Below are 144,179 nucleotides of genomic sequence, written 5' to 3' on the forward strand. Positions count from 1 at the left end.
ACACTGTTTTTTAAAGGCAGGGGGTGAAGTAAAATATAATGAAGTCTGTACCTGATTTGAAAGTTGATGGCTGACATGATCCACAACCGTTATGGAAACAGAAAGAGGTGCAGGGCTGTTTCTGCAGACTCCTAAGTGGTAAGTGTGCTGTTGCCAATGCATGGGCACCACAGCAGCATCACTACAAGTTTCCCCCAATCGGCAATAGAGACCTGAGTTCAAGTCCCCACTCAGCCATGAAAGTGATTGGGTGACTCTGTGCCAGTCATGCATACCTCAGCCTAACCTACCTCACACGGTTGTTGTGATGATAAACATAACCATCTGGGCTTCTTGGAGGAAGAGCAGGATATATATGTAATAATGAATGAATGAATGAATGTGAATAGGAAAACTGCACTTACGATGCTGCATAGGAGTCCTGGTCGCCAGAAGTTGACATCGACTCGACAGTACACTTTACCTTACCAGATGTTGGCGCCAGCAAATTAAAACAAATTCAAATGCTTCTGCACTCTGTTCAATGGTTCCAAATCTAATTGATTCAAATTCAATTTGAATTCGAATCGATTTGTCTGAATTTCGTGCACATCTCCAGAGCCAGCAGAGGATGGTTATCACCATCATGCCCTCCTTGTGAGTCTAATCTAGAAGGACAATCTGATGGTTCTCATGTTCACTTTCATGCCACAGCTGTTAGTGAGAAGCCAAAATATGAACATCTCTGGATAGCACAAAAGCAATTTTTGTCCATTCCTTCTGTGTTTCCATGTATAGAACTGTTTGCATTTCGAGTCTGCAGCCCCTCACACCAACATGTGACAATATTTTCTGCAGTGCTTTATAATTTGCTGCACTCCCTGCTCTTGCATGGATTTACACACTGTGCCTCCCTGGAAGGTAATCATTTGCAAGAAGTAATATATTTTTCCTTGTGCACATCCAATGTGCTGGAAAAAGTGCCCAAAGGCAAACATTATATGAGAAGACTTGGATAAATGGGATAGCCTTTGTGTGGGGAAGAGTCCTGCAAACATCTGAGTTCATGGGCTCATCAGAAAATTCTGAATGGGATTGAATATGGTCTTCCTTACAGAATGAAATGAGGCGTGCGAGAGGATGGTATCTCTCTGTGGTATGCTGCTGTTATTTATGTGCCTGTGCTTCCCAATAGAGGGCTGAAACCGTTCCTAGGCATCATAAGAGAAACTGCAGCTAAACTGTACACTATTCATCGGGTATCCATTAACTTGATGCGGTTATTCCGAGAGTGAGACCTTTGCGGAACATTAAAAAATAAAGACTGCAAAGCTGAGGTGCTAAAAGCATTCTCTTTAAAATGCTGTAATGGAGCAAACACACTGGCGATTCTCAGAGAAGTTTATTCTGGCCATAAATCTACATACGTGATATGAAAAGGTATTCTTTTGTAACTTTTATTATTTCATGGGCATGAAAAATTTATTTGAACTTCCCTGAAATCACCCATTACATATTTCAGAATAGAGTCACATCAATTCCGCCCTGGCCTTAGATGGGAGACAGAAAACGCAATGAGAAACTGGCCACTTCATAAACTCATAGGAGGCTATTCATTCTGCATGATCTGAGTTCTATTTTGAACCTACTTGTGATTTATGTGTTGTCATTCCTGTTCAGAAGCACAACCACAGGTTTGCTGAGAGGGAAGTAAGATATCAGACAGGCCCAAAACATTTTTGGAATAGCACTAAGGCAACCTTAAGAAACTGTGTCTCCTAATTTTTTTCATGATATATTTATTTACTTATTGAATTTATATATAGCCTAGTATAAAAATCTCTAGGTGATGTACGCAATTAAAACATAAAACATAACACATTTAAAATTCATAAAAAGATAAAATCATAATATATAAAACACATTAACAACACATTAAAATTTTAAAAATTGAGTCTCTGTTGAAGGCCTGGGAGAACAGGTACGTCTTCAGGGTCTTCCTAAAAGCAAATAGAGAAGAAGATGCTCCTAATTCCACAGGGAGTGCGTTCCAAAGCCCTGGGGCAGCCACAGAGAAGGCCTGGTCCCGAGTCGCCACCAAATGAGTTTGCGGCAACTGGATGATCTTAATAGGCCCATGTGGGCATAACAGAAACATGGTGGAACAGTGAGAACCAATTGGACACTGTTATCTCTGGATATAAACTCTATAGAAAGGACAGGGAGGGGCACATTGGATGTGGAGTAGCACTGTATGTTAAAGAAGGGATAGAATCTAACAAGCTAGAAAACCTAGGTGGACTGGAGTCCTCCACAGAAACCCTGTGGGTGACTATACAAGGCCGGAAAGGGAACGTGCTACTGGGGATGTGCTATCGCCCTCCGGGTCATAATGCCAACAGTGACTGGGAGTTGCAGCAGGAAATCAGGGAGGCATCAAGGAGAGGCAGGGCAGTAATAATGGGTGACTTCAATTATCCACACATAGACTGGGTAAATTCACAGTTAGGTAATGACAAAAAGGTCAAATTTCTAGATACCCTGAATGACTGTGCCCTAGAACAGTTGGTCTTGGAACCAACCAGAGAGAAGGCAACCTTGGACTTAATCATGAGTGGCACCCAGGACCTGGTGCATGATGTCAGTGTCATCGACCCTTTAGGGAACAGTGACCATAGTGCTATCAAATTCAGCATTCATGCAGGGAGAGAGTCACCAAGGAAGTCTAACACAGACATTTTTAATATCAGAAGAGGAAAGTTCTCCAAAATGAGGAGTATGGTAAAAAGAAAGCTGAAAGGGAAAATCAGGAGAGTCACTTCGCTCCAGAATGCATGGAGTTTACTCAAGACCACAATACTAGAAGCCCTGTTAGATTGTATACTGAAATAGAGGAAAGGTACCACTAAGTCCAGGAGGATGCCAGCATGGCTCACAGGTACCATCAAGGAAGCCATAAAGGAAGAAGACTTCCTTCCAAAATTGGGAGGCCTGTCCAAATGAAGAGAACAGAAAGGAACACAAACTCTGGAAAAGAAATGCAAGGTGACAATAAAGGAGGTGAAAAGAGAATTTGAGGAACATTTAGCTAAAAGCATCAACGGGGATAACAATAATCTCTTTAAGAAACAGTACTTCCAGTGACTGTTGCTGGTGTCTTTTTAGATTGTGAACCATCTTATTTTTATTTATTATTTCTCTGTGTAAACCGCCCTGAGCCATTTTTGGAAGGGTGGTATAGAAATTGAATTATTATTATTATTATTATTATTATTATTATTATTATTATTATTATTATTATTACCACTGGGATTATTTTGGTCTTCTTCTGCCACAGCCTTTCCATTTCAATTTGTAGATCTTTGTATTTTGTGATTTTTTTCTATTTCTTTTTCTTCTATTCTGCTATCCCCTGGTATTGCTATGTCAATACCAGATATCACTGTAGTCGAGAAGAAAGAAAAACAAGTCAAAATAATCGACATAGCAATACCAGGGGATAGCAGAATAGAAGAAAAAGAAATAGAAAAAATCACCAAATACAAAGATCTACAAATTGAAATTGAAAGGCTATGGCAGAAAAAGACCAAAATAATTCCAGTGGTCATTGCGCCCTGGGTGCAGTTCCAAAAGACCTTGAAGAGCACCTCAACACCATAGGGGCCACAGAAATCACCATCAGCCAATTACAAAAAGCAGCTTTACTGGGAACAGCCTATATTCTGCGACGATATCTATAACAGCAGCAACAACATTGACCATAAAATTCAGCCATCTCAGGTCCTTGGGAAGGACTCGATGTCTGGATAAAACAAACCAGTCACTAACACCTGTCTGACTGTGTAAATAAATAAATAAATAAATAAATAATATGTCTGTTCCTGGCAAATTGTTGGAAAGCATCCTGAAGGATAAAATTGTAAATCACATAGAAGAACAGGCCCTACTGGGAGAGAACCAGGATGGTTTCTGCAAAGGTAAATCTTGCCTCACAAACCTTTTGGAATTCTTTGAGAGTGTAAACAAGTATGTGGATCAAGGTGCTCCAGCTGACATAGTATACCTGGACTTCCAAAAAGCTTTCAACAAAGTTCCTCATTTAATGGTACTAGAGAAAGACATGCTGTTCTGGTAGCTGCAGGTCTTAACACTCACATCAATTTCAGAGGATGAATACAACTGAAGGAAGCCCGGGTGGGTGTGTGGCTGTGGTGAGTCAGTCATATGACTTGCTTCTGGGGGGCCCCCCAAGGCAGTGGGCCCCAGACAAATGTCTCCCCTTGCCCTATTATAGTTACACCCCTGCCTTGATGCCTTTAAGAGAGGTTTGATAATTTCATGGAGGAGAGGTCTATCATCAGCTACTGCTTGGATGGCTATAGGCCACCTCCAGCCTCAAAGGCAGGATGCCTCTGAGTACCAGTTGTGGGGGAGCAACAGCAGAAGAGAGGGCATGCCCTCAACGCCTGCCTGTGGAGGAGGCATCTGGTGGGTCACTGTGTGAAACAGGATGCTGGACTAGATTGGCCTTGCGCCTGATCCAGCAGGGCTGTTCTTATCTTCTTATGTTCTTTAAGTCAGGGAAGCTGAGGAGGATGCTCTGATTGTCTAGGCTATGCAGGGACATTTCTCTCTCTTCCATAAGTATGCTGCAGAGCAACTGGGCAATGCTTTATGTTTCCCCATGCTTTAATGTGAAGTGTACCCGCACAGCAAATGGAAACAGAGAGAGGCACCTTATTGCCTAGGCACCATGGGCATTCTATTCTTCCCCTTTCCCATATTTTAGCAATTACTCCATCATCTTGCTCACTACATGATTCCTAATTGGCTAGGATCATATGGTGAGGGAAAAGACAAAAAGACAAATGGCCATGAATTAAATATATGTTTGAGGGGCATTGGGGGGGGGGCGGGGGGCAATGATTTTTTGTTTTACTATGGGCAATGTTTCCATGCAGTTTCAGCTTCTCTCCCTTTCTCTCTCTCTCTGTCTCCTCAGCTTTCAAGCAGAACACTGGAAATTTTAGTACATAATAATGCCAACCTTTCTGGGTATAAAAGGTTGCCCTCTCTAGAAACAGCTTATATACTCTCTCTCTCTCTCTCTCTCTCTCTCTCTCTCTGCTTATGTTTTCTTTTCACTTCTCTAGTGCCCCCAGAGACAAGCCATCTGGTAATTTTCATTTTTGGTGCACAGATTTCATCAAAGATGTGCTCAATGGGATATATTGTCATCTTGACATACAAACTTTACTGGTGAGAGAGTGTGGCTTATTGCACAGAGAAAGAAGAACATGTACTTTTAAAGCACTACCTGTCAGTCCTCCAGTAACTGAAAAAGCCTGGTTGGAATAAGATTTGGCATCAAAGTGCACCTAAAGTGGCAGTTGATGAGGATTTTGGAGAGTCCAGTTTGAACAAAACACCAGTGGTGGGATTTCACATATCCCTAAAATGCTAAAAAAGAAAAAGAAACCCAAAACTTATATCTATTTCTAAAATAGCTGGAAATGTTATGATCCTTATAGACAGATAACCAAAGCATATGCAGATGAGTGGAAGGTACCAGCTGACTCAGGGTGACTTGTAAATACGTTGTTCCAAAAATCTAAAGTAGAAAAAATGTAGGGTGCCAACCGCCCCCCCCGGCAAAAAAACCCAACAACTGTCCCACATAAGTCAATGGGATGGAATTCTCATCAGCTCAGAGTGTTGTTAACAGACAAAGCGATGGGTGGAGCTAATGACACTCTGTGACGTGGGGGAAGGAGGGCATGGTCAAAAAATTGGGGAAGTTCTCATCTTGAAAATTGCTCCCTCAATACAGTCACAACTCCTTCAGCATGGAAAAGACGCCTAAAACCTTCTGCAAATGCAGGTAGCACAGGCAAACCAGGGAATACTGAAGTATTGTTTTGTGGCTCTGTATGTATTTTACCAAAATCCAAATACTGGAAGTGAATCTGGAGTGTCCCCTCAGGAGAAGTGTGAGGAATTTTGAGGGAAGTCAAAGAGTTTCAAGAAGAATCAAATTAGACACAACATCACAGCCTTTTGTCTTTTTGGTGGGTTGGGGTTTTTTTAGACATTGCATACATAAGTAGCCCAATCTGGATCAAGACCATAGTGCAGGGAAAGGTGGTGTAACCCTTCCCCAGTGTTGATTTCTTGATGGAAATCCCCCCACCAAAGATGCTTTTGGTCGCTTCTATTGACAGCTTGCCTGCCAGGACCAATATCAGCCTTGGGGGCAGGGAAATTTTTTATTAAGACCACAGAACAGGGCGGTGGGAACCCTTCACTCATCCTGCAGCCCTGATCTGGGTTGGACCTCTAGTATGTATAAATGGAAAGATCAGCCGACCTATTTAATGTCACATTTACTATGACCATACAATTGGTGAAATTTCCTGGAAAGGAGGATTGCATATCCCTAAGATAAATTTGGGAGCTCCTTCCTCCAGACCCCAACATCTGGGATTTGGCTCCAAAGGAGCTGATGACTGAGAACATCCCCAAAGTAGCCCAACCTCTTTAGCCTATTTTTGTTGGTAAGAATTTGCAAGGCAGTTCACCTGTGGGAATAACTGCTAGGAAGGCAAAGGAGAGGAGCTCTAATTAACTTGGGTGTGCTGTATGGTTGTCTTCCCACAAGTGAGCTTTGAGGCTTTCCCTGTGCTTGCTGGATGAAGCCATCCTCCAGCTAATGTGATGCAGTGGTGGTGCTTGGATTTTCTAACAGAGAACCTTCTGTTCACCTACAGGCTTTAGTATGGCACAAGAGACAATGCATCCAGATTGCTTGGAGGATGCCAAGTTTTACTGGGCTGGAATGAAATGAAACTGTTGAGTTGTTTAAAATGAAATTAAGCTGTTTTATATGAAAGTCAGCTTCAGGTTGGCATAAGGTAATTGGAGAAAGCACTAGATTCAGGAACAGTGTCGTAAGAACCAGTAGCCAAAGGAGCAAATTGCCTAGAAAACTGTACTGTGCCTGCCCTTGGATAGATGAAGTTAAAAATGAGCCATGTTCTTACTCCTTGACATGGAAACTAACCCACTTTAGGTCTTTTTCCTCCTTTTTTCCTCCTTTTTTTTTTTTTTTTTACTCAGGTGGACTTCAGGGACCAGAAATAGGATCTGAGTGGTATACAGCTATGCCCAGTAACATTTTGCAAAGGATAGCTGATGAATTTTCTACATGAATATATGGACTGCCTTGCTGGATCAGGCCCAAGGCCCATCAAGTCCAGCATCCTGTTTCACACAGTGACCCACCAGATGCCTCTGGGAAGCCCACAGGCAAGAGGGGAGGGCATGCCCTCTCTCCTACTGTTACTCCCCTGCAACTGGTATTGAGAGGTATCTTACCTCTGAGCCTGGAGGTGGCCTATAACCCTTATACTCGTAGCCATAGATAGATCATGAGGCTCTCCACACGAGCAGTGTGGAGAGCCTTACCAGGTTCTGCAGGGAGATTGGGTATAGCCCACTCTCCCCGCAGATGAACAGGGAGCCATCTCTTGGAGTCTGGATTGGCCACCCACATGACTACCGGGGACTTAAGCAGGCTAACTGCCAGGAGCCACATGGCTCCTGGCGGTTCCCACGACCGCAGGAAAGCGGGCCGGGCTCCCTTAGCCCTCTTTCCTGTGGTCGTGAGAATAGCCTCCATGAATTTATCTAAACCCCTCTTAAAGCCAGGCTGTTGGCTGTTACCACATCTTGTGGCAGAGAATTCCATAGGCTTATTATGCATTGGGTGCAAAAGTATCTATCTATCTATCTATCTATCTATCTATCTATCTATCTATCTATCTATCACACTTATATACTGCCCAAACTTTTGTTTCTGGGCAGTTAACATAAAACAATTAAAATACATATAAAAAATTAAAACAATGCAACAATTTAAAATCGATCAAAGAATTAAAACCAACAAATTTTAAAAGGCTGAGAAAGCTTGGTTGAAAAGATGGGTTTTCAATTTTTTTAAAAAATTACCAGAGATGGGGAGGATCGTATCTTAGTAGGGAGCACATTACACAATCTCAGGGCAGCAACTGAGAAGGCCCGTACTTCCATTTGTTGATTCTAAATTTATTTGCAATCAATTTCATGGGATGTCTCTGTATCAACTTTCACCACACCATGCATGATTTTAGACTCTATCATGTCTCCCTGCAGTCGTCTTTTTTCTAAACTAAAAAGCCCCAGGTGTTGTAGCCTTGCCTCATAAGAAAGGTGTCACTGATCATCTTGGTTGCCCTCTTCTGCACCTTTTCAAGTTCTACAATGTCCTTCTTAAGATATGGTGACCAGAATTGTACATCGTACTCCAATTGTGGCTGCACAATAGTTTTGTATTAGGGCAGTATAATATTAGCAGTTTTATTTTCAATCCCCTTCCTAATGATCTCTAGCATGGAACTGGCCTTTTTCACAGCTGCCACACATTGAGTCGACACTTTCAATGAGCTGTCCACCACGAGCCCACAATCCTTCTCCTCTCCAGTTAGACACAACTTCAGTATCTAACTGATCGCCATCTGTACACAGAGAGACATGACTGAGGGCCACCCTTGCTCTAGAAAAAGCCATGAGAGTATTCTCTTTGCTTAGTGGAATAGCATATACTTTGCACACAACAGGTAACATTCAGTTTTTGCATCTCCAGTCAATATTTTATTGTATTTATTTTTTATTTATTTAACTTTTTTTTAAACTGCCCCAAACTCATGTCTCTGGGAGGTTTACAACAAACAAACAAACAAACAAACAGAAAAAGTTAAAACATTAGTTCAAATAAATGAAAACAGAAAACTTAAAAAATTAGTTAAAACAAAATAAATGATAGAGTAAATGTTAAAATGTAACAACTGAAATTTTAAAACATTTTAAAATGATGTTAAAACTGTAAAAACAATATTTAATTAATAATTAAATTAATTAAATTAATATATGAAGCTTGGGAGACTTTCAGCCAGGCCTAGAGATTCCTTCTGAGATCTCAAATATGCACACGAATCTATTCCTCGTGTTCACTTCAAGCTCCATGGAGCAGTGGAGCAATGAATATTACTAATCTGAAGCTGGAGTTAAACACACGAGTACTGCTGAGATTCTTACTCTCAAATATTTGATATTTGCCAACAGTTTTGTATGAATCATTTTACCTTTAAACTTTAATGCTCCAGACGTGTTGGTACCTCTCCATTTTAGCAAGTATCAAAAGTGATAAAATTGAATCTCATAGGTTGTCAAGCAGTAAATACCATTGCATGTCATCTGTCAAATATGGTCAGATATGAAATGCTGTTGCATGTCAGTAATCAAAGGGCATACTTAACTCTACAATTGAAGTAGGACTTAAAACTGCTTAATCTTGGCTGAATTGTGTTCAAAAACTGGTGAAAAAGTCAACATAGTCTAGGAATTAGTGTTGGACTAGAACTAGGGAGTCCCAGATTAAAGGCCACACTCAACCTGGAGGCTTGGTGGATTGGGCCAATTAACTCTCTTTCAGACTAACCTTCCACACAGGGGTGAGCCACGTGAGCAGTGGGCAGGATAAGAAAAATGTAGTAAATAAATAGGTTCCTAATATTGAACCTGAATGGCATAGCATGACAGTTAGAGAAATCCAGTGGCGTACATGTTTCAACACATTTGCACAGTTCTGCACGTGCACTCTTGCACAAGCTCAAAAACTGTGTAAATGGAGTTGTGTGACAATACAGTCCTGGAAAATAATTGCAACTGTGTTTGGGTAAATTTTGCACTTGTGCAACTGAGCAAATGTTAAATTCTAACACACACGTAATATTTTGCATTATGTCAGCAGATGTGCATATTCATGAAACATTTGGCATCAGCATTCATAGAGGGGAATTGCATAGAGTACAGTGCAATGCAATTTAAGGCCAGGATCTTTAGCATCGTCACTGGCTCCCAACCTGAGGTCCACCAGACATTATTTACTCACCATATTTATATAACGTCTGATATGTGTATCTCTAAGCGGTGATTTTCTAGGCGGTGTATACATGTATGTTGCTGAATTACAACTCCCATCATCCTCAGCTACAATTTATTGTGACTTTGGCTGCTGGGAGTTGTAGTTTAGCAACATCAAAATGACCCCAGGTTGGGAACCCCTGCTTTAAAGGATTACTTGCTCCCCACATGAATCTGCCCACTCCATTGAGGTTTTCATGGACCCCAAGGAGGGGGGGGATACACATGAGGGCCTCTCAAAAAATGCTAATAGGGTGGGTGGATTCACAACTTCTGCTCATGAGAAGGCCTTCTCAGTGGTTGCTCCCACACAGTGAAACTCTCCCCCTACCCCCAGGAGATATGGCTGGTTCCATCTTTGCTGATATGATATGAGTCCCAGAGCATTGTGGAAGTGCACATGGTACAGCCACCTTGCTGAAGCTAAGCAGGTCTTGGTGTGGTCAGTGCCTTTGGTGGGAGACTCATGTATGCCACCATTGGGGATTGGGTCACAGCTCAGTGGCAGAGCATTGGCATTCCAAACAGAAGGTCCCAGGGTCAATCCCTGATATCTCCAGGTAGGACTGGGAAAGATTCCTACCTGAAACCTTGGAGAGCCACTGTCAGTTTGTGTAGACCAGGGATTCTCAACCTTGGGTCCCCAGATGTTATTGGACATCAGCTCCCATAATCCCCAGCCTCAATGGCCTTTGGTTGGGAATGATGGGAATTGAAGTCCAACAACATCTGGGGACCCAAGGTTGAGAATCCCTGAAGACAATACTGAACAAGATGGACCAATTTATTGTGTTTACACATTTTGCACTGGTGATGGTTGCTTTTATTTGAGAATGAGGCTGTGCACACAAGTGCAGTGCTGGGATCCCAGGAATCTCTTGGTAGCCTGATCTCTTGGTAGATCTCTTGGTAGCCTGAGTTTTTAACCTGGGATTTTACCTGGGTTGAAGGGCGCTGTGAGCATGCCCTTTATCCCAGGTCCGGGGTCATGTCTATGTTCAGGCTGCATGCATTGGGGGATGCCTGGTCACTGTGCAGTGCATTGTGGGATTCCTGGAGGCTGGAGAAATGAGTCCTGGCCTCCAGAGATCTACTCTGCATGGAGCAGTGCAGATCGTGTCGGTGTGTGCCGACGCCGAAGAGGACCTGACCAATAATCTGGCATGAAGGTAGGTCCACCCCAGCCTTTATATATTATTTATTTATTTATTACATTTCTAGAATGCCCCATCCAACAGCTCTGGGAGATGCCTCCCCCCCCCCACCGCCTGTTCTCCCCACTGCTATTTTGGTCATGTGCGCAATCTCATTGTGCTTTTATTATGTTCTTGTAAGCTACTTATATATTTTAAAGACAAATAAATGCAATGTGTTGTACAAATTTATATTCTGTCTGTTGCATAAAAATTCAAGCTGGTGTATGAGAAAAACTAAATTGTGCAATATCAAATAAAAACACAAATTCATAAAACCACATACTGTACTTGAACAGCAGGATGCAATAAAATAAAATGATGATGATGATGATGATGATGATGATGACGACAATGATGATTGATAATAAGTAAGGGGAGGGGGGAAAGCCAGATGGAACAAAAATGTTTTAAGAAGCTGGAGAAATTTCAGCAAAGATGGAGCCAGCTGGATCTCCTAGGGGACGGAGTACCACCTGGTGTACTGTACGTGTTCATAATATTCTACTGTGCATCTAATCTGCAGGAGCCTTTTGGAGGTCTGATCAGGGGCATAGCCACCACTGTGCGGATGGGTTCAAAGAACCCAGGCTGCCAATGGTGGGGCCGCTGAAGCCCCCAGGGGTGTGTGGCTCGGGTTCTGGAAGAACCCCGAAGAACTCCCCCAGCCTATGTCTGGGCTGCTAAGAGCCCTGAGCCAGCACTTGCCCAGTCTTTTCAGGCAGCATTTGCTGCCTGAAATTTTCTCTTCCTCCAGAGAGGGAGAGAAAGGGAGAATAGATGCTTTCAGGCAGCAAGTGCTGCCTGAAATGACAGGGAAGTGCTCACTCAGGCTCTTTGGAGGGGGCGTGGCCTTGAGCTTTGAAGTGCCTGAGCGAGTGCTTCCCTGTCATTTCAGGAGACATTTCTGGAGGAGAGAAAGGGCAATAGATGCTTTCAGGCAGCAAACACTGTCTGAAGGACAGACAAGCACTCGCTCATGGGCAGGGAGGGGATTTTTCTCGGGGCTCAGGCACGCCCCGTGCATGTGATGTCACACACACAGGACATTGTCAGAAGGGCTGCCAGGTGGGGCCAGACCCAGGAAACCACTCGGCTGGCTCCGCGCCTGGGTCAGCTTGTCCTTGCACCCTCCCTGTGCCCCACTTGCCTCAAAGCAATGTATGGACAGACATTTTTTGCTGACTGTAATTTTGCAACATTGTCCTCAACTCCTGCCTGTAGGCTTCCAGTGACATCTGGTGGGCCGCTGTGTGAAGCAGGATGCTGGACTAGATGGGTCTGGGGCCTGATCCAGCAGGGCTGGTCTTATGTTCTTATGTATAATTGCCAAAATGGGTGTGTGTGCGCATTGCATAGGTGGTTTGTTTCCTTTTTGTAAAATCTATCCTATTTACACCTGTTCAAAAAGGAGAACGATTCTGCCATGTGTATGTACAGGAAAAGGCACTCCATAAGGCCTAATGGGACCCTCCTCCTTCTCATTCTTTCCTTGGGAGATAGGACTGTATCTCAGTTATGGGACATTTTCTTTGCATGCACAAGGTCCCAGGTTCAATCTCTGGTATCTCCAGTTAGGGCTGGGAAAGACTCCTGTCTGAAACTTTGGAGATCCACTGCCAGTCAGTGACAACAGCACTGTGTTAGATAGACTAATGATGTGACTCAGTACAAGGCAGCTTCCTAAGTTTCTAATGTATGTGCACAACTTCCCTAATCCTCTCCCCAAACATACAAATCAATATTGCCCAAACCTAGACTTGCACAGCTTGTGCCTGACCACAACTGAACACAGACTACCAACCATGTACTATGGCCTACCAGAAAACCTTGTTTCAATAGTACCAAGAAGACACTAAAATCAGGAGGTTCGTCCAGTCCCTCAAGCACCACTATACAGAGGTATTGGGGTGCAGTCGTGGCCAAGGAAGAAGTGGAACTCAGGCCTTCTTGGGTAACAGCTCGTACTTTTTGTCAAACACCAGCTCCCAATTGTTCTAGAGACACTTTGGAGGCCACAGTGTTTTCCTCAGCATAAACACTGAGGCAAAGCAGCATAGAAGCTCAGTGAATCAGAGGTGAGGGGAAAAATAGCAGGTGTCAAGTCAGTCGATTCTCCCAAATGGTTTTTAACACATTTTAGCAACAGTGACACCATCGGCAGTGAATGTGGGGAGTTGAGGGCCATTGAACACTTTTAATTTCCCCAATGTATTCTAATTACGGCAGCATCTGTTCTAAATAACTTTCTACATATCATGAATGGAATGTGGGTAATTAGCAGCCCTTGTTCCTTGCCATCCGTGCAGTGGTTCTCATTTTACTCTTTGCTATGGGTGGGCAGTTTGATGCCCATCGCAAAGTCACAAGATTTATAACCCAAACGAAGAGAATGTCCCCCTGAGCAGAAGGGGGGTCATCAGTGGGCTTCACCGCCTCTCACGCTGTCAACTTTCTGCTAGTGTACCAGCAATGATCCACTCTATACTTTATTTTTGGATATGGTGAAACTACCCTGCTGTGATTTTACTCAGAGCTGGATGGACTCCGGGTCTCCACAACCTGGGAGCCACCAAGTTGAACGTTGTCCATCAAATGTGCATGGCATTGTTTTAGGTAGCTGGCACCCTTGTTTTAATAGCCCAGTGAGTTCATGGTACTGTTCCAGAGCATTGGGGGGGGGGGGATGGCTACCACCAAGAGACGTTCTGCTGCTGCAACAAATGGAAAAACAGAAACAAAACTAGAACGAATTAAAAAAACAGATGAAAACGAAAAGATTAAAAATGGCCTGGTTCACACAATCATTTGAATCTAGGTTTAATATGGCTTAACAACATTGTGGTGACTGTATGAACCCATGTCAAAGTGGGAATCTCTGATTCATTTCAGACCATAAACCATCCTGTCATGGGTTCACAATTCTGCTAATATCGATAATTCACATCAAACTTAGATCTGAATAGTTGTGTGAACCATGTCAATGAAAAAGAATAATTAAGAATGAGAACACACACTGAAAACTGCCACGAACACAACCTTTCTTTACTTTGTCATATGTTTACTCAGAAGTAAGTTGCATTCCATTCTGGAAAGTGCAATTCATGTTGCAGCCTTGAATCAGATAAGGTTTTCTCATTTGGTGCAGTTGAAAGTGGCTCCTGCTTTCCATGGCATTATTGAGACATACCTTGTGGTCACATTCAGACATAATGCCAAACCATAGGTAAACGTGCCAGAAGTTTGAGTTTATGGTTGTCCAAACGTGTGAAACCACCATTTCATCACCCTACTGTGGCTCCATTTTCATTTCCAAGCTTGAATTTGAATCTGTGGTTTGTAGTGAGTTTTGCTGCTAAAACCGGAGGTTAGTGGCATTGTGAGATACAAATTTTCCTACTGCTGTAACCTGGGTCCTGTGAGCAAGCTCCTCCCACTACCATTGAGAAGTCGGCTCAGAACAGCCCAGAAATATGTCATTTCCAGGGCGGTCGTGTTTCTTGCTGGCCACCTCTCGGAGCTGATGCCCCACCCTCCACTCTCTCCTTTCTCTTCCTGCTGGTGCTTGGTAACAGGGATGCTGCATCCCTAGAGTTCATTCATTTAAAGGGAAAGAACCACATTGGAGAAAGCCCACTTACACCTGTGTCTTATGTCCCCCCTCTTGTCCATCCACAATAAAAGGATGGGATGGCAAGATGGGGAAAGCAAGATTGGTTTCCAGCAATTCAGGACTGCAGTGATTTGTGCACGAAAACCAAAAGCCCCAATAACATAAGAAATTAAACAACTAGATTGTTTTCCCACAAAGGGCACATATGCTTGGCCATTGGTGGAATGATACCACTGTGCTTATCAGAAATACCTATGTGCCAACCCCATGTACAGCAGGGTTCCCATCAGGAATATACCTGCGGAAACCCCGGCCGTGGCAACCTTTCTACGGTCCAGTAAATTAAAGAGACAACATGTCATCCCACAACTCTGGTGTCTGTCTCTGTCCATTGCACTGACTCATCAACAGTGGGGCTTGTGTGCTGAGAGGTGGTGGGAGGCTAGCAAGTCAGGTTTTCTGTGGCACTTCTCCTGTGCTGAAATTTGAAAGACAAGGGTTCCAAAAGGATTGATGGGCAAGGGGGTGGTGGGTTTCTTGCATGCTTGGCACCAAGAGGGATTGTGGATTGGATTTCGTGAGCAACCTCAAACACTCACTTTAGTGCGCTGCCCAGCATGCAGGAACTTTACTTAGAATTACCTTAGAAAATGTTTTGGCAGCTTCCATCTGGGGAAGGAGAAGAGGCACACGCACAAGGAACCCTTTCATTCACATAACGCCGGTTCTCATGTGGCTACTCAGCAAGGTACCCTTTTAAAGGTGTGCATCTGGTTGGGCATTGGACAAATAGATGCTCATGCCCTTCTCCCAAGGACTGCTCCCTCATGCGAATGCCTGGCCATAGAGACACACATGCAGGCCAGAGAACTGTTGCCACCCAGCCTTCCATACAAGCTCCAGTGAAGGGTCCCTCAGCATCACCTTGCCTGGTCCCAGCGACCACCATGAAGCAAAAGTGTAAGGGCTCCCTCTGGCAATCTGGTCTCCCGTAACACATATCCATGTGGGTGTTTTTGTTTCATTTTTTGCCCCACACAGTCGCCTGGCTAGCTAGAGAGCATTCTAATCCACAGGTGCCCTGCCCCAGGATGCCCCACAATGGGTGATTTACATACACCTTAACGCCGGTTCAAGCCCAGCCTACTTAGCTCTGGGTGTAGGATCCATCCCAAGTCTTTCCTCACGTTGCCCTCCCAAAACTGCTAGGACACATTAAGTAGACCAGACTCCTTGGAAGTCTGGGAGGGTGGAGTGGAGAGGGGAAGGTACAGAGTATGAGTTCTATTAATAACCAGAGATACCAGGAGCCCCATATCAAGGGAAGTCCTACCTCATGAGATTACAGTCCAATGGAGAACAGAAGCACATGGTGCCTCTGTTCTTTTCCGATGAACTGGCCCTCTCATAAGAGGGCTAATCCCCAGCAAGCAAGCCAACATGAGGACAAGTGTGTTGAGGCTTCCTGGACTGCTTGGCCCATGTCAGTGAATCAATAGCATCCTTTGTCACAGTGAACCAAACCACAGGATCCTTTGCCTGCCCTCATATACATGTTCTCGCCTAGGATGTCGGTAAGATCCCTTTCCGGAATAAGAGATAACTAGCCTCGGACCTTCCTCTGGTCTGGCACCTGGGGTTCTCCCCAGGGATTCGTTGCCATTTTCCTAGGTCTGGGTCTCCCACCTCTATGTACATCCACACAGCAGAATCAAAGCTACATCACAATATAAACTCCACTGTGAACAATGCAAACCACCAATCCACCACCCCCTCTTCCCAATTCCTTGGTTTCTGTTGTTGTTCTCTCCCCTGAGACCCCATCACAATCTGCCTCTTGCCACCCCCCAGTATCAATAAATGTGCTTGTGCAAGACTGTATAGCTGCAGTGCTCTTTCAAAGGCAGCAGTGTCAGTGGTGTGAGGAAAGGGTTAACATGTCTTTTCCCTGCCGAGGGCAGGGGTGTGTGTCATTTTTTAAAAGGCAGTGGCACGACGCACTGAGCACACAACCCTCAGAGATCATGGCCAATGGTTGCCACTTGACTGACATTCTGTTGCCTTGCCCACCGTCTGGAGATGCGAGCAGTATGGAGCTTGCTGGGGTGCAGCCGAGGTGGACCAGTTCAGCAACTCCTCTGCCCAGGCTGCTGAACTGTGGTTGAGACTTGATTCTCGGCCATGCAGATTAACCACAGCTTCATCTGTACCAGGCCGCTCAACCTTGGGCCACCCCCCCAGCTGTTTTTGGACAACAACAACAACCATAATCCCCAGCCACAGTGGCCAATTGCCAGGGATTATGGGAACTGTAGGCCAACATCTGCTGGAGGGCCAATGCTGAAGAGCTCAGATGAATCTTTAATTATATTCAGTTTTAATTTTAATTTTAATCTGGTTTAAATGTTATTTGATTTTATTTGTTTTATTATCTCTGTTTGATTTTAATGAAAACCACCCTGAGCCACTTTAGAAAAGGTGTAATATAAATTGAATAAATAAATAAATGCATATGTCCAAATGGGGCCTTAGTTATTTCCTGTTACCTCCCAGACACTTAAGGTCAAGGTAAAGTGTGCCGCCAAGTTGATTTCGACTCCTGGTGACCACCGAGCTCTGTGGTTGTCTTTGGTAGAATACAGGAGGGGTTTACCATTGCCATCTCCCGCGCAGTGTGAGATGGTGCCTTTCAGCATCTTCCTATATCGCTGCTGCCCAATATAGGTGTTTCCCATAGTCTGGGAAACATACCAGCGGGGATTCAAACCAGCAACCTTCTGCTAAAATTGGCTTTTACATTATTCATTTCCTATATCTCCTTGGCAAATCAGCTTTTTAGCTAACCAATTGCTCTGTGCAGCCAGAGTAATCCCACCATTTGCTCATTTTATGAGTCATAGTGCTTTGTGGTTTTTGTTAATTGTTCTTATTCTTTTTGTGTGTGTTTAAATGAAAAATTAATACTACTACTACTACTACTAATAATAATAATAGGAATGCAGAGAAAACAAACATGATTTTTATCTTGCCCACACCTAAATTGTACAGATGAGCTTAAATGTTAACTTTACAAATAAACGGATCAGCTATATATCATAAAAACAATGGTGCAAGCTTCATTGAAGGGAAAGCTGATGATGCCCGTGGGAGCAAAATGTTTTATGGGTCCCAAGTCAATGGCTGTTGGGAGGATTCCTCCAGCTGGCTGTCACTGTGGATTATGATAACAAGCATGAACTCTGTGTGGTTTTGACTTTTCCACCCATAGGTGGTGCTAGAAGGTTCTGCACCACTTGCAGCTCAGCCCACCAGATGTTTATAATGGATGGGATTCTAGGCATTGAGAAAACAGCCCTCACATGTCCATGGGGCACATGGGGGGATTTCTCTATGTCTTCAAGACCACAATGCCCTTTCCTGCTGCTAAAATAAGGCGGCATGTAATTCCTTACTAGTTAACCCAAGAGGCAGTGGCTTAATGTCACTTCAGATCTATCAGAAGCTGATCAGCCACGAATGGATTTTTCTGCTTTGCTCGTGGCACTTTTGCACTCCATACTCAGAATGTGTGTATCACACATAGGTGCACAGAGTAGTAATTGATCTTTCTTCCTTCCTTCCTTCCTTCCTTCCTTCCTTTCTTGAAAAAGGGGTGTGGTTTCTTAATGTTCACAATTTTTGTGGAACAAGTCTCCCCAAGTGATGCGGGCATCACTCAGTGGTTCTGCATCTTCTCTGCTTGCAGAAGGTCTCTGGTTCAATCCCTGGCAGCATCTTCTGCAGGTAGGGCTGGGAGCTGCCCTACCTAATCAATTCAACAGAATCAAGATGAAATGGTCAAAGATTCTCCTGCACTGTCCTGCACCGCTAGAGGGGTACTGTGTGTGTGGCAGGAGACAGAATTGCATGCTTACCCCCACTGAGAAACTCTCTGCAAATAGAAAGCTACCTTGTGAGCAAGTCTTCTATCGGACTTGCTGGGCTGGCATTCAAACTAATGCTGTACTTGCGCAGTCATGTTGCGCTAGCACAAGGATCTTGCACTAGCCAGATACTGCACTAGTTGGATGCACTAAGGATATTGTACTAGCTTGCATTCCTGACTAGTATTATATTACTGCAAACACATAGTGCCGCAAAGTCGTGCACTGCCTGCTGGGAAACCTCTTCCTCCTATATTTTGCATGGAACTTTTGCACAAAAGTGCAGTTTTGAAGATCTCTGTGACTGTGCACAGCTGTGCGTTTTTCTCACACTAGCATAACTTTGTTGCTCAAGCACAGCATTAGTCTGGATGTTGGCTGCTACCTTTCTACGTACAGAGGACATATGACATGCCAATGAAGTGGAATGCACGTATGGTTTTCACCATCATCTTTCCCTCCCACATTGAGTAACATAAGTCAGGATCCCCACATCCAAGGGTAGATCAGCACTACAAACTGCTCTCAGGTTGTATAGTAGTTTCATTGTCAGGGCTTCCCTCCAAAGAATCCTGGGAACTGTGGAGGGTGTTTCCAGGCAGCATTGATCTCAGCAGCTCATTCTGAGGACTGAGCTTCCTTCTGAGAAATGAGAAGCAGGGTTTCATGTTAAGATCCTGATTCCTTTTCGCTTGTGTAACTCCTCGCGGCTCTTCTCACAATCTGTGAGAAGAGCCTCTAGGGGGTTTGCAGGGAGAGCAGGCTTAGCCCGCTCTCCCCACAGACAAGCGGACAGTCTGCTCTGGACAGTCACAACGGCCACCCACATGACTGATGGCTCCGTCACAGACACAGCCAGGGCTGGGGAGTTCAGGGGCTATGCGGCCCCCGGAAGCTCCAGCATGCCCTGAATGAATGCGCAGGGCATGCTGGAGAGACCCCCAAGCTGGGAGGTTGTTTTTGAGCCTCCCGGCCAGGGGTCTACTAATGAGTAGCCTCAGTGTGGAGTCACACCGCAGCAACTCATAATCGGGAAGTCCAGGTTAGCGGAGCGCTCACTCCGTTCACCCGGGCTTAGGGGAGGGCTACATAAGCAGGTGACCCGCTTAAGAACCACCGGGCCCACAGCCGAGCCTGGTGGTTCTCATGACGGTACAAAATTGGGCTAGCCTCTGCTAGCCGATTTTGTCCCATCGTGTGAATAGCTTCCTCTTCTTACTCAAGAAATGGGGTTGGGGTGGATTCAAGTCTCTATATTTTCTGAGACAGGGTATTAGGGGTGTGCAATTCGGGTATTCGGTGATTCGGTTTTGGACCCAAACCGAATCACCCCTGTTCTGTTTTGTGCCCGAATATGGGCCACCCGAATCACCCTTGATTCAGTTCGGATTCAGATTTAATCCGAATCTGAATCTGAATCGATTTGGGGGGGGAAGGGGCCCAGGGGCAAGATTTTGGGGTGGGGTGGTAGTGCCCAATGGGTGGAGTCTACCACCCCAATTTCAGGGGGATTGGGCAGAGGGCTGATTTTGGGGGAATTTTTGAAGTTTTAGTGACTTTGGGGCAGTTCGGGGGCATAGCATGGGATCTGGGCAAAAGGAGTGGGGTGGGGTGGTAGTGCCTAATGGGTGCAGGATACCACCCCAATTTCAGGGGGATTGGGCAAAGGGCTGATTTTTGGGAATCTGCTCCAATCTGCCTCAATCTGCCCCAAAGACATGAAAACTTCAGAAATTTCCCAAAAATCAGCCCTTTGCCCAATCCCCCTGAAATTGGGGTGGTATCCTGCACCCATTAGGCACTACCACCCCACCCCACTCTTTTTGCCCAGATCCCACGCTATGCCTCTGAACTGCCCCAAAGTCACTAAAACTTCAAAAAATCCCCCCAAATCAACCATGAACCGAATCACCCAAATTTTTCAGGCCCAAAATTCGGGTGATTTGGCTCGGGCCTGAAAAATATCGGGGGACATCGGGGGTGATTCGGTTCAGCCCCAAATCACCCAAAATTGCTCGTTTCGGGCACAGATCGTTCTGTGCCCAAAATTTTTTGCACATCCCTACAGGGTATTTCCACCAGTGATTGCAAGAAATAAAAATTATAATTCTGAACACATATAATGATTTATAAGCATTTAAAGTTTCTTTGTACATATGAATCTGTCAAGCGCACATAGAGCTTCTCTCCCACAAAGCAGCATGTGGCTTGATAAAGAAAAACAAACCAAACACAAACTCCCAGTCTCTTTCTTTTTAAGAAAATGGTCCCAATAGCACTTTTGTACAGTTCATACCAATCCTACAAGAGATATTGTAGGAAACAAAGAAAACAGACATGCAACAAGCTGATAGGGCTTTTCCAAGAGTCTCAAACTGGTACACAACTTGACTGAAGAGGAACTGCAATAAAGACACAAGTTCATAAGAAAGAGGGTTTCCAAATCTTTTCTCCCACTCAGTTCAGGAGCTTTCTGCTTCTTCAGGGCTTGAAGCCTCCAGAAGATTCCAAGGACCTGCTGAGCATGCTCCACTACCAACTAAGAAAGGGGAGGGGAGATCACTACACTCTTCAGTTGCCAAATTCAGGGAGCCTCAAGCCTATTGTTAACCCACACCATATAGTAACAATAATACTGGTAATAATGGTGAGGTTTACACTAGCCTGTTCATTCTGATCTTTCTCATCTCTTGTAAGCACACCACCTACAACTTCTGAATTGCCTTCTCATGACAGGCCCTTCTCCTTCACTGGCGTCTGCTATTTGTCTTTTGTCGTCCCCAAGGCTCCGGGCTTTAAGCCTTTGTCTCCGATCCCATCATATATCTTCCCCGGTGGCCACCAAAGTGCAGAGCCTGCATTTTCCAGCAATGATACAAACAATTCATTCTGGCGTCAGCTCTGCAAATCATGCTGACCAACATCTGATTTCTACTCTTTTCAAAATGGATTGCCTGGGAGTATAAATGTAGAAGATGTTCCTAGTAGATGCATCCCTCTGTCCTATACATCTTTATGATCCCTGCTCCCATCTTCTGTCCTGAGAGCTGTGCCAGAAATGATGGTCAGGAAGCAGTGGGCTTGAAAGCCTTGGCAGAATTGGACCAGTGGTCCTGTCTGAAGGCCTAAAATGCAAACAGCCAGAATAAGATAGGCTGCCAAGCTCAGGTCATAGGCATATCTGAAGCCAGAGTCGTAGGGTTTGGTCTCCAGCCCAAGACCCCAGAGATCCATTCTCAGAAAGAACAAGGAACTGGAGGACAGAAGGCCAGGGTCTTGGTATGAAAATTTCCCTTCAGACTTTTCTAGTTATGAGGTGGTCTTGAAATATGTCTGCACCAAATCCCTACTTAGTAGGGATAATGTGGAATTATCTTAACAGTTTCTGAGTATATTGTGGCCCTTTTCATATCTTTGGCAATTTTGTTATGGGGAAATGGGGATCATGTCCACCATCTACACTCCTGACCTCCAAGCGTTGCTCTTAATGTCTGAACAGTAGGGGTGTGCACAGAACTGGCTAGTCCGTTTCGATTTGAGTTTGAAATGGACCTGAACAAGATTGAGCCAGTTCAGTCTGGCACCCCTCAAACCCACCCCCTGGTTTGGTTCGATACCAGGGGGTGAGAATGTTAAAAAAAAATTTTTTAACTTACCCGCTCTGGGGGGCTGGGTTCTCCGAGTCAGCAGGTGTGTGTTTCCGTGGAGGTTCCCCCCCCCAGCCTTCCATCCTTCCAAATACAGCCCTTTAGGCCATTCATTCTTTCCCCCTGGTGCAGCGGCTATTTTGGAAGCCACTGTACCTGCCCAATGGGCTTCTGCCTGGCCTGGCATGACCCAGAGCTATCGAACCTGTTTGCATATCCCTACTGAACAGAGCCTATGAGTGTGTAGCTGTGTGCACATAGGTTCTGTGTGCATGATTGGGAACCCTTTCACTTGCTGGGAGAGCCCAATGCATATCCACATACAATTTGCATGTGTGCAGGCTCTGTTCAGATCTTCAGATGAACACATGGAGGTACCGAATGGAAACATCAAGCATAATCCCAATTCCCCCCACTCAACACATCAGATGTCCACTCAACACATGTCCACTTCACACATCACATGTCTTTGAAAAGAGCTTGTGAGTCCTCTATTTGAGGAAGAAATGTACAAATATTCAGTTTTAAAGACTGCTGTATAGTGCCCTATATAAAATGCAGTCCTTGCATATGAAGTCCACAAGTTTCTTTGACACCGGTCCATTGACCAGAAAATGCTGTAGTGCAGGAGCCTGAGAAGGCAGGGGACCAGTGGAATGGACAAAATATAAAAGACAGGTAGCCTAATATGCGTAAAATTATGTAATTGTATTGCTTTTAGAGCTAAGTCACCATGGCCCCTAATTTCACTGTCTCATTTGCAGATGGTAAAATTGGAGGGATTTTATTGGTTTTTAGACTGGGGATGGCTTGTCTTACCTGAACAGACGGTGACTCTAAATTTAAGATGATGACTTAAAATATAGATGTTAAATGCAGGCTATACTTGTTACCCAAAAGAAAGAAGAATCTGAATTTAAGATGCCACATGCCCCCCCTTACCACATTTAACAGGCATGAACAGGGGGTAAAACTTGTCTTGGATTTGGGTAAATACAGTACCATCAGAGGTTGCAGCAAATGTGCTCCTACTGGTGGTGACAAAACCAAGATAAGCCACGGGGTTGGTTTATCCCACCTCCCAATTGCCCCCAATTTTGAGTTAAAGCTGGCCAACATCCTGACCAATGAAGCACTGGTGCTATGTTGTGGTTGTGCTGCTGAGTTCCAGACTAATGCATTGCCTGTCCTTGTGTAGGTGGGATGAATTTCAATGACCTCCCTGGAAGTCATTCAGGGAAACACTCTGTGCCATCCAAAGATATTCCTAAAGGGCTGGGTGGCCCTCAGGGACATGTTTTCAGGTGGCACAGAGCACTTCTGGAGAAAGGGGAAGTTATCAAATGCATCGCCTCCCCTTGCACGAGTACTGGTGATGCATTCGTGGATCCGTTCAGTGGCATCAGCACTCCTTATGCAACACCAGCACTGTTGATTGTTATCCTTAGAGAATGTTCAGCTCAATATTACTTACTACTTAGTAGTGTGCTTTCCCTTATATCTCCGTAAGTAAAAGCTCCCTGGCAAATAAGAGCATCTCCATCTCAGATTGCTTTTAAAAAGACCCTCAGGACACACCTGTTTTCTCAGGCTTGTAATGGAAATTAATTTTAATCTGTTTAATTGTTTTATTCCATGAAGTTGTTTTAACTTTTTTATTTAGTGAGGTTATTTTAATTGTTTTCACTCTGTTTTATGTTTGTTGTGTTTTGGATTATGTACACTGCCTAGAGATATACATATCAGGCAGTATGTATGTATGTATGTATGTATTTATCAAATTTAGTCTACTTTAGTCTACTTCAAAAGCATTGATGCGAATTTTGGTGCTGGAGAAGACTTTTGAGGAGACCATGGACAGCCAGGAAAACAAACAAATGGATCATAGAACAATTTAATCCAGAATTTTCACTCGAGGCACAAATGACCAGTCTCAAACTATCATACTTCGGACACATTATGCAAAGACCCAGCTCCCTTGAGGAGTCCATAATGCTGGGGAAAGTTGAAGGGAAGAGAAGCAGAGGACGACCAGCAGCAAGGTGGATGGACCCGATTAAGATAATAATGAATGCACCACTGAGAGACCTTAAAGGCCAAGTGGAAGACAGATCATCCTAGAGAGAATCTATCTATGTCGTTGCTAAGAGTCAACAGCGACTTGATGGCACTTAATCAATCAATCAATCAAATTTGTACACTGCCCCAAACTTTCATCTCTGGATGGTTAACAATAACATAAAACAAGTTAAAAACATACACAAAAACTATCTAATAGCTAGCTAGCTAGCTAGCTAGATAGATAGAGATAGATAGACAAAAGGGCAAGTGACAGGGTTTTTATTTTACATGGAAGTCATTGAACAATGACTTAAAAAGGAATTTGACAAATTCATGGAGGAAAAGTCTGCCAATGCCTACTAGTCATGATGGTAATATGTTATCTCCAAGTTCAGAGACATGAATTGATATTGAATGCCAATTTCTAGGATTCAGCTGTGGGAGAGAGCTTTTGCCTCTGTCACGCTTATGTATATCTGATCAGCCACTGTGGAAAAAGAATGCTGGACTAGGTAGGCCTTGGTCTGATTCAGCAGGGACATTCTTAACACTCAGAGAAAGGCAGCCTGCTTGTTCTCAAGGGATCCAATCTCCCACAGCCTCACTGATCTGCTTTGATACCAACATTAGTTAATACACAGAGAAAAGATGCACCAGTGGAGTAAGAAAGGAGACAAACTGAACTTCTCAAATCACTGCACAGATGCTCTAGGAAAGAGGCAACATTTGATACCCTCCCCTTCCCTAAGAAGTTCCTGGGGACATTTTTGGGCGACACTGATTGCTAGAACAAGGGAGGGAGTTAAAAATGTCACTCCCCACTACACCAATGAAGTGAGTTGGGCAATTCTATTAGGCTGGTCTCTTGCTGCACTGGTGCTTCATTGCTCTGTAGGTCAGCCTTTGGCCCAGTTCAGATGTAATGCGGAGCTGCAGGTCCAATGGACCCACAGTTCCACACCCCCGCTCCTGCTCTCCCGTCCTCTTTCAGATCACAGGGAGAGCTGCTCGGGACTGCAGAGAGGTGGGGGAGCTGGCTGTGTGGGCTTCTTGACAGAAGGACAGCCCACACAGCCAATCAAGCTGGAGTGAAGGAGGAGCTTCCTCTTTCAACTCCAGTTCTGTGGGGCCCAAACTGTGGTGACAGTGTTCAGATGTAATTCTGGCACTGCAAAACCAGAGTTGAGGGTGGTGAAACTCCACTCTGATCAAAGGTTCAGAGTGGAGTTTGAAGGAAACTGCAGCTCTCTTTTCGCCCTTAACTCTGGTTTGCTGAATTGAGACATGCGGCTTAGGAGGAGAGCTCATCTTGTGGTAGCAAGCATGACTTGTCCCCTTAGCTAAGCAGGGTGCACCTTGGTTGCAAATGAATGGGAGACTAGATATGTGAACACCGTAAGATATTCCCCTCAGGGGATGGAGCTGCTCTGGGAAGAGCATCTAGGTTCCAATTTCCCTCCCTGGAATCTCCAAGATATGGCTGAGAGAGATTCCTACCTGCGACCCTGGATTCCTGCCAGTCTGTGTAGACAATACTGAGCTAGCTGGACCTATGATCTGACTCAGTATATGGCAGCTTCCTATGTTCCTGTATTAAAACCCGAGGTGAAGGGACCTCTGGTTTCCTATTTCGTCTGAATTCAGCCATTGTCTCTAGGTTTCCTTCACTGGTTTCCTGTCTATAAAAGTCTTTAAGAGGACTAAATTCTCCTACATGGCATCCCCTTGAATGAAGTCAGAGGAAGATGTGCTTCCCTTGTTTATGATGTCAGATATATAAACAAAATATATAAACCAAAACTGATCAACTGTCTCTGGGAGTTATTTCCTGACATTCTTTACAAAATTGTGCATACCTCATACTGTGAAGATCTATGAGAGCTCCCAATGCTTCGATCTCCTGTCCAGGCTTGCAGCATGTTTTTTGCCTTCTGCAGCTAAAAAAAAGTTATGTTGATCAGACCACAAGCAAACAAAAAAGAAGAGAGAGGTTCTCATCTTTTCACCTTGACAGCAAGAATATGAAAAAAATGCATTAGAGCATCAAGATTTTTCCCCTCATGCAACAAACATTCTGCTTTGACCTTTGAGTCTTTTAGAGAGAGAGAGAGAAACAGGCCTGCATTTTCAACTAACAGCAACTTGTGATTGTTTCCCCCTCTCTTGCTGAAATCACAGGAGAAAAAAATCCATAATGCTGGAAGGGATTTCAAAAGAAAACGGCAATGCTTGCAAATTCCCACAGCTACAATTTCTCCTGAAATTGGCCAATAAAGAGAAAATAGAGATATCATACTGAAAGATTAATGTCATCCTCCATTGGTCTACATGGAGACAGAAGAATACATTGCTTAGGCAAATCTCTCTGTTCTAAAAATAAAAATCATTTCTGGAATGTTAAAAGGGCCTGAAGAGCCACTTTATGTGAAGGGCTTATGAAGTTATTGTCTGCGACAAAGGACAGCAAGTACGTAAAGATCCCCATTTCTGGGTACAAATGGAAAAGTTCAGATCGAACTGGTTTGGCCCAGTTTGGTCAGTTCTAGAGCTTGTAAAGGGGAATCCGGTAAGGTGAGCCCTATGGGGTTTTTAAAGGGTGGGTGGAGGGGCGAGTGTGAGGATACCTTACCTGCCACCATGGCAGTCTGGCTCCTCAGGGTGCTGGTGGCTCTTCAGGCCCCAACGGTGCTCCCCCCCATCATCTTGGGCTGGCGGGGGGTCGGATTCCCCTTTACGAGCAAACGAACTAGGGTTGAATCGGTTCAACCCAGTCCAGCCCTGGTTTTTATTTTATTTTTTATTTTTATTTTTACATTTCTATACCGCCTTTCGTTAAAAGAAAACCCCAAGGCGGTTTACAAAAATTAAAACATACAATAAAAGCAGTAAAAACATCAAGCAATAAAAACATCAAGCTAAAAACATATAAACAAGCATAAAAACATGACAACAGATAACAGGTAAAAACAGAGAAGCCACAGTAAACCCAATCACCTGCCAGTTCGGCAGAACCGGTACAAACCCAATCACCTGCCAGTTCGGCAGAACCGGTACACTTTCCTTCTCTTGGAATTTTCTACATTTCTTTTTGCTATCTGTAATGCTGAAGTATTCGTATGAGCTTCATAAGAACATAAGAATAGCCCTGCTGGATTGCGCCCAAGGCCTATCTAGTCCAGCATCCTGTTTCACACGGTGGCCCGTCAGTTGCCTCTGAGAAGGTCATAGGCAAGAGGTTAGGGCATGCCCTCTCTCCTGCTCTTACTCCCCTGCAACTGGTATTTAGAGGCATCCTGCCTCTGAGGCTGGAGTGGCCTATAGACCTCAGACAAGCAGCCATTGGTAGACCTGTCCTCCAGGAATTTATCTAAACCCTTCTTAAAGCCATCCAGGCTGTTGACTGTCACTACATCATGGATCACCAACTGCTACCCATCGATCCTCTCACATATGGGTTTGTGAGGCTCAGCCACCAGTCGAGGTTCATCCAAGGCATATGAAGTTCATTTTCCACATCCCACTAGCAAGGACTCTTCAGAAGCCTGAAGCTCAGTTGTTGCAGCACAATAGCATGGAACCCATACTTCTTCCAGAAATGGGGCACTGACGGTTTCCATAAGCCAGCCAGGAGTAAGGGATGTATTTGGCCCAATGGCATGATTTTATTACAAACTGAATTGCGGGAATTTTATTTTGTTTGGCTACGATGTTTGCAAAGCTAAAACTTCAGTTTTATACAATACTGAGCCAAAATGCTCCCCACAGCTTCACTGCCCCATTCACAGACTTCAGAGAGGTTTTTTTGGGAGGGGTTAATTGGGGGTGGTGGTGGTTTGAACTATGAAATGGGATAAAGTATTCACCCACACTTTAAGCTCCCTGATGCTGCATCTTATACAGACGTGTTTTATACTGAGAAGCAACTTACATATTACTGCAGGGCTGTACAACCTTAGCCTCTCCAGCTGTTGTTGGACTACAACTCTCATCATTCCCGACCATGTGGCCAATAGTTAGGAATGATGGGAGTTGTAGTCCAACATCTGCAGGAGGGCCAAAATTACACAGCCAAGCAGGAACATAAATATATTAAAAGCCTCTTCATTCCCAGTGACCACCATGGCATGCCAGAAAGGGCAGTGATGTCCAGGCTTTTTAGAGACTGGACACTTTACCCATGCTGCACTGCTTTGATGCACTACGAGGCCAATTGTCAGGCTGGGGTGGTTGTAATTTAAGCTGGCCCACACACCGTGTCCTCTTCGGGTTTTGCTTAGCTCCCACCTGCTTCCAATTTTTTTATTGTGGGATTTTACCAGTCATCTTTGGGGTCCATATAGAAATGTTTGTCCCTGCTCTTATCGGCCTTTAGCAGGGAATCTTTTTCCCTGCTCCACACTGACGTCGTCTGCTCCACACTGACGGTTTCTATTTGGCATGATTCCTTAGTTATGGGGGTCTTTAAGTAGTGTAGTCCTCAGTCACACTGGCAGAAAAGTTCCTGTACAGGGAGAAGTTAGCCTGGTGTCACATCACAGCTGCTATCTGAGTGAAAGGGGATTTCTATGGAAGAGCCTCACAGAATTTGGGGGTGTCTGGGAATGGACCCCTTTGAGGAGCTGATTGCCGTAGAGTTCCTGCAACCTGAAATCCTTAAACAAGAGATGCTAAGGATGAATCTGCAAATGGATACACACAAACCATGGTCTCTACCCTACCAAGGTGCAGCCTCTTCCAAGATAGGATAATGTTTTCTTAGAAAGCAGCTTTTCTGCATAGACAATTTAGGCCATTTTGTGTCTAAAATTTATTTGTGTATCCTGTGCACATCCTCTGGGAACAGTGCATTCAACTGCATTATTGCTGTTAATAATGAATGTGCATTGTCCATTTATTTAAAATCCACAGACCTTTTCAAAGATACCTCCCCAAGGCAGTGCTGTTTGCTGCTTAAAGAAGCGAGATTTAACCATTCACCTAAAATGCAATTTTCTCAATAGAATTCCCATACTCCGTCTGGGGTTGTGGGGTTTTTTTTGGTTTTTGGTTTGGTTTTTTATTTGGTAAGGTGAAATCATCCATGGGAGTAACAGATGCAGAGAGAGAAAAGGGGGAAAAACACAAATACAAAGATAAATAAGTTGAGAACATTATGGTACATGTTACTTATTTTGAGAAAAAAACAAAGTAGGTTTGTTATAAGCTATGAATGGTATTCAAACTGGGTACAGTGTGTCCAGGTACAGGGTGAATTGTCTAGCCCACAATGGCTAGCCCAGTGCTATGCTGGCCACCTAGCATTCCAAAATTATTAATCTATTTATTTGTTGTGGTTTTTATACTGCCCTATATAAAAACCCTATATTAAAAAGCCCTATATAAAAAAGGATTGACCATCAACAGTAAAGGATCCAGCAGTCAAGAAATACACCACAGACTAGCACTTGCTAGGGTTGCAATGAAGGCCTTGGAAAGGATATTTAGATGACGCGATGTGTCTACACCTACAAAGATTAGAATTGTTCAGACAATGGTTTTTCCCATGATACTCTATGGTTGCGAAAGCTGGACATTGAAGAAGCAAGATAGAAAAAGCATTGGCACTTTTGAACTTTGGTACTGGAAAAAACTTTTGAGGATACCCTGGACAGCCAGGAAAACAAACCAATGGATCATGAAACAAATCAATAGCAAAGCAATAGCACTTACATTTATATACCGCTCTATAGCTGGAAGCTCTCTAAGCGGTTTACAATGATTTAGCATATTGCCCCCCAACATTCTGGGTACTCATTTTACTGACCTCGGAAGGATGGAAGGCTGAGTCAACCTTGGGCCCTTGGTCAGGATCGAACTTGTAACCTTCTGGTTACAGGGCGGCAGTTTTACCACTGCACCACCAGGGGCTCTTTTCAGAGCCATCCAGAATTTCCACTCAAGGCAGAAATGACCAGACTCAAACTATCATAATTTGGATACATTATGCAAAAACCCAGCTCCCTTGAGAAGTTCATAATGCTGGGAAAAGCTGAAGGAAAGAGAAGAAGAGGACGTCCAGCAGCAAGGTGGATGGACTCGATCATGACAGCAATGAATGCACCACTGAGGGACCTTAAAGGCCAAGTTGAAGACAGATCATCCTGGAGTGAAACATGGTCACAAAGAGTCGACACCGACTTGATGGCATGTAATCAATTAATTAATCAATATAAAAGTGCAGGGCAATTTACAATTTAACTAAACATCTAAAACCTAAAATTCATGTTAAAACACATTAACTTATCCATAAATAAAATGTTAAGACTTTAAAACATCATAAACTAAAAGCCTGATAAAACAGATGTGCTCAACAAAGGGGGCAATTCATGCTTGCTACCACCTGTCCACCAGGGCAGGCCAAGAAGCAGAGACAGGAGGGAGGGCAGGTGAGGACTAGCCGGGCTAAGAGGTGCCCCCACAAGACTATTGGAGGGCACAGAGGAATATAATGCAGCTCAACCAACCTCTCATGAGAAGACAGGGAGCTCTCGTGAGATTGCCAGCACCATGGATAGCGCTTTCAGGCAAAACAGGGAAGCACCAAGGAGAAGGATAGGGTGGGGTCTGCAAGGATAGCTCTTGCTCCCTGGAAGAGTCCAGTTAAGTGAAAGAGACCCAGAGGAAGGTCAAGAGTGATGGTGAAGTGCTTCCCCTCCTTGACTGAGGTGCTGGGGGCAAGGATGGGGCTAAAATCTGTGGCAGTACTTTTGGGGCACAGGAAACGACAAGGATCCTTATTGATTGCAGCAAATGTGTACATTGCAAGCAGAAAACCACAGATTGTTGTGGCATCTGTAGTTACAAGAGGTGTATTTATGAGCACAACGCACCATGAAATGTGTCTGTGTCAGCTCAGTTTAGCTGAATGGGGACTACTCTTAGTTCAGTGGTAGAGCATCTGCTTTGCATGCAGAAGGACCCAGGTTCAATCCCTGGCAGCATCTTCAGGCAGGGCTGGGACAGACCCCTGCCTGAAATCTTGGAGAGCTGCTGCCAGTCAGTCAGTCAGTCAGTGTAGACAATGTTGAGCAAGATGAACCAAATGGTCTGTTCCTGTATAAGGTGGTGCCCTATGTTCCGATCTCCCCTTCCTCTTAATGGATTTGGTCTAGGAGGAATTCGTGTGGATGGCACCCTCAAACCTAGCTCCATAAGGACTTGATCTAGATGATAATCAAAAGAAGGTCCAGAACAGTTTTAATATATACTAGCCGACCCTGCCCAGAGCATCTGTGTGCTCTTTGGGGCCAGCGGTTCCCCACCCACCTCCTGCCCCAGTCTCTCTTGCCCTCTCCCCACCTCCTGCTCCTGTTGCTCCTGCCCTCCTCTCATCTCTGCTGACTCTGCACAGAGCTTCTCATATCACCGGGAGGAGGGCCGCCATTTTGTCAGGTGCTTGTAAGCCGTCGGGTGGCCCAGTGGCTCCCGAAGGTGCCTCACCTCCCTGCTGGTCAACCGTTCACCTCCCTCAGCCATGACCTCCCTCAACCATGACCTCTGTGGAGTCTCGCCAACCACCTCCTGGCACACGCTCCTCCCTCCTGCCCTTGCATGTGTCGCCCCCTCTGGGCCCGCCATTGGTCGCAGCTGCAGCAGGGGCGGAGCTTGCCACATCCCCACGCATCCCCCTGGTCTGTTTACGGGAATTGATTTTTTTTCTTGACTTCTCTTTCCCCTTCCTCTTCCAGCAAAATTCAGGTGTTTTTGAACAAGCACCAGAGAGGTCAGTCCCAGGAAGACGTTCTCTGTTTCTCCTGGAAATTGCAGTAGAATGGGCTGGAGCAGAATGAAGATTTACATAAGGTCCAGGCACTGTGTATCAATAAGAGTATCTCAAGAGGAGGATTGCAGCTGAAATGAATAAGGTGCTTTCAATTTGCAAATCCAATTTGAATATTGGTTTCCATTTAAAAATATTCAAATTGGATCTGCATCCGCTGAGACCTTCACTTCCCATTTGTCACCATTTAATTTGCCTGAATTCAATATACCTCAGCTGAATTTGTTTACCTTGATGAAAGAGAGAGCGATTCAAAGCCATTTAAGGTGAGTAAATCCCAAGATCTTTTAAAAATGTATCACTCACTCTTATGGCATGTGTTATGTGATAACCAAGATGCACAGAGTATGTGTTTAAGAACATAAGAACAGCCCTGCTGGATCAGACCCAAGGTCCATCTAGTCTCTAGTTCAGCAACCTGTTTCCCACAGTGGCCCAAAAAGAAGCCTCAAAGAAGGCCACAGGCAAGAGATGAGGGCATGCCCTCTCTCATGCTATTGCTCCCCTGCAAATGGTATTCAGAGGCATCTTGCTTCTGAGGCTGGAGGTGGCCTATAGCCCTCAGACTAGTAGTCATTGATAGACCTATCCCCCATGAATGTTTGTAAGCCCCTTTTAAAGCCATCCGGTGGCCATCACCACATCATGTGGCAGAGAATTCCATAGCCTAATTATGCACTGTGAAAAAGTGCTGCTTTTTCTTAGTCCAAAACTTCTTGGCAATCAGTATGAATCAATCTCATCTCATCTCATCTCATCTATCTATCCATCCATCCATCTGCTGAACAACCAGGAGTGGCACTTCCATGAGGCAGGATGAGGCGGTCTCCTCAGGTGTAGGTGCAGGGAGAGGTGTACGGAGTGCAAGAGCTAAGCCCGTGACCTTCACTATTTTTCCAGGAGGGTCCACTTTGGCAAAATAAACCTTCAGTGTGAGAGCCATTTCTCACAGTGCCGACCTCTGAGCAGTACTGCTCTTTTCTCAGTGCTGGGAGGACCCTTTGATGGAGCCCTCTATTAAGAGCTCTAGGAGGAAAGCACTGGGAAGGGCTACACTTCCCGGCACCCCGTGCACACTTTTCAAGATGGTGCAGGGGCTCAAATGTATTCTGTTTCCCTTAAAGGAGCACCACCAACGCCAAGCAAAGCAGACATTGAATGGTGGAAATGATCACCTCCACATGCCAGAGGGACTGGGCAGCATATTCCAGGACTAGTAAACAATTCGTTGGAGAGCGGCAATTATGGTTGATGGGAACTGCAACAGACTTGTGAAGCCCTGTGAACCTGGGCACCATTCTGCCATCCACTGCCACTGCCCTTCTTCACCCCACTGAATCATGCTGTTTGTTTTCCTTTCTTCACCCCACTGGGGAGCAGTTGTCTCCCTCCAACTTGAGCTAATAGTGTCTGCCACTTGCTTGGCAGACACTATTAGCTCAATTATTATTATTATATTATATAATTATTATTAGCTCACTATTAGCTTGCTTGGTTTGGTGGCATGGCCCGAGAATGCTGAGTAGAGATGTGCACAAAATGAATTTTTCAATTCATTTCGATTTTGAATCAAATTTGAATCTGGTTCAAAAATGCAAATCGAATTCAAATTGAGTTGACCCTCTTCTGGTGCCCTTTTTCACCAACCAGGGGGCTTGAATGGTGTTTTTTAAAGGTGCCAAAGAGCTCTCGAAGCAAATTCAAATTGAATTTTGAAAGATCGATTCAAATTTGAATCAAATTCCACTTTTAAGGAGTAATTCAATTCGAATATGAATCACTTTAATCACCCAGATCCGAGTCAAATTGATTCAACTTTGAATTGATTTGCACATCCCTAATGCTGAGCACCCAGCTGTAGAGGGGTATGAGTGTTATATTCCCCCTTGCCTCAGGCAGCAAAATTCTTTGGCCTGCTCAGCTCCTTACCCTGATACACTTCAGCCTCACTGACAATGTTGACTATTAGCATTTCCACAGCATGTGAAAGCTGATATTTGATATAGTTGCAGTCCAAACCACTCCCTTATTACTAGATAAAGTGGAAACTATTGCATCGCTCATGCAGAATATGAAAGAATGAATGGAAGGGAAGCCCATCTATGGAAATTAGCCAATGCAGATAACTGGGAACCTGGGATCCTTCAAGGGCAGGATACTTCTGACTATCAGAGGCAGAAGTAGAATTGCCACATTTATTGGAGAGAAGTCCTGGACACAACCATCAAGGGGCTGGGGCAAATTATAAAAACTATTCCAAGACTGAGATTAGAAAGGGGAGATCTGGTCTTGTGGTAGCAAGCATGACTTACCCCCTTTGCTAAGCAGTGTCTGCCCTGGTTTACATTTGAATGCAATACTACATGTGTGCGCACTGTAAGATATTCCCCTGAGAGGATGGGGCTGCTCTGGGAAGGTTCAAAGTTTCCTCCCTGGCAGCATCTCCAAGACAGGGCTGAGAGAGGGCTGATTAGGGAAGAGAGCTGGTCTAGTGGTAGCATGCATGACTTGTTCCCTTAGCTAAGCAGGGTCTGTCCTGGTTGCATATGAAAGGGAGACTAGAAGTGTGAGCACTAAGATATTCCCCTCAGGGGATGGAGCCGCTCTGAGAAGAGCATCTTGGTTCCAAGTTCCTTCACTGGCATCTCCAAGATAGGGCTGAGAGAGATTCCTGCCTGCAATGTTGGAGAAGCTGCTGCCAGTCTCTGTAGACAATACTGAGCGAGATGGACCTATGGTCTTACTCAGTATATGGCAGCTTCCTATGTTCCTATGAGACTCCTGCCTGCAACCCTGGAGAAGCTGCTGCCAGTCTAAGACAATACGGAGCTAAATGGAAAAATGATCTGACTTGGTAGAAGGCCACTTCCTATTCTCTATGCTCAACAGTGGAGCTTGGAACACATTTTCCCCTGTAGCGTTCTTTGTACAGGAGAGGGTTCAAGTGTTTCACCTCAATAAACACAATCAAATATGTGAAATTGAAAAGCCTTTATTAAGTGTTTATTAAATGAAGTGTATTCATTTAATAGTAGCTTCTAAAATGATTGATTGATTGATTGATTGATTGATTGATTAAGTGCCATTAAGTCTGTGTTGACTCTTAGCGACCACATAGATAGATTCTCTCCAGGATGATCTGTCTTCAACTTGGCCTTTAAGATCTCTCAGTGGTGCATTCATTGTTGTTGTAATCAAGTCCATCCACCTTGCTGCTGGTTGTCCTCTTTTTCTCTTTCCTTCAACTTCTCCCAGCATTATGGACTTCTCAAGGGAGCTGTACCTTCGCATAATATGTCCAAAGTATGATAGTTTAAGCCTGTTCATTCGTGCCTCGAGTGAAAATTCTGGATTGATGATCCATTTGTCTGTTTTCCTGGCTTTCCATGGTATCCTCAAAAGTCTTCTCCAGCACCAAAGTTCAAAAGTGTGAATACTTCTTCTATCTTAACTATTGCTTAAATACAGTTGGACTTTGACCATTTAATCCCCTGCCCCCATTCTTGGTATCCCTTATTGTTGTCTTCAGCAGATCTTTTGATCCATGGCCACTTAGAAAGGCAGAACATTCTGAACAGGTTTTGCTCAAGTCCAGCCTCACTCTCTGTCCGCATATTTCGAGAAGACACATGGAGATTCTTGTAGAATTAAATACTGAGTATTTATTGGTGAAGTACACTTTGGATAGGAAAGACCTAACCCTAATATAAAGAACTACATAATGAATAGGTAGGGAGAGAGATGTTTCCATCTGCTCTCTAAGAGGGAAGGAAGGGATTCTGATTCTCACAGGAAATACCTGAAGAGTCATATCAGGGGTCAAAGAGTAGCTAAACCCAGAGGCCCACTACTACTCTTGCTAACTCTAGAGATGATCCATGAAGAATGCAAAAGGGTTTCCTGGGCCATATGGAGAGAGAGCCAACCTCCCCTGAAGATCTTAATAGGAGCCAACCTACCCAGCTGGCAGCACAGCTACCAGAGAAAGAATGAGAAAATGGGGCTTTTCAACCTTGATGCCACATAGCCACAATGCCTGGAGAAGCACCAGAAAAATGGGTAAAATGCATTAAAGCAATCGCCCCTCTCAAATTCCTGGACATTTGCTATTCAGGATGACCAACGGCAGATGACAAACAATAGTAGAACACGCTGACTCCATTCCCTGCTGGCAACATTACCCAGAGGTAGTTGCCTGGACTCTACTCTGATCCAACAAGCAATTCCGATGTACTTCTGAGAAAATCCCTCTATTATAAATGGATGGCCTTATTGACTGGCTAGCTCACATCTTTCCTGGGCCCAGCTTGGGCAGTGGACAGGTCTCTGGAAGAGCAGGGGTGCCTTTCTGTGTCATGTTCAATAGTTCAAATGATTTGAAATTACCAGAATGCCAGAGGGGAATCTCTTCCAAATGCTCAAAGAACTGGAAAGAGCCCTTCAGCACAGAAAGCTTGTTTCACTGCCCATTTTATTAGCAGTCTGTTCACTGCCTGCTCTTTTCCCTTGTATCAGCTCTTTCGTGCTTCCAAATGTTCTTTTTTCCATTTTGAAAGTCATTGCAGCCTCTTAACTTTCGAGCTGCTTGCTAACAGATATTACACTCCTAACATCTAGGGTCAGCCATATGTATTCCATTTACAAGATTATAATACACACTGATGGGCTAGCTGTGCGCCTGCCGGGGACAGAGTGGGAGGAGGAGGGTTCAAAAAGGGTAGGGTGGTTCAGTGGTTTGTTTCCTTGTTTTTAGCTTCTTGCAGGTTGGCAGGAGGGCGGGAAAGTTTCATCTTGTCTTGAGGTACATCTCCTTCTTCAAAAGTTCCAAGCCATCATCTCAGATACAGAGTCAGGTTGCTCAGTGGTGAGAGAAAGCCAGTCTAAGATGCTCAGAAACAAAGCACAAAGGCACTGAACATTCATCCTGATTCCTGGCCAAGAGACAGACATTTTAATCTATTTTTATTTAACATATTTGTATACCACCCACTACCAAAATCTCTAGGCAGTTTAAAACAATAACACAAACTGATAAATTTTAAAACAAAACATATAAAAAGTACAAATTAAATAGCTACCAATATAAACAACTAAAAAGCTAAAAAGCTTGGCTGAAGAGATGTGTCTTCAGCAGTTTCCTTAAGGTCAACAGGGATGGAACAGTTCTAATCTCAGCAGAAGGTGCGTCCCACAGCTTTGGGGCAACTACAGAGAAGACTCGCCTATGAGTCATCACCAGAAGACCCGATGGCACCCTCAGATGAACCTCCCCTGAAGACCTTAATAGGTGAAGGGGTTCATAATAGGCGATGGGGTTCATAACAAAGAAGGAATTCTCTTAAACACCCTGGACCCATTAAGGGCTTTATTTTGTTTTTGTGTTGTTTTTGTTTTAATTTATTATTTATTTTTACATTTATATCCCACTCTTCCTCCAAGGAGCCCAGAGTGGTGTACTACATACTTGAGTTTCTCCTCACAACAACCATGTGAAGTAGGTTAGGCTGAGAGAGAAGTGACTGGCCCAGAGTCACCCAGCAAGTCTCATGGCTGAATGGGGATTCAAACTCAGGTCTCCCCGGTCCTAGTCCAGCACTCTAACCACTACACCACGCTGGCTCCATGTTCTTGTATTATTGAATTATTGAATTATTTGTTTCTTTTATTTTATTTCTATACCGTCATTTCAAAAGTGGCTCCGAGAGGTTTACATTAAGATAAAAACAAATAAAATCAATTAACAGTTAAAATCAGAAACTATAAAAACAGCATAAAACCATTAACAATTAAAGCATTTAAATGTTTGGTTTTTTTAAACCCTGGAAAAACAGGCCACACTTTTAGTTTTAAAATAGTTTTAAAGCCCTGGAAGGCCAGGCAAAACAGATAGGTTTTAAGGGCTCTCCTGATGGTCAATAATGAACTCAGATTCCACAGCCCAGGAGTGGCTAAAGAGAAGGCCCGCCTCCGAGTTGCCACCAGACGTGCTGGTGGTAATTGAATACAGACCTCCTCAGATGACAATGTGCGGTGGGCATCATGCAGAAGAAGGCGCTCTCTAAGATATCTCGGACTTAAGCCGTTCAGGGCTTTAAAGGTAATAACCAGCACTTTCTATTTTGCCCAGAAATGTATCGGAAGCCAGTGTAACTGTTTCAAAACAGGCATAATCTGGTCTCTCTGAGTTGCCCCAGAGACCAATCTGGCTGCTGTATTTTGAACTTCAAAAATCACTTAAAAATCAGCCCTTTGCCCAATTCTTTTCAAATAATTCTGATAGCTTCCTGGGCCCCCTTGGGCACTACCACCCACCACACTCTGCTCTAGGCCACCCCTTTGCCCCCGATGTGAAGGGATTGCATTTGCTGCAATCCTCATTATTCCCTATGAGGAATTCAAAAATACTTTAAAAATTCACCAATAATTGGAGGAGTGTCCGATTGCCTTGGGGTTTTGTGGGTGGTAGGCACCCATGACTGCCTACCAAACACCCCATATTTGTGCCCCTAGATGTTCCACAATATGGGATAATGGGCTGGTTTGTGTCCCATTATACCCTATGAGAAAAATAATTAAAAATATTTCAAATATTCATAAAAAATCATAGGAGTGCCTGATTGCTTTGAGGTTTGGGTGGTTATTGGCACCCATGGGTGCTCCACAATAGGGAATAATGGTCTGGTTCAAGTCCCATTATACCCTATGAGAGAAAAATAAAAATAAATTTCAAAAATTCATAAAAAATCATACAAGTGTCTGATTGCTTTGGGGTTTGGGTGGTAGGTACCCATGAGTGCCAGCTACAACCACAACCACTTTTGGAGGTTCATACCAGTTCTAACTGGTTTGAATCAAAACACACCCAGTTTCGTTCGAATTTGAACCTGCAGCTCGTACCTGATGGCTGGTTTGGTTCGAATTTGAACCTTCAAACCACCCTGGTTCAAATTTGAACCAGTTTGAATTCGAACCAGTTCGCATATCCCTACTGGCCATAGCCTCCACATGAGATACCAGGGTGGGGCCTGGATCCAGGGGTACTCCCAAGCTGTGCACCTGCTCCTTTTGGGGGAGTGTAACCCCATCAAGTGCAGGAAGCTCTAACTCATCCCTCAAATTCTGATCCCCCACAATGAGCACCTCCGTCTTACTTGGATTCAGTTTCAATTTGTTATCCCTCATCCAGCCCATTACTGCATGTAGGCAGGCATTTATGGAATGAATGCCATTCCCTGGTGATGAAGATGAAAAGGAGAAGTAGATTTAGGTGTTGTCAGCATACTGATAACAACCTACACCAAATATCCTGATTACCTCACCCAGCAGTTTCATGTAGATATTAAAAAGCATTGGTGACAGAATGGAGCCCTGAGGGACTCCATATAACAGCTCCTGTTTTGAGAGCAACTGTCACCAAGCACCACCATCTGGAATCTACCTGAGAAATAGGAGTGGAAGTGCTGCAAAGCAGTGCCTCCTATCCCCAACTCCCCAAGGCTATCCAGAAAGATACCATGGTTGATGGTATCGAACACCACTGAGAGATCCAGAAGAACCAGCAGAGTCACACTCCCTCTGTCAATTCCCTGGTAAAAGTCATCCATCAGACTGACCAGTGCTGTCTCAACCCCATAGCCAGCTCTAAAGCCAGTTTGAAATGGGTCTAGATAATCAGTTTCTTCCAAAACCGTATTGTAAGTATTAACCAGCACTTAGTATTTTGCCCAGGAACCTATTGGTAGCCAGTGTAGTTCTTCTAAAACCAGAGTAATATGGTCTCTTCGGGACATCCCAGAAACCAATCTGGCAGCAGCTTTCTGCATCGACTGCAGTTCTGGGACTATGTGCAAGGGCAGCCCCATGTAGGGTGCATTGCAGTAGTCAAGCCTGGACGTTACCAGCATGTGCACCACCATCTTAAGGTCACTCACTTCCAGGAAAGGGCACAGTTGGAGAATCATCTGAAGCTGATAGAAAGCACTCCTGGCCACTGCCTCTACCGGAGGTATCAGAGAGAGGGTTGGGTCCAGAAGTACTTCCAAACTGTTGGCCTGTTCTTTCTGGGGGAGTGTAGCCCTATCCAGAACTGGCAGATCTATCCAAATTCCTGAACTGCAGCTTCCTACAATGAGCACCTCCATCTTGTTTGGATGCAGACTCAATTTGTTATCCCTCATCCATCCCATTACTGCCTCGAGGCAGGCATTTAGGGACGTTATGCCATTGCCTGATGACACTGACATGGAGAAATTGATTTGGGTGTCATCAGCCTACTGATAACACTCTGCAAATCCCTGATGATCTCTCCCAGCGGTTTCATGTAGATGTTAAAAAGCACTGGAGACAAGATGGAGCCCCGGCAGACACCATACAAAAGCTCTCACTTTGAAGAGCCACAGTCTCCAAGTACTACCATCTGAAATCTGCCCAAGAGTTTTGAGTGGATCCACTAGAAAGCAGTGCCCCCCTAAAACCTGCTGTTCAAAGGTAAACTCCAGAAAGATACCATGGTTGTTGTTATTGAAAGCTGCTGAGAGATCCAAAATGACCAACAGATTCATACTGTCTCTGTCAGTTCCCCTTTGGAGATCATCCATCAGGCCAACCAAGGCAGTTTCCATCCCATAACCTGCCTGAAAGCCAGTTTGAAATGGGTCTAGATAATTTGACACTTAAAGAGGTCTAGATAATATGACACTTAAATTCCTCTCCAGCTCAGATTTTACTCCAAACTGGAGATTAACCTTTTGGTTCATAATGCTTGGCTTTATTGCCTTGATTCATAGCCAGAGTTATGCTCAGGAAATGTTCAGATCCATCACTAATGGTTATTTACAATGTATGCCAAACTTCCTGCAAGGAGCTGAGAGTATCATACACTGTGCACTGCATTTTTCATTCCAGCAAGCGCCTGGCATAGGCTTGGCCAAGGTCTCTAATCTCAGGCCACTCACTGACCTCTTTTGGCTGATTTAAACCTTATTCTCTGCAATCTAAATCCAGCTCTCAATCAACTATGCAATTTCTATCCATTTGAAGGCCTATGTATAATGTAGGGATCCTTTCCCCTTTCAGCATTTGCCTGTGCAGTGGACCCTGTGTACGGAGACACATTATATGTGCACACATGCTCATGTGCGCGCGTGCGCGCGCACACACACACACACACACACACACACACACACACACACCTGTGGAGTCTCTTTCTGTAAAGGCTGGGCCAGCTGTGGACTCTTTCCTGTTGATCTCAGCTTGAAAATCAAGCCACGTTTTTCATTATTATGGCCGCATTCTGGTTTTTTTCCTCTTGGTCATTAGAGTGGAATGCCACGCTTGGAACTAGGATTTTTTTTAGCGATATACTGGTTGATCAATTCATTAGAAATGTTCCCCAGAACCAAACCCTGGTCTTCGAAACATGTTGAATCATGGAGAAATCATCTGAGAAAATTATCTGAAATTTCTCCTTCAGTGGAATTCTGAAGTTCAGACCGAATTTCAGTTTCTCCTTGGGATAACCCTAAATACCTTTCAATTTAGAGAGAATCACTAATCTGGAGAAATTTCTTCATATTTAGGCAAGGCAGCTAGGTTGTGTAAGACCTGATTCATCAGCCCTAAACATGATGATTCAGATTTCAATTACAGATAAGCCTTATTCAAAATAAATGCATGTGGTGGGAAGCAGCAGGCTTTCTTCTGTAAGAAGCCCCCATGTCTAAACTTGTATGCATGAGGTTTTGCTAAAGATGTCCTAAATAATGCATGCAGATGGGGGGAACACTTGGCCTGCCTCCATGAGGTCACCTAACCCTTCTTTTATGTATTCATTCTATGCAGCACTCAGGGACGTATTTCTGAAGTCAAAAAGTACTTTTGGAGGGAGGAGAGAGCAGTAAAAATCACTATCCCCTCTGCACATGTTTGTCTGCAAATTCTTCCATTGATGCAGCTTCTGGGTTTTTTATTTATTTACTTCTAACACTGCTTAGAAAGCAAAAGCAAAGGAAGCAGTTTTATCAAAATGCTCCAATGTAGGAGAAAAATCCCGAGGAAACTTGATAAGAACATAAGAACAGCCCTACTGGATCAGGCCCAAGGCCCATCTAGTCTAGCATCCTGTTTTACACAGTGGCCCACCAGATGCTGCTGGAAGCCTACAGAGGATTTGAGGGCATGCCCTCTCTCCTGTTGTTACTCCGCTGCAACTGGTACTCAGAGACATCCTGCCTTTGAGGCTGAAGGTGGCCTATAGCCCTCCGACTAGTAGCCGATGATAGACCTCTCCTCCATGAAGTTATCCAAACCCCTCTTCAAGCCATCCAGGTTTTTGGCTATCACCACATCTTGTGGCAGAGAATGCCACAAGTTGATTATGTGTGGTGTTAAAAAGTACCTTTGTTTGTTGGTCCTAGATTTCCTGGCAATCAATTTTATGGGATGACCCCTGGTTCTAGTGTTATGGGAGAGGGAGAAGAATTTCTCTCTATCCACTTTCTCCACACCATGCATGATTTTATAGACCTCTAACATGTCTCCTCACAGTCGTCTTTTTTCTAAACCAAATAGCCCCAGGTGTTGTAGCCTTGACTCATAAGAAAGGTGCTCCAGGCCCCTGATCATCTTGGTTGCCCTCTTCTGCACCTTTTCCAGTTCTACAATGTCCTTTTTTAGATGTGGTGACCAGAATTGTACACAGTATTTCAGGTGTGGCCGCACCATAGTTTTGTATAAGGGTATTATAATATTAGCTTTTTTATTTTCAATCCCCTTCCTAATGATCCCTAGCATGGAATTGGCCTTTTTTCACAACTGCCGCACATTGAGTGGACACTTTCAACGAGTTATCCACCACGAGCCCAAGATCCCTCTCCTGGTCCGTCACCGACAGCTCAGATCCCATCAGCATATACTTGAAGTTGGGGTTTTTCATCCCAATGTGCATCACTTTACACTTGCCAACATTCAACCACATTTGCCATTTTGTCACCCACTCACCCATTTTGTAGAGAACCTTTTGGAAAGCCTCACAGTCTGAAAGAGTTTGGCCTCATCTGCAAATTTGGCCACCTCACTACTTACCCCAACTTCTAGATTATTTATGAATAAATTAAAAAGCACCAGTCCCAGTGCAGATGCCGGGGGGTCCCCACATTATATGAATATAACTTCATATATTCATGTGAAAGTTGGAAAAAACAACCCTAGTTGTGAATGGTTGAGTATAACCCCTACTAACTTGGCAAAGAGGCACCTTTTAATGTGGTGATTCTCTTTATTTAGCAGGGGGAGAGTACCTGGCCCTATCCACCCCCAGCACAGTACCTCCAGTGACTGTTCCTGGTGTCTATCTTATGTTTCTTTTTAGATTGTCAGCCCTTTGGGGACAGGGAGCCATCTTTATTTATTATTTCTCTGTGTAAACTGCCCTGAGCCATGTTTGGAAGGGCGGTATAGAAATCTATCATTCATATTCATTCATAGATAGATAGATAGATAGATAGATATATGGTGTCACAAAATGTCCAATGGCAGCATTTTATAAAGGGAAGATCTTTAAATGAAATGAGGCTGGGGAAGCAACTTTCAAAATGGATGTATTCCTTTTGGGATAACTTTTTCCTGTCTCCTGCCTCATCTTTCTTTCTGTCTTGTTGATCTTAAATTTAATCTATAGTCCTTTTAAATGGACTGCCATTTGCAGTAATTGTTATTATCTTCTGTGCATTTTCTATTATTATTTTTTCCTGATGTCATCCACGTAACCTTCCATTAGAACATCTCATTTATCATTGTGATTGTGTGAGATGTATGGCTATGTCATTGTCATTAAGTGATACAATTTAATGGTTGTTTCTTCTTATTAAAAGATTACCACTGTATGTATCTTGCTAAGTAATACTGAGCTAGACAGACCAATGGTCTGACTCAGTATCAGGCAACTCCCTATGTTCCCGTGTTCCTATATTTAAGCTTCTTAGTGGAAGAGTAAAATATAGATGCAATAAGTTAATAATAAATAACCCTCAGTTTGCCATTTGAGGCAGCCTCTATTTTCTCTTCCGTGCATATGCCCGGGAGATGGCTTGAATAAAGGGTCACACAGGGTGCATTTCATATGGCTGCAAACAAAGGATCCAGCCTCATTTGCCCTGCCCAGCTTTAAGATAAGCCCCATAAAATGCATCCATTTTGTGCAACTAAAGTTCTAAAACCTTCTAGTCCTTGTGAAGCATGACTTTAATGCTGATGAAGACAAACTGCCAAAGGAAAAAAGAAAAAACCTCTTCCTCAATGTGGTCTGAGGAGGTCTCTTTTTCTCCCTTGAAGGATGTTATCTGCTGATCCTGCTTTTGTTTTAAGAGCTCTCATGAAATGGAAGCCTGAGGTGTCCTTGATGCACTTTCCTTGGTTTTAAATCCTCTGGATTAAAGTCTTTTCAAGAAATAATATGTGGATGCTTCCAGTTTTGCTCGGCAGTAATGAAACAGGAAAAAAACCCAGCACACAGGCAAGAAGTAATGTCTTCATAACTTCCTGAATGCGGAATTAGAAAGTACTAATTATTCTGAAATGTCAGACTCAATGCAAGATGGATATTTAAAATGGCTGGGGGAGGGAACATATGCCACCATGTGGTCTGGATGCAATACTGTCCCTCAGTCTAGCATCCATACTTAATAGAGAGAGGCTCTTCTCACAAGCAGCTATAACCAGGCTAGGGCAGCTAAGCTTGGGTTTTGCTACCTGCGATAACCACCAGGAGCTCTGGGGCTCCGGGTGGCACCTTGGCAGCAAACCTGCCTACAAACCCACCGGTTAGCTGAGGTTCAGGGCATGAGCATGCCTTTAACTCGGACTAACTGCTCATGTGTCAGCACGACTGCCCCCAGTCAGTGCTAAAACAGGAGCAGGAACTCAGCCATCGCCAGGGGGATCCCCAGAAGGCACCATGCACTCGAGTGGTGCATTGTGGGATTTCCAGGCCCCTGCACATCTGTGCTGTCTAGGGCAGCAGTAGCACATCTGGGTGCATCATCCATGTGCTCAGCAACTCTGCTAGATCATCTGTGGCCAAGATAAGCTTCTCTAGCCTTCCCCACCACCCACCCTCAAGACCACTCAGGGGATCATGAAAAGGGGCTCAGATGCTATCAAATCCCAAGCTGGGGGTTGGGGTTGGGTGAAAAGTATTCATTTTAAAGCATGCATATTTTTAAGGGGGGGGGCATAGGAACATAGAAAGCTGCCATATTCTGAGTTAGACCATAGGTCCATCTCGTCCAGTATTGTCTTCACAGACTGGCAGCAGCTTTTCCAAGGTTGCAGGCAGGAATCTCTCTCAGCCCTATCTTGGAGAAACCTGGGAGGGAACTTGAAATCTTCTGCTCTTCCCAGAGTGGCTCTATCCCCTAAGGGGAATATCTTATAGTGCTCACACATCAAGTCTCCCATTCATATGCAACCAAGGTGAACCCTGCTTAGCTAAGGGGACAATTCATGCTTGTTACCGCCAGACCAGTTTTCTGTAACCAAGATTTGAAGTTGGGCAGCAGATGGATACTTCCGGGTTTGGACAATAAGCACTTGCAGCTCACGCCAGAATTGCACAGTCACCGGGAACTGGTGGTTTGTGGGAATCATATGTCCCATGTGAAACTGCCCATTGTATACTTGGGACACGCTTGGGTAACAATAGATTCTGGCACGGTATACTTGGGACACTTATCTGCAATTGCAGATATGGAAGTTCGGGGGCATACTTCCAAATCCTCCCATTTCAAAACTGAAATTTGGAAATCACCAGCTGAGACCTCAGGAGCGCTGAGCACAATCCTTTCTTTATTCAAACAAATGCACAAGAGAAGAAATGGCTGCCTTGTAAATTCTTCACTTGACTTCAGAGGTCCCTAACAGGAAGGTGAGACATTAGCTTCTGATGCTATAATTGAAAACAACTCACCAGACAATCACAGCAATTAAGTTGTCTATTGGGCTGAAAGGCACACAGGTAATTGGATCAATGGAGGAAACGACTTAGTCTCATAGCTGCTGCAGTGCGTCCAAGGTTCACAAGCAAAGTGGGTAGCTGATGTTTATGGCATAGAAGGCCTGCACCCAGCTTGCTTTCTTACCTGAATCCTGCACACTTGTGCTGGGTTTTTTGATTGCCTTCCATGCTGGCACCTATGCTCACACTGGAAGTGAATTTCATATATTATTGCCTTCGGCTAGTGCAACCACTGTTGTTGTTGTTGTCATCATCGTAGTTATAGCATTACCCTAATCTAAATAACACAGTTAATTAATAACACCGGTTTTAAAAGAACTGCACTGGCTGCCAATATGCTTCCGGGTGAATTACAAAGTGTTGGTTCTTACCTATAAAGCCCTTAACGACTTGGGTCCAGGCTATTTGAGAGAGCAACTCCTTTGCCATAATCCCTGCCGCCTGTTACAATCCTCTGGAGAGGTCCGGTTACGGTTGCCACCAGCTCATTTGGTGGCGACCCATGACTGGGCTTTCTCTGTGGCTGCCCTAGGGCTTTGGAATATGCGCCCTACTGAAATAAGAGCATCTCCTTCTCTATTTGTTTTCAGGAAGACCCTCAAGACTCACCTGTTTTCTCAGGCTTTTGATTAGAATTAATTTTAATAATTTTAAAAACTTGTTTTAATCATTATTTCATTTGATTGCTTTTATTGTCATATGTTTTAATCTGTAACAATAAAAACATAAAATATTTAAGATATTTAAACTTTTAAATATTTTAAATGTTGTACACTGCCCAGAGATCTACATATCAGGCAGTATAAAAATATGAGAAATAAATAAATAGACTTCTTTTTGTTGCATATAATGGTGTACATCCTGACAAGCAGAATGGGTGCTTCTAAACATCGGTAGCTGCCACCTACTGTGTCTATTCCTCTATTGTGTACAGGGGTGTAGCAAGAATGGATTGGGCCCTGGGATGAGAACTGAAGATAGGCCCGTGGGCCCCTTGCCTTCTTCTCCTCCCCACCCCTCTGCCTTTGGTGTGGAAGAACTGTAAGGATGTGGTGAAAAACAGAAGTATCTTGGTATGGCCCTTCTCTCACTCTCATGCAAATAATACCACACAGAGGGAGCTCTTCGTTAGGTGTGAATTTGGATGGGAGATTGGGGAAGGGGGGAATTCACATAATTACATGTGAATGTGGCCATTCTCTTGACCAGCTCTAAGAAATACCAGTTCAATAGCTACAGCCTTATTTTTCCACAGCGGTTCTATATGTCTATGTATGAGATGTCATTATCTGATGAAAAAAGAGAAGCTTTCAGAAGACTAACTAGAGAGATGATGTGAAACTGGATGATTAGGGAGCTGGAGGTAAAATCCTTTTAGGAACATTGTATTATAGATTATTTCCTTTGCTAGATTTTTGCACTAGGGAAGCAGAGAGGCCCACTGAGAAATGGCACATTTGTAGAAACTCATTCAGGTCCCCTGAGATGACCATTCAGGTCATCTCAGGTCTTTTTTTTTCTTTGGAGGAACCCTGAAATTTGCTTTGACTTTCACCCCCCCCCCCAAATGGTGCCACTCTACTTTCCATAAGCAGTTGAAGAGCTAAGCAAAAGTAAGCTGGGCTTTAAAAAAAGAAAATTCAAGACAGCACAATGGTACAGGAGTGTAATTTTTAATGTAGTATGCCTGTGCGCACATAATTCGATGCCTAGAGTCACATTACATTAGGGACGTGCAGAGAACCAGATTGCCCAGTTTGGCTCAAATCTGGACCAGATTCAAGTCACCCTGGGCAGCTCGGGCTCAGGTTCAATCGAGCCCGGCTTGGTCCGGTTCCACCATCAAGCCGGCTGTAGGGGTTTATAGGGAGTACCACTAGAGACTGCGGGAAGTGGCTTTGACAGAAGAAAGAGAAATTGGGGTGCTTGATTGGGGGTTGGGGTTCTAGAGGAGCCTGGACCACTCAATTTACTTTTCTCATTGTTATTAGTCAGTTTTTACATTGATAATGTTCACACGAGCAACCCTACCCAAGCTTGGCCAGCCCTACCTCAAGGCAAATCCCAGCGCTACCTCCCCGGCTAGCTTAGGATTTTTACCCGACCTTTAACCTGGTAGCCCCTTTGCCCAGGTATGGGGTGGTGTGAATGTCAAGCTGCACGCAGCCCAAGCAGACACAGAGCTGGGCATCTAGAGCGTCCATCTCATGGCGGTATCCCTCAATGCATTGTGCTCATTGTGCAGTGCACTGTGGGATATCTGGAGGCCAGGATGCATTTTCCTGGCCTCCAGAATGCAGCAAGCCTTGCATGTGGAATCGTCTGGGGGGAAAGGTAGGCGCTCTCTGCCCCCTCCCACCACCCCCAAGTGTTCTCAAAGGTCCTACGAACCTGATGGTCTATCAAAATACAACTTTTGCATGACTTAGTTTGTATGATACAAAGTTTTCTTTTAGAACTTATTGTTTTATTGTACTTGGAACTGCACATTTTTGTGTACGGCAGCACATTAAAAAGAGCCCTGAAAGCAACCAACACCTGCTCTTTCAGAGCAGATCAGTATAAGGTTTCTTCAGAAAGGGAACAAAATAACATCAAGATCATATGATGCAAATTTGTTTTGCTCACAGTAGTTTTATCAGAAACCTTCCAACAAGCTACCTCCTCGCCTGTAGCCTGAACTGGTATAGCCCCAAAAGACTGTACTATCTGTTTTGTTCTGTAACATAAGTGTGACTGAGGCGGGTTATCTGGAAGCCGGTAGGCCCACGGCCTTTGGGCAGGGCCTCAGATTCAGAAGAGGTGGGCTGGTCTTGGAGAGCTGGTCTTGTGGTAGCAAGCATGACTTGTCCCCTTAGCTAAGTAGGGTCTGCCCTGGTTGCATATGGTAAGATATTCCCCTCAGGGGTTGGAGCCGCTCTGGGAAGAGCAGAATTTTTCAAGTCCCCTCCCTGGCAGCATCTCCAAGATAGGGCTGAGAGAGATTCCTGGCTGCAACCTTGGAGAAGCCGCTGCCAATCTGTGAAGAGAATACTGAGCTAGATAGACCAATGGTCTGACTCAGTATGTGGCAGCTTCCTATGTTTGTATGACAGCACCCAATTCCTATACCTATGGTACAGGTCAGTCTCTGTGCTGCCCTCTCACCAGTGGACCACAACACTCTTGACCTCCAACCACCCTCATCATTGGCCTTGCTCTTTTTAAAGGCCCTCTCACATGCCAAGCATCCATGCCCCACCCCTTTCTCCTTTATTAACCCCAGCTGCCCTTCCCATACTCCCTTATTGTCTCTCCCTATGGCCTGTCTGGGCCCTGCTCCATGCAGTCGTGGCCTTCCCAGCTGATCCCACCCCACCCATCTGTTGCCATTGGTGCCCAGACATCATCAGGGTATGCTGACCACATTTCCCCATTTGGGCCTCAGTCCAGTTGCCCAGGCATGCCGCTTTGCTCTCCCAGGTTCGGGAAGCTGTGGCCAGAGTGGCAGCCCCTCCAGGCTTGTGGTGCGGCTCCTCGGCAACCATGAAGTCCTCCAAGGTGGCCCCGGTAAGTGGCGTGGAGTGAGTGGGTGGGCATATATGTTCTTCTTAGTGGCTTGCTTTCTATGCAGCACTCCACAGAAGGTGTGCACTGCATCCATGCAACTCCATAGTCCTTTCACGCTCCTAGCAACAATGGAAAGGCTCCATGGCTCAAGGGATTGCATCATCACTGTAATCATGATTCTCCCATTGGGACTGATGGGTGAATCATAGCTACAGTGATGCCATAGTGCCACAAACCCTCTTCAATGTCGCTAGCAGAATGGTTGGGCTTTGGAATAGTGCAGAACAAACATGCATGTCCTGCCCTTGGATTGAAAGCAGAATGTCAAGCAGCTATTTATTATTTGTTGTTATTGCTATTGTGATTGTTATAGTTAGGGTTAAGAATATTGATAAACCAGTTTTCAGCAAACAACTCCACTCTCAAAGCGGTTTATATAGCAAAAGGAAAACAATAGATCAACCCGTATTCCACACCTAGGAGCCACAAAATTTATTAAGACTTGGGATGAGATGAAATTCCTTATTGCTTTTTGTGAATATTTTCAGCAGCATCAAACAAAACACCCCACCCACCACCCTTTTGCATGATTGCTCAGCATTCTATGCAAATATGTGGCTGTCCCGGGCTTTGGAATATGCTCCCTGTCAAAAAAAAGAGCATCTCCATTTCTGATTGCTTTTAGGAAAACCCTCAAGACACACCTGTTCTCTCAGGCTTTTAACTGAAATCAGTTTTGAACTGTTTAATTGTGGGATTTTTCAAAAATTTGATAAAATTGTTTTAAACCTTTTTATCCTGTGAAATTGTTTTCACTCTGTTTATTATTTTAAATTGTGAACACTGCTAGAGATGCACATATCAGGAGGCATATATCTATGATAGATAGATAGATAGATGTCCATTTATACATCTACATTGACTCAATTGACTTCAGTTGTCCTTAGTGACAGCACTGACTTCAATCAACTTCAATTGACTTCAGGTGAATTTGATTGACTTCATTGACTTCAGTTGTCCTTAGTGACAGCATCACGGAGCCAAATCTGATTAGTTAGTGTGAAATACATATTACCTTCAATCTATTATTAGGAGGCATGCTTAAGAGTGGAGAGGAGAGCTGGTCTTGTGGTAGCAACCATGACTTGTCCCCATAGCTAAGCAGGATCTGCCCTGGTTGCATATGAATGGGAGACTTGATGTGTGCACACTGCAAGATATTCCCCGCAGGGGATGAAGCTGCTCTGGGAAGAGCAGAAGGTTTCAAGTTCCCTCCCTGGCTTCTCCAAGATAGGGCTGAGAGAGATTCCTGCCTGCAACCTTGGAGAAGCCGCTGCCAGTCTGTGAAGACAATACTGAACTAGATAGACCAATGGTCCGACTCGGTATATGGCAGCTTCCTATGTTCCTATGTTCCAGAGGACTTCCTCCACCAGCTCCGGGATCGACTGCTCACCACGGTGTGGCTTGTGTGCCATGCGAGCAGAAGAGCTTTCTAAGAAACTTTGAACTTGTGTGGGAAGGCAGGTAGCAGCCTTGTTCCCCACCAGCCCTCCCCACCCCTGACGTTTTTAGTCACATGAACAATTTCAGAGGCTTTAAAGACTGTGGAATGAAGAAAATTACTGGTGAGTTTTAAAACCTCTGATTGATAAAGAGCGTTAAGTTACTCATATCTCTGTCTGATAGTGATCTTTTGCTATGTGCCAACCAACTGCTCCTTACCCAACTGATGATGTTGCCCTCCCCCGCCCTTGGGAGGAAGAAGATGTCACAGAGCCCCTAAAAGTTGAATCTTTCCCACCCCCCACGCACACATTCATCCCATATGAACCTTCCTGATCTTTAAGACCTTCCATTGACTCGATGTTCTAGATGTTCCTGCCTGTTGACGTGGGGCGATTGGGATTTACTGGGAAGAGTCTGTTTGGTGGTAGCATCTCTTCTCTACAACACTTCCTGAAACAGGTCCATGAGGTGTCTTCACTGATGACAGTTAGGCCACACTTTAAAACCTACATTTTTAACAGGACATTTAATTAATTGAGTCCTTAGCTATTTTAACTGTTTTGAGGATTTGGCGTTGTCCGTTAATACTGTTTAATGGTTATGTAGCTGCTTGTTTCTTTTTCATTTGGAGGCATTTAGTATTCTAATGGTTTAATTTTATTGACTGGTAGACTTACAGACATTGCTTTGGGTGCATATGTGGGAAAACGGCTAATAAGTGTCTTAAATCAAATATATCTGTGAAATGTCAAGAGGTATGGAATTCATCCTGCAGGGCTGACACATCACTGTGCAGCCCAAAGACAATGGGCATTCATCTATACAGAGACGTGCACTTTGCTTTGTAAAAGAGAAGGCAAACACATTTCCACAAATCCCTCTTCCACCCACATCCCTGTCCCAGTCGCTGCAGTTCTGAGATTAATACTCACAGATGTATGCATTAATTTGGGTAGCTAATTGTTCCGTTCATTTGCTTTGAGTTGGGGACATTAGCAGAACCCCAAATAGAAACATTTCACAAGAGAGTTATTTCAGCAGGCACGTGTTTCTCGTGTCCTCCTTGGAGGCACCAGCAAAATAGGCCCAAAGGAGAAACAGGGCGGCTTTGTCTCTCCTGCACATTTTGTCATTAATAACTTCAATCAAAACCCAAACAAAATGAAAAGAGGAGAAAAAACCTCTCTGCAGAGATGAAAGTTTAATTCTCCGCTTTCTACTGCTGTGGATAAATGCAAAATAGTCACAGAAGTTTCCTTTGTCAAAGGAGACTTAATTGTGCAGCTGAGAAATGGGGAACAAGAGTTAGAAATGAACATTAGAGCATATGATAGCGGCATTCTGGAGAGACATATGATAGGGTGCTACAAAGGGGGAAGTGTTAATAAAGTATTCTGGATGGAAGTATTGATTTGTAAAGGCTTTCTGATAGGGATCCCCACCTTTTAAATAATATCAAAGGTTGGTCTCACCACAAGCTGGATAGGAGGAGTCCCTTCTTTTGTATCTCGGCAACAGGTATTCAGCCATATGACCTCTGAACATGAAGGCTGATAGACCCATTCCCCATCAATTCAGTTAATCCTCTTTTAAAGCCATCTAAGTAGTAGTAGTGGTAGTCAGTGTTGTCGTTGTTGTTCCCAGCGGCTAATCACAACTCCAGGCAGGGGCGTATCTAGGGAGGGACAGGCAGCGCACGTGCCCCGGGCACCACTTGAAGGGGCGCCATTTTGTAGAATTATATTTTTTAAAGGCTGCTGAAAACAAAATGGCCACCGCGCATGCTCAGATGGCCTCTGTGATGCCCTAGGCCATGCCAGGCCTTGCAGAGGTCATTTGAGCATGCACAGTGGCCATTTTGTTTTCAGCAGCCTTTAAAAAAAAAAGATTATTTTTAAAAATGACTACCACACATGCTCAAATGGTCCCTGCGAGGCCTTAGAGGCCGGGGGGGGGGAGGGCAGACCCCCCACAGCCTTTAGGAAGCCCCCTGAAGGGGCTACAGGTAAAGAAAAATTAATATAATTTAAGACACCGTACACATATTCAGATTGGCACTATGTACAGTGAATCAAGGCTTGTGAATAATGAGCTGAAGTTTATGAGCTAGGATTGTATTCATTTGCTCTTACTTTGCTTCTTGTGATAAGTGAGTTAAATGTGATTTCTTAATAATATGGTTATTAATGGTGAGTTTGTCTTTGAATCAGTGTGAAATCCTTAGTATTAAGGCCCACTGGGAGTTTCTTACTCACTTTCTCTCATTTTAACTGTCTTTCTGAAATACTTGAATATATTCCAAGCAGTGACACAGTTTATTCTGCATATCCTTTAATTATTTTCAGAATATCTGGGAAAAATCAAATTCTCCATTTATTTTTAAAACTTATGTAATAGTGATGCTACAATGCATAGTAGAGAATTAGACAGGCACTTCTGTTTAGTTTTCCAAGTACACCTCCACATAGTATTTGGGTATTTCATGAGCCCCCACATCCTGAAATTGGTTGTTTTCCAGCATTTTTTGGTCTGGCTCCATCCACTGCTAAATAGTTTTTGAAATATTAAAAGATTAATGAGCTTGACTTGTATTTTTGAGCTGATATTATGGTAAAGTTTTCTGAAAGATGGACATCAGATGTTTGGACAGGGAGCGCAAATTCAGTCCTTGCCCTAGGTGCTATTTTCCCTAGATATGCCTCTGCCATCACAGCAGCCCCACTTACCTCACCCTCTACGTCTGATGTCAGACGTGGGGGTTAGCAACGCCCTGCATCTGATGCCAGACGCAGGGGGCATGGTCTGGCTTCTGAACGGGGCTGTGGCCCCTTTTGGGAGCTGGATGGACAGCACAGCATTCGCAGTGCAGCCAGAAGTTGCTTTCCCAGCCTTTAAGGCAGCAAAGAGCTGCTTCTATCCGTGCTGCAAACGCAGCCCTGGCCTGGATCTAACTACCAAATGGGGCCACGTGGGAATATTTGGGTATTTCATGAGCCCCAGCATACTGAAATTTGTAGTTTTCCAGCATTTTTTGGTCTGGCTATGCCCACTGCCAAATAGTTTTTGAAATATTAAAAGATTAACGAGCTTGACTTGTATTTTTGAGCTGATATTATGGTGAAGTTATCTGAAAGATGGGTGTCAGATGTTTGGACAGGGGGCGCAATTTCAGTCTTTGCCCTGGGTGCTATTTTCCCTAGATACGCCTCTGACTCCAGGTTGGTCAATGGGGAAACAATTGTCATCCAGGATTTGGTTTTGGATAAGTGTATCAGCTGGGCATGCATTATGGAAACTGACAAAGGTGAAGGTATGAATATCACTTAGCTGTGTCCTCCAGGTTTCCAAGTACAGCATTAGCATCAGTTCAATGGGTGAGGGAATGGAGTGGCTGTGAGTCCTATTCCAGATACCCCCATCCACTTGGCCAGTTTTAACTGTCTGTGCTTGGTGATGGCTTTCTGAGGCAGGGTTGAGAGTCTGTTAAGTGTACCAACCTCCTGTTGCCTAACAGGGCAAAAATATTCACTAGAAGCACCCAACCCATTTCATCTCAGCCAGTGTTCCCTCTAACAGAGATTCCAAAATGTTGTTGACTACAACTCCCAGGACCTCCAGCTGCAATGGCTTTTGCTTGTGGTTTATGGGAGTTGTAGTCAACAACATCTGGGAAACCCTGTTAGAGGAAACACAGATCTCAGCCCTCACTGGGCCTCAGGGAGTATAGTAACTGGACATACCTCAGATTAAATTTTGGATCCATTTGCATTATTGCAAGATGTTTGGACAGTACCACCAAAGAAATCCATCTTTTATATTCTTGGGAGAGAAAGTTTGAACTGTTGACAGGGGCGTAACTACTATTAGGCAAGGGGAGGCGGCTGCCTGGGGGCCCCCACGCCTCGAGGGGCCCCCCAGAGGCAAGTCACATGACCACATATTGTGAAGAGTGTGTGTGTGTGTGTGTATCAGCGAGGTGCCCATTTTTAAATTTTGTCTCTGGGCCCACTCCAGCCTTGTTACGCCCCTGACTGTTGAATAACTGAAAACTTCAGCGAAGACCTAACTCTAAACAGCCAACAAAACCTGTCATGGAAGTAGAAAGCCTGCAGGGGAGGGGATGCTTTCCAGTATGTTACACAGAGAGGCGGTATTCATGATCCAAGAGACCTGCCTGGGGAGGGTGAGCGGAGAGAGCGGGCACAGCCCGCTCCCCCCCCCAAGCAGGGCGGCAGCCCTGGGTGGCTGGATTGGCCACCCACATGACTTCCGGCTCTGTGACAGAGCTGGTGTGGGCTGGGAGTATCAGGGGCCATGTGGCCCCCAGAAGCTCCAGTATGCCCTGCGCAAGTGCACAGGGCATACTGGAGAGACCCCTGAGATGGGAGGCTGCTTTTCAGCCTCCTGACCAGGGGCCTACTCATGAGTAGCCATGCCGTGGTGCCACACTGCAGCAACTCATGATTTTAAAAACTGGGCTTATGGAGCGCTCGCTCCACAAACCCAGTTTGAGGGGAGGGCTAGTTTGTCAGGTTAATTGCCAGGAAGCCACCAGGCTCTAGCCACCCTAGCCCAATTTCACCTGATTGTGGGAATGGCCCCAGAGTGTTGTATATATGACTATCTGCTCAATGGGCTGAAGTCATGGGTGTGTTCTCGGTGCAAGAATTTCCTGGCTTTCAGGGAACACGTTTGTTCCCTCAAAACCAAGGTGGCTGATCTGGAGAAGCTCAGAGAGTCAGAGAGGTACATGGACAAGACCTCCAGGGCTCTTATAAAACCCTTCCACTCCAAGGCTGATGGATCCTTCACTGTCATGGAGAATGGAGGTCTCTGGGAAGGAAGACATCATTCCAAGGAAAAGGGAAACACTCCCTTAGAATCCCTTCCATGGATGATGAGCCCATATCCTCTTGCACAAGGGATACTCCTCCTGGGGGTGGTGGCCTCCTAGTAGTGGATGAATTGATCATTAGGGGCATAGAGAGATGGGTCTATGATTTGCGTGTAGATTGTACAGTGACTTGCCTGTCTGGTGCGAAGGTTGCAGATATCACGTGGTGACTAGATAGGCTGTTAGGCAGTGCTGGGGAGGAGTAAGCTGTTGTGTTGCACGTCAGCACAAATAATGTTGGGAAATATAGTCGGGAGGTCCTGGAAACAAAATTTTGGCTGCTAGGTAGCATACTGAAGTCCAGAACCCCCAAGTTAGCATTCTCAGAAATGCTACCTGTTCCATGTTCAGTGCCAGTGAGACAGGAAGAGCTGAGGGGTCTCAATGCATGGATGAGACAGTGGTTCCAGAAGAAGGGATTTAGATTTGTTAGGCACTGGGATATATTTTGAGACAAGACAAGTCTGTATGAAGGGGATGGTCTCCATTTGATGATGATGATTAAAATATAAAAGGATTGCAGAGCTGGATGTTTTAGAGCCCTGCAGTGGTGTGGGTAGGTCTACATCACCCACATTATGCTGCAGGAAATGCCAGACACATAATTTTACATTAATATACCCAACAGATGATGGGGCATAGTATTTTGGATGCACAACTTTACTGCTTCATTCTGTTTATTACGGATGTAGACCAGCACAAAATAAAAGCACAGTACAATTACATAAGAACATAGGAAACTGCCATATACGGAGTCAGACCACTGGTCCATCTAGCTCAGTGATGTCTACACAGACTGGCAGCAGGTTCTCCAAGGTTACAGGCAGGAGTCTCTCTCAGCCCTGTCTTGGAGATGCCAGGAAAGTAACCTAGAAGCTTTTGACTGCATGCAAGCAATATCTCCAAAGGGGAACATCTTACAGTGCAAACCAGGGCAGACCCTCTTTAGCAAAGGGGACAATTTATGCTTGCTAAAAAAAGACCAGTTCTCTTCTCCATCGATTAAGTTGATATAACCATACTGTGAGCCGGGTCTCACGATCAGTGAGACCCGGTTTCTGCAGCAGAGCGGAGAGAGCGGGCTAAGCCCATTCTCTCCGCTCATGATCAGAGTGGGAGCCCTGGGTGGCTGGATCAGCCGCCCACACAATTGCCAGCTCTGTGACAGAGCCGGCGGGGGCTGAGGAGCCCGGGGGCTGCACGGCCCCGGGAAGCTCCAGTATGCCCTGCGTGAGGGCACAGGGCATACTGGGGAGACCCCTGGAGCCAGGAGGCGGCTTTTCGCCTCCCCTACGGGGGGCTACTCACAATCAGGGAGCCTGGGTTTGTGGAGCACTCGTTCCACAAACCTGGGCTTAGGGGAGGGCTACAAAAGCGGGCTAGCCGCTTGTAAGCCACCCAGCTCTCCTGCCAGCCCAGTGGTTTACATGAACAGCAAAAATCAGGCTAGGCTCTCCTAGCCTGAATTTTACTGCTCGTGAGAATAGCCCCTATATAACACATAACACAGTCCTTTCCAGATCATACCTCTACCCCACTTTTGAAATAGTTGCTTAGCATCTCAATTTCTGAATCAGACATAGAAGCTATTCTCACGACCTTCAAAAACCAGACTAAGGGAGCCATGCTGCAATTTAGGAACACATAGGAACATAGGAAACTGCCATATACTGAGTCAGACCATTGGTCTATCTAGCTCAGTATTGTCTTCACAGACTGGCAGCGGCTGCTCCAAGGTTGCAGGCAGGAATCTCTCTCAGCCCTATCTTAGAGATGCTGCCAGAGAGGGAACTCAGAACCTAGATGTTCTTCCCAGAGTGGCTCCGTCCCCTGAGGGGAATCTCTTACAGTGCTCACACTTCTAGTCTCCCATTCATATGCAACCAGGGCAGACCCTGCTTAGCTATGGGGACAAGTCAATTCCAGAGGTCGCGTGCTGCAATGGGAGCCATGTGGCTCCTGGCAGCAAACCTCCTTAACTGCCCCCACCGTTAAACGAGGTTAGCGGAGCAAGCACTTCGCTAACCCCATTTCACCAATCATGAGTAGCTATGGCACAGCTCCACGCCGTGGCAACGCATGAGGAGACCCCCAATTGGGAGGCTCCGACAAGCCTCCTTGCCTCAAGGGTCTCCCCAGAATGCCCCGTGCACTTGCTTGGGGCACCTTGAGCCTTCCAGGGGCTGGGCAGCCTCCAGCTCCCACCACCCTTGCCCCCTTTATTTCAGCATTGCCGACTAGCTTTTCAAATTAGTTTTTCTCTGTGGATTTCTTAGCACATTATATATTATACAGAAGGACAAAAATTGGTCACTTGCTTTCTCCTTTCACATGCTTTCCATTCCACACACATACACACTACAGCTGAATTGCTATGCTATTATGGAATTGCTATGAACACTCAAAATGCTCAGGAGGAAAGTGTATAAAACTGAATGTTAAAAAAACATGGCTGATTCTGTAAGGAAAGCGAAAGGTAAATCCACCTGCCAATAAACATCACACAAGACTTTACAGAAGTCTATCTTTAGAGAGAGTGCATAAGCAAGGGGACCTATGGAAATGAGTTAGAGAACCAAGAAAATGACCAAAGAGGCTGGGATGGAGTGAATTTTATATATTGGTCTGGTTCACACAATTATTCAAATCTAGGTTTAATGGGGGTTACTGATACAGAAACCAGCCTCAGAATTGACAATGAAGACATTGAAGTGGTTGATAGCTTCTGCCTTTTAGGATCAACTGTCAACAGTAAAGAATCCAGCAGTCAAGAAATATGCCACAAGCACTTGGTAAGTTTGCAATGTAGGCCTTGGAAAGGATATTTAGATGCCATGACATATTTACACCTACAAAGATTAGAATTGTTCAGACCGGGGGTTTTCCTGTGACACTCTATGGATGTGAAAGCTGGACTTTGAAGAAGCAACATAGAAAAAGCATTGATGCTTTTGAACTTTGGTGCTGGAGAAGACTTTTGAGGATACCATGGACAGCCAGGAAATCAAACAAATGGATCATAGAACAAATCAATCCAGAATTTTCACTCAAGGCACAAATGACCAGGCTCAAACTATCATACTTTGGACACATTATGCGAAGACCCAGCTCCCTTGAGAAGTCCATAATGCTGGGGAAAGTTGAAGGTAAGACAAAAGGACAACCAGCAGCAACCAGCAGCATACTTGATTATGGCAGCAATAAATGCACCTCTGAGAGACCTTGAAGGCCAAGATGAAGACAGGTCATCCTGGAGAGAATCTATCTATGTGGTCACTAAGAGTCGACACCGACCTGACAGCACTTAATCAATCAATTACTGACAATAGTGTGATTGTGTGAATGCCAGAGCAGGAATATCAGATTAATCTCTAGCCATAAATCATCTTGACATGGGTTCAAACAATCACACTAATGTTGGTAACCCAAATTAAACCTAGATTGGAACTACTGTGTAAACTAGGTCATTGCTTTGAATTTAGTCTTGAATGGAAGCAGAGGCGTAACTAGGGAAAACGGCGCCCGGGGCAAGCATTGAAATGGCGCCCCCCGCGCCCCCAACATACTACATTATACTTAGGTTTTTCCTCACAAGCACCCGCCGCTGCCACCAAGCCAGGCCACTGACTGGCCGCCAGGCGCCAGCAAAGCAATTGGGGGGGGGCGCGGGCAGTGCGGAAGGGACCGCTCGTGGGGGAGGGGGCGCTGACGCGCTCCCTTGACTGCTGCAGCGCTGCTGCACTGAGCAGGAAACATTTGTATTAACCAAAAAAAAATTAAAAAATTAAAAAAAAAATTTTTGTCATGGCAGCGCCCCCCATGTTACCAAAAAATATGGCACCTGGGGCACGTGCCCCCCCTGCCCCCCCTATAGTTACGCCTCTGAATGGAAGGTCTCTAATGGTTCCTTCATTTCTCTTCACAGTCATTTTGTGGTGAGACAGGTACTTCTATCTCTAAGTTAAAAGTTAACATTTCTTTCTATTCCTTTTTTACATAAAAAAACATGAGGATTAAGGCATTAATGCTGGTGATTTAATTTCACTTGTTATCCCCTTTATGGGTTTTTTCTGATCACCGATTGAAAGCTACACTATCAAAAGGGAATTGAGTCTCAATAAAACACTGCAAATGGGTTTCTCCTAAATGTACATTAAGAAGGGGAGAAATACAAGCTATTCAGTTATTCAAATGTGAAGGGAGTCTTTACAATTCATTTTTCTTTACAAATAATACGAGAATGTTTATTGAAATGTGGGAGGTAAAGTGAAGCACTGTGTTGTTCCAAGGAAGTCTGAAAGTGCATTGCAAAAACAAAAATATATACCTGTGAGATGAAGAGGCTTTTCACACAAGCAGCCTTACCTAAGTAGGGCTAAGTAGTCCTAAGTAGGACTACTTGTGTGAAGTGCTAGGATTGAGGCTGATCCCAGTGCTATCCTGCTGGGTAGCCCTGAATTTTGCCCTGGACTATTGGCCAGGTAGAAGGGTGCAAGTGTGTCCTTCTACTAGAGATCCCAGTCATGTGTCTGCTTGGGCAGCCTGCAGCCTGAGCAGAGACAGACAGGCACCTAGAGTGCCTGCTTGAGGAGGTGCATTGTGGGTGCATTGTTGGATTTCTGGAGGCTGGGCAGCATTCCCTCGGCCTCCAGAATGTCACACTACAGAAGATCATTGGGGGGAAGGAGGTATACTCCAGTTTTACCCCAAGCCCTCCCTAGCCACCAGATACTTTGATCATGTGAACCACCTTGAAGTCTTTTAGAGCAGATGTCTGGTCATTGCTAAAATATTTTCCTTGCACTGAAAAACCTAAAAAACATAGCTTTTATTAGGACTGAATGGATGTTTGATAACAAACATTTTTCAACATAACAGAGAGATTTTCCAGGGGACTGCACCTTCCCAGTCCTATGCCAGTTTGCTGGTATTCAGTCCCAGTTGCCTGTTACATTCTCTCATAAAATCAGAGAATCAGAGAATGTTAGAAATAAGCCCTGTTCACATGTTAGTTTCAGCACTTTGTTAGGAGTAGTTTCAGTCCAGAACGATAGGTTTATGCATCTCCCAGGCAGTACCAGGACTTCTTCAGGTCCACACTGGCATTATCAGAGACAAAACAGAACAAAATATTTGACAATGGAATGTGAGATAAGGTTTGGCATTAGTGCCCCTCTCCCATACTTAGTAACAATGGCAAAAGGTCTGAGCAGGTCTAAGCAAATCGGATGACTCGGGAGGACCCTAGAACAACTGCAAACAAGTTTGATTTTTTAAACAATTTATGATTTTTGACTTTATGTATTTTGTCATGGTCCATCTAGCTCAGTATTGTCTTCGCAGACTGGCAGTGGCTTCTCCAAGGTTATAGGCAGGAGTCTCTCTCAGCCCTATCTTGAACATGCCAGGGATGGAACTTGGAACCTTCTGCATGCAAGCAGGCAGATGCTCTTCCCAGAGTGGCTCCACCCCCTAAGAGAAATATCTTACAATGCTCACATGTAGTCTCCCATTCAAATGCAACCAGGGTGGACCCTGCTTAGCTAAGGGGACAAGTCATGCTTGCTATCACAAGACCAGCTCTCCTCCTGTGAAGCTGGCCTAAGTATTCATGTGAAAGGCATGCATATGCTCCTTTGAAAGAATGCTTTGGCAGTGGGGGTACTCTGTCTCACTGGTGTACCCTGCACTCTCTTAAGATGTTCATGTGTGTGCCACTATAACTTTGAACCCTTGCTTTGACCCAGTCCCTCATAAAGGGCCGGGTCAGAATGCCCTCCACAACTTCACTTGATAGAGGGCCACACTTTTTTTACCAAGAAGTCACTGCTATAGAGATGCTACATCATCATAATGTACATATCTATCTATTTATTAAAATGACACCTGGGGGATAGCCGACAGGAGATGGGCTGTAACCAGTTCGGCAAACTCCATCCCTTAAGGTGCAAGGGTGTAAATGCTTCATAAAAACCAGAAGGGGACAGAGTAGAACCAGGTAAAGATCAGACAGAAGGATGTGCTAGCTGGTCAAGGAGATCAAATGGCCATAAGAAAGATAGCACACACCACATAAGAAATTCAGTGTATAGGTGTTTATATTCCAGTGTCAGAAGCTACCGAGCCAAGATAGGGGGTCTGGCTCTAGTGCTTGGTTGCCAATGAAAACTGTCAAAATGAATAGAAGAAATGAAGGTGTGTAATGAATCCTCATAAGGATTCACTGAGGGAAAGTTATTATACACCAAAGAATCCAAGCACTTGAAAAACTCTTTTACAAAGGCTAGAGCTTAGCTTTTTTTTAAAAAAAAAAAAAATGAAAGCTGGGAATCTGGGGCAATTAATGGGAGGGATCCAAATCTCAAATCAATTTGAGTCGAATCTAGCCAATGGACCACAGGGGTGATTTGTTTTGTCTCCAAATCACCCAAATCAGCTAGATTAGGGTACAAATAAATTTGTACCTGAATCAGTTTGCACATCCCTACTTTTAACATGGTGATTCTCTTTATTTAACAGGGGGAGAGAAACTGGCCCTATCCACCCCCAGCACAGTAGCTCCAGTGACTGTTGCTGGTGTCTATCTTATGTTTCTTTTTAGTTTGTGAGCCCTTTGGGGACAGGGTTCCATCTTATTTGTTTATTTCTCTGTGTAAACCGCCCTGAGCCATTTTTGAAGGGCAACATAGAAATCGAATAAATAAATAAATAGTAAAAAGTAAGAAAGGTACCACCAAGTCCAGAAGGATACCAACATGGCTAACAAGTAAAGTCAAGGAAGCTATAAAGGGGAAGAAGAATTCTGAACAAAATTGGAAAGCCTGCCGAAATGAACAGAAACCCTGGCAAAATAAATGCCAGATAGGGAGATTGCAGAGAAGCTAAATGAGTTGAGTTCTTTGCATCTGTCTTCACAGCAAAGGATACAGAGCGTATACCTGTGTGTGAACCAAGCTTATCAGAGACAGAGGCTAAAAATATGTATCAGATAGAGGGGATGAGAGATGACATTTTAAACTGTCTGAGGAAAAAAAAAATCAAAAAATCACCAAGGCCAGATGGCAACCCAGGAGTCTTTAAAGAACTCAAATGTGAGATTGCCAACCTCCTTGAAAAAATATGTAACTTATCCCTGCAATGAGATACCCCCTTGTACCAGAGGATTGGAAAGTAGCTAATGTATCACTGGTTTTCCAAAAAGGGATCCAGGGAGGATCTGGGAAATTATAGACCAGCTAGCTTAATGTCTGTGCTCGACAAATTGATGGAAAGCATTCTCAAATATAAAATTGTTAAGCATATAGAAGAACAGGCCTGCTGAAGGAGAACCTCACCAAGTTCTTTGAGAGTTTCAACAGGTGTATGGATAAAGGTGATCCAGCTGACATAGTGCAGATGACCCTCGTTATTCACGGGAGTTCCATTCTCACTTAATCTGGGGGTGCTTCTGGATCCGAACCTCTCCCTGGTGTCCCAGGTTGAGGTGGTGGCCAGAGGTGCTTTTTATCAGCTTTGGTTGATATGCCAGCTGCATCTGTTTCTTGAGATAAATGACCTCAAAACTGTGTTGATAATCACTAGGCTGGGTTACTGCAATGCACTCTCTGTGGGTATGCTTTTGTATGTAGTCTGGAAACTGCAGTTGGTCCAGAATTCAGCAGCCAGGTTGGTCTATGGGTCATCTAGGACAGACCATATTACTCCTGTGTATCACTCCTGTGTTGAATGAACTACACTGGCTGCCGATAGGTTTCTGGGCAAAATGCAAGGTGCTGATTATTACCTAAAAAGCCCTAAACAGCTTAGGCCCTGAGTATTTAAGAGAATGTTTTCTTCACCATGAGCCCTACCACCTGTTAAGAGCATCTGGAAATGTTCATCTGTTGTTGCCACCAACTTGGGAATAGGCCTTCTCTGTTGCTGCCCCTGGACTTTGGAATGCACTCCCCGTTGAAATGAGAGCCTCCCCAACTTATTTTCCTAAATAATATAGGCACAAATACAGAAATCCTAATAATGAAACTTTACGCCTATGGGGTTAGGTTCCTTAAGCTAAAAAAGTGCCAAAAATAAATTAAAAAGGGAATAAAGCACAGCACTCTTCTCTCCAGATCTCTAGCTTTCCAGAAAAAAAAAATCAAAAATATTTGGAGGATTTAGGGGTGGGGTGGCCCCACCCCTAAATCCTCCAAATATATTTGATTTTTTTTTTTTTTTGCCAAAAATCATTTTTGCCAGGAACATTTTTTAAAAGAGCCACAAAGTGGTTCCATAATTTAAAATGGCAGCCAGAAATGACACTAGGAGTCATTTCCGGCCACCCAGGAACTACAAATAGGTGATTTTTGCCTATTTTTAAAAAACATGAATAAAGGAACAGGTCTCTTAGACCCAACCACAGATATGTGAAACCACAATCAGCGAGGCCAAAGATAACGAGGGCCACCTGTATACAATAAGCTTTCAGCAAAGTTCCTCATCAAAGAATCTTGAGAAGCTTAACAGTCATGGGATAACAGGGCAGGTTCATGTGTTGATTGGTAACTGGTTGAAGGACAGAAAAGTTATAAATGGAAAGTTCTCTAAAAGGAGGGAAGTTAGAAGTGGGCCCCCCCAGGGATCTGTACTGGGACCTGTGTTTTTTTAATTTATTCATAAATAATCAAGAAGTTGGGGTAAGCAGCAAGGTAGCCAAATTTTCAGATGACACCAAACTATTTAGCATAATTAAATTCAAAACAGATTGTGAGGAGCTTCAAAAGGATCTCTCCAAACTGGGGGAGTGGGCAACAAAATGGAAAATGTTAATGTTGTTCAATGTTGGCAAGTGTAAAATGATGCATATTGGGGCAAAAAAACACCCCAACTTCATATATACATATAAAGTTATACTGATGGGATCTGAGCTATCAGTGACAGACCAGGAGAAAGATTGTGGTGGTCAGCTCACTAAAAGTGTTGACGCAAAGTGTGGCAGCTGTGAAAAAGGCCAATTCCATGCTCAGAATAATTAGGGAGGGGATTGAAAATAAAACTGCTAATATCATGATTGATTGATTAAGTGCCGTCAAGTCAGTGTCTACTCTTAGCAACCACATAGATTCTCTCCAGGATGATATGTCTTCAACTTTAAGGTCTCTCAGTGGTGTATTCATTGCTGTTGTAGTCAAGTAATAATGCCGCATAATAGAGGTCTATAAAATCATGCATGGTGTGGAGAAAGTGAATAGAGAGAACATAGGAACATAGGAAACTGCCATATACTGAGTAAGACCATTGGTCTATCTAGCTCAGTATTGTCTTCACAGACTGGCAATGGCTTCTCAAAGGTTGCAGGCAGGAATCTCTCTCAGCCCTATCTTGGAGAAGCCAGGGAGGGAACTTGAAACCTTCTGCTCTTCCCAGAACGGCTCCATTCCCTGAGGGGAATATCTTGCAGTGCTCACACATCAAGTCTCCCATTCATATGCAACCAGGGCAGACCCTGCTTAGCTATGGGGACAAGTCATGCTTGCTACCACAAGACCAGCTCTCCTCTCCCTCTCACATATTCCTCTCCCTCTCACATAAGATTAAACCAGGGGTCATCCCATGAAACTGTTTGCCATGAAATTTAGGACCAAGAAAAAGAAGTATTTTTTCCACACAAAACATAATCAACTTGTGGAATTTTCTGCCACAAGATATGATGACCGCCACCAGCCTGGATGGCTTTAAGAGGGGTTTAGATAAATTCATGGAGCAGAGGTCTATCAGTGGCTTTAGGCCACCTCCAGCCTCAGAGGGAAGATGCCTGTAAATACCAGTTGCAGGGGGAGCATCAGCTGGAGAGAAGACATGTCCTCAGCTCTTGCGTCTAGGCTTCCCAGCGGCATCTGGTGTACCACTGTGTGAAACAGGATGCTGGACTAGATAGGCCTTGGGACTGATCCAGCAGGGCTGTTCTTATGTTCTTATCTATCTATTTATCTATCTGCTTATATATTGCCCATCCTTGAACTCCAGGATGTTAAACAAGAAATTAAAAACAGAAGATCCAACAATCATAAAATGTCATTAGAAGTACAACAACAGCTACAAAACATAGGGAAATGACTTCTTAACCAAATGCCTGAGTACAAAGGGCAGTCTTCTTCCACCTCCTCCGAAGGAGTCTAGATGGCTTCTGTTTTGTTTTGTTTTCAAAGAGGGTGGCTGTCAGCCACCAGGAGAAGTTATGCTGCCTTTCTACCCAAGCTTCCCCCACCCCCTAACTTGAAAGTGGTTTCAGCCACCCTTTGGCCACCACAAGGCTACAAGTTCTCAGCTGAGAACTTGTTCATCAACCCCAAAGAAAAGAGATCCATTCTGGAACACCTGTTTTTTCCAAAAAAAACCAAAAACAAGGCAAACATTAATTTTTTTTTAAAAAAAGTAAGAAGAAGAAATGCCAAGAGAGAGCTTTGTTATTTTTAATTATCATTTTCGCACGGGAGACTGGATCAGTGGTTTGGCAATGCAGAAGGAAGCGGGCTGCAGAGTGGCTGGCAATTCCAGTCCTTTGGGTGATTTGCTTTGCCTGCAGCAGTTTAATAAAGAGGCTCCGCGTTATCTCGTCTTTCCCCTCCACAATGTACATTGTTATTGCCAGGATGCAGATAAACAGAAGCTTTGTCTCAGGAGGCAGAAGAGTGTGCATGAGATGTGGGCAGGGAGAAGAATGGGGGGGGGGACTCCATTTGAAAGCTCAAAGTGATTAATCATCAGCTGATACCCTCCCCCCCCCCACCCGCTTACAAATTCTTTTTAGGTTTTATTATAGAATGCTCTTGACTAATCCCCCTGAAGGGTTGTAATTTGTAACCGAGTTGAAGAGAACAATATTATTTTACAGCAAAACAATGTAGCATTAAAAATAATAATATCCACCAATACATACAGGGCAGATGCGGTGGAAGCCAACAGATAAAAATTCAATTTGATGGAATTAATTATACTCAGAAGACAAGAAGTTTTACTCCCAACTCTCTTGCTCGCTCTCTCTTCGGGAAGAAGATCTGGTAGAGGTCTCTGCAGATTGGAAGGATGCTCATAAACAGTAAGCATCTGGAATGTGATGCTGGAAGAGATGGGGACACATCTGAGCTTAGACGTTCAGGCTTGGTCAGGCCTACTCAATTTAGGCTCCCCCAGCTGTTTCTGGACTACAACTCCTGTAACCCCCAGCCACAGTGGCCAATAACCAGGGATTATAGGAGTTGTAGGCCAACATTGGCAGGAGGCCCAAAGTTGAGCAGCCCTGAACTAAGGGTTCTCAAACCTGGGTCAGCAGATGTCGATGGACTACAACTCCCATCATCTGCAGCCACAATGGACAGAGGCCATTGTAGAAGGAGAAATGGGGCCTGTTGTCCCACAACTGGCATGATGATAATTTTCCAGCTCATTAAAAGGGATGCACCAAGAGCACGCTCATTGGTACTTGCCCTGTTGACTAATGGTTTTATGCTGTTTTTATAGTTTCTGATTTTAACTGTTAATTGATTTTAGTTGTTTTTATTTTAATGTAAACCTCTCAGAGCCACTTTTGAAACGACGGTATAGAAATAAAATAAAAGAAACAAATAATTCAATAATACAAGAACATGGAGCCAGCGTGGTGTAGTGGTTAGAGTGCTGTACTAGGACCGGGGAGACCCAAGTTCAAATCCCCATTCACCCATGAAACTAGCTGGGTGACTCTGGGCCAGTCCCTTCTCTCTCAGCCTAACCTACTTCACAGGGTTGTTGTGAGGAGAAACTCAAGTATGTAGCACACGGCTCTGGGCTCTTTGGAGGAAGAGCGGAATATAAATGTAAAATGTAAATCAATGTCCATTGATTGATTGATAGTTACATTTATATACCACCTTTCATTAAAACAATCCCAAGGCGGTTTACAGTAAAATTTAAAAACAAGATTGTAAAAAAAACACAAAAGATTAAGCTAAAAATATAAAACAAATCTGATTAGAAATTTAAAACAAAAGCATAAAAACAATACAGAGTACAAAGAGCAGCAGCAGAGATAATCAAATAAAAGCCTGAGCTTTATTGCATGAGGCAGGGGACTTTATTTTATTTATTTATTTAGGATATTTATGCCCCACCCCTCCATTACACTACTGCTCAGGGTGACTCACAACATAAACAAAATAGATACAATGCAATATAAGACTAATAAAGTTAAACAAGTTAAAAGACCAGGCTAAAACCAAATTTAAAAGTTCCAAATTAAAAGTTATTAAGAAAAAGCTCAAAACTGAGAACCATTAAAAACTAAAGAACCTACCAGATACAAGCAGCAGATAAAACATGAAAACGCCTCTTTAAAAAGATGTATCTTAATTGTTTGGGTTTTTTTAAACACACTAAGGGAGGGGAGTTCAAACTACAGGCATTCAAACTACATGCCCCTCTACAGGCATTCCAAACACCTTTACAAACAAGCATTTGAAGAGTGTGTAGAGGGTCCATTCCTCTGCAATAAATGAATGTGTCAGGAGGGCATCTGGATATCTACAGAGGATGCCCCAAAGGGCATGCTTTCAGTGTGCATCCCCTTCCTTATCCCCTGTGCAGGGACAGTACCACTGGTCCAGTGTGGCTTATTGCCACCAGAGGAAGACCTTTGTGTTCTTCCAGGCTTTTAACTAAGCATTTGATTCTGTGTGGCTATGTAGGGTGGAGAGCATGTATTGTCCCCTTTGCTAAGCAGAGTTGGCCTTGATTTGCATTTGAATGGGTGACTCCATGTGAGTATGGTCTGCTGTAAGATACTGCCTTTAGGGGATGGGGACATAGCTCCGTGGTAGAGCATCTGCTTGAATGTAGAAGGGCCCAGATTTAATCCCCAGCATGTCCAGATGTTACAGCTGAGTAAGATTCTTGCCTGAAACTCTGAGCGTCACTACCAGTCAGTGCAGACAATACTGAACTAGATGGACCAATGGTCTGAATCGCCGTAAGGCATCTTCCTATGTATGTTTCTATTTTGATTATTTGCTGCTATTGCTGTATTTATTTTCCATTTGGATTTTGGATTGTATGGTTGATTGATTTTACTGCAAGCTTAGATGCAGTAAGCCGCCTTGAGCATCTTAACACACTGGAAAGGCAAGGCAGAAATATTTATAATAAATAGAGAGAGACCTATTAGAGTAGCTTCTTGAGCTTTTGGAGAGTCGTAGGTCATTGAAAAGCAGCTGGGCATGAGTCACAAGGACAAAGTACGTTTCTGGCTGTCTCCTCTCCGCTGTAGTAATCAGCCACATTCGTCGCTTCACTACAGCTTTCAGGAGGCAAGGGTGCTTCCTCGTGGTTATCAAATTGCTACAGGTTTTCTCTGAGTGCTCCAATGAGCACACTTCATTTGTTATACATGCATTTTTATCTTGACTTGGCTGGAGGCTCTCTCTTTCTCTTGGATCCAGATGCCAGAGCCAATGTTCAACTTTGCTGGGAAACGGCCCCTGTGTCAAGAGAGGCGTGCTGCTGCTGCTCTACAGAAGTCAAGGTAGATAAAATTCCACAATATACGTAGCTGTCTATTATGGTTCAGTCAGAGTAGTTCTTATAGATCATTTATCGTGGCACATGGAATTCTTCTCCAGACAGAATGCTGCCCCCACCCCCACTGCCCTGCAAGCTGGCATCCAGTCCTGGCTTCAAATTTTTAGAGCGTCTAGGCAAGTTAGTTTAAGGAAAAAAGTCATTAAGAGGAGACATGTAGAGGTGCATAAGATTAGGCATGGTGTGGAGAGGTAGACAGGAAAAAATTTCATCTCCCTCTCTCACAACATTAGAACCAGGCATCAACCCATGAAACTGATTATTAGGAAATTTGGGACCCACAAAAGGAGGTGCCTTTTCACGCATCACACAATTAAATTATGGAACTATCTCCCATGGAATGTGGTAATGGCCATTAACCTGGCTGGCTTTAAATGAGGTTAGATAAATTCATGGAGGACAGGTCTATCAACGGCTATTAGTCTGGTGGCTATAGGCCACCTCCAGCTCAGAGGCAAGATGCCTCTGAATACCAGTTGCAGGGAAGCAACAGCAGGAGAGAGGGCATGCCCTACCTCTTGCCTATGGCCTTCGTCGACATCTTCTGGTGGTGGGCTTTCCAGGGCTTTCCTTCTAGTGGGCCACTGTGAGAAACAGGATGCTGGATTAGATAAGCCTTGGGCCTGGTCCAGAAAATGTCTTCTTATTTTCTAGACACCCACAGTGGGCCCATGTCCTCCTCCTCCTCTCCTATGAACCCTCTCCCTTAGGTCCAGTCTTTTTGCCTTTGTTGCTGCTATGCCACAAAGAGTACAGTATGTAAAGTCAAAAATCAGCATATGGACATAGAAAGTGCCCCTGTTGATCTTGAGGATGCTGTCTATCCATAGATAGTCTGATTTCAAATGAGAACAGAATTAAGCATTCACATCTGCTGTAGAATGCTTTTCATGTACAACAGGAATACCTCAAACTTTTCCTCCTCGAAAGGAGAAAAAGGTTGTCTGAGGAATCTGATTGTCCTTAACATTAGAGTGACATTTCCAAAAGGTGAAATTGTATTTGCTAGCTGGTTATCTGTAATTTGTCTGATAATGGTATTGCTCTGAATCCTCTCTAGAAAGGCATGTAACAACAGAAATATAACTGTACACATGGGCATCTTGGTTATTTGACAGACATGCCATTTGTTCAGAATATGAGCAGAAAGAGATGTATATTGAAAGGAAACTAAACTCCTGATAACTGAGGAAAGAGGTACCTTTTTAAATGGAGGCTATTCTACATTTAGCAGCAGGAGAGTAACGGTCCCTATTTAGCCCAGCATTGTGTCTTGGAGAGCTGGTCTTGTGGTAGCAAGCATGAATTGCCCCTATGCTAAGCAGGGTCCAACCTGGTTTGCATTTGAATGTGAGGCGGCAGCCTCATTCACACGTAACATGAAACCGAGAGTCCAACAGACCCAAGGTTCTGCCCCTTCCCCCTGTGCTTACCTGTCTGTGTTTGGATGAAACAGACAGGAACTGAACTGCAGTCATGGAGACTGCAGAGAGGAGGGGGAACTGGCTGTGTGAGCTTCCTTCTGGCATGGAGGACAGCTCCAACAACCAATCACAGCTGGAGAGAGGGAGGTGTTTTCTCCCTCAACTTTGGTTACAGCCAGCACAGCCTTCAGTTCTGCATTTGGACATACAGCAAGTAGCTGGATACCTTGGGTACAGGCAGTGAATTTCACTACAACCAGAGATTTCAAATTGAAGTTTGGCAAGGGAAACCTTGGGCCATTTCTTTGATGGGATGTGGGTTTCACATACTCATACGCACAAGTTTGTCCACTTCAGGCTTCTTCACCTCCAATTTCCTGTTCGGTGCGAATGCACCTTCATGTGAGCACTGTAAGATATTCGCCTTAGGGGATGAGACCACTCTGGGAAGAGCACCTGCATGTTTGCATGCAGAAAGTTCCATGTTCCCTCCCTGGCATTTCCAAGATAAGGCTGAGAGAGACTCCTGCCTGCAACCTTGGAGAAGCTGCTGGCAGTCTGTGTGCAGACAATACCAAGCTAGAAGGACTTAAGGTCTGACTTGGTAGGGAAAAAAGCAAAAGTATCTATGGATATTGGATTCAGTATTAAGAAAGAACAATTGTATAGCTAGTAAGTAATATTACTGCAGGAGATGGCAATGGTAAACCCCTCCTGTATTCTACCAAAGAGAACCACATGTCTCTGTGGTTGCCAGGAGTTGACACTGACTCAACGGCACAACTTTACCTTTAAATAATATTATATACAATTCATAAATACATATTCCACATCTAAGACCATAGAAGATCATTAAAAACCGTATAGATATATATATAGATATACAGAAATATATATTTAAATTTCATAAAAGTCCTTATAAGGCATCCATTTAGAATTTTTCCAGTAATTATTTACTATCCATACAATCTCAAAATCTAGTTATATTGATATATTCACTTTGGATTCCCCTTAGATTGTTGTCTGACCTGGTAGAAGGCAGCTTCCTATGTTCCAGACCTTTCCAGTGGCTGTTACTGGTGGTGGTGGTGGTGGTGTGGTGTGTGTAGGTGTGTAGATCAGGAGCCTCTTTGGGACAGGGAACCATCTTCTCATTCCTTTTGCTATGTAAACTGTTTTGAGAACTGTTTTGTTGGATAACAATACTAAGACTTGGAAGGACATAGCATGGGCCCCAGGGTCAGGGGCTGGCAGGGCTGGATTAACTATGATATTAAGTCTCCCTCCCTCCCTCTCCATACAATAATGTGCCAGACATGATGAAGTTTAAGTGATGCCCAAAGAATTTGGATGATAGCAAAATGACAGAAAGATGTAAGGGGAGTGGGAGAAGAGTGGTTGGCTGATATGACTTTCATTCTAGGAGAGCAAGTGTTTCCATGTGAGGCTGCAACAAAGTCGCAAGATAAGCCCCAACACTTTTAAACATGGGTGGCTATAGAAGCAGCATTACTGCACTCATTCCCATTCATGACAATTGAGATAGACACAGCAACATTGCTTCCGCAACCACTAAGCTTTAAATGTACTGTATCTTGCAACTTTGCTTCAGCCCTGTACAGAGCCGTACAGCTCTGTTAGATAACACGTCATGCTGGCCACTCTAACTACCCTGGCCAGCACAACAGCAGGATATCCAGTGACCCACAGAGGATTTCTGGGGTAGCACAGGACTGAGGGTCCCCTGTATATCTCATACAGGTGAATATGTAACTTGATGCCGTACCATGCAGCCATACTTACAGAGCTTGTCCATTGAAGCTAAGTAGTAGATGACATACTATGTGTCAGACTCCCAGGGGATGAGGTGGGCTCCTAGCTCCACTCCAGAATGACTGGAACAACCCCCAAAAGATCAGCCTCAGGAACAGCAAAGGGAGGTGGTTAGCTTGTCACCTGAGTCGTCCTTCCTCCTGGCTTGCTGCATCCAGCCAGTTCCCTCTCCTGGAGAACTCCTGGCTCCCATACTCAGAAGCAACCCCTCACCATCAGCTGCCTTATCCTTAAATACCCCCAGAGCAGAGCTGACAGGGCTTAAAGCCTACTTCTAACACCACCCCCTTCCTGACCTTGCTTCCTGTTTCCTGCCACACCCAACCCAGCTGTCTCCCTAGAGCTGTTTCCTGCAACTCTCCCTGCCTTGCCCTCTCAACCCCACTGGGATCCGACCAGCCTGGGCCCTTCTCATCCCCCCTGCCCCCTAAAGGGAACGAAAGCCTTAGAGGAGGGATGCCACACGCTTCTCCAGCCTCCACAGGGCCACCCAAGCGACCAGGTAAAATGGCATCCCAACACTATGCATCAAGAAGGTCTTGGGATCTCCGGGTAGGACAGTAGAAGACACCTGTTTGACCCCCTAGAGAGCAACTGCCAGTTAGTGTAGCCAATAGTGGGCTAGGTAGATCATGAGTCTGACTAAATAATAGGCAGATTCACATGCCCATCTAGCCCAGGACTGGGTTGAGCCCAAGAAACTTCTGCATGCAAAACATATAGAGGTCAATCTCACAGTCAAAAACTGTTCTACCCAGGTTTGGGTGCTTGGTGTGCTGCTCCCAGTTTTTGGTTGTGTGGAAGCAAGGTAGGTGGAAAACCTGGGTAGAAGGGATTGTGTGGAAGCAAGATAGGAGGAAAATTTTCCTCCTACCTTGCTTCCACACAACTGAAATTTGGGAGCACACCCAGCTCCCAAACCTGGGTAGAACAGCTTTTGATTGTGTGAATGACCTTGTATCCTACCACTAAGCTACAGGCCCTTTCTAAATGGTCTAACCCTAGGAGGACTCAAGGACTGCTTTCTCCCATAGGAACCTGCTCAATCATTCATTGTAAGGCCCTGCTCTGCATTGCCCTACCAGCTGAAGTGCTGTGGATATCGACACAAGACACGAACTTTTGGACTGTAGGACTTTGATTATGGAAGACTCTCCTGTAGGAGGTACAAGTGTATCCTTCATTGTCCGGGTAACAATGTCTGGTTTACGCACTCAATGAAAGCATTGCTCTTTGCGAGTAATTGATTATTAGTTATTAGCCTGTTTAACAGTGCTTGTTCCATTCCTATTCTTCTATTTAATTGTTCTTTTGTCCTTCTCTCTCTCTTTTTTAGTTACTTTGTAGGTCCACATGGATGGATAAAGATGGATAAAATTATCTTAGCAAATGAATATGTACCTTACATTTTGCCATGCTGATTTATTTTAAGGCAATCATGTTCAGTATCTATTTCTTAAATCCAATATTTTTCTATATGTTTTCCTAAACTTCCCTGAATCTGACAATCCTCATCATTGGCAATATAGAAAAATTCAAAGTAGAATGAAAATCAAGTCAATTACAAAGTTCGGCAAGTAATAACAAAGCTGTACAAGCAAATTCCAGCAAGCAGCAGCATTTATTTGGGGATTCCCATTCCCAATTATTGTTTTTCAGCTCTACCCAGCTATAGCAAGTCCACTGGGATCTCTAGAACAAGACCCATGTAAACACCTGTTCAGTTAAAACATCCATGTCCCACAACCCAAGCTCTGATGACTTGCAATTCATTTGGAGTTGAGTTGTGTTGACCTCATTCTGACACATCCAGAAGTTCTGAAAAGTGCATGCTGGAATGATACAGTATGAGCTGAGTGATCCAAAACACCCTGTGGGGTTTCTGAAAACATCCAAATATTCCACTGTTTTGATAAAGCCAGATGCTGTATATATAGACTCAAAATTAGACCCAGGGAGTCTATTTTTATAGAACAAAGGCCTTCAGTGAAATATATGGCTGGTTCTTTGAAATCATTGAATGATTTGTCACCCCTGCAATTCCTGATCATGTGCACCTAGCCACTCTGCACATTTACTTGCATGTTTATTTGCTTTCTTAGACATATACATTTGGCCCCTGAAAAAGTCCCAGGTTCAGTGCATAGGGTTGGGGCAGACTCCTGCCGGCAACCTTGGAAAAGCCAATGTAGACAATTGTGAGCTAAACGGACCAAGCGTTTGATTCAGTATAAGGCCACTTCCCATGTTCTCAAGCTCTGCTTGTGCCCTCATTTCCAAGTACAGGTATTCCCAAGTATTGGACCTCATTTTCTAAGCTATTTTGGCCTGCTACTTTTTTGGCAGCAACCCCACTTCCTGATTTTCTAAACCCACTTTTCTCCTACCTGTCCAGGTCTTTCTTCCTGCCGTGCTTATCTCTAGGACCTGATTAAATCGTCCATCCACACCCTTCTGTCTGTCCTGCTTCTCTGCAACATTAGGAAGATTTAGCCAATCACTGTCTGAAGATCTCCTAGTGCCTACAAAATGACATGCATGTGGGTCCATATGACCCCATCATAACAAACAGAGTGACATTAAATGCCACACCCCTGATGCTTGGGTGATACAACATTCTAATATAACATATGGAAGTTGAAAAATGCCTCGGTGGCCCATCTGGAAGAACATATGGTGGCAAGTTCCAGGGGTGGTACTACCCAGTTTGGGTTAGCTTTGGATGAAAGAGTAATGCAGACATATGGAGACTGTTTCTAACGTAAGGTACAGAATAAGTGGAGACAAATGGGCACTCCTAAAAAGCAGCGACTAACTTACTAGTGCATTGGGTGACACACACTGGCACTGTGAATCAAATTGAGTAACTCCACAGTGGCGTTCACACAGGGAGCAGAGAATTCCGACTGCTCTGTGACACCCCAGAAGATGTCATTGAGGGTCACGGAGCCTTCAAGGATATATTTTTGGGTGACAAAGTGGGCTTAAAAGAGGATGGGATGGTCATGGAAATCCCACCCCCCTCCACAAGTGCCAGCGCTACATTAGTCAGGAACTCAGCAGCAGCAGTGGTGTGTTCCTTAGGAGTGCTTGCTGTTTGTCTTCACTTCTGCTCCACTAATGTGTTAGTAAATAAAACAAGCATTACAAAGCAACCATTACCAGCATTAGTTAGGATGTCGGCCAGCGGATTCAATATGTCACATGAGATTTCCCTGAGAGACACTTTCCTCTCTCAACTGGAAGTGCCATCCAGTTTTAATCTCTTAAGAATATAAGAGCAGCCAGGCTGGATCAGGCCCAAGGCCAATCTAGTCTAGCATCCTGTTCCATGCAGTGGAATGGAATGGAATCTTTATTTCAGTCACTGACCATACAAAATCCTGTCCCACACAGTGGCCTACAAGATGCCTCTGAGAAGCCCACAGGAAAATGCGGAGGGTATGCCTTCATTGTGCTGTGCCTCCTCAGCAACTGGTATTGAGAGGCATCTTGCCTCTGAGGCTGGAGGTAGCCAACAGCCATCAGACCAGACCAGTAGCCTCTTTCTCTCTTCCAAACTCAAAACTGCATTTTATTCTCTCACTCTGTCCCCCTCCTGCCTCTCCCTCTCTCACACCCCTGTCATCACACTATATATTTGTGTATCACGCTTTCCAAGCTCTGATCTCTGATGCTATTGCTTGTCCCATTCCATGCACTGAAGACCTATCTCCAAGTAGCAGGAAACCATCTTCCAGCAATTAGCTCCCACCAGTTGGCCATTCTGCACTATTACTATAACAAAAGATTAGTCAGCCAGAAGCTGTAGCTATATAAATCAATCCTCGGTTTTGGACTGCAATTCCCCTAACACACCTCTCCTTTTGTTGGCAGGTCAAACAATAATAATGACAGAGCAAACATCTCTGGGTTTTCTTCTGTAAATCAGACTGTTCCTTTGAGTTTCCTGAGGGATTACTCTGTTCCTGATGCAAGATGCTAAAGCTTTCAGAGCTTACCTTCTACTGACTTTACACACAGATGGGGGTGGGGGTAGAAAAGTATGGGGCATCCTCACAGGCCTGGTGGAAATGAGAAAGACCTTATTCAAGATTTTTGAGCCCTTGATAGATAAATTGCTCTGAGAAGCTGTGCCACAGGACTTATGAGGGCAGTTAAGTTAGAACCTATCATTAGAAGACCCCTTTTAACATAATACATTTTTTTTCTCCACATCTAAATTTGATTTTGAATGAACAAACTACGGGTAGCTACCTCAGCTTCATGGACTCCTCAGACAGCTCACATTTTATCTCTGCCATTCTTTCATGAAATTAGCTAAATAATTTACCAGAATGTTAAAAATAATACCCAGAATGTTGGGGGCAATATGCTAAATCATTGTAAACCGCTTAGAGAGCTTCCAGCTATAGAGCGGTATATAAATGTAAGTGCTATTGCTATTGCTAAATAAGATAGACAAAGGACTAAATAAGGGCTAAATAAGATAGACAAAGGACTCCCATTTGTTTCGAATTCCTATTGGTTCCACTTTTCCACTTACTTTTTGAAGAGGTTCGGAACATAGGAAGCTGCCATATACTGAGTCAGACCATTGGTCTATCTAGCTCAGTATTGTCTTCACAGACTGGCAGAGGCTTTTCCAAGGTTCTTGGGAGACTGGTCAGTGACTCCACTGTGGAGCCCACGAAAGAGTGGTCAATGGCTCCATTATGGAACCTGTGATTGCCCCACCAGAAAGACTCTCACTCAGTCTGCTGCCTATCCTTGGTCTCAGTTCTTCCTTTCTGCCCCAAGTTGCAGCCCTGCCTGCCTACCTGACAACTTGGACCTGATCCTCTTGCTCATGCAGTCAAAAAGTAGCATGAACACCAAATTTCACTTAGAGCAAACTAGGAGGCAAATTTGGAGGTCCTTCTCAGGAGCAATAGCCAAGGAACTCGTAGTGAAGGGTTTATACAGAACTGTGGGAGTGGAAAAGGTTAATAGTTGTCAGAGGGGCTTCTATCACCAGGGGGCCTCTGGGAAGAAAAAACTTCTAGTAGTGTAGTCTGTGAGAAACCTCAAGATGGCTGTTGGGTTTCTGACACTCCTGATGTCTTAAGTATGTATTTCTTCTTTTAAAATAAAACTGTTATATATCTAAAAAGAAGTAGTTGTTGGTCATCTGTGAAGAACAGAAGTTCTAAAGGGCTGATTACAGCAAGTTGTGATGAAGATAGGATAGAACCCTGCGTATGTTTTCTTTTCAAGACTGCTACAAGTGGACTGGATGGCTCCCCTATTTGGAGGCCTGGAGCTGACTTTAGTAGAAGGATCCAAGACACTCTCCTGTTATGTTCAATATTTTAAGCAGTTTTTGCTGGCAAGGGGTATACACTACATGCAGAAGCCAGACAAAGGGCTGTGTTCTTATCTTCTGTAGGGAAGCATTGTTTTGCCCTGCTCACTGACTTGTTGGCCCCTGGCTTGCCAGCAGACACACCACTGGACACGTGCCGGACTCTGCTAACTCTTTTTGAGCCTAAGAAAAGTAAACTGGTTCATAGATTTCTTTTTGTTTCCAGGAAACAACAACAGGCAGAATCTGTAGTAGATTATGTAGCTTGTTTAAGGAATTTGAATGACATACTCTGTGTCGAGCCACCCATCCAAGACAAGAGAGATGTGTGCCTGCTGCTTCCAAGCCAGCCAAGAAGCTGTCGGTGGAGCTTCTGAAGGAGAAGGGTGCTGAAATTTTGTGTCATTGATTGCCGCATTTTAATTCCCAATGGCAGTCACACTGCAACTGGAGAGTGATATTCTTCTTCCCATGTTGGACGAAGAAGAGTGTTTGCTCCCCTTTACCATAAATGCAATATATGAGGTGGGCACTCCTTGTGGAAGCCAGTATGTTCGGAGGCCTGATTCCACATAGGGATGTGCACACCGGCTCGACCTTTAGCCAGTTTGACATTGAAATTGGCTGACTCAAGGGCTTGCCCACGGCTTGTCCTCGAGCTGTATCAGACTCAGTTCAGCTCATACTTGAGCTGAAACTCAGCCCACCCAGATGGTCTGGGGATTCTAACAAAAAACCCGTTTTTAAAAAGAACTCCCTCCCTCTGGGGGACTCTGCTGCAGCTGTTGGTGAGGGGGATCTCCAGTGGTTCCCCATTCCCCCATTGGCCTCCCCCAGGTCTCACATCAGCCCAGTTTGGGTGGTTTTCTGGCCACTTTCAGCCCATCCTGGGGTCACGTAGATGGCCAGTGTGCATGCACAGTGGCCTCCAATATGACTGTTGTAGGTGTGAAGAGGCCCATAATGGGACGAAAATGGCTGAAAACTTGTAACCAGGCCAATAAGAGGGGGGGGGAGGTCGTCGGTGGGGTGTGGGAACCGTTGGAATCACCAGCAGTGCCCCCCTCCCTACAGAGGTTGTGAGTTCTTAAAAAACAAATTTTATTAGAACCCCGGACCAGCTCGAATCCGAGCCGAACCAGGGGGTAGTCTGTTGGGGAGGGCAAAACCAAACATGCCCAGTTCTGTTAAAGTCCAGTTCGGACTCGACCCAAACTGGGCATACCGGTTTCATGCACACCCTAATTCCCACAATTCTTCTCCATCAAAAAAGTGGTCGTTGAGATCATGCATATCAGACTTCCACATATATGGTCCTCCACATGGCATGAAGGTTGACAAATTTTGCAATTAAATATTCTGAACATTGGGTGGAACCCTTTGGTGAGGGTGCATCGCTCATGGCAGGTCCAGTGGTGGAGCCAAGTATATTTTTTCTGGTTCTTTGGCACCTCTAACTGGAGCACTGATTTCAGATGTCATACACATGATGCAGGGCAGGATGCCTATCCATTTCTCTACTATGGAAGGAGAATCATTGCCTACTATGAGTGTGAACTGAGCCTATCCAAAACAGATCACATGATTTACAATAAGAAACCATATGCATATTTGCTTAATTTACATAATTTATACAATGTTTCGGGTTCAGCATTTCTTCGTTACCTTGGCAAAGAATTATTATAATTTTAGCACAAAATATTCACAGTTCTGCCCTCCACCAGTTCTTGCAGGTTTTTTGTGTATATTCAGCCTCTTTCCCATTCCACTCTTCTATCTCCCACTGATTGTTCATTAAGGTAATGCATTTAGCACCCAGCCAATTAAAGCCATGCAATGCATGGCTATAATTCTTGCCCATCCGTACAAATTGCATTGGTAGATTCCAGAGAACGAGGCCTTGTATATCATCTGCCGGAGCTATCGTTTTGAACATTTCTGGTGGGCACCTGAACATAAATCCTGTGCCTTAGTGATTAAAATTCTAGCTCTAAGCTTTCAGGGATTCCTTTTTAGCTTCCCTTGAACAAGATAAATAAAATAATGAATGCTTAGCAAAGCTATCTGCCCTGTGATTATCTTTTTGGAAAAATAAAGGTAGAAAGTGCTGAGGTTACATCCATGAGGTCGGGGGGAGACTGTAGGTTCCCAAAAAAAAAAAAAAAACCCAAACCAATGGCTGACATGTAGACTAAATTACACCTGCATAATCCTTTTGGAATTAAGAAGTCTTTTATAGAAACTACTGAATAACTTTGTCTGGGTCGCAACCAATTTCTAACTGGTATTTTTTTTTAGTGTATGACATCTGTCTGAGGAAGACTAGCTTCTGAATGAGAATTTGCTTTTAATAGAGGCACTTTAGGTACAAAGAGTAACAAGGGCTGAATGCTAGGCCTGTGTGAAGCTTCGAGGAAGGGACATTTAGATTTGCAAATTTAAATTTGTAAGGAAACAAATTTAAATTTAAATTTGTAAGGAAACAAAGACTAGATAGAAATTTCCTAAGTTAGGAGCTGTTCAATGGTGGAACAGTCTGCCTTGCACAGTGGTGGGCTCTCGAGGTTTTCAAAGAGGGACTGGTTCAGCCGACCCATGTACCGGCCTGGCGGTTCGAGTGGGGCAGAGAGCCGCACCTTTAAAAGTGAGTAGCATAGGTCCTTACCTGTGTATCCACTTCCCCATGCAGCTTCCAGCTGCAGTGGTGCTCCCCCCAGCAACCCCTGTGCAGCACCGCATAATATGGCCTCCACATAGGCATGGAAGCCATTTGCGTGGTCACTTATATATGTATTTATTACTTAAAACATTTATATACTGCCCAAAATGCAAGTCTCTGGTCACTGATGAGGCAGAAGCAGAGGAGGAGAAAGAAAAGACTTGGGAGGGGAGGAAGCAGTGGTGGCAGAGCCTGACAAGGCCTGGGCTGGACCAATGGGCACGCAATAAAGCCAGCAGCAGCAGCCCCATGCACTCAGGCATGCCATCTATCTGCCCACCAGCTGACTGTTCTCTCCCCTCTGGCACACAAGTGAACCGCACACCCAATGGAGCTTTGTACCAGCTCCTGGTGCTGAGAGGAGAAGGTGTGGGGCAGCTCAGGTCTTGAGGGCTGTAGAGAAGGGGGAACTCACCCCCATTCACATGCACCACTTCTGGACACTGGGCATAAACAGGGCTCCACATTTCTCGGATGACGGGAGTGCCATACTTTGCCTGGAGCACCAAAAACCCTAAGACTGGCCCTGCTCTAACCATGTTTGGATAAACCATCTGATACAAACTGAGTGGATCCCAACAGGTGCATTTGTTTTGGCCAATCTGTCATCTTGTCCCAAGATGGTGGCCACTCAAAGGGTATATCAGATCCTTCTGTAACCCTTGTGTTGACAGTAAGATACAAAACCAAATTCACAGCATGCAGAAAAGGATCCAAGAGTCCTACAAGGGGGTATTTTGGATGTTTTTTTGTAAGGAGCTCACTGTCAGGCTGCTTGGTAAGGCCCTCACCTGCCCCACCTGATTGATCAAATCAACCCCAAGCCCCACTGATGCACCTGATCAGAATCCAATCGGATAGGAACTAATCCCAGTCATTTGACAATGAGAAGCCTACTTGGAAATATAATTTGTGGGGCTATTTCAAGATGGTTTGCATGTTTAGTTTCTTCCAGAGTCCACTACTAAGTTGAAGGCATTCTATTTTATTTTTATTTTAGTCCTTTCAGTGTTCCTTGAGTGTTGAGCAGGAACATCAGCAACAAGAAGTTAGCTTGCTTGGTTAGGAATGATGCCCAGTCTATTAGCTCCTAGTCATCTGTGCTGATAATAGCTGAAGTGACATCCTATTACACGCCAGCAGTTTCCAACTAAGGAAAACACATCCCTTCACCTTTATTACTAGTGGAGGGGGGGAGGGGCGCATTACAAGGTTGCACTCACTGTTCTTTGATCACAGTAGTCATTTCAGTGACTTTAGAGATGTATACGCCAATTTCTTGTTCCAGCACCTCTAAGGTCCACTAACATGTTTAAATTTTACACAGCAGGAGGGCAATATCCAATCTGACAGAGAAATTGCCAGAAGGGCCAACATGGCTCCCCAAAATTGTCAGGCCAGATTGTGTCAGATCAGAAATCCAACATTTACCAACATCCCTATAGGACCCCAGTTGAATAATCCATGTGGAGCCTCTCAGCTGAGAGGCAGTGTATAGGTGGCTTGATGGCCATTTCACTGGGGTCAGCCAGGAACATCGGAACCCAGTAGGGAGCTAGTCAGAGGTTTTGATGGTCGGAGCTCCCTGAGGCCATGTCTGAACTCATTCCTTTGTTGTAAACTGCCCATATATGAGCTTGGGGCAGTAGACACATCTAAATACATACATAATACATACATACATACATACTGTGTTTTCCCCCAAATAAGACAGTGTCTTATATTAATTTTAGCCCCCAAAAATGCACTAGGGCAATTAGCGGTACATCAGAAATTACTGCTAGGTCTTACTTTTGGGGAAACAGGGTACATACATATGAGATTTTCAATGACAAAACATGAATCCACTCTCATTTGCTACCAAATAATCTACACTCAGAACACCTCAGAAACAACAAAACCCAGTACCCCATGGGTTAGCAATGGGTTAACAACCCATGGGGGTGGTTGGCACCCTCTGTGCACCACACCACCACACTGTCTGGGCCACCCCAGCACCCCACAAGTGCAGTTATGGGGCTGCTCACACCTCCATGCTTCTTTATGGACAAAAGCCTTAAAGACACGTAAACTTCAAAAATCACTTAAAAATCAGCCCTTTGCCCAATTCCTTTCAAATAATTCTGATAGCTTCCTTGCCCATCTTGGGAACTACCACTCACAACAATCTGTTCTAGGACACCCCTTTCCCCCTCGACCCCGACGTTAAGCTATACATTCGCTGCAATCCTCATTATTCCCTATGAGGAATTTTAAAAATACTTTTAAAATTCACCAATAATCAGAGTTTTTGTCCGATTGCCTTGGGGTTTTGTGGGTGGAAGGCACCCAGGGGTGCTTACCACCCACCCACATTTGTGTCCCTAGGTGCTCCACAATAGGGGATAATGGGCTGGTTCATGCCCCATTATACCCTATGAGAAGAATAATTAAAAATATTTCAAATATTCATAAAAAGTCATAGGAGTGTTCGATTGATTCAGGGTTTGGATTATTGTTGGCACCCATGGGTGCTCCACAATAGGGAATAATGGTCTGGTTTGAGTCCCATTGTACCCTATGAGAAAAAAATAAAAATAAATTTCAAAAATTCATAAAAAATTGTATGAGTGTCCAATTGCTTTGGGGTTTGGGTGGTAGGTACCCATGGGTGCCAGCTATCACCCAACCTTCATTTGGAGGTTCAACCAGTTAAAACCAGTTCAAAATGAACCACCCCCCAGTTTGGTTTGAATTCGAACCTGCAGCTCAAACCTGATGGCTGGTTCGGTTCGAATTTGAACCATCGAACCAAACCGCTTCAAATTTGAACCTGTTCAAATTCGAACAAGTTTGCACATCCCTACTAGCATCCCCCCTAAATTGAATAATGGTGCAGCCTTGTGTGCTAGCAAATTACGCAGTTGTAACACTGCGAAACCCATTTTGCAGTGGACTCATAAATCAAATGCACATACACAATAATGGTGCCTGACTATGCAGCTCCAAGACTATAAAACCTATGATCCAATGAAGCCTCCAAAGCCGTGCATATCAAGAACATTTGGTGCTTTTATTTGAAGCCAGCAATTGGACAGTGGAAGCATAAACAGAACTGTCTGGAATCCATCACAGCAGCTATAGTTTCTGTGAAAACCTTCTGCTTAGAGCAGGGCAGATAGATTTACAAATGAATTTTCTCCTGCAGATTGCACAGATTTTTATGCCTGATGCTGCTAAATAAACGTAATTTATAATAGTTAACTTCTGCAATGGTAAACACACCAGATTAAAACAAACAACTCAGGACTACGTAAAGTTCCTCAAATTGCAAGCTGCCTCTTAAACTTCTTGTCTAATATGTTTTTGTTGAGAATGTGTGTGTGTGTGTGTGTGTGTGTGTGTATACACACACACACACAAACACAAACTCCTGGCCTCTAAATGGCCTTTGTAGTTTGCACAGTCGCTCATTCCAGGATTTACTGCCAACCTGATAGCATTTTTTAATTTAGTGAAGCAACACTGTAATGCAATAGTGTCCCTAAAGAAAGATCAGTGCCATTATTTTGCTGGTGTTAAATTTCTCTAATGAAATAAATTCCAATTTATGCTGCCTTTGTTATAATATATAACTCACTGTAGAGGGTAAATGTTCCCACTGCCTGGTGTAATGACATTCTAAGTTTCTACCCACAAACGCAATCTCCGCTAATGGGATTCATAAGCGGGTTGTACAACTGGTTGAAACTGATCAGAGGAGAATTATGATGAAAAGACTTTTAAAAAAAAAAAAGGAAAAGGGGAGGGGGTAGAAAATAATGAACACATTAAGGATAGGGAGGAGAATACTGACTTAACCCACGGTACTGCCTTTCTCTTATTAATATTGGCACAGCACTGTCAACATTGCTATTGACCTTATTATATTGACTTATACTGACTAGCAACAGCTTTCCAGGGTTTTAAGCAAGGGATTTTCCCAGTTGGACCTGAAGATGCCAAGGACTGAATTTGAGACCTTCTGCATTCAGATCAGGTGCTCCAGCACTGAGCTTCAGCCTATCCACAGAAGGAAATATGTGGCTTCTTTCTACTGAATGACGACTGGTGTCCATCTAGCCAGTAGCAGAGCAGGGATGCCCACAGCCCCTGTCTAGCCCACTGCCAGTGACCTCTGCTGCCTCAGCCACACACCCCACATCTGACATCAGTTGCAGGGGGCATGGCCATGTTAGCAAACAGGGCCAGGCGCCCCGATTGCAAGTAAACTTCGGCCGTCACCACCTTTGCAGTGTATCTGGAAACACCTCCCTCTGCATGCAAAAGCAGAGAGACGTCGTGTTCCCGGCCAGACTGGGGACCTGCACTGGCTGAAGCCTTCTGGAAATTTGAAATAGTGGCAGCAACAGAGGAAACAATGAAATAGGGAGGAAAATAGAGACAGGCTTAAAAGGGGAAGTATATAAGTGTATTTCAGTTACATGCACATAGGCAGGGTACGGAGGTGGAGTGGTTGTGCCCAATGCTTTACAGAAAATAGAGGGTTTTAGGTGGGATTTGAAGGGGTTAGGAGAGACGGCACCATGGAAGTGTTCTGGGAGGCTATTCTGGGTTTAAGGGGTAGCAAGGGAGAAATGGCAGACTCATTGAAAGGTGTCAGAGACCTTGGACTACATATTACGGATGGCATGAGGAAACCATTAAAAATGGCAGCTCCATGTTTGGGCTCTTGCCTTCTCCTATGTAGCTGTGTGTCCTCCCTCCTGCAAGTTGTTCAGTCCAGGGTGCTCAGGGCTCTCTTTCTTAGTCTCTTCCCCTTTCCCTCTTTCTCTCCTCTAATGGCTGGTTTGTCCTGAGAGTACGGCAATTGTCTGTCACTGAGGCCCTCATCTCCCTTCCTGCTCCTCATGGATACCCAGTCACTTGCCCTGGAGCTTCCTCAATCCACCCATCCTCCAGCCCTGTCTCTTCATCAGTCAGAGGATGACATAGTCCTGACAATTGGTGTACTTCTTGTGAGAGCCCCAAAGCCCATCTTGTGAGGATTCTGGCTCCATGGGGCAGCTGGATGCTGCTCCATCCTCCATTGCTGCTCCTGCTAGCACCCACCTGGGGACCCTGGACAGATGAGTGTGCCACCAGTTTCCTTACTGCCTCCCAATTCCCACAATACCCCCACTGTGTCAGGAAGCAATGCTGCTGGATGGAGGTGAGCTCACCTTCCCAAGGACTCCAAAACAGTAGCGTGCAGAATTGTTTACCCGATGATGTGACAGAATCATGATGCATGCTTCCTCTCCCTATCCAATGACAGCAGGATATGACGTGGTTGGGGAAATGCTTCCACAACTCTAAAAAACAAGCATAAATAAATGCTAAATAAACAAAATAAGTCATTAGTAAACTGAGACATACTCCCCACCTGCCTGAGTGGCTTGAAGTTCCAGGGGCTATTTTGTTATGAGGAGAGAAACAGTGTGAGTCTTTACAGCAGCAAAAGCCTTTACAGTTTTCCCCCAAGCAAACAGCATGGATTCCCCAAAGCTTCTTTCTTGTCCAAAGCTCATATGTCTCTCTACTCTCTGCTGGCTATTTGGTAAATGCCCAACTCAGCTGCTTCCTTCATATACATACTGTATCTCAAGAAGGTACTGGCCCTGCTGGGAGAGAACCAGCATGGCTTCAGCAAAGGTAAAGCTTGCCTCACAAACCTTTTGGAGTTCTTTGAGAGTGTCAACAAGTGTGTGGATCAAGGTGATCCAGTTGATATATAGTACACCTGGACTTCCAAAAAGCTTTTGACAAAGTTCCTCATCAAAGACTCCTGAGAAAACTTAGCACTCATGGGATAAAGGGACAAGTACATGTGTGGATTGCTAACTGGTTGAAAGACAGGAAACAGAGGGTAGGTATAAATGGAGAGTTTTTACAATGGAGGGAAGTAAGAACTGGGGACCCCCAGGGATCTGTACTGGAACTGGTGATTTTTAATTTATTCATAAATGATTTAGAAGTAGGGGTAAGAAGCGAAGTGGTCAAATTTGCAGATGATACCAAACTCTTTTGGGTAGTGAAATAAAAACTGATTGTGAGGAGCCTCCAAAGGGATCTCTCCAAACCTGGGGAGTCGGTGACAAAATGGCAAATGTAGCTCAATGTTGGCAAATGTAAAGTGATGCACATTGGTCTGAAAACCCCCAATTTCAAGTATACTCTGATGGGATCTGAGCTGTTGGTGACTGACCACAAGAGAGATCTTGGGGTCATGGTGGACAGCTCGTTGAATGTGTCAACTCAATTTGCGGCAGCTGTGAAAAAGGCCAATTCCATGCTAGGGATCAATAGAAAGGGGACTGAAAATAAAACTGCTAAGATTATAATGCCTTTATACAAATTGATGGTGTGGCTACACTTGGAGTACTGCGTACAATGCTGGTCACCACATCTAAAAAAGGACATTGTAGAACTGGAAAAGTTGCAGAAGAGGGCAATCAAAATGATCAGGGGCCTAGAGTACCTTTCTTATGAGGCAAGACTACAACACCTGGGGCTATTTAGTTTAGAAATAAGACGACTGCGGGGAGACATGATAGAGGTCTACAAAATCATGCATGGTATGGCGAAAGTGTAAAGAGAGATATTCTTCTCCCTCTCACATAACACTAGAACTGGGGGTCATCCCATGAAATTGGTTGCCGGGAAATTTAGGACCAGCAAATGGAAGTATTTTTCCACAGAACACATAATAAAATTGTGGAATTCTCTGCCACAAGATGTGGTGACAGCCAACAACCTGGAAGCCTTAAAGAGGGGTTTGGATAACTTCATGAAGGAGAGGTCTATCATTAGCTACTAGTTGGAGGGCTAAAGGCCACCTCCAGCCTCAGAAGCAAGATGCCAATGAGTAACATTTGCAAGGGAGTAACAGCAGGAGAGAGGGCATGCCCTCAACTCCTGCCTGTAGGCTTCCAGTGGCATCTGGTGGGCCAATGTGCAGAACAGGATGCTGGACTAGATGGGCCTTGTGTCTGATCCAGCAGGACTGTTCTTATGTACTTATGATACTATGATTTGTAGACAGCAGCCACCAAAGCCATAAAGAAACATCTCCATCTGGCAACCCATACTGAAGAATGAAAACTTCACACCCAAGCACGGTATTTCCAATGACCATTTTATTTTGTGGGTATATGAGTTCAAGATATGTTACAATCTGGAAACTAATGCAAAGGTATAGTATGTTGCTCCCTATGCATGCTACCAAATCAATTTGACTTGAATCTGGGTTATATGATTTATTTGACCTCAAATTGAATCACCCTTGAGGATTCTTACCAGATTAGAAGTCAAATTGAATCACCCTCAATTCGAGCTGGAATTGATTCAGTTATTTGAGCATCTGTTTTGTCCTCTTTGAGCTTCTGCCATCACTGCCATTTTTAGGAATTTTAATGTGTGGATTCTCGGTTGTGAAATGATTTCTTCATAGGGATTCCCTATGAAGAAGTCATTTCACATCCGAATAACCACAACATAAAAATTCCTTTAAAAATCATCCCTTTTCCTGATTCCTTTGGAGGTTAGGTGGCAGTTGGCACCCATGGAGCCCTGCCACCCAACCTGATTTGGTGCCCCCTAGCCCTTAAAAATTTGGCCGAATTGATTCAAATCCAATTGAACCAAATTCTAAGCAAATCAACCCAGATTTGAGGGCAGCACATTGAAGTTTGGATCGAATCAGGCTGATTCCGTTCAAACTTGAACCAAATTACAAAAATCAATTTGTGCACATCCCTACATGCTACCAGAAGTGCAGCTCCCAAGAGCAACCTTCAGTATGCAGCATGGCCTTTTATGTATATGTGAGGATGGGCTGTCATACTGTGCAATGATATGTGTGCAAATGGAGTTGCTCAACAGTGCAGCCTCAGCCATTGGAAATAATGGCCATACACTTCCTCAACTCCATTTGTGAAATATTTTCACTTGCACATGAACACCCTTGCACAAATGTTACATTGCAAAGTACATGTAACATTGTGCAGTATGTCAGCCATTGGATTTCAGACTACAAAACACACCAGGGAGGAAATGCATCCAATAACACCTGGTGTTTAATTGACAAGGAATGAAGAAATGAACCCACAAAAAACAACCACAGTCAAATTAAATATGAGCAATAGATGTTCTATGCTAATCTGTATGTTCAGCCGTCAGCCGAGCATAATGAATTGCAAATAGGATTCATCCAGTGAGTTTCACTCACTCCGAGGTCATACTAACAATGGACAATTAGCAGACTGTTCTGCTGTTCCATGAATAGTCATGCAACAAATACTTATTTGAACTGAACACAAAAAAATGAAAGATACAAATGTTAACAAGCAGTTAGGGATCCAATTCTGAAAATGTAGGATATTTGCCAACTTGTTATTGCACCTTGAATAGTTTATCTCTATTCTAAATTTCAAATGACCAGACATAGATTTTCCCTTCTTTCCTCTGCTGCAAAAAGAGGGCTCAGAGAACTGCACTTTAATTGATGTAGAGGAACTTTTAGCTTGTTGAAATGGTGCTTTAGTAGCCTAGATAAGAAAACAATAAAATCCAAGAGTGTGACTAAAGGCTGTTATGGAGCTCAGCAATTCATCTTGGGTGTAGTTGGTGGTTTTCCCTGGAGTCTATCTTTCTAATTTTATGGGTGAAGACCCGCATGTCTAGAACTTTCCATTAAGGAGGCTACCACAATGCACTAAACATTTATGCCTCTGCTAGTGAATAAGCTGAACCTTGTGGCCACTGTTTAATTTGTCACTTCCGTAACTTATATTTATCCCTTGGCTTGATGTTCTAGGATACTCTGACCTTTAGTAAACATTCTGTAACAATATGCTAACACCAGGCATACCGGATGATCTAATTTCCATTAAATACCTTCATCTGTCTTCTATTTCTGGCTGTGGTAGTTGATGAGATGCCTTATAATTCAAACCTTCCTCTAGCAAAGGGCCATTAGGTTTCTTCACATGGCACAATATATGCTGTCTTTGAAAAAAAGATTGCTGTTCTGAGCCAGATCTACCTAACTGGGTATCCAAAAAGGGATATGACATCTTCCTAGGCTGGTACTGATTCATATATAGTGATGTTTGCTACAGAGGCAGTTGCCAAACGTCTTGAATCTAAGAACATTCCCATAGATCCTGAGGCAAGGCAAGCTGATTAGTGCACCAATGCTAAATTCCACTCTGGAAGAGGGCTACATTGAGCTCCATTGTCAGATGCTCAAAACTCAGGGAAGTTCCCATTGACGGGAGAGGTTGATGGTAGCCTGAAACTGACAAGGCTGTCCAAGGTGGACTTTGTAGCTGGAACAGAAAGTGGAAGACAACATCAGCATTCCTGGGGTTGAAGAGCACAGCAGGATGCCTGGAGCTGGGCAAGGCATCAGTCAGGATACAGGTGTGGGTATTAAAAAGCTGTGGGGAAACAGACAGCAGGACAGAGAAGCAGAATGAGGCAATGGTGCAATTGAGGCAATTCTGCCCTTCCATGGGCAGAATGAGGCAATGGTGTTGGTGCAAGAAGGGTGATGGGGCAGGAAGTTTTGTTCCCCTGCCACTATGGGTACCATACCTTGGGCCTCACTGTCACTCACTGCCACAGCCAAAGGTTCGGGGTCAGTCAAACCACCCCCAGTTTGGTTTGACCCTGGACCAAACACCCCTCCCCGGTTCGGGGGTTTGTCAAGCCTTTAAGAAAATCTTTTTTAAAAAATTTACCCCCTCCAGGGGGCTTCTATGAGGTGGCAGGGGGGCACAGATGTTCCCCCTTTCCCCGCTGGCCTTCCTTTATGCAAAAATTGCCCAGTTCAGGTGGTCTTTGGTCCTTTCCAGGCCTGTTCCCCAGCGTGGTGGCCATTTTGTCATGGCCCAGGCCATGCAGAGTCCCACTGTGCATGCACTGCAGCCTCCAAAATGGCCACTGGGCCAGGGAATAGGCCTGGAAAGGGCTGAAGACCACCCAAGCTGGGTAATTTTTGCATAAAGGAAGGCCAGTGGGGGGAAGAGGGAACCTCCGTGGACCCCACCACCACCTTAGAGAAGCAGTCCAGAGGGGATACATTAAAAGAAAAGAAGGGGGAAATGGATAAAAGGTTCGACGACCCCCCCAAAACCGGTCTGGTTCGGGTCTGGTTTGAACTCAAACTGAACTGAGCTAGACGGTTTTGTGCACACCCCTACCCCCAGGTGGGGTATGGAGCAGAACATCTGGGAGAAAGGATGGATTGGGAAGCACCACTGACTCAGGAATCTGGTGACCCTATGCCACTCGGACCCCTCTACATCAGATGTCCCAACCAGTACTCCCACCAAGATCTTGGGAAGAAGCCCCACCAGTATTCTCACCAAGACATGGGCCTTGCCAACATCCTTGATTTGGAGGAATCTTCCAAGGACCTCCTGGCCATGGTGCCTGCAGAATCAGGGAAGGTTAAAAAAAACCCCTTCCATATGGAAAAGGTGGGTCCAAGTCACTCTGCCTGAGCAGCAAGCTGCAAAACTCAGCAGTTTGTTGAGAGGCACTGCTAGAGTAACATTCCCTTCTGCTTCAATAGCCAGCTTTTCCATTATCTTGATCAGCTCTGACCATAGCTTGATCTGTTACCCTCAGAGCTGTCCATGGTCTAGGCATCCATGGTCTTTGAAAGACTGTGGTAACATATAGGGCAGAGTACCAGCACGAGCTCAGAATTCCACTGCCATCTCTGCCTGGCTTGGTTGCAGATTCTCAGAGTGTTCACATGTCACTGCTCCTGATTCAGCAGCAGAGCCTGAGAATACTGAGCATCTTCTTGCAGAAGGGGGAGGCATTACGTTATCCTTCATTTCAGGCAGCAAAATGTCTTGGACAAGTCCTGATTTCTTGTGTCAATGATGGGAGTCGTAGTGGGTCACTGAGTATCACAAGTCACCAAAATATGGGGCAATGTCACTGTGGTGCAAGCTAGAACACATATGCATCTCCCAATGCCTTGGAGTTGATTTGCCTCTGATCCACTGGGCGGGGGAGCGGGAGGCACTGCAGCATTCTAGTGACATTGCACATGTGGGAGTTATGGCATCTATTCATGCCGTAACTGGACCTTGCTCACTGGTGTAGCAAGTGTACAGAAGGCCTGTGCTCGGCCCCTGGCAGGCCCGCCCCCATTTGCCAACAGTGACACCTCTCTGGCGTAGGGATGTGTAAACAGGTTCAACATTGAACGTGTTTGATGTAGAACTGGTTCGGTTTAATGGTTCAGGGTCGAATCGAACCATCCCCTGTTTGGTTCAACCCCAGACTGAAAACCGTCCCCCGGGGGGTCCACAGTCTTTTTTAAAAAATTATTTATTTATTTATCTGTTTATTTATAAAAAATTAACTTGCCCCCTCTGGGGGAGTTGTCCAAGGTGGCGACGGGGGTGGAGGTCTGAGGAGATCCCCCTCCCCACCACTGGCCTCCCTTATTTCTCCTCTTCAGCTGGTTTTTGGCCTATCTCCCTTGGCGTGGTGGCCATTTTAGATGCCGCCACACCTGCACAATAGGTTTGAGGGGGTGCCGGACCAAACTGGCCCCGTCCGGCTCAGGTTCAGTTCAGACTCGAACTGGACCGTACCAGCCAGTTCTGTGAACACCCGTACTCTGGCACTCCTGCACCAGCCTCCTCCACTGTTTCAAACCCTCCCTTCTTGGAAGCAGGAAGTGTGGTCAGAGGCTGGGAGGCAACGTAGGAGCCACAGAGGAGGAGGAGGAGAGGAGGAGGAGGAGGAGATTGTGGTGGCAGGCCAGCAAGTGATGGAGGCAAGAGGCAGGTGGGCCTCTTCACCACTTCAAACTCTTCCTTCTCAGAAGAAAACTGGAAGTGTAGGCAGAAGCAGGGAGGCCAGCATGCAGGTGAAGGGATGGTGGCAGAGGAGGAGGTGGACCAGCAGATGATACAGGTGGGCAGGTTGGCAGGCAGGCAGGTGCAATTGGCAGTGGCAGCTGCCCAGATGGTGGGAGGGAAGAGGGGTGCTGCCCAGAGGGGCAGGCTGGCCCCAATTAGCCTGTGTCCTGGGGACACACTGTAATACTGGTAGCTCTGCCCCGGCCTTGCTTTTTGACTAACTAGGCTTGATGTGTATACTAGGAGCTTGTCCTTCTGTCCTTTCCTCATCCACAGAGCAGTATCTTCTGCCTTTTCGCCTCCAAACTCCAGGCTCTAATGTTAACCAAGGAGTAAGGAAATCTTGCAGGCCTGGTTTGGGCTAAGGCTATTCCATGCCCCCAGTCTGCTGCTAACACGTTTTGTGGGTTTCTGGTTGGGGGCCAGTGCCTGCCTGCAATGGCAATTCTTTTCCCGTGCAAATTTTCCTCGGAAAACACTCAAATCAGTTATTGCAACGCTCAAATCCACAAAGCGATTGGAATATTTTTTAAAACCCATTTAACTTGGTTTCACAGTTGAGGTATGATCTCCATTGGTGCTTTGAGCCCACTGGGACTTGAGGAGAAATGAATGGCCCCCATTAGCTGCAAAATACGTATTTTGTCACCTTTGGAGTCAGAACATTTCACAACCTAATAAGGATAAATGTGCACATTTATATGCTTATTTTACATATGTAAAACTGAATTGTGTGCTATCCAATGCACTATAGGCCTGTAAACAGGGGCTGATTCATGGTTGCTGCATTAACTATAGCAGGCCCATGAATAACTGCTGTATAAATTCTCTTTTGCATTTCCAGTGTTGCTCACTTTATCTTTCTGAATACAACTATATATGCCAGAAGTGATATGCGGAGCAACTAAAAGATTATTGTCCTCTAATTATACTTTATTAGTGTGAATATTGCCTGCTCCATAGGTGGTAGAGTGCGGGCCTGCCAACCCAAATTAAATACGATTCAATTTGGGCAAGTGTGTGTGTGTCAAAATTTAGCAGTTATATATATCCAAAATATAGAGCTAATGCAGATAGTGTGTTGACTTGTACAATAATCAGGTTGCTGAGATTGGTGTAGTGGATAGTAGACGTGGGCATCAGATACATCTGATACTGGAACAATATTGATTATATCGGATATAATCAGGAATAATTCCAGTCCAACATAGGGATGTCTATATCAGAGCAGAATTATCCAAACAGATATCAGGAACATGGGGAAAAATATCAGAGCCACTGTCAGAGTACTGGAGCACAAAATGGCAACAGCTGAGGGAAATACAAAATGGAGTCTGCATCTGAAGACTTTTTTTCATGGTTCCTGTGTGTGTGTGTGGGGGGGGGGAGATTGCCATCTTCTGCCATGTATTTGGCTGCCAGTGCATTATTTTTTAGCTTATTGTTTGCTTACTACTGTGTAAGGCAAGCGATAGATTCTCAGATGTTACATCACTTTGCTTCTACGATTCTCAGTGAGTACAATTTCAGGTTTACACTTTAAAATTAATTAAAAATCAAAATGTGGCTGGATGGACTTGAAATTAAATACACAATGTCCTGCCATCCTCCTCTTCTTGTCTGCCAAATTTCAGAGCTCTCTGCCTGGCGGTTGTTTTTCACTGATTTTTAAAACTTCCCTATAGACTTCTATGAAGATTTTTACTTATTTTTAAAACTGAATTTCCAATCAGAAATCCGATAAAGATGTTGATTTTTTTAAGGGTCAAAAAACCTGATACTGATAGATATTGGATCAGATCAGATCTGATATTTCTGGCCATATACAGGCTTCGTAGATAGACATCTGGCCTTGGAAGAAAAAATGGGTCCATGCAGTTAGGAATGGCCTCAGTTTTCAGTGTCAGAGGTCATCTGTGGGGAGTCACTATACATTGAGTGGGAACCAGGAGTTCAGGCCTGAAGACAGAACTAGGGGCTTAAAACCGGACAAACAAACCAAGAGTTAGAACCAGTAAAAATTATAATTGTCAAGGCAGAGTCTCATCCTGAACAGGAAATCTTTAGAGTTGTTCCTGTTCAGGAAAACCAATGGCCAGCCTGAATATGTGGAAGCCCTTTACTGCCAAGGACAGGAATTCTCAAAGTTGAGTCTTGCAGTGTTGTTGGACTACAACTCTCATCACCCCCAGTCACAGTGCCCAAAGGGATGATGGGAGTTGTACTCCAACAATATCTAGGGACCCACGTTTGAAAACCCATGCCCTAATATACACTTCAACCTATTGCCTGGTGGCTTGCCATGAGGGTCACTTTGTATAGAACTGTGAGTGCCAGTTACTCCTAGCTTTGTGATTCCCATTTGCCTCCAAACTGTGCAAATGGAGTTGTGCAACAATACAGCCGTTGGGGGGAAAATGGCTGTACCACCACACAACTGCCTTTGTGCAATGTTTGTGTTTCTATAAGAGTGCTCTTGGGCAACTGTATCAATGCTACATTGCACCATGCACAGAGGCGCTCTTACCTCTGGACTTTGGGGCTGAGGTCCAAGGCCTCTCCAGCCCCTGGAGGCCCCCGTATCCTCTTTAGTCTGTCTTGGGTGGTGTGGTTGCCCGGCCGAGCTTGATGGTGTTTAATTTACGGGGGGGGGGGACCTCCAAGGGCCTTTAGATCCAGGCTCCAAAATTATCTAGGTGCACCTCTGGCTATGCATGTAATGCTAAGCAGTATATCGGCCACTATCTGCAGTTCCCACCTTTGCCTAATGTCCCTGAGGGTGCAAGGAATAAGAGCATGTGATCTGCAGAGTTCCTGCCTTAAGGAAGGCATGTGATAGATGGAAATGAAGTTAAGGGTCAAATACTCTTCAAGTCTTTCCCTAGCAAACAGGCAATATGGCTCTCCCGTGCTCGGAAGGTGATCATCTCTGCTCCCCATCCCTTCAGATGCACACACAATGAAATCTGACAGGCCTCCACTTACATTTTATATTTTCATTTTCTCACAAATGTTATTACCTGCCCGGGGCTGGATTTTACATTTAAATAAACAAGGAGATAGAAAGAAATAAAAACACTACATTCACCTGGCACATTTTAAAGCAGGGATGGAGAGTAGCAGAGCTATTACTTCAATGAAAACGGATTGCTAAGAGGGCGCCTACTGAATTGTAATTGAGTCAATAGATCTATATCTCTTTGCCCAGCCAATCATGAAAACATGGATAAGCTATTATTTCTTTAACAGCGCCTGTAATCAACATATTAAGCACTGATGCTACTTGAAGTGGATGCTTGGGATTTGAGAGATTTCAGGGCAGCTCCCAATAAGTTTCCCACTTATTTATAAAATGTCAATTAGCACAGATTACATTGAATGAGGAGGAGGATTTATTGATATATAAATGCCCTTCCTTCCTTCCTTTTTAAAAAAGGAATATGTGTGGCTCAGTGCCAGAGAAGTTAATACAATTGCAGCATATCACTTTGCTTATGTTTTTTTTCCAAACTGATGACACCTCCAGCTAATTTTGTTCACCAAGAAAGATTATAAAAACGTACCGAAAACAATTATTTGGCATTTAATTACTTAGAATACTTGTGGTGGTGGGTCAAAATTCAAGTAGGAGCTGGAAGCTGTGACAATTAGCTGGCTGCAACTTGGGCATATTTTTTTAGAAAGGACAGTTGGTCTTGTGGTGGCAAGCATGAATTGTCTCCTTTGCTAAGCAGGGTCTACCCTGGTTGCATATGAATGGGAGACCAGAAATGTGAGCACTGTAAGATATTCCCCTTTGGGGATGGGGACACTCTGGGAAGAGCCCCTGCATGCTTGCAAGCAGAAGGTTCCAAGTTCCCTCTCTGGCAACTCCAAGATAGGGCTGAAAGAGACTCCTGCCGGCAACCTTAGAGATGTTGCTGCCAGCATGTGTGGATAACACTGAGCTAGATGAGCTAATGGTCTGACTCAGTATAAGGCAGCTTCCTATGTTCAGTGAGGAGACTAGATTTATTTATTTATTCATTGATTTATTTCTATATATTTAGCTCTTCATCCAAGGAGCCGGAAGTGGTGTACATGGTTATGTCTATCCTCATAAGCACCCTGTGAGGTAGGTTAGGCTGAGAGTTTAGTGACTCACCTGGAATCACCCAGTGAGTTTCATGTCTGAATAGGGATTTGAACTTGGGTCTCCCCGGTCCTAGTCCAACACTTTAACCCCTACACCACACTGGTGTACTGAACTTGTGTATGGGCTGTTGGTTGGTTTTTTTACTTCAGACTCCTGAAGGCTAATATGCTGGAATGCTCTTCTGTACAAACTAACACATCCCACCCATGTAGAAAAGTAACATGTCAGGGAAAAAGCTAGGCTAGCATCCTTCTCCCAGAATTCTATTTCTCTATGTGGAGGGGGATATATTTGGATGGAGGAGCTTTTAATCTTGCAAGAGCCCTCCTGCAAGCCTAAATGGCATGTCCATTCATGATACTAAGGCCGTGTTCGTACATCACAAAAAACCTGAAGCAAACTCTTCTCAGGTTGGCCCCTCGTGATGTCTGAAAAGTCGAGTCATGGTTTCAGGACACAATCGTGGCTCCAGTTCCTACCCCCAGCCTCCTGATGAACCCTCAGGAGTAAGTAAGTTTCACTTACCAAACTGAGGGTATGGAGGCTGGGGTGCAGTCTGGTTTGGGCAACTCGCCCAAAGGGAGTAACTTCCTTCCGTGGTTTAAATTTTATTGGCTGCCGTGGCTTTCCTTCCTGGGTCCCAGAAAGCCCACACAGCCCTTTCGAGGTTTGATGAGTTTTCGCACCCTTCAAGGCTCTTGAATGCAGCTCTAGTTCATCTGGGGATGGAGAAGAGAACCATGGGTTCACTGAACCAGTGGTTAGTAACTACATCCAAATGGGCCCTAAAGCAATCACAATCCACACGATGTGAGCAGGTGCAAGAGAGAAAAACCACCTCTTTCTAATAACTTAGCAATGTGGTTTCCGTGATGTGGAACATGCAATATCCTAAGAATTGACCTGTGAGATTGTAATATACAAGCTCAGACTAGCTCTCTTTCCAGCTCATTACTGTCTTTTCTGACTGGAATCAGCTCTCCAGAGTTTCAGACTGATAACTTTCTCAGCCTTGCTATTTATCCACTTACTTGGAGATTGAATCTGGGGCCTTCTGCATGCGAGACTATCACTGAATTAAGGCCCTTCCCCTCGTGTTTTAAACAGGAGATTATTAATTGGACCTCAAGTGCACATTTTCAACATGGAACAACTTCATTTGGAAACATCTTATAGTGAGTATAGGTAATCAAAGGCCCAAGTGGATTTGATCCAGTTATCTTCATCCCATGTGAGTAGGCATGTGTGAAGTTTCAGACTGATAATCAATTTGGCTGAGATTTGAGCCCAATAGGGCACTGAATAAATACATCTGAATCAAATAGTGAAACCTCTGAAATCTCTCCAAATCATATCAGCAATATTCAAATTGCATGTGATAAATTCAGAGAAATTTGGCCCTTTGGAGACTTCCCCCTACTGATTTTCAGTGGCAAACATATGTAACTTATTTAAACTGACAAAAAGGAAGGGAATAGGGTGACCTTCCATATATGAAAAACACTGAGAAGGAGAAAGAATCCTTTGAAATTGACATCATAAGCTGGCCAATTACTTTGCTCAGTCTCTCTGTTCCTTTCCTTTGTGGGTGGGCTGTAGAAAGGCTAGCAGAGGCTAGCCCAGTTTTTGTTGACCGTAAGAACCACCGGGCTCGCAGCTGAGCCCGGTGGTTCTTGAGTGGGTAACCTGCTCTAGAACCCCTGCTAAAAAGCAGGTTTGTGGACTGAGTGCTCCAGCAAACCTGCTTTTTGGGATCGTGAGTAGCCATGCTGCGCCTTCACGCCATGCCTACTCATGAGTAGACCCCCGGCCAGGAGGTGAAAATGCTTCCCGGCTCCAGGGGTCTCCGCAGTATGCCCCGTGCTCTCACACAGGGCATACTGGGGCTTGCGGGGTCCGCGCGGCCCCCACTCCCCCCACCGGCTCTGTCACGGAGCCGGGCATCGTATGGGTGGCTGATCCGGCTGCCCAGGGCTCCCTGCCTGCTCATGAGTGGGGAGAGTGGGCTTAGCCCTCTCTACCCGCTCACTGCCCCAATCTGGGTCTCACTGATCGTGAGACCCGGTCCTATGGCTGCATTTGGATGTAACACAAAACCAGTGTTAAACAGGGCAGGGGTTGGAGCTCTGTTTCGTCTGAATGCATGCAACTGCTGTTTTGAGCCAAAATCAACCTGCTGTTTGCCTCACCAAACTCCAACTCAAACCTTCAGTTTGTAGTAAGGTTTGCCTCACCAACCTGAGGTTTGGTGGAGGCAGCGTTACGTCCAAACATAGACCCTGCTAAACTGCAGTTTCGTTCTGCTTTTGGAACCATAATAGTAGCGAGGGCGGCCCAGACCTGCCCACTGTAGCTCTATGCATGTTGCAGATCTTTATAGCAGCCTCTCAGCTAAAGCGCCATGTCTCCACCATCCTCCCTGCTCTCCCCCATTCTACCTGGCAATAGTTCAGAGTTCTTAAAGGGACGGAAACCTTTTCGGTTTTACAGCTTTCAGCCGCTTTCAAGGGGAACTGGGGCCCCCATACAAATATAGGAGAGAAAGATGGAGATGATGAAAAGTGGGGAGGCAGTCCCACCCGCCACTGTACATGTTGCACTGTTTAATCCATACTGGCTGCCAGCAGTGCAGAAACACAGGTGTGCACAGAACATCACTGCACATTAGCACTGCACCCCAACAGGGGCCCCTCTGTTTGTTTGCCATTCCCCCAAGACATTTCAGGTGCGAGTATACCTCTAGCACAATGATGCTCCTTGTAGGGCAACCTGTGCTGCCGTCCCGTGCACCTCAACATAGGTGGCATGGCATAGGGAAGGTCTTATCTGCAGAAAAGGTGTACACTACCATCAGTTCCCATTGTAGGGGTTCCAGGCAGATGGAAGGAGGCAGGCATGGGGTGCCACTTCACTGTTCTCATGATACCAAGCAAAAGGTTGTGCTGCTGTTAAAAGCTGGGGGCACAGGTGGCCATTGCTGTGCCCTCCCTGCAGCATCTCAGAATTAGTTTTCTGCTGTCAAATGGCCTTCTGGTAAATGGTAGATGGCTGAATTTCTGTGGGCTGCCTCCATGGAGGTGCTGAACAGTTTACTTTAAGACATCCCACCAGGGGTCCATTCTACTTTATAGTGTCTCTGGGCATAGGTGTTAAGACTGTACTGGGGGAGGAGGCTCCCACCACCCAGCTGCCACGCCTCCCATTGTCCTCCCTATGCATGTGCCTAACAATGTGGAGAAGGTTTCTTATTAACTTTGGCACCAGTGCAAATGGTTGGATGAGGGGCTTGGTAGGTGACCTTGTACTGCTCCAAGAAGAAGGCATGGATGTAGAGCCAGAGAGCCTCCAAGGCCACCCTTTGGCATGCTTGCCACCCCTGCCTAGTTCTCCACTATGAGCACTAGATGAATCTTGTGTTGGAGATGGACTTCCAATGCATCGACCTTTTGCACCAACTATCCTAATGACCACTAGGGGCACTGGGAGTAGAGATAGTGAGTAAGGGTCTCCCCGACTGTTCTGCCTGTCTCTACTCTATGACCCCTGAACTGACTCTGCAGCACTTCCTGTGCTGAGTCACAATCCTTCCCTTCCTCCTAGAGAGCAGATGGAAACATCTCTCTCCCTCCTTACCTATTCATTATGTAGTCCTTTAGATGAGGTTTAGGTCTTTCATATCCAAGTGTACTTAACCAATAAAAACTTAGTATTTATATCTATAAGGATCTCCATGTGTATTTTCTCTAAATAGCTGCAACAACTAAACCATCCTCTGCTACCCACTCTGTAACTGGAGTGTGTGCCCATTCCTTAGTGCTCTGCTGTTTTACCCACTGGGGAAAAAACAATAACCTCTAACAGCTTGGTAGGTGACCTTGTCCTGCTCCAAGAAGAGGGCACAGATGTAGAGCCAGGGAGTCTCCAAGGCCACCCTTTGGCATGCTCACCACCCCTGCCTTGTTTTTCACTATGAGAACTCGATGAATCTGTCATCCATGCCCACTCCAGTTGTCCTTGGCGGTATCTATTGCATTGCAGCTGTACCTTTGTTTGAAGTGCTCTGCTGTGCTATCGGTACCTGTCTGCAATAGATAGTTTTGATGAGGCCTTGAGGGCATGAGGGCATTTCCCTGCACCTAGCCCTATCTCACTGAGGATGAAGTAGTTGCTTGGTCACATCCAGTCCTGCACGAACGTGCACGCGGCAGATGGCCCATTGCATACACCTGCCTAGATTGACAGCTGTGTGACCACAGGAGTTTGGAGGTCCACGACCTCAAGCTTCACACGGACGCCAAGCTGCTCCAAACAACCATGCCACCCCATCGCTCTTCTGCTGCCACACCATCAACTGGTGGCACTGGATCCGCCAGCACCATAGGGAGCAGTCAAGTTGGGGATGCCTCTAAAAGGTCCATGCCAAGCTTTGGATGGGCTCGGAGACTGGGGTCTTTGTGAAGCTGTGGACCAGCAAGTGGGTGCAGGCCCAACTACAGAACCAATTCTGCAATAAGGCCACCTATGGCTGGATCTCCAGCCAGATTTGTCTCCATGGGTACCAGCACACTGCCAGCCAGTGCAAGGAGAGGCTATAGCACCTCAAAAAGAAATTTTAAGAGGTGACTTTGCAGAACAAGCGCTCTGGAGTGGAGCTCAGGACAATGACATGCTGGCATTGGTTCTGCTGGACAGGAGGGATGTCACCCCGGGGGCCACAGTGGGGACTAGCTACCCAATACCAGGGAGGAAGCTTAGGGCTAGCCAGAGGTCTGCCCTTACTACCATGCAGGGGATAAGCATTCCTCTCAACAATCGGCCACAACAACCACCACCCCAGCAGTAACAGCCACCACCTCGGCACCCCTGCCCCTGCCCGAACAGACCAGTTCAATGGCACTCCATCCAGCCATCCCCACATTTCCTCCTCTTTCAACGTAGGTCCCTAACTGCACCTGGGTCCTGGGATGACAGCACACCGCTGTCTTTCAGGACAGCATCCTCCTCTGTCCAGCCTGATGGTCTAGTGCCAACAACTGCTGTGCCCTGGCAGACATCCATTCCTACCACACTCCCCAGGGCACATGGGGTGGCTGCAAGCTCCATCTTTCCTGAACTCTCATATGCACCAGCAGCCCCCCAACAACAGACAGATGTGCCAAGGCATGGGGAAACCTCAAGGGATGCCACGGGCCACGTCGATACTGTGCAGGTGCAGTTTGTGGATGCTGCTGGACATCCCCTGCAATCTGGCCTCTATGCCATCGACTCTGCTGATGCCGATGATTGTTTGTTTGTTTGCTTGCTTTTATTTAATACATTTCTATACCTCCCAAAACACAAGTTCTCTGGGCAGTTTACAAAATAATAAAAACAGCCAATAAAAGATTAAAACACATATGAGACACATATACTGGACCCGCACTCACTGTCCCCATCCCACCCCATCCCACCTCTTCATCGAGGACAGCCAGGCCTGCATGCTGGAGTAGGAGATCCTCCCGGGGGCAGGACTTGGTAATGGCAGCCCCCAGGACCAAGGCCTGGCAACAGACATTTCTGAGGAGCTGTTCGCACACATAACACCTGATGTAATCTTCAGTGCAGGGGATGCCACAGCCACCTGGGAACTGCTGGCCCATGACGAGGTGGCTGAAGGGTGGGTTCCTGCCAACCTATGGGGAGTAACATTGCATGCTGCTAGACTGACAGGTCAGTCAATGTCTCCTGCAAAGAGTCCTGTGGTGATTAGCGGTGAGGGGACTGTGGTGAGGTGTGTTTCCCTTTGATGGTAGCTGTGTTTACATGCTAGTCTCATGGTTTTGAGGGTTGTTGTGTGGGGGGGTCCAGTGTGGGTCTGGATCAGGGTGTGTGTGTATGTATGTGGTGCATTTTCTCCCCTTCACCAAAGCACGTTTCAATCATGGATGGATGGCATTGGGGAAAGCAGGTGCAAAAGCTGGATGGAGGGTGGGTGGGACACATGCTGCTAAGCAATGCTTGATAATGGTGTGAGGAGGCACCACAGGCTCCCACCTCTCCCGGCAACACAAGATTTCCCACCCTATTGGATGTGAACCTAAGGTCCCATGGCCGTCTGTCAATGCTGACCTGGACAATGGCATGCCCCTCCCATCCTAATATATTGAATATGTGCAGTCCAAGGGGGAGTCTTGTGGGGACAAGTTCCCTGACATGACTCCACACCTGGGCAGATAAGGCCAAAGGATTTCTTCAAACTAGATTATAATGGTGTTCTCCCTCTTCATGTCCCCTCCCTGCAGCATCGCCAGTGAGACAAGGTCCTGGACAGCCACAACCTGTCCAGGAAGAACCTGTGAGAGTGGCCATGCCCGGGGATCAGCCTGATCCTGCCCCATGCAGGCTGAGGACCAATATGAGTGCGTGGTACAACTATGCTCAAAGGCATAAGGAGCATAGAGTGGAGGGTAGAGTGGAGGGAAGTCTGAGGAAACCCCCACCCGATCTTCTTCCACCACATAGGCTTGCCAGTCAACCGTAGACTACATGCTCCCAAGCAGGTAGATGCCACGTAGCGGCCATTGCTGCACCCCACCTTGCTTTGCCTTGTTTTTAGAAGGCACTTTACAGTAGCTTTAGACACCCCACTCCCAGGTTTTTAAACTCTGAAACCAAGAGCTTTCAAGTGCACACACAACGTTTGGCGAATGTCCGCACCCATTTGTTAAAAATGATCCCTGTTGGTTGTTTTCCTCTTTGATGTTTGTGAAGAGGTGGTGGTTTGTTTTTCCCTAGAAATATAGTCCCCCCCCCCCTTTGCTTTGAAAACTATTTCACACTTCTTTCTTTCAGCCCAAACATCCATTGCCAGCATGCTAAGCACAAGGGGATTTCTGTCCATGCTGGAAGCGGGGTCCAGCACTAATAGATTGAGGGGGTGCAAACACATGGCAGCATCTAAGTTCTGGGAGGGTCCCCTTAGAGGTTCCACACACAAAAAGCATGGATGTGCCTACAATGTCCTAAAGTGAGTTGGGGAGGGGCGTGGGGTGATAGAAAAGGCAGACAGGCTTGCTCTTGCTACCGGTCCAGGTTGCACAGGCTCCCCTGCCAAGGAGGGAATCCATGGGCTGGGAACCTGGGCCATGCAGGAGAGAGGGGTCCTACACAGAGCCAGACATATCAGGCTGGAATTGCCCAAGAACCAAGGAGAGTGTGCAGAAACAGCTGGCCAGAAACATGCCCCAGGCTGGACACAAAGATTGGAAGTCCCCTCCCTCCTTCCCTGTAACACTGCCCCTTTGTTCTTGAGGCTGTGAGAGTTGGATCTGTCCCTGGATGCCTCAAACGAGACGGCATGCAAAATCAAACCTCCCATGTGGGCATGAAGCACCATCATCCGAGCTCCTTGCCGGCAAGAGAATAATAGTGTTGCCATGGCAGACACAGCACCCAGCATCGCTGTCCACAGATGATGGAGATGGCACTTTGCACCATGGAGGAGGAAGCAAGACACAGAGCCTTGCAAAGGAGGCATTTGCTGAGGGCACTGGGGTATTTGGGGCCCACGAGGGCAGCAGCTGCCTGTCAGAAGGACAGGTTCTTTGCTGTCTCCAGGAGATTTGATGGGCTGATTGCATGCTCCAGGGCAGCTGTGGCGACAGCCCAGAGACATGCAGCAGTCCTCTCCTCTGTTCCCCACATCATGCAGGAAGACTGAACAATGGATCCAAGAAAACTGGGCTGCGCTTCCAGAGTTTTATAAAACTATAAGAACTAATATGGATCTTTTTCCCGCAAGATATCTGTCGACAATTACTTTTTCTAAGTTTAGATGGATATTCACGAGAGTAAGGGTTAATTACCTTCCATCTGAACTTCTAGCTGGGAGGTTTCATGGTGTGCCTTTACAAGAACGACATTGCAGTTGTGGGTCAGGAGATGCAGAAACTGTCGCGCATATTCTTCTCCACTGTAATCTCCATTTATATCCCAGGGAACGCCTTATTGCTCCTTTAATATGTAAACTGGCAGATCAATCCGATGCCAACCTTGTAAAACATCTGCTTTCAGATAAAGATGCTTTAGTTTCTATTTCTGTAGCTAAGTTTAGTTATATTGCTTTTAAAAGGTATAATGGGATATCATCCCAATTTTAAATTGTATATATATATACACACACATTTTTAATGCTTGCTAGTTTCCATTTTCTGTTTGGTCAATGACTGTAAATAAAATTATTACTATTACTGAACAATGGAACGGTGGTGGGTGCCGCCAAAGTACAACAGTACGTGGAGGTCAATGGAGGATGCAGATGAATGAAATGACAAGCATTTCTGGGGCAGCTTTAGGATGTCTTGGGGGACCTTCAACTTTTCCACAAGCGAGATGGAGCCCGTGCTCTGCTTGCAGGACACTGCAATGTCCCATGCAGTGCCAGCATGCAAGTGGCTCACCATAATGATTTACAAGCTGGCCTCCAATGTCAACTACCTGTCTCTGTGCAACTTGTTTGTGATTGACACCTCCACCATCCGTGAGATAGTCAATGAAGTGGTGGACCTGCTGATGGAAATATTCCTGGAGGATGTGATCCACATGGTTCCAGAAGAAGGCGTTCCTGGGCATCATTGGGTTTATAGACAGCACACATGTGGAAATTCTTGCACACACACCCCATGCCATGAGTGGAAGCACTACTACACCATGACTCTGCAAGGTATAGTAAACTCAATGGGGCAGTATATAGACATCTATGCAAGGGTGTCTGGCAGAAGCCATGGCATGACCATTTTTTTTCATCCTCCCCACTGGCCTCAAGGCTGCACTCCAGTACCTGGGTGAACATTGCACCCATGGACGTGGGTGGGTGTCGAATTAAGCCAGTGATATTTGGGAAGAAATATATGTGTGAAGAGAGAAAGAAAAACCTGTTGCTTTCCCTACTGTTTCTACATTTTGTATCCAGAGTCAAACTTCTCTCCTTTGTTATTTCAGACACTTGATTGGTTTCCACCTGTTGCATCCAGGACTCTCATTGAGGCTCTACAAATGTTTGGTGTGTAGAGCCAGGAGGGGGTTGGTGGGGAAAGCGGGTCAAGCCCACACAATTGGCTGCCCACACGATAACCGCCTCCGTCATGGTGCCAGTAGGGTCAGCAGGGATCGGGACTCCAAATGGAAGTCCCAGAATTCTGGGGAGACCCCCGAGGCCAGGAGGCTTGTTGTAGCCTCCCAGTCAGGGGTTTCCTCACGATTAAAAAAAAACAGGGTTAGCGGAGCACTCACTCTGCTAATCTCGTTTAAGGAGAGGGCTATTTTGGAAGGCTAGACACAGTTGAACCATGGGGCTTGCTCACAAACCTGGTGGTTATCACAATGGATGAAAACTGGGCTTGGCTCCCTTTGCCCAGTTTTCCTCCATCGTGTGAATAGCATCATTGGCTCATTGGGTTTCCCCATCCCATTAATATTAAAATTTGATATTCTGTTTTGATCTAGGCCACCTGGACCCCAACAATAATCCAATCTAGGGGTGTGCATGGAATCAGGAAGCCCAGTTCAGTTTGAATCTGGTTTGGTTCCATGCATCTTGATCTGGGCCCCAGTACGGCCCGAGGCCAAGCCAGTTTTGGCCCATCCTGGGGAGGGGGGGAGGAGGTTCTGGTAAAAATGTTTTTTAAAAACCCTTATGGCCAGGTCTGTAAGTTGGCTATTTCCGTGCTGCACATGTGCATGCAAAACTGGCTATTTGCATGCCACGCATGTGCACTGGCAATTTGTGTGACCAGGTCATGATTCAGGCAAATAGCCAGTGTGAATGCATGGCGACCTTGAAAATGTTCACCGTGAGACGGGAGAGGGCTGACAAGGCCTGAAAATGGGTTGAACTGGCCTGAAGACGACCAGTGGGGAGGCTGGCGGGGGGAGGTGGAATCTTCAGAGGAACACTCTCTCACACACCCACACACTGCCGAGGCTGCTGGACCTGGCCATAAGCCTGGGTGGTTTGGCTTGAAGTTGAATCAAACTGAACCAGGTCCTGTTTGCCTCGAGGGTGAGCCATTGAACAGGCCTGGTTCTATGGTGAACCAGCTCAACCTTGAGCCAGTTCACACATCCCTAATCCAATCCTCCCATTTTTGACAGAGCTTGTTTACTCCCTCCAATTAATGGCTACCATCAGGCCTGGTAATTGTTATTATTCTTCCCTTGTTAAGGTAGCAACATTGCAAGACGCAGGTGGAAAGTGGTCTTCCAGTTTCATCCCTACATGTGTTTCATGACCTACGGCCCCACAACTCATTAGCTGCCTTATCATCAAGATCTCTCTGGTTAATTGGTGTACTTGCTCAGAGGCCCCTTCCTTCTTTCAAGTAAGTCTTCTCTGTTAGAGTCTTTCATAGTATACAGCCAAAATGTTCATTTTTCTCTTTGTCTTCATTTGGTTCAATTTCTGATCATTTCACGGTTTCAAATATTTCATGTTGCATGTGAATGTGTCCTATGTCGTGTGCCTTCCATTAATTGCTGTGTCTCTGATAAACCCACCAGCTCTTAGAATTATTGGAGAGAGAAAGCGTATATATTTTCTGTATGGCTTAGCTTAGCCCCTGTACCTATTTGTTTAAAATTTTGCAAGCTTCATGCCCACTTAAGAAGCTATCATCCCTGTTGATTTCATCACAATTCTGTAAAGAAAAGAAGAAACAGGCAATTCATTAAGAACATAAGAACAGCCTTGCTGGATCAGGCCCAAGGCCCATCTAGTCCAGCATCCTGTTCTGCACATTGGCCCACCAGATGCCGCTGGAAGCACACAGGCAGGAGTTGTGGGCATGCCTTCTCTCCTGCTGTTACTCCCTTGCAACTGGTACTCAGAGGCATCTTGCCTTTGAGGCTGGAAGTGGCCTTTAGCCCTCCAACTAGTAACTGTTGATAGACCTCTCCTCCATGAAGGTATCCAAACCCCTCTTAAAGCCATCCAGCTTGTTGGATGTCACCACACCTTGTGGCAGAGAATTCCACAAGTTGATTATGCATTGTGTGAAAAAGTTTGTTGGTCCTAGATTTCCTGGCATTACTTCTGCCCATTCTAGCCTTTGGACAAATATTTGGATGAATCAATGATTCCGATCTGAATCACCAAATCCAAATCAAATCCAAATCAACCAATCAAATTGAACAGCACATGGTCTGAATACCCAATTCAAATACTGAATCAAATACTTGCCTATTTGCACAGGTCTTTGCTTTCTTCGTAGTCGGGCCCCTGCGTGGGCAAATATTTTTATTATCAATGAGAAAGAGTCCCTTCAAAATCTCAATTCCCTATACAACTGCAGCGTCACAATAGCATATGATATATGCCATTGCTCAAGCATATGCTCAGGAAAACATGTAAGAGGTAATTACAATACAGCTGGGGCAAATTCTCGACATGTTCAGTATGTAACTCCTTTTGAAGGGATTGAATTGATCAGAAAAGACCCAGTTTCCTCAAGCAATGTGGTATTTCACATTGGCACTCTATCTAAAGCTGAGTGGAGGTGCTTTGTTTCCCTCTTGCATGTCGCTGAGTGTGTGCTGTAAGCCTGAATGACACCTCTCAACACTGAGAAGATGCCATAGTTGCTTCTACCTCTAAGATCTCCATCGCTGCCACTTTCCATAAATGTCCACAAATGCTGTACCGTCATTCATGTTTCATTCTGGATACACTGCGAAGTGACATGCCAGGCCACACACATCAATTTTAGATACACAGAATACACCCCCCCAACACACACACACACACACACACACACACACACATACACACACACACACACACAACCTCTGCACTTATGGCAGGAAGGAAAGGACCATAGCCTAGTGGCAGAACATATGATCAACCAATCAAATGCTTAATCTCTGGAATCTCCAGTCAAAGGATCTCAAGTTGCAGGTACTGGGTGGGTTCACACATAATGCAGAACCAGAGTTTCTCTCTTCCCAAGATATGGAGGGAACCTAAAGCTGGCACTGCAAATGATCACATATCTTGGTTGCTGGAAGCAGCCAAGTCAAGTTAGGGGCGGGGTCATCTGGAATGAACCTGAGGTTCATGAAGAGTGTGGGTTCAGAAATAATTTGCACCTCAGGATGAGCAGCACTTGGCTTAGTAAGCCAAGTTCAAATCTGGGTTATACATCTCGGTTTTTGAGGCCTCAAGTGAACCTTAGGTTCCTACCATAGTATGGGTTCACATGATCACAAACAACTTTGAAAGTAGGTTCTGTACATCCAGAACCTGGTCACTAAGAAAGGTCTCTGCCTGAGGCCTGGGAGATCTGCTGTCAGTCACGGTAGACCACACTGGGTTTGATGGATCAAATATGGGTTAAGCCAGCTTCATATGTGCATTGCTCCCAACTACACAGAAAAGTTTTACAAGCACAGAAATGTAGCTATGGCTTGTGACTTCCATATATTCTTCCCTTGCCCAACTCCTTCCATTTGGTAATCAAGAGAAAAGCTGTCAAGGTTAGGGGAGGAGAGCTTTCAGTTCCAGCACCTCCCCCCCTCACCCCCTCGAATTAAGAATGGAGTGCTTTGATTTTGATATTCTGAGTAGCTTAGCCAACTCAGCAACCTGAATACCCAATAATTGAATTAAGCCATTGGACTGCACAGACTGCAGGTACATATCTATGCAGCTCTAGATAACGATGTGATAGTTTTACAAATCTAGCGACATAACCTAGTGGTTTTCTTTAATATACTTACCCTAGAACAGTCTCCTTTTCCGAGATTATAGCTTCATTGCAAAATGGCTTTAATATACCGGACACATTGCAGCTTAATTCAAGACTACATCTTAATGGCACCATTGCTATTTCACCATCCCCCTAGGTAAAGTAGTTCCCCCCCTCCTTTCAAAAGGCTGTGTATTTCTAAGATTGCCTTCTGTGGGTCTGCATTCTATGGGGTTGCACTCTGAATACACCTGAATAATATCACAAATGTTCGGCATTGTCCACGTGCCAAATCCCTTTGTAGCAACGAGTTGCTTGTTATTCAGCTGATCAGTATGATCTAAACAGCCGGCAACAACAACTCAGAACTAGGAACTTCAGCTGCTATTAATCTGCTGCAAAGCAGTGGGAATTGCAATATGCAGAGAAGAATGCAAACAAGTTATCTGGCTGGTAGAAAAGTAGCTGGTGACGGGTATTTGATGAGGAAAAGAGAAGGACAGTTTCTCCCATGTAAATTGCACCCCTTTAACCAACTGGCAATGAAGAAGAGGGCAAAAGATTTTTTTCCCCCATTAAAAAAACCTGTGGTTTCACAGTCCTGTAGCTGCCACTGAACATTCAGTTTAGGCCTTATTTCACCCCTTTGTTGCAGGATTATTTTTTATCCTGCCCACTCCTTGTGGCCTCAAGGTGACATACTTTGAAACTTGGTAAGGGAAAGAGAGCTCATCTTGGGTATAAGAGGAATGCTGGTCTTGTGACAGAAAGCATGAATTGCCCCCTTTGCTAAGCAATGTCTGCCCTGGTTTGCATTTGAATGGGAGATTACATAGGTGAGCACTGTAAGATTTCCCTTCAGGGGATGGGTCTGCTCTGGAAAGATCACCTCCATGCTTGCATGCAGAAAGTTCCATGTTCCCTCCCTGGCATCTCCAGATGGGGCTGAGAGAAACTCTTGCCTGTAACCCCAGAAAAGCTGCTGCCACCTGTGAAGACAATACTGAGCTAGATAGACCAATGGTCTGACTCAGTATATGGCAGCTTCCTATATTCCTATGTAAATGATTACCTCAAATATAAGGAGAGTTTTGATGGCACAACCTTTTTTAATTTATATTAAACTAGTGCTGAGCTGAAGAACAAGCTGTAGCATTGTGGCCTATTTTGCAGGCTGAGAAGCTGCTTCTTTTGTATCGGTGCTTTGCAGGGGGGGGGCACTTCAAAGATGGGTGAAATTTGCCTCTTATGCTGGTGGAAGGAAGCTTCATAATGCTGGGTTGTTATTTCTCCTCCAACTTTCATTCTTCAGACACATTACGCGAAGATCCAGCTCCCTTGAGAAGTCCATAATGCTGGGAAATGTTGAAGGAAAGAGAAGAAGAGGACGGCCAGCAGCAAGGTGGATGGACTCGATTACGACAGCAATGAATGCACCACTGAGAGACCTTAAAGGCCAAGTTGAAGACAGATCATCCTAGAGAGAATCTATCTATGTGGTCACTAAGAGTCGACACTGAGTTGACGGCACGTAATCAATCAATCAATTTCTCCTCCAGTGTCATGCTGTCATGTGCACCACTGCCAGGAAAGGGGCGGGGAGAGACATGCACGTTGCCTGGGCAACCAGCCAATGCTTCCTCTCTGCCCATGCTGTGCCATGGCCCATGAGCCACCACACTGCAGTGTGGAAAGATAGGAGGTGGTACCTAGTTGCCTGAGCAATGTGGGCATTTCTCCCTGTCTGCTTCTTGTGCTGTGCTGTGCAGCCAAGATGAATAGGGGCCTGGAGCACTTTCCTTATGAGGCAATTTATCTGTCTACCCTCTCCACTCCATGCATAATTTTATACACCTCTATCAAGTCTCCCCACGGTCGCCTCTTTTCCAAACTAAAGAGCCCCAGATGCTATACCCTTGCCTCATAAGGAAGGTACTCCAAGCTCCTGAACATCTGACATGCTGATCACCTGACACATACCAATAGAGCAATTATGTTCATAGGGTAAATCACATAGGTCTTTCCCACTCAGTAGTCACAAGGCAAGCAAATTCTATTCAACACTAGCTAGATCATGTTCCGGTACCAAGTAAGTCATGTTCACTCTAGATACCCTTTCTCACAACACTAGAACCAGGACTCATCCCAGGAAACTGAAAGCCAGTAAATTTAGGACCAACAAAATGAAGTACTTTTTCTGCACAGAGTATGATTAATCTATGGAATTCTCTGCCATGGGATGTGGCGATGGCTACTAACTTGAGGGGCTTTAAAGGGGACTTAGACAAATTCACAGAGGACAGGTCTATCAAAAGCTGCTATTAGTTTGTTTTAAATATGTATACCCTGCCCCTCCAGGACCCTACTGATCTGGGTGGCTCATAACATTCATAAAACAGAGACAATGTAAAATAAGACTAATCAAGTTAAACCAGTTAAGCTAAAATACCAGGCTAAAACCGTATTTAAAATTACATATTTTTTTTTAAAAAAGTTTCAAATTAAAAGTTATTTTAAAAGCTAATAACTGAGAACTACTATTCTGGAGATTATAGGCCACCTCCAGTGTCAGAGGCATAAATACCAGCTGCAGGGGTGCAACAGCAGGCAAGAGGTCATGCCCTCAGCTCTTGCCTGTGGGTTTCTCAGAGGCATCTGGTGGGCCAATGTGCGGAACAGCATGCTGGACGGGCTGGGCCTTGGGCCTGATTCAGCAGGGCTGTTCTTATGATGAGGTGAAATCTACTGCTGCAATGCCACCCCCTGACCTATGCACATTCAGATCCCTCCTCTTCTGAATGTCTGGAGACGGCTAATGGGCAAAAAATATTGTCCTGTGTTTTGTTCAATGGACAAAAAATATTTTTCCCCATCACAATTCCCCATTTAACCCGTTTATCAACTTTGTGAAATTTTAGCTCAGCATTACATTATACAGGTGGCCCTTGTTAATCCCGTGGGTTCCATTCCCACCAATTTCAGCAGATAACAAAACCATGAATAAAGAGACATCAACCCTATGGGGACTGGGTGATTAGGTTCCTTTAAAATGCTAAATTAGCAGGGAGGGGGAGAAATAAGTATATAAAGGCATAGTACCTTGTTCTCCAGATTTCCATGAGAATTTTTGAGGAATGCCCCTCAAATCCCCCATATGCAAAAATTGCCTATATTTAATGTGGTATATAAAGTAACTGGGTCTCTATGACCCATCCAGGGATATATAAAACCGCAATCCACAAAACTGCAGATAATGAAGGTCTCCTATACTGATTTCCTCCATTGCTTTGGAAACTTTCATTGAAAAGCGGTATATAAATGTTAGCCGTATTAATATTCATTGAGCTTAGCAGCAGAGAGTGTTGGTTATGCCAAATGTCACACAAGACCGACTTCTGCATGACATTAAATTCTGTTCATGAAAGAGGCCTGTGAAGAAATTCTCTCCCTCTTCCCCTTCGACATGGAACATAGCAGTTTTCAGCAAAATAATTCTCAGATCAGTTTGAAAACGGCTCCCCGTCCCAAAAAAGTGCACAAAATGTGTGCGCGTGCGTTTCGGTGCACACAGACACATTGGCGACTTCTGGATAGTTCCAGTAAATGGGGACAATGGGACGGCAGGGAGGTACGCTGCCACCCCTATGGACTTTAGAAAACTGGAGCTCCAGCGGGGGAAGAGCAGCAGGAGAGGTAAGTGAACCCTCCCCTGCCCTTAAAGCAGCACACACACACACACCCGCCTTCGAACTGATGGAACTGGCCACTGTTCAAACCAGTTTGGAGGCCCATAAAGAGCCTCTGAACTGGTTCTGTGCACATCCCTAAAAAAGGGCAGTTGCTTTAAACCTTTACACTTGTCTATCTCCACACTGAACAAACTTGGGATCATGAAGCCCTCTGGGTAACTTTGGGCCTCTCTCTCTCTCTCTCTCAGCCTACTTCAAAGGGTTATTGTGAGGAAAAATGGGATAACGCTAGGTATGCTGCCTGGACACCTTGGAGGAAGGATGAGCACATACACCACAGTCCCTAATGTGCTTATTTTTTAAGTTAGACTGCAAGGATATTTGTCTAGTTCTACATCATGTCAACAGGTCCTATTTCTGTAGGTGGAATTTGTATGCATACGCTACTGCAATGGTTATGCATTATAACCTTGGGTCAGGAAAAAAGGCTTTTCATCTTATTATTGTTTAAAATGTATTACTCATTGCACTGGACAAATGAATAAAGCATTACTCTTTTGAAAGAGTAAGTATATTAAAAAAAAAAACAAAATACCCTAGCAAGGTTATAGAATTAAGGCTGCGACAAACATCAAACATTTCTTTTAATATGCTGACCACTGCTTAGTTGCCATAAAAGTACCCGGTCCTTAACTCCTCATTGAGTTAGCTGAAGTATTTGATTATTTTCAGTATCCTTGGAGCTATGCCCAGAAAGTCCCATGAAATGGCTCCTGTATGTAGTGATTAAGAATCAATGTTTCCTCAAGAGAAGGTATAGAACAAAGTAACAGAAAAAGTGGCAAGACAAAAAGAGAATTCACTTCAAATGGAAACCCGAACCATACCTAACATTTCAACATTTTGTTAAAGATTTGAAGGGTCCCTGATGCTGTGATAGGCTCTGTCAAGCATTGTAACAGGGCAAAGCAAGGCCACCATGCAATGACAGCAGGAACCAAAGTGTTCGGCTTTGGCATCTGGAGGGAAGCAATTCTTAGGAACACCAGCTAAATTGAAACCAAGGGCTACAGCCATTTTGAGTTCACAAGTAGTAAAAGTTGTATAGTGTTAGCTAAATTGCATTTGTTCTAGTACCAGCCCCAAACTCCTTCACCATTTTCATCACTGCTATTGTAGGATGCAAAAATTGGGAAAACTTTCATTACTATAATGGAGGGGACCCATAAAATATTTGAACAATTGAGAGTGCTTAGTAGAGTGATGGCTGTGGCAGTGGCAGCATGTTTTCTTGTTCTCTAAGCAAACACTGCTCCTCCCTGCCCTCAGTGAATGTAGAGGCCCACCATGCCTCCCCCCAATGATGCTTGCAGCATCATTCCCCTGTGCATTCTGGGATGAAAGAATATTGACTACTGGGGATCCAGCCAGTGGAAAGAAGAAGAAAATACTTCATGCTGATGTTGCAAGTAGGAGGTGTGATTAACTTACGTAAGAAGTGAGATAGATCTTAGCATTGTAGAAGTGGAACAGAGCTTTTATGAACTGCAGAAATGTTTCATACGGTCGGGTCAAGTCTGTGTGTGTGTGTGTGTGTGTGTGTGTGTGTACGCAATTATGCAATCTAGGGATACAGCAAAACTAAACTTGAGGTCAATGAACAGTTCTAGATCTAGGATTTCAGGTCCTCTCCGGAAAGGCATCCTCTTTGAGCACCCTTAACCTGAGAGAGATAGGGCATTGAAATTGAGAATTCTCTCATCTTGCTTCTCTGACCTTGTTGTGTATTCCATACAAAATGGGTGTGGTGGCATGGTCGTAGAATGGGTCAGAAATGTGCCTCCCATTTTCTCCACCAAATTCTCAGGTGGTGAATAGAAGAGACCAATTTCAGCCATTTTGCAGGATGATTTTCAAACATCTATCTATCTATCTATCTATCTATCTATCTATCTATCTATCTATCTATCTATCATATTTCTATACCACCTGATATAGAAATATATCAGGGACCATAGAAGAGCAATTTGTTCTTCTCCTGTCAACATCAGCCCATGAGCAGTAGTGATGCTACATCTTTCTGTGTGTGGCAGATACCTTATCTCATTTACTTTCTCCTGTCTCCAAGAGCATTGACACTGTTGATCTGAGTGTATTGTTTTAACTTAACACAGTCTGATACAAAAGCATTCAATCTGGTTGGATTTGTGTTTTCATCTCCACTGTAACAAACACTTGGGTTTGTACAGCCTTGGACCCATTTCAGCTAATGCTCTATAACTCTGCTGAGGCAATTTATAGGCACCTTGACGGGAAAGCAGATGCAAATATATAATTTCTAGCTATCATTCTAGGAGAGATGGATTTGCCATCCTTGAAAGTCTCTCTCGTATTTGGACTGGTGGGGAGGGGGATGGGACACACGGTGTTATCCGACCTTCATTTTTCATGTTGCTTCCTAATTACATCTCAGGCATTTTCCGATATAATTTATTGTACTTGATTCCTCTGCCATTCCCATTCTTTACTGGTTACAGTGCTTCCCAGACATTGTTTGTCTTAGCAAGGTCTCCTTTCAGATTCCTTTCTTGCTTACTCTAAACTGCTCTTGACTTGTAATCTACAGGACAATTGGGAAGTACTTTCTGCCACAGACTTGTGCATCTCCCCTTCATTTTAGTTTGGTGTAAGGTGAAGAACTTACTGATCATCTCTGCTCTTAGATTCCACTGCAAGGCCAATGAGGATTTGAATCATCTTTATATGAAGCATTACTGGAAGGTTATTGGGTCAGAGAAGAGTTCTATAGAGTTTTGCTGGTCATCAACCAAAATAAAGTTTGATTGATTGACTGATAGTCCTATGGAGCAACTCCTGAGTAGTACTATTGAGGAACTTAGCCTGGATGCTGCTTAGTGTCATTCTGAGGGGGCTTTGAGGAGAAGGTTGTGGCCGCCAACTAGGTGAAAATTGTCTCTGGAGGGAAATGGCAACTGTGAAGGGGTGATAAATGAACCCTGTCATCTACCAAGATCTAACCAGAGAGGTCTGGTTAGGGTTGCTTGCTGCCAGCTTGTTTAGTGGCAACAAGGGGCCGGGCCTTCTCTGTGGCTGCCCCGGGGCTTGGAATATGCTCCCTGTTGAAATAAGAGCACCCCCTTCTCTGTTTGTTTTCAGGAAAACTCTCAAAACTTACTTGTTTTCTCAGGCATTTAACTGAGCATTTTTAAATGTAATGTGCTTTTATCTGTGTTCTTGTTTTATTTGTTTAGTGAATTCTAACTCTTTTATACTGTTTTAATATTTGTTATGTTTTTCATTTGTACCCCACCTAGAAATATGATAGATAGATAGATAGATAGATAGCGCCGATGTTTGAAAATCATCCTGAAAAATGGCTGAAATTGGTCTCTTCTATTCACTACCTGAGAATTTGGTGGAGAAAATGGGCGGCACATTTCAGGTCCACTCTACGACCATGCCACCACACCCATTTTCCATGGAATACTCAACAAGGTCAGAGAAGCAAGATGAGAGTATTCTCAGTTTCAATGCCCTATCTCTCTCAGGTTAAGGGTACTCACTGAGGATGCCTTTCCCAAGAGGGCCTGAAATCCTGGATCTAGAACTGTTCATTGACCTCAAGTTTAGTTTTGCTGTATCCCTAGATTGTATAATTCAAAAGATGCACACGCACACACCCACACAAATATAGACTTGACCCGACCGTATGAAACATTTCTGCAGTCGATAAAAGCTCTGTTCCACTTCTACAATGCTAAGACTGACATTTAAAGCTAGCATGCGGTGACCTGTATAAATGATATTGCTCTCTGTGCCATTGCTACTTCAGGAGACAAAGAAAAGCCATATTACTCATTGTTGTGCTAGAGATTGCACATCATTGATTTACTTTCCCCCCACTTCCTTCCTTCCATCTGTTAAGGAAGAAAGTGGGGTGGGAAATAATCATATTATCTGTGTTTGGGAAATGTTGCAACTGCTAGTGAAGGGCGGGTTAATGAGTAAAAAGCTGGATCAGGCCCAAGGCCCATCTAGTCCATCATCCTGTTTGACACAGTGGCCCACCAGATGCCACTGGAAGCCACAGGCAGGAGTTGAGGGCAGGCCCTCTCTCCTGCTGTTACTCCCCTGCAACTGGTACTCAGGGGCATCCTGCCTATGAGCTGGGAAGTGACCTATAACTCTCCAACTAGTAGCCATTGATAGACCTCTCCTCCATGAAGTTATCCAAAGCCTTCTTAAAGCCATCCAGATTGTTGATAAGAACATAACATAAGAATAAAAGAGATGCACACTTCAGTGCTCTCCTGTTAACAGCGTCAAGGAAATGAATGAGAGTTGTTGGGGCTGGACCCAGGAACTCATAAGAACAGAACAGCTGGATCAGGCCCAAGGCCTATCTAGTCCAGCTTCCTGTTTCATACAGTGTCCCACCAGATGCTTCTGGTGAGCCCATCGGCAGGAGCTGAGGGCATGCATTCTCTCCTACTGTTACTCCCCTGCAACTGGTATCTGTACACTGGTACACATATACCAGTGCATCTGACTCTGTTCACAGCCAGCAACATGATTCTAGAGTGAAGCATCTCTCTTTGCAGTAAAGGGTTCTCAGGACTACAGAGGCTCTGCCTACCCAGGCTGGCTATTGGCTCTTCTCAACAGGAATGGCTGAGACTTTATCTGCTTGCTGGGACTTTGCTTGGGCAATGATAGCCTTTACTGGCTCTCAGCTTGGTCTCTGGCTCTGACACCCTGGCTCCTACTCAATGGCTAACAATGGCTCCTGATCTGAAGCTGCCCAACAGCAGGGTGACACAATAGTCCTTGCACAGGAGAATAAACTAGTGGACGGGCCTTGAGGCTAACAAAGGTGTACTAGGCTTGTTCACATAATGATTAACTGGGTAGAAAAGAAGTCCTACCCAGTTTTTGGAGTTGTGCAAGCTCCCGATTTCTGCTCATGTGGGAGTAAAAAACAAGGTAGGAGGTGCCAACAGTGATAGTCAGCTAGCCTTCTGTTGGGTACAAGGGCTTTTTCTCCTATCTTATTCAGCAGCTTGGAACAGCTTCTGGATAGGACAAAGCCTTCGTATCCATCAAGAGTCTAGCTGACGATCACAGTTGGTTTTTCCTACCTTGTTTTTTATGAGGTGAGAGAGAGAGAGAGAGAGGTGTGACGTATTTCCAGTGTGTTCTGTGCAACCTGTGATTGGCCTGCATTGCCCATATGGACATTCAAGGAAGCAATACCTTCACTCTTGTTTGGCTTCATTTGCTTTTAGTGAGTCAGGGCAGGACTAAATCTGATTTTCTCTGTAGCATCATGATATTGTGTTGCCACATTCATTACATGATCCCTGATTGGCTGGAATTGCAGCAGGAAATCAAACGTAAGCAGGGAGCAAAATGGTGGGAAAAGCAATAGCTGATATGAGAAATAATAGAAGTGAAAAGCTTGGGGGAGAATTAACAGTCGCACATCTGTTTCAGGTAACTTTTCTCCTCTGCCTTCAAATCTACTGCTTTTAATCCCAAAACTGAAAGAAGCGTACATTTGGTGTGATCCTGTAGTGCCTTCAAACCCTTTTCCTGTGCTCTAAACTCAGTATAGAACAGGCCCAGAAACAGAAGAAAACGATACGGCCCGCTTAACAAACAACTTTGCATGGATTTTTGAGCAAAACTTTGCTTTCTTCTCATCCTACTGTGCCAAAGATTGCTTCTCATTTCAAGAAAATTAAAGTCATGACCTTTCACTTGAAATGGCTCATTCAGTTTAGCATTGCCACCTTTGGTCTAATCAGTGGGGAGTTTGTGTCCAAAATATGACTCTGATGAAGGTTTCATAGGGAAACAAGGGTCACATGAAGACAAAAGATCAATGAAATATTTCAGCTCCCAGAGACTACAACTGTGGGAGGCGTGTGCAGAGGGGCATACGAATATCAATAAGAATTGGAATTGTCAAGTTGAGCTTTGAATGGACAAAGAATGAAGAGTGATTAGTTTTCACTGAGCAGAAGCTCTCCAGTTAGGACTTTTTCAGAGATTATCAAAAACTGTATAGGTACTGGAGAAACTATTACACTGGATTTTCAAACATATGCAAATTGGGCATTGAAACAAAATCATGATGGATGATGTTAAACAATTTCTTAACATTCTTGTAGAGCATTTAATGCAGTTGTTATTGCAATAAAGAGGTCCAGTTGACAGCCAAATCTTTTAACTTCAGGTACAGATGTATAAAACCTTTCTTGAGAAAAATTACCCTTTTAGCTCCACCTGAAAAGTAAATTTCAGATTTGCTGGGATTTTTACTTTGAGCTAAATTCAGGGAGAACTGAATGGCAGCATACCTCACCCCAGTGATTGATTGATTGATTGATTGAGTGCCATCAAGTCAGTGTTGACTGTTAGTGACCACATAGATTGATTCTCTCCAGGATGATCTGTCTTCAACTTGGCCTTTAAGGTCTCTCAGTGGTGCATTCGCTGATGTCGTAATCGAGTCCATCCACCTTGCTGCTGGTTGTCCTCGTCTTCTCTTGCCTTCAACTTTCCTCAGCATTATGGACTTCTCAAGGAAGCTGGATCTTCGCATTATGTGTCCGAAGTACGATAGTTTAAGCCTGGTCATTTGTGCCTCAAGTGAAAATTCTGGATTGATTTGTTCTATGATCCATTTGTTTGTTTTCCTGGCTGTCCATGTTGTCCTTAAAAGAGAGATTCCTGCCGGCAACCTTGGAGAAAACCACTGCAAGTCTGTGTAGACAATACTGAGCTAGAGGGACCTATGGTCTGACTCAGTATATGGCAGCTTCCTATGTTCCTATGTCTTCTCCAGCACCAAAGTTCAAAAGCGTCAATACTTTTTCTATCTTGCTTCTTCAAAGTTCAGCTTTTGCATCCATAGAGTGTCACAGGAAAAACCATTGTCTGAATGATTCTAATCTTTGTAGGTATAGACACGTCAGAGCATCTAAATATGCCCCAGCATCTAAATATGCCCTAAATATGCCCCAGTAGGGCAGTTGAAAGAGGCGTGGAAGAAGAGTGGGAACCAGTGGGCTCATGGGATGCTGTCATTGTACCTTTGGCATGGGTGATCGGAAGTAGATATTGGAAATTACCATGTTGCAAATTTGATAGGGTTGCATGGATGCTTTCTCATGAAACGGCAACTATTCATAAACAGGGAAATAGGATGGCTAGTGAATAAGGAAAGGAAAATGCATGTGGCTTAGGAGACACTGATAAAAGGCAGAGGAAGGGACATGCAGAGGAGTAATCCTCTGTAATACTTTTATTGTGTCATTTTATTTTGTGTATTGGTGTTATTATGCTTATTGTTGTAAGCTGCCCTGAGCACCATTGTGCTGGAGTGGGTGAGAGATACATATTTTAAATAAATGAATGGTGGAGTCAAAAGTAGTACTTCTTCACATGATGCATGATTAACTGATGCGTTTTGTTGCTGTAAAACCTAATGGCCACTACATCCTGTGGCTTTAAAAGGTATTAGCGACCTGCAGAAAGGATAGGTCCTCAGTGGCTTTTAGTCATGACGGCTATATGGAACCTCCATGTTCAAACAGTGTATCTCTGAATATACTGTTGCTGTGGAAACAATGGGAAATGGATATTGCCTTCATGCCCTTCTTGCGCACTTCCAGGAAGCATCTGGTTGACCACTTCTAGAAGCAGAATGCTGGACTGAGCATCTGATCCAACAGGACTTTTTAAAAGAGTGAAGTACAATTAATCAAGGCTCCCTAAGAAGTGCACCTGTGTGATACATATTATGCTTGTTACACTCAAACATTATATTTTGCATATACTGTATGCTTAAATAACATTAAAAAGTAGCTCTAGCTGGTGACATTTAGCATATGCCAATTGTGTTACTTCTTGGTATGTGGCGTATTTCCTAAAAGGACCCTATCTTTCTTCCACATCATAAACAATGATTTCCTGAAAAGGCATCTTCCACGTTGGAATGCCAGCAATGGAAACAGATGTGTTTTTTACATAGTGTTTAATAAAATTGCTTTTTATGTAAAGGTCTGCTGTTAAATGTTTGATAGCTTCCTGTGAAACAGATCGGTGAGACTGAAAGGCAATTATGACCAGAAGAATTATTCCTATAAACTTTAATGTTTTCAATTCTGTTTTATTGTGAGCCAAGCAACTCATAGTAACCAAGTCAAACTTGACATAAAAATGAGCTGTGAAATGCAGATTAGATAGATAGATGATAGACAGATAAATTGATTGATTGATAGGAACATAGGACCCTGCCATATACTGAGTCAGACCATTGGTCTATCTAGCTCAGTATTGTCTTCACAGACTGGCAGCGGCTTCTCCGAGGCTCCAGGCAGTACTCTCTCTAGGCCCTATCTTGGAGAAGCCAGGGAAGCCAGGGAGGGAACTTGGAACCTTTTGCTATTCCCAGAGCAGCTCCATCCCCTGAGGGGAATATCTTACAGTGCTACCACATGTTGTCTCCCATTCAAATGCAACCAGGGCAAATTCTGCTTAGCTAAAGGGACAAGTCATGCTTGCTATCACAAAACCAGCTCTCCTCTGGTGTGTGTGTGTGTGTGTGAGAGAGAGAGAGAGAGAGAGAGAGAGAGAGAGAGAGCGCACGCACGGGAGAGATGGAAGAATGAACATTACTAACACCTGTTCATTTGGTATATTTAGCTATCAGTCCTTAATGTAACAAATGTGATCCAGTTAAGGTGTCAGTCACTGTTGGAACTACATTAAGCATGTGCATACAGTATTAGGTCAGAGGACATTCCATAGAGCAAGAGAGGCTTAGATCAGATACTGACATACTGTGCAACATCCTGTCTGCTTTTTAATGGAACATGTGCACATTAATGCAGGGACGCTCTTTCACAAAAATAGTACAAATGCAATTCTATCATGGACAGCCATTGTTTCCACAGGCTGTCCATCACCCAACTGCATTGGTGCAAATCTTGCCACCTATACAAGAGTTCTTTTGTGCTCCTATGCACATGTTCTGTTAAAAGGCAGATGGAACAGTATGTCCGCTGGGATCCCCCAGATGGTCCTGTGGAAGTGGACACTGTGGGGTCCCATTGGCAATGGCGGAGATTTTGTATGACTTCCAACAGGGTGTGTCCTCTGCTGCTTTAAATACACTATGAGGCTGTTTTCACGTGCAGCCTAACCCAGGCAAGGGAAGCCCAGCCTGGATTAGGCTGTGCATGAGAACCACAAGGAGGCCTGATCCCGGCAGGGCAGCACTGCCTTGCCTGGCTTTTAAACCCAGCTCTTACTGGGGTTAAGGGCTCGAGCGAGCCCTAAACCTGGACTCAGGGAACATGTGTTCACTGGGGCTGCATTCCTCCCCAGTGGCACCTGGAGCTCCCATCTCCTAGGGGAATCCCCTGGTGCATTGTGGGATATCCGGAGGCAGGGATGTGTCATCCTGGCCTCCGGAGCTCTGCACTGCACCACACAGCACAGATTGTCTGGGAACACAACCTGCACTGCCAGAAACATGCAGCTGCTCATCTGGGGGTAAGTGAGTTTAACCAGCCTCCCTGCCCCTATCCGCCCACCACTGCCCTGCCCGCCTGGTTGTGTGAACAAGCTCTATGGCTGTTCCATTTTTCAACAGAAAGTTCTATAAAGTTTACATAGAAGAAGAAGACGTCTTCTCGTCCCCAAATGGCTCACAATCTGAAAACAAACACAAGGCAGACCCGAGCAACAGCCACTGGAAGGCTGTAGTGCTGGGACTGAATCAGACCAGTTGCTCTCCCCCTTCTAAATATGAGGAGAATTACCACGTTGCGGAAGTGTCTCTTTGCCTGGTTAACAGGAGAACTGAACAGGGGGATGGGTGCCTATTGCCCAGTTGGCAAGGGAAGGAGCAAGGGGTTCACAGAGGGCGGGGGTGGGTGGGCATGCTTCCTCAGAGAACTCCAGGGCTTAAAGGGCTTGCTAAATTTTAGTTTCAGCTAGAAGCTGAAACCTGGATTTAGGCTTGTTGCCACCTATTTGTATTTACCTGAATAGAAGATGATATGGATGTGCACGGAACCAGACTGGAGGGCCTTTATGGGCCTCCAAACCAGTTCGAACGACCAGCAGTTCTGCCAGTTCAAAGGCGGGAGGGTGTCTTTAAGGGTGGGGGAGGGTGCACTTACCCCTCCCTCTGCTTTGCCCCCCTCCAGCGCTCGGTTTTTTGAAAGTCTGTCAGGTGGCAGCAGACCTCCCTGCTGCCCCATTGCCCCCTTGACCAGAAGTACCCGATGTGCCTGCGTGTGCCGCATACATCAGGCACATCACACGCATGCATCTAATGTGCATGCGCACGACGCACGAAAGTGCATCGGGTAGTTCCGGGTACTTGCAGTCAAGCGGGCAATGGGGAGGCAGGGAGGTCCACTGCCACCCTGATGGACTTTCAAAAAACCGAGCGCTGGTGGGGGGAAAGCAGAGGGAGGGGTAAGTGCACCTTCCCCAGCCTTGAAGACAACCCCCGTCCTCAAACTTAGTCTTGGTTTCAGGTAAATGCAGTAATAAACACTTACATACTGCTATTCAACAACAACAATAAAGTTCTGTTACCAGAACTGCCTTGAGATGCTTGCTACACACCTCGATTATGCTTTTGGCATAGATTCGGTAAATTAGCTTGGCTAAAGGGAACAGTTTGGTCCCAGTATTAAATCTGAGTAAGTTTGAGGTCTTGGAAAAATGTGGAGATGTAGATGCAGTTCAATAGTTTCATTTACGGTAAATGGTGTTACAGAAGGTAAGAGTTCAGTTAGACAAGGCAATAAATCTTAGCTGGCATTCTAGGCAAGAATATGGCTAGCGATTATTCAGCTTGAAGTCCTAATTATAGATCGATTGGCTTTGGCTAAGGTAATTAGACCAGAGCTGGTCTTAAGCCTTGCTGTGGAAGTCCTTGAAAGTGAGGAGGCGGAAAAGAGAGTGGAGGTGAGGAGGCTTAGAAGGGCAAGAGGTTCATTTGCCTATATTTCCCTAGTTTTTTGGTGCATTTACACATTGGTTGGCCTCACCAGAAAAGCGGGGGTGGAAGCATTCAAGACTCTGATGCCATGTGCTTTGGCCGGGGGTAAATATACCCCAAAACGTGCCCAGAGGCAGTTTACCCACCCTGAAGGTGGCAGAATCCATGTAAGACAAAAAGGTGCAGTGCTATTTGAACTTGATCATTCTGAGTAGATCTTGCCAAGCAAAGGCAAGGAGGAAGTCTAGCTTGGTGTTGAATAGGGCAGTGGTAGACTGGCTAACTGAAGAACAGGATACCTCCCAGGTGTATAGATTTTATATCTCATGTTTTTATGGGCTCATTTCCCTGACTCCTTGCTAGCTAAACCAGAGATTCTCAACATTGGGTCCCCAGCTGTTATTGGACTTCAACTCCCATAATCCCCAGCCCCAGTGGCCTTTGGTTAGGGATTATGGGAGTTGAAGTCCAATAATATCTGGGGACCCAACGTTGAGAATCCCTGAGCTAAACTGTTAATTTAGAATGGGTTAGGAAATGCACTGATAATCTATGTGCCTCTTGAGGAGTGCTTCATGATTATCTCTTGTGAAAGGGAGGATTCCTTCCCTGATTGATTCTCCTTTTGAAATGGGGTCTGCTCGCTGGCTATTGCCTTCTCTTTGAAAAAGAGGGGTGGGGTGGCCCATTCACTCTATGCTATTCTGACTTTGGTGCATGTTGCCCATGGTTTGCTCATGCTGAGCGACCAGCTATGGGTCTTGCTTAACCCAGGCAGGTGAAAAGTTCATGAGCCCATGATCAGCAACATCTAAAATGAGACCATGATCCCACAGTCCCATATGGTTAGCACAATCACATTGAGGGGTGACTTCTGAGCTACCCCCAAATCAAGCTGTCTGGCAACAGTTCTCAAAGCAGTTGTCATAGCAAAAGCTATGAGTGACAACTTAGATCTTCCTTGCTTTGGACAAGAGAGTGAACGTTCCACCCCATCTCCCTGCTGACCCCACCATTCCTGCCATGATGGATTCCAGAAGCCAGGCAACACCCTGTGTTTGAAAATTGCTGCAGATGGACCCAACTTGCTGGGCTGAGGATGGTGGCAGTGGCCCCATCCTCAATGCGGAACCAACGCAGAGGAGACTACTGGAAGCGAATTGGAGAAATCCTCACTGCACAAGCCTATTCAGGCATTGCTGATGTCTGTGCAAATGTACATGTGTTTGTGTGAATGATTGCACCTGCGCTCATTTTAACAGTGAACCTGGTTACAGATGGAGTGCATTGCTGTACCTGTGTGCAACATAATGTGTGAATATCTTCACGTGTGTACAGATCTGTACCTGTGTATACTGTACACAGATTGTAAGAGTAATGATCATAATTCACATGTTATTTTCACTTTCTCACTTGCAACTTTTAAATTTGGTAGTAAATGGGTCCTGTTTTTAGATAATTTTTACTAATTTTATTAATTTGGCATTTTTAGATTGTTTTATTAATGTTGTGAGCCACCCTGAGCAGTATTGCATGGGAAGAGAGGGATATAAATATTTCAGATACAGTTTGCCTATGTACAGATCTGTACACATCTGCAGTTATTCACAAATTATGCTGAACACAGGTCCTATACCCTACATGTGCGGGGGCCTGTATCCAGGTAAACTTTTAAAGCGAATGCAGGTACAGTCATTCAGACACAAACATGTATGAGTATACAGACATGTGTACACTCTACAACTTCATGCCTGAATAGTGTGAATAAGGCTAAATTATTTGGCGCATTGTAGAGATTGCCCCAGTCTATCCTTAACAGAAACCCTACTGACCCCTACAGTTTGCACTTTCAAACTGATAAGCTCTACCACTGAGATATGGGGACATCATATAAATAGGAAATCAGTTGAATCTTTTTATTGAGAACACACACAAGCACACACACACACAAACACACACGACCAGCAACAGACTTCCATCTCACGATGGGGGAAAATCTAACAAGATTTTGGAGAGAGCAACGTAAACCTGTTCATGTTTTATGCATTTGCTTTTGCTTCTGTTTTCCTCTCACATGAAATGCTGAACCAAAGACCAATGGCTCCCTCATCCTTTCAGGATAATTAGAAGATTTTTTGACTGCTGTTACCATAGGGATTGTGACTAAGGGAAATGAAAATGCAGATTGGTTGGAGTGAAATACTTGCCAAATTAACTCAGACTCCAATACTTTTTCCTGGGCACTCACATAACTGGAAATTGGCACCTCACGACTCTTGCCTTAAATGTATCCTAGGAGATAAGTCCTCTGGGGTTTTTCTTCAGAGTAACTAGTGTGTTGTGGGTTGCCTCCAGAAATAAACCAACTGAATACCTGCAAGCCCACACAAAGGCTTAGTTTCATGGGTGTGTGGTGTTTAGATCCTGACTCAACCCAAGTCTTGAAATGAACCTGTTGTTAAGCGGGGTCTACCCTGTCTTGCATTTGAATGGGAGACTACATGGGAGCACTGTGAAGCTATTCGCATGAGCAGCCCAACCCAGGCTAGGGAACCTCTCCTGATCCTGGTGCTTCCACCCCTCCTAGGTGGACTTTTAACCCTGTTAGGGGGCATGAGTCAGGTTCAAGATCATGTGTGTGCTCTGGCTGTATGTAGCCCGAATGCCCAACTCACAGAGGAATCCACCAATGCACTGTGCTCATAGCACAGTACATTATAGGATTCCTGGATGCAGAGACTCATTTTCCTGGCCTCCAGCAAGCCACACAGCTGGGAACAGCATGAATCATTGGTTCAACCCTGCCTCCCCACCTGCCCGCACTTCCCACCCCTGTTATGGTCATGAGAATAACCTTAGTGGTTCCCAGACTGGGGACCTCCAGATATTGCTGAACTACAACTCCCATCACCTCCAGCCACAATAAATTGTACATGGGGCTGATGGGAGTTGTAGTCCAGCAAACCTCTGGAGGCTCCCAAGTTGGGAACCACTGCTGTAAAGTATTCCTTTGAGGGGAAGGGGCTGCTCTGGAAAGAACACCTCAATGCTTGTGTGCAGAAGGCTCCCAGTTTTCTCCCAGGCAAACTCCAAGATAGGGCTGAGAGAAATTCCTGCCTGTAACCTTGGAGAAGCCGATGCCAGTCTGGGTAGACCAGGGCTGCTCAGCTTCGGCCCTTCTGTAGATGTTGGCCTACAATTCCCATAATCCCACGCTATTTGTCACTGTGGCAGGGGATTATGGGAGTTGTAGTCCAAAAGCAGTTGGGGTGGGGGTTGTCGAAGTTGAGCAAGCCTGGTTTAGATAATACCTAGCTAGATGGACCGATGATCTGACTTGGTAGAAAGCAGCTTCCTGTGTTCCTAAATCTCCCTTTAAAAGGCTTGCCATGTTATATTCCAATTTCACTGATCCCACACAGGGCCTATCTTTTGTACTTATGATTGTGGCTGAACCAAAATGGGAGATCCTTTCCATGAAATATTTCACCACCACCACCCCATGAAAAAGTCTCCCTTTTTTTGACAGCCTTTTAGTGTGCATGCAAATGGGGTGTGTGTGTGTTCTACCTCCTTCAAAGTGGCCGCTATTTTGCACGCACCCCCCAAAAAGGGGAAACAGGGGTGGAGGCCTGGGGGGAAAGGTGGCAGCTCAACCTATCAGGTGCTGGGGGACTTGGGCTCTGCCACAACTTTAAAAAAAAAAAATCTGTCATGTTTAGTTCCTCGATTGGAAGTTTTTGATTTGGTGGGGATGGAACAAGGGGAGCTCAGTGACAGAGCATTTCCTTTGCACACCAAAGTTCAGTGCTTGGATCCCAAGTTCAGTGCCTGGAAGCAGCACCAGGGCTGGGAAAGATCCCTCTCTGAAACCCTGGAGAGTCAGTGCAGATAATACTTACTGAAAATCTGACTAATAAAACTCCAGTAAAATCACCTTAAGTGGTGCAGTGGGGAAAATGCTTGACTAACAAGCAGAAGGTTGCCGGTTCGAATCTCCGCTGGTGTGTTTCCCAGGCTATGGGAAACACATATATTGTATACCACCAGACTATGGGAAACACATATATTGGGCAGCAGCAATATAGGAAGATGCTGAAAGGCATAATCTCATAGTGCATGGGAGGAGGCAATAGGAAACCCCTCCTGTATACTACCAAAAGAAAACTACAGGGCTCTGTGGGTGCCAGGAGCTGAAATCGACTTGATGCCACACTTTACCTTTACTCTTAATTGGGAGAAACACCAGTGTAGCACTAATGCTTCTGGAGAGTTCCAGACTAACACTGCTCCAGTGTTAGTGTCTGTCTGTAGAGAAATTTCAGTGACTTCGCCTTACCTTGGAAGCCATCTGTGTCTGCTGAAAATATGTCCCTGAGGGCTGCATAACTCTCAAGGACATATTTTTGGGTGGTATAGCATACTTCCTGGAGAAGTGGAGGTTGTCAAAAGTTGCCCCCATCACTGAGCCTGCAGTGGATCTGAGAGAGCTGTACTTTTCAGAAGCACCAGTACTTAGGATGTCAGCCACTGAGTGTAGTGGACCAAGGGACTCATTCAGCATAAGACAGCTTCCTGTATATGTGTGTAGATAATGCCACTTTAAAATGGGTGTCCCTATTTTACATCTTCCTAGAAGATGAAATATGTTGTGGGAGGCACTCTTGTTAAGATGGGCCATCCCTGGTAAACAGGGAAATCTGGAGCATTTGCTGCCCATTCTGTAGAGAGAGCACAAAACTGGTTTGCTTGGTTCAGTTTGAGTCCGATCCGAACTCAAACTGGACTGAGCATGTTCAGGTTTGGCATCCCGAACAAGGGACCCAGCTTCTCAAGGTGGCTCCTCTCTCTCCCTCTCTGCCCGAGACCCATGCTGCCTGCAGGCTGGTCATTCATAAGGTAGAGCTGCACAGTTAACCGTGCAGTTCTGCCTGATGAATGACCAGCTTGCAGGCAGTGTCGAGGAGGGAGGAGCAAACATGGGTGCCCCAACAGAGTTAGGCCCGGCTGAGCCCTTGAACCAGGCTAGTTCGATGTCGAACCAGCTTGAGCTCAACTCGGTTTGCACATCCCTACCATGATACTGTTGCAGAACAGGACTGTTATGCTACTATTTAAAATTGAGCAGTTGCAGTTGTTTGATGCTATGCCCATTATTTCCAATGGACTCAGCCCTGCACAAATGTGATTGTGCCATTTATGCAGTAGTGGAACAACTCTGTTCTGCAACAGCACAGGTGGTTTAGACACCTAAAGAGGTATGTGTGGTACCGAACTGCTGTGCAAAATGTCAGCCACTATCTTCCCAGCGCCAGTATGGGAAGACAAGCCACCTAGTTGGACCAGCTGTGTTGTTGATGTCAGGGCATGGCGAGGTTTGGAGTGAGCCCTGGGGCAAAAGGTGCAGATGGTCCCCCCCCCTCTTTCTAGTAGTGGCACATTCTAAAGTGTGGGGGACACTCATGTTGGCTCCTCTCCTCCTGACACTGCCTGCAGGCTGGCTATTCATCATGTGGAACTGTAAGGTTTATTGCACAGCTCTACCTTATGAATGGCAGGCCTGCAGGCAGTGTGGGTCTCGAGCAGGGTAGGGGAGAGAGAGGAGCTTCCTTGAGGGGCCCCCTAGCTGCTTAGGACAAATGGCGACTGCTTCTTCCTCAGAGAGGCATGAGAGGGAGAGTAAATAGCAATAGCACTTACATTTATATACCGCTTTATAGCCAAAGCTCTCTAAGCAGTTTACAATGATTTAGCATATTGCCCCCAACATTCTGGGTACTCATTTTACCGACCTCGGAAGGATGGAAGGCTGAGTCAAACCTTGAGCCCCTGGTCAGGATCGAACTTGTAACCTTCTGGTTACAGGGCGGCAGTTTTACCACTGCGCCACCAGGGGCTCTTCAGTAAAGACCAACTGTTGCCCAGCTGGATGGCCTCTCTCCATTACAGGCCCAGGAATAAGGATGTGCAAGAAACCGTTTTTCCCCAATTTGATTCATACCCGAATCGAATCACCCCTGATTTGTTTTGGGTCCGAATCTGGCCAGCTAGCACAGGGGCGATTTATTCGTCTACAGATCTCCCCAAACAGGCAGATCCAGGTACAAATCATTTTGTACCCAAATCGATTCACACAGACAGCAGGTGCAGGCAGTGATTCTCTCAGGAGCGGGAAAGGGGTGAATAAAGAATTCTCTTCTCTTTTCCTCAATCAGGAAAGCAGGAACAGAAAGCAGAGACTCCACTCCAGACAGCAGGCAGGCAAGGCAAAGTAAAGCTCCTCTGGCTCTCTCTCTCTCTCTCTCTTTTCCCATGAGGCTGAAAGGCAGAATGGTGGCTGCCTACCTCCTTAAGTACATTTGAAAATCCCTCCTTCAAACTCCTCCCACCCTTGTCCCTTCTTTGACCCTTTCCCTAGCCATTGCGGGGTCATTCACCCCTGGCAACACAAGATTTGAAAGGAAATGAGCCAATCTGGAACCAGGGGGGAATCATCCACCAGTCGTTGTACGCTATAAGTGACCAATTTGAAGCTTGGGAGGGCGGGATTTTTTTAAAAAATCCCTGACACAAAATTGGGATAGCAAGAGACATCACCACAAAATGGAGTTCTGAATCTACACATCCTCCTCAGGTCTGAAATCGGGGTGATTTGTTTTGGACCCGCATCTGGCCAGCTAGCACAGAGGCGATTTGTTTTGTCCACAAACCGCCCCAAACAGGTAGATTTGGGTACAAATCGTTTGATACTCAAATCGATTCGCACATCCCTACCCAGGAACGTTTGTCCCACTCCTTTCTCCAGTTGTAGCTATACCCCTGGTTAAACAGAAAAACAAACGGGCTGCACACGAAGCACCATTTGGGCTGTTTTGTAAGATCTTATTTTAGGCAATGCCATCATCATCTTTAGCAAGGGGAGAAAATATGAGAGAAATGTGGAGAAAGATACACACAGAAAAAAAGAGGTTAGGGGGAAGGGTGGTGAGAGAAGCTAGCTAGCTAGCTTGAGAGACAGGCACACACATAAAAGGTAATGACTATACCCAGCCTTTATATAGTACTTTTCACGTACATTATCACATCAATAAGATTGTAGAGTGAGCTGTTGTTATTATCACCCCCCTACAGATGATTGGGAAAGGGGGCTGAGAAGTGAGCTCACAGCAAAAGCAAGAGCTGAACCAATATTTCCCAGTTCAAATTGTTAGCCAGTACACTACAGCGATCTCCCAAGCACAAAGTCTTCATACTGGAATCAACAAATCATGGACATTCTTAGCACCTCTAATTTGTGCATCATGCATTGCGAAACTGCAGAGGATTAAGTGCCTTTCAGGGCAGGAGATTGTCTTTCGGCCCCTTCCAGTACTGTGATCCTCCGATATGAGGCTCTTCATGACAACAGTGTTAAGCGGGAGAGTTCAATAGCCCAGTGCTAAGTCAAAATCAATAAAAATGAGCACAGCCCCAATATGTTTCCTGACTTAAGCAAACAAATAAGCAAGGGTTCTTTGACAGCAAGATGCAGTTAGCTTTAGCGAGACACAGCCTGCATTCCAAGTCAGTGGGAGTGCTGGGAAGATGCACATATCTGGGAGATAGGCTGTATCAGGGCCAGGTAGGGGCCTTGGATGGTCTCACATGCTCCCATCTAAGGACATAGGAAGCTGCCTTTCATTGAGTCAGACCATTGATCCAGCTAGCTCAATATTGTCTACACAGACTGGCAGCGGCTTCTCCAAGGTTGTAGGCAGGAGCCTGGTCTCTCTCAGCCCTATCTTGGAGCTAGCCGGGAGGGAACATGGAACCTTCTGCATGCAAACATGCAAGTGCTTTTTCTGCACCACCCCCTAAAGAGAATATCTTACAGTGTTCACACATGCACTCTCCCATTCAGACTGCCTGAACATAAGAACAGCCCTGCTGGATCAGGCACAAGGCCCATCTAGTCCAGCATCCTGTTCCGCACAGTGGCCCACCAGATGCCACTGGAAGCCACAGACAGGAGTTGAGGGCATGACCTCTCTCCTGCTGTTACTCCCCTGCACCTGGTACTCAGGGGCATCCTGCCCTTGAGGCTGGAGTTGGCCTTTAGCCCCTCAACTAGTAGTCAATGATAGATCTCTCCTCCATGAAGTTATCCAAACCCTTCTTAAAGCCATCCAGGTTGTTGGCTGTCACCACATCGTGTGGCAGAGAATTCTGCAAGTTGATTATGAGTTGTGTGAAAAAGTACTTCCGTTTGTTGGACCTAGATTTCCTGGCAATCCATTTCATGGGATGACCCCTGGTTCTAGTGTAATGTGAGAAGGAGAAGAATTTCTCTCTATCCACTTTCTCCACACCATACATGATTTTATAGACCTCTATCATGTCTCCCCACAGTCATCTTTTTTCTAAACTAAAAAGCCCCAGGTGTTATAGCCTTGCCTTATAAGAAAGGTGGCTCTAGGCACTGATCATCTTGGTTGCCCTCTTCTGCACCTTTTCCAGTTCTACAATGTCCTTTTTTAGATGTGTTCACCAGAATTGTACATACTACTCCAGGTGTGGCCGCACCATTGTTTTGTGTAAGGGCATTATAATATTAGCAGTTTTATTTTGAATCCCCTTCCTAATGATCCCTAGCATGGAATTGGCCTCTTTCACAGCTGCCGCACACTGAGTCAACACTTTCAACGAGCTGTCCACCATGACCCCCTGATCCCCTGCTCAGCAAAGAGGACAATTCATGCTTGCTACCACAAGGCCAGGTCTCCTCCCCGAGGTCCATCTAGACCCAGAGAGTATGCCATGTCATGATCCCAGAGGCCAGTTGCTGGTGCATGAGACTGGAAACAGGCAGAAGATATTGATCTGTTGACCAGGCAAGATCTACACCAGGCTGACCACACTTCTGAGTTCTGGAAACTGCTTCTGTGGGCCTCTTTCTTCCTGAGTTGACCCCAAGAGGGTGGCTTGCCATCTTCACATGAAGGCTATGGGCAGAAAGCTGATCCTAAGGATCAGCAGAGGGCCCTTCTGAGGGTCCTTGTCAACTGCCAAATGATATAGACTCCTGCTTCATAGGCCTTGCTTCAATTTCTGGAACTGGCCTTTCTTCAATTTCTGGAACAATCCAGAGGCCTTAAATTGAAGTCAGGGAGCAACCTTGCATATCTCTATTCCCTTTTGGGTCTGAAGAGGCTCTGGGGTAGGGAAATGCATGAATTTGTGCACATCCCAACTGAGTTCAATTCAAATTTGTGTGAATTTGAATCGATTCGAGCAAATCTCCACTCAATGGTTTCAAATTTGAATTGATTTGAATTTGATTTGATTTGTTTCATGCAAAATTCATGCACATCCCTATTCATGAGCCTAAAGACATGCACAGTCCCAAATAGCCCTCTAGGCTAGTTCTTAGCCTCAGAGCATGAAGGTAAACTTGTCAGCCCTATACTATACTTTCTCTATCGTTGAAATGTCTACATTTTGCCAGCAAGCTCTATTTTGAAGCAACAACCAGCACACAGCTATGCATGCTAAATTTCCCTTTGCTGTTGAACCCTTTGTCTCCTCCTCACATTGACATCTCTGTTTCTTTTCTCTGTGTCTGCAACAGCCACCTCCTCGCCGTACATCAGTGTCAGCCACGCTTCTCTTTCAAGGTCTTTCATACACTTTAGCAAAACTTTCCTTCAAAGATCCACAAAAATCCATTTTGATTATGTTAGGAAAAATACACTTTTCAGTTTAAGCCAATAGATGATAGATTAATTTAAAGGCTTGTGCACCACACAAAAGGCTGGATTATGACACAACACAGTGGTCCATGTTGGACCCTTCCAACTGTTCTGTCATGTTGAAGATCACTCTCCCTTGCTGCCCTCTTCACTTCCTCTGTCTCCTCTTCTGCCTTGGTGAGGACAAGGGACAGACTGCGTGGTGCTTGCTCTTCACCCCAGAAGACGGTCACACATTTGTTCTCTCTCTCTCTCTCTCTCTCTCTCTCTCTCTCTCTCTCTCTCTCACACACACACACACACACACACACACACCCTTCTGCAGTTTCAATTTAAAGGGACTTTTCCTTTCTTTTTAAAAAATTCCCTTCTATTAAAAATTAGCTTCTAGGTCCTGTGAGTGGTGCAAGTGCTTCTGGGATTAGTAGTCTTTTTAGGCTGCAGCCATTGCTGCAGCCTCAGAAAAGACTATAAGTCCCAGGAACATATGCTGTAACTACAGGACAAGTTGGAGAACACAACTCAACTGCTACTGTGGCATTTGACATTTGACGCCACCTTGTAAGAATTTTGCATCTAGATCCACCATCACACTAAGAATCTAAAAACAGGGCCTGCAAATCAGTACTATGCACAACATAACGTCGCTTTAAGGGGACTTCTGGAGAAAATGCCAGTGGGTTAAGAAAATCCTCCAAATTTCTGAGCCTCGTGAAAAAATTCCAAAATGGTCTTTCCCCAGTTTTGCTGGTCGAGAATTTGGTGGAGAAATGGTGCACAGTTTTGGGTTGGCCATCTTTGTTCCCAGCCATCAGCCCCCCCCCCTTTTAAGTAGAAGGCAAAATGAAAACAAAGGCCTGAAAGGTAGGTGAGATTGGGCTGGTATATGCTGTTCCTACAGACCTAAAAACTAGCTTTAAAAAAACTTCTCTCTAATGTTCTTGGGTGTGTTCCTCCTGTTTTTTAAATGTAGATAGATATTCCCATTTATGGGAACTTGGGAGGTTAGTTTATGGGTTTCAGTGAACAAGGGAGAAGAAAATGATCAAAAACCTCACATATGGATATAAAATGCTTGATTTGCCTTTGAGTACTGATGCAAATCGATGACTCCAAGGAAGGAAGTGTAATGGAAAAGCTGGGAGCAATCAGCAGCTATTGTGAAGGACACTTGTGTGGTTCTTCATAAATATAATATGCAGCATAATTTGAATGAAATTGTATTGTTTCCTTTTTTTTCTGTCCAGGAATGTGTCTTGTGGGCTGTTGAACCAAGAGCAGAATACATTAGGAAAATAAGAGCACAAGTTCAGCTCCAGATGTATACACATGGATCTAGCTGGTTTGGTTAAGGAAATTTCAGAGCTGAACACTGAACTTGTAGGCTTGCAGGTGTGAAGAAGCCATCACAGGTCTAACACCATGGATACAACTCTTCTATCAACTCACAACATGTTCAGGCACAGCACCAACTGGTGAAGGTGCAAATGTGAATCGAGTGCAACGAAATCTAGTGATGTACTTGCACCATGGTACTGCACTGGCCTGCACTGTGGGTGGGATGGGAGATTAGCTGAGCAACTTTTTTTTACTTCTCTTCCACTATGGCTTTTACTGCTGTCCCCAGGTGGAAATCGTTTTCTTAGGATACCTCCACCAAACAGCCCCCAAACTCTTTAAAGTACTAATTAGTAGAGCAAGCTGGCCCTTGGATATGGGGAAGAAATAACCGAGAAACACAAAGACCAGAAAGTATTGGCAAGTTAAGTTTTTTAGTACCCCCATCCCCAACGAACTGATATCCTCTCTAATAAAACGCTTGGTGTCCGTCCGTGGACGGGCACCAAGCGTGTGTTCGTGCCTCCCTGCCCTGTTCTGCGCCTGCGCTTCGCGCAGGCGCAGAACAGGGCAAGGGAGACATGAGGGCCGGCACCCGGTGGCCATCTTGGGCGGCCAGAAGCGGCCGCCCCGAAGAAGCCGGGAACGCGGGGAAGGAGGAGACTGGCCGAGGCGGTGGCGAAGCCGCCGCCTCGGCCAGAGGATGCAGCGCGGCCAAGGCGGCGGTGGAGCCGCGCCGCCGAAGCCGGGAGGGGGGAGGAGGTGACGGGGTAAGCCGGCCGAGGTGGCGGCAGAGCCACCGCCGAGGCCTGGCACCGCCGCCGCAGCCAGGCGGCTGCGAGTCCTTGGGGCCCTTGCCCTTCCGGGGAGACCGGCCGGGAATGTGAGGCGGGGGCGGACCGGACCGGCAGCGGCGCCCCCAGAGTCTGCCCGGCCACCACCACCGCCACCGCCCACTCTCCCGCCCTCCCAGCTGCCCAAATACTCCTTCCCCGCTCCCCCCCCCGCAAATGATTAAGGGCCAAAACGGCCCAGAAGAATGCCTCCGCGGCCGCCGCCATGGCCGCCAACCGCCCTCCCAGCTGGCCGAGACTTCCTTACCCAGAGCAGCCCGCGACAGTCGGGCGATCAAAAATCCATTTTTTGCGAAGAAGAGAGGAGCTCCGGAACAGAGCTCCTCTCTGTGCTAAGCCAATGCCCAAACTGCTGCTATGGACGCAAAGGACGCCTATTGCGTCCTTTGCGTCCATAGCAGCAGTTTGGGCATTGGCTTAGCACAGAGAGGAGCTCTGTTCCGGAGCTCCTCTCTTCTTCGCAAAAAATGGATTTTTGATCGCCCGACTGTCGCGGGCTGCTTTGGGTAAGGAAGTCTCGGCCAGCTGGGAGGGCGTGGGGGGGGGGGAGGCCAGAGGAAGTGGGGCGGGGGGGAACTCTCCCCTACTAGCGCCCGTTATCACAACGGGCCTGAAACACTAGTATTAGATAAAAGGTATGGAACATTCTTAAGACAACCTCAAGCCCCTATATATACAACAGGGTTTGGGAAAGTGGTCTTGTGGTAGCAAGCATGAATTTCCCCCCTTTGCTAAGCTGGGTCCACCCTGGTTTGTATCTGAATGGGAGATTACATGTGAGCACTGTATAATATTCCCCATAGGGGATGGGACTGCTTTGGGAAGAGCACCTGCATGCTTGCATACAGAAGGTTCCAAGTTCCCTCCCTGGCATCTCCAAGATAAGGCTTGGACAGACTCCTGTCTGAGACTTTGGAGAAGCTTCTGCCAGTCTGTGTAGAGACAATACTGAGCTAGATGGACCAATGGTCTGACTCAATATAAGGCAGGCAGCTTCCTATGTTCACATGTTCCAGAGTGTAATATAACAAGTGATCAACACATCCTTCTACAGATAACGGAAACTGTTTCCCAGTTATTTCCAACCCTTCTCCCATAAACATTGCCCATCTCCAATAGTCTGTTGTTGTTGTTGTTGTTGTTGTTATTATTATTATTTCAATTTCTATACCCCCTTCCATAAATGCCTCAGGGCAGTTTACACAAAGAAATAACAAATAAATAAGATGGATCCCCATCCCCAAAGGGCTCACAATCTAAAAAGAAACATGAGATACACAAGCAACAGTCACGGGAGGTACTGTGCTGGGGGTGGATAGGGTCAGTTACTCTCCCCCTGCTAAATAAAGAGAATCACCACGTTAAAAGGTGCCTCTTTGCCAAGTTAGCAGGGGTCTATGTATTATGCATCACAGGTGTGGAACCACAATTGTGCGAATGGGTTCAAAGAACCCAGGCTGCTGACGAAAAAAGCCACTGAAGCCCATAGGGGTGTGTGACTTGGGCTCCAGAAGAGCCCCAAGCGAATTACCCCCCACCCAAGCCCGGGCTCCAGAGAGCCCTGAGTGAGCTCTAACCCGTCCGTTTCAGGAAGCATTTGCTGCCTGTCAGCCTTTATTTCCCTTTCTCTTCCTCCAGTGAAGGAGAGAAAGAGAAATAAAGACTGTCAGGCAGCAAGTGGCACAGCACTGCCTGAAATGGATGGGAGAAAGTTAGCTCGGGTTATCCCAAGCCTGGGCCATGCCCCATTTGTGTCACTAGAGGGGCCACAGGCAGGGCCGGATACAGGCTGCCATTTGGCTGGCTCCACACCTGATGTATAAATTTCCCCTTGAGTCATTTTTCTCAGCTCTCAAAACTGAGGAAGACAGACCTAGAGTGCCCATGTGTTCTAATAGGCAGAATGTTGGGCGTGATGCATTGTCTACTGGGATTCAATATGTACAATAGGAGAGGAGAGCTGGTCTAGGAGAGGAGATCTGGGCTCGTGGTGGCAAGCATGACTTGTCCCCTTAGCTAAGCAGGGTCCATCCTGGTTGCATATGAAAGGGAGACTAGAACTGTAAGCACTGGAAGATATTCCCCTCAGGGGATGGAGCCGCTCTGGGAAGAGCAGAAGGTTCCGAGTTCCCTCCCTGGCAGCATCTCCAAGATAGGGCTGAGAGAGATTCCTGCCTGCAACACTGGAGAAGCCGCTACCAGTCTGTGAAGTCAATACTGAGCTAGATAGACCAATGGTCTGACTCAGTATATGGCAACTTCCTATGTTCCTATGATCCTACTGCTAATAATTTTCTGGATGTCCTGAGTTTCTTATCTTCTGAGGGAGAAGAGGGCATGCTTTATTTGCATACATAATGCGTTGCTACATTTTCTTTGTAATAAGGACTGTGGGCAACCTGTCTTGCAAGCATTTTTAAGTATGGTTGAATTGAATTTATCTCCATTGTTTTTTCATGATGGGGAGGTTGGAGAATGACATCTGCCGAACCTTCCTATAATGTTTAATTCTGTCACACCAATTCACTGCTGCCCACAGCTGGCTGCTCTAAGAGTGCCATTTTTAGACTTTCTTCTCTTCTTGGAGATAATGAAACGGTCGTGTAGCCAATGATATTTGGCAATGTGATGATGTCATGAAGGACAAATGAAGACAATGCATAGTAAGGGAATTGCCTTTCCTCTGAATTAGCTTTGTTTGCTTCCCATGATGTCATTGAATAACTCAGTCTCATTGGTTATGGGACAACTTCGCTGTTTCTGGTGAGAGAAGATGTATTAGTGGAGTTGGGGAGCGGGTTGTTAATGTCAGCACAGCATCTGTGGGAGGTAAATTTTTTCAGAGGTGTGTCTGCCTGAATGTTGTGAGTCAGTGTATATGTGGACACTTTTTGTTCTCCCTTTATTATAGCTGAAAAGATGGGAACACAGGGATGAAGTGGTTTGTGAAATGTCCCCTCACACATCAGTTTACCTCAGCCCTGGCTTTGGGGCACTGCAGGCAACATAACCATTGAACTGTGTGTGCATTAGGGATGTGAAGAAAACAGATTTTGCATTTTGTTTCAAGATCAAAACAAAATGCAGATGGCCAAAATGTTTCATTGAAACAGTGGTCAACCCAGTTGTTTTGACGAAACAAAACTCAAAACCTTTCAAGTGTTTCGGCCAAAACACTATGTACTACCTGCCACCAAACCCAGAAGAGAAATGGGCAAGCGGGCGATTTTAAACACATTTTGAAGAAGCAGGGAGATGGCAAGCCAATCAGAAGCCAGTTCTAGAAAACCAATCAGCAAGGGCGGGGGGAAGACCTCGAAAAAGGCACTTGAAACGTCAAAACATTTTGACTCAAAATTGGATTGTTTTGTTCCAAGCTTGAAACGGGCCCTTTATTTAAAGGACTTTTTGTTTTGAACTCTAAACATGGCCCATTTTGAGTCAAAATGTTTTATAGCAAAACTACCAGACAAATAAGTAAATACACGACAATACACAGCATTTTTGTTCCGTATGTTGTTATTTGGAATTAGGTGTAGTGCATACATACACACCTCACACATGGATAGCACTAAAGTTTTATGCATTTAGTAATTCCCATCTGAATGGGCTTTTGAACATTATAGCTGAATTTATCACCCCAGTGACAGCCAGAGAAAGATTACAGCTGCCAAGGAGAAGGTGGAAGTGGGTTCACAGGCATTATACATTTCTATTTATTCCTGCGCTTTGCCTACTCTCTCTAGTGCTGAGGAGATAAAGAAATTGAGATTACTGATCCTAAACCCACCTACCAGCTGTTCTTACAAATCTATTACTAGGCTGATGGGCTCTGTGGAATAGGAAAAGATGGAATAGTAGAAAAGTAGACTGAATTCCCATTTGTATGCACTCCCTTTGGAAGGCAGGACACATCAGCAATTGTTTATAAGGTGTCTACTTAGGCATGTTTCTCTCTGTTTCTTAAATGTGTCAACCACTCCTACTGGAATGTGCACTCTTCTATAAAAAGGTAAAGTGTGCCGTCAAGTCAATTTTGACTCCTGGTGCCCACAGAGCCCTGTGGTTGCCTTTAGTAGAATACAGGAGGGGTTTGCCATTTCTCCCTCCCATGCAGTATGAGATGATGCCTTTCAGCATCTTCCGATATTGCTGCTGCCTGATATAGTACAAGCAGGGATTTGAACGGTTAGTCAAGCATTTCCCTGCTGCGCCACTTAAGGACGCTATGCACTCTTCTGTAGCATTTAAATATCCAGGAATCTCCTGATGAGGAATACCCAGAGGTGGATTTTTGGATAGATTTTATAATTAAGAACCATGTTTGGTACAGACAAATTCTCTCAGCTATAAGGCTTTCATTTAGGCCTAGTTCCCACTAAGGGGGGTAAACTTGTGCTTGGGCTAGACCACTTCAGACCACAAAGGAACTCAAATAAATGAATGATACCCATGCAAAAGAAAAAAAAATCAGGGGAGGGCAAACAAACAAACCACAAACTTTCATACAGAGGACTGTCAGGTTTGTTTGTTTATAGTTATTTATTCTTTCAGTTTGTTGCTTTTTGCCTTACGGCCTCAAAACAGCTAATGAAATACAATAATTAGAAATATGATAGAAATACAATCAATCAATCACTTTAAGAAACAACATACAATAAAAATGCATCAGACCATTTCAGATGTCACTCAAAACCTTGGTTAAAGCTGAGCTCCGTATCACATCTGTGAGTGGCCTCAAAGGTCTATTCCCCATCCCCACACAACCATCCGCTTCCTATCTAGGTGAAAATAAATCAAGATTAACTGTGTTCTCTGAACTGACCAATCTTGGTTTATTATAGCCTACTTGCTTCAAATATGCTAAGAACTATAACTAACTTCAAACCCTGGGTCCATATCATGGCAAATATGAAGCAAACTAGCCGACCCCCCACAGAGCATCTCTGTGGTCTTTGGGGCCGGCGGTAACCTCCCCCCCCTTCTGCCCCAGTCTCCGCTTCCTAACCACAGCCGGCCCGTGCCAGGCCCAGCCGCCTCTCCTCCCCACCGCCACTTCTGCCACCCCCCACTTTCTTTCCCTCCTCCTGGGCCTTGCCTCCGCAGTCGGGCTGGGCCTGCCGCCGCCTCTGGCCTCCGTGGCCAGGCCCGCTGCCATGGCAACCAATCCTCCTGGTTGCACCTAAGCCAATCAGGCACCTCCGCCGCCCAGCCAATCAGCTGGGCGCTGGGACGCACATTCCAAGGCACACCCAGGCGAATTAATAATATAAATAGGATAGAATAAACTGAGATTGGTCAGTTCAGGCCACTCAACCAATCATGACTTCTTTTAATATTGATAGGAAATGGGTGCTTGTGTGAGGAGGAAAGGAGGGTCAGAGATGTCGCACAAAACCAGGCTTTAATTAAGGTTCTGTGTGAAATCTAAACCAGATGATAATGAAAACTTATCACAAACTCATCCCTGCCCCTGACTGACAGACAAGTGTACAGCAAGCAAAATGAGAGATACAGAAAGACCCCTCAATTCAACTGAGATCATCAGGAGAGGTTCGTCTGCAGTTGCCACCGGCTTGTCTGGTGACTACTCAGGGATGGGCCATCTCCATTGCTGTCCCGAGGCTTTGGAATGCACTCCCTGCTGAAATAAGAGCCTCCCCATTTCTTACAACTTTTAAAAAGGCAGTCAGGACGCATTTGTTCACCCAGGCTTTTAATTAGAAACGGTTTTAAATGTGTTTTTAATAGTTTTAATGTTTTAAGTTTTAAATTGTTGTAACGTTTTAACCTTTTTATTTGTTGCTTTTATTGTATTGTTGTAAACCACCCAGAGACTTGCATTTTTGGTGGTATACTAATTTGTTCAGTAAACAAACAAACAAACAAATTCAGTTCAGCATCAAAGCCAGGCAGATGTGTCTTCCAAAGATACAGAAAGGCCAGAATGGATGGGGCAACCCAAACTTCACAGGGGAGCACATTCCAGAATCTGGGTGCCACCATGGAGAAGATGAGCTTCAGGTGGGAGAAGGTATGAGTCTAGCCATATCCCTGTTATGTTTGAATTCTATAGTGTGTGGAGCAGCATTCTATGATGTGAGTTTCCTTTTGCAGTAGTACAGAGTAGACTCAGATTTGAAAGTGAGAAACAGGTCTTGATTGTCCATCTAGATCAGTTTTGTCTGCACTGGCTGGCAGTAACTCTTGAGGGTTCCAGACAGATGTCTGGTCTTCACCAACTTTACCTGTAGATTTCAAGTTGAACCTGGGAGCTTCAGCATGCAAAGCAGATGCTCTGGCTCTGAGCCGCACTAAGCCACATCCCCACCCCCCACAATTTGACTGAAATTACCAGCCCATGTGACTGGAGAAGAAACTGAAAAAAGAGCTTTAACATTTGCATACCCAATCAATATCCACTGATGTTAATGGTAAGGTTTGTGCCAGGACAACTGTGCTGACAGGAACAGATTTCATTTGTGCACCGCTTCCCTGTGAGTGACGCGAATGACCTTTCTCTGCAAGCGGCGTGGCAGTGACCAATTTTCAACACAATCCATTTTAAATAGACTGTGGGGTTAGGGAGTTTGCAAAATTGTTCCATAAAGGACCTCCTTTATTGTCTGCAGCTGAAGAGGCTGCATTCTAAAGGATGCAATAGAAAAGCAAACACAAAATGTTATCAGCTAAAAATATGCCAATGAGCAAAGATGCTCTTATGCCATCACATTTATGCTGTTGTCACATCTCCCGTTATGCCCAATGGTGGCATGGGGAAAAGGTCCTGTAAAAATAAATATTGGGAAGTTAATCACCTGAGGTTTGACACTATGAAACTGGCAGCCCAAATTAGTATGCTATACCTGCAACACCATAATGTGTGTGTGATTGAATAGCTGTTGTTATTGGAACAAACCGATTTATCACCTTCTGCGAGGTGTAAAAGTAAAATCAAAGGCGGCGTAATAAAATCTTATATGGCCCAAATATAATTTTATTGGGTTCTTTGTATACTGTGGCATTTTGCAACCAGGAATTGAATGTGAAAATTAGTTTGGTGGATTAGATTTTCCATTGGTTCATGCAGGTCAATCAAGAAACACAATCCAGATGACGGCCAGATGAGATGATGTTGTTTTTGACTTATATGACTTTAAAAATTAAAGCAGATCAGACTTTATGGTTAATTAAAATAAATGTCCATTTGGATGTGCATTGGAGTGGTTTTCATTCTGAGAATCAAAATAACAAAGGTGTCAAAAGGTGGAACTATGCCACAAAGTTGTGATGTGCTGCAGTGTTTATTTGTCTATTTTAAAATGTGTGTGTGTGTGTGTGTGTGTGTGTGTGTGTGTGTGTATATATATATATATATATATATATATATATTTAAAGTCATTGTGTTTATATGGCCATTCATATGCTTGTGTTTTGCACTGACACACCCATCACAAGTGATGCTTTACTGGAAGCAGAAGCAAGTTTTTCTGCTACGTTATCCTCTCATTGTGGTCTTGTGGTAGTAAGCATGAATTGTCCCCTTTGCTGACCAGGGTCCACTCAGGTTGGCATTTGAATAGGAGAGAGTAAGGCTACCCACAAGGATAGTGCCAGGATCAGGCT

The sequence above is a fragment of the Hemicordylus capensis genome, chromosome 5 (assembly GCF_027244095.1).
Source record: "Hemicordylus capensis ecotype Gifberg chromosome 5, rHemCap1.1.pri, whole genome shotgun sequence".
In the NCBI taxonomy this organism is placed as follows: Eukaryota; Metazoa; Chordata; class Lepidosauria; order Squamata; family Cordylidae; genus Hemicordylus; species Hemicordylus capensis.